Below are 122,152 nucleotides of genomic sequence, written 5' to 3' on the forward strand. Positions count from 1 at the left end.
CTTCCCAGCTGCTGCTTCTTCACATCCCCGCGTCTCCTCACAGGCATCACATATATATACAGTACAGCCCCTCCTCCTGATGTCCCGCCTTCCACTCCCCATAGGATGGAACTTTCCCTCCAAACCCATGACAGACAGGTAACATCAGTGCTGTATGTAACACCATCATGCATCATCATTTGCCAAACTGGGTGTGGATGGTGGGAGTTGTTGCTCCTGCCCAAAAATATTTATGGAAGGTCCTCAAATAACATTGAAGGTCTATTTTTTTTCTGCACGGCGTTGGGTAGAACATCCAGCCCTTCCAGATGTGGTCAGGTTCCAGGCTCCACCTTCCCCTCTAGCCAAGGTCCAGAATAGCAGGCTAGGACTCAGAAGACCTGGGTTTGAATCCCGCTCTTGGCTATGGAGAAACTCCAAGCGGAATTGGAAATGACTACACCACCACCTGGCAAAATCGATCACATGTTCTGTATGCCATATTAGGGTTGCCCTGAGTGGGAAGAGACTTGCCAGCCCATGACAATGGGCCAGAAGTGTGCAGAATGGCGGGTTTGGACTACAACTCCCAGGGTTCCCCAGGCAGCCGGTTGTGCTACTCAGGAGATTCTGGGACCTGTACTCGAAAAACACACCTCCACAGTTCAAAAGGGTTGGATGATATATGTGTGCGTGTGCGTGTGCGTGTGCGCGCGCGCATCTGTAGTCACTGAGCTACCTCGCCAGTTATGCTTTAAACATACTTGTGTGCATGGGTAACAACTCAAAAATTGGCAAATTCGCTAATTTTGATGACAGCTCCCAGAATTCCTCAGAAAGCATGGCCATGGGGGGGGGGATTTGGGGGACTGTCTTCCCAAAAGTAACGTTTCTACGTTCCCCACGAACTACTTCCATGCCCTCCACGGGGCTCGAAGAACCTCCAAGGGCGACTAGGCCCCAAGCCCCTTGTTGCCTACGCGTCGCCGTGGCAGCGCCTCCCCCTCCCGGCAGCCCCCCCCGACTTCTCTTTCCTGCACCGTCTCTTCCCCTCCGCTACGCCTCTCTAGCTCCTCCCTTCTCTATGGTACTCTTCCATCTCCCTCCCTCCCTCCTTTCGCAGTCTCTTCCGTCCAATCCTTAACGGGCGAGGAGGAGGAGATCGCTGAGCCAATCAGCGGGTGGGGTGAAGTTAGAGGGACGGAAAGCGGAGATAGCCCAAAATAACGAAGCGAGCGCGCGAGGAAGGGAAGATAGCGGTCGGGTGGATGGGCCAATGGCGTCTCTGGCACGCTCCTCTTCCTCCTCCCTCCTGCCGGCGAGTCGAGGGCGCATGCGCGGAATGCGCTGAGAGGGGAGGGGAGGACAGTGAGCCAGAGGAGGGGGAGGAAAACAAAATGGCGGCGGCGTGTTAGTGGCGGCGGCGGCGGCAGCAGGAGGAAGGCAAGGCGACTGAAGGTTGCGGGGGGGGGGAAGGGGAGCGGGGGGGAGCTGCTGCCGTCCGCCCCCCTCAGGTCTCGACGTCCCCCTCGGAGGTCCTGGCCGGAGAGCAGGTTTCCTTCGGGGGGGGGGGAAATCATAGACACCGACGCCCCCCCTCGGTTTCCCTCAGGGAAGGTGGGGGGAGGGAGATGTGCTTTTGGGGACTGAGAGGGGGCTTTCCTGCCCTTCTCTGCCCTTGGAGCGGGGGGGACACACCGGGAGGGGGCCCGCCTAGGGAGAGTGATTTCTCTCTCACACACCTATAGAGCCTAGATGGGGCCCTTGCATAGATATTTAGAGATGTGTGTCTGGGGGGGGGTCTATATAGGTCTATACGGGGGTGAGACCCTGATGTTGGGAAAATGTGAGGGCAAGAGGAGAAGGGGACGACAGAGGAGGAGATGGTTGGACATTCAAGCGACCAACATGAATTGGACCCAAATCCAGGAGGCGGTGGAAGACAGGAGGACCTGGCGTGCTCTGGTCCATGGGGTCACGAAGAGTCAGACCCAACTTAACGACTAAACAACAACAACGGGGTTGGGGGCTATACATCTATTAGGGGTATGAATGTACAGTCACAGACACATATAGGGGTACAGCCCTTCTCCCCCTCATGCACACACACCCCTTCCCTTTGGTTTACTTCTCAAGGGAAGGTGTGAGATGGGGAGGTTCCTGGAGAGCAGGAGGAAGAAAGGGGGTAAAGGGCTAGGTGTGTTTTCCAGAGGGGGGGGAGTTTCCATTAAAAGGGCGAGAAAAAAGAGAGTTTCTCTTTCTTTGACACATACCACAGAAGGGGTGTGAATCCTGAATTGTGCCCAAAAGTCACTTGTGTTTCAGTGGAGGGGGTGTGAGACACGTCCCCATATGTTAATTCACTCTTTTGTTACTTGAGAGGGGGTTTAGCTCTCTGTCCTGTTCATTGACTCCCTTTTATTTTGTCAAGCTGGTTAATTAGCCCCCTTGATTCAACCCTTTTAAAAAAATATTCGGTTGAGTGACTCTCCTCATTTTTAATGGGGCTCCTTTTCAAAACAATTTCAAAATTGTGTATGTGGAGAATTGTGGAAAGAGTCAATTAACCTCTGTTCTTTTAATCTTTTTTTTTCCAGGAGAAGTTACCAGTTAGTGACACTAATTGAACCAGGGAGATTTGGCTTGGCTCACTTTTAAAAGGTACATTGTATATTGTGGAACTTATGAAGTCCTTTCCTTAAAGTTTTCTTTTGTGGTTTGGGGTTGGTAAAACTACTGGTAATTTCCCTTCTGGGTGAAAAAACCTCTGCAAGTTTTGAAAGATGGACCTTGTTGTAAGCAGAAGAGATTCCCTTCCCTTCTCTGTCCCTGTTTCTAAAGGGGAAAAGATAACCTTTGTATTCGCGAAGTCTTTCACGACCGGGATCTAATGGTTGTTGTGGGTTTTTCGGGCTCTTTGGCCGTGTTCTGAAGGTTGTTCTTCCTAACCTTTCACCAGTCTCTGTGGCCGGCATCTTCAGAGTGCCCGAAAAACCCACAACCATAACAACCTTTCATTAGCAGGAAAAATTGCTCTGCTACCCCACCCACCCATTCAACTTTAATTGCCCCTCTTGTTGGTGTTGGAAGAAAAAGTGTGTATAGTATATTTGAGGCATGTGTATCTGTCACTTGATCTCCTTTGCTCTTTCATGAGCTAGAGAAGCTTCTGAGGAGGGGGGGAAGAAACCTTATTTCCTGTTCTTTTTTTTTAATCGTCACTTTTTGTTCCTTCCTATTAGTGTCAGAGTTTTCTTTTCCTTGGCTGTTGCACAGAATGGTCATTTTGGCATTTTGCTGCAGAGCCAGAGACTGGGAATTAAATTCTCCACTGAGTCTTCTTGACAAGGGCTGTACTTCATGGTCCTCAAGGGGAGTGGTCTTCAACCTTGGACCTCCAGATGTTCTTGGACTTCCAGAAATCCTGGCCAGCAGAGGTGGTGGTGAAGGCTTCTGGGAGTTGTAGTCCAAGAACATCTGGAGGCTCAAGGTTGGGGACCACTGCTTAAGGGGTTCCTTTGAGCTGTTTTATTCTGAATAAAATCTCTCCATCTCGTATTGCAAAAGAAGCCGTAGCTCTTTCACGGAACCATTTAGGCGGGGTCTCTGGCCAGACTGAGATGCATGTAGGAGCCTCGTGGTGCAGTGGTTAAACCGCTGTACTGCAGCTAAAACTGTGCTCACGACCTGGGGTTCAAATCCCAGGTAGCTGGCTGAAGGTTGACTCAGCCTTCTATCCTTCCGAGGTCGGTAAAATGAGTACCCAGCTCGCTGGGGGGGCAATGTGTAGCCTGCATAATTAAATTGTAAACCTCCCAGAGAGTGCTTGAAGTGCTATGGGGCAGTATATAAGCAGCACGCTTTGCTTTTGCTTTTTGCTTTTAAAAGTTAGCAAGGAGGCCAGGTCATCCCCCCACACACCCACACACACCTTGTGCTTGGTGTTAGAAAGCACAATTTAAGGCTCCCTGTATCTGTCTGGCTGGTGATCTTGTCAAAATCTGGGGAGTTCTGAGATTCAAGAAGAAAGAAAGAGAGATACAGTAAGTATGTTTAGGGGTTGGAAAGAGGCGAGGGGTGGTATTAAAAAGGGGCACCTACCCCGTCCATCTTTTCCCCACTGCTTCGATAGGTGCCTTCTTCACCAAATGTCAATGTGTTGGAATTTTTCCATTGCCAGTTTCCCTTTTCTCCTGCTCATGGTAAATATAAGTAACCCTTGAACCCCGTGGATTCCTGAATGTCATGTTTGTTTCCCCTGGCTGGGAAGGAAGAACAAACATAGGTACGTACATCTGTCCATGGGTATTAAAAACTTTCTATAGCGAGATAGATCAGGAGTTAATTGGTCGGTTTTGAGTGGTGCTTCTTAAAGTCTAGCTGTGCTGAACTCCTGTTTCAAAGAAGGTTTGGCCAAGATTAGGATCCCAAGTGCTCTTTCTCTTTCTTCCAGGGGAGTGGCTTAATCTGGAGGACTGTGCAAATCGCTTCACCTTGCTTTGCGAAAAAAGACCTCTCCTGCTGTTTGGGGGGCCAGCACAAGAGTCGGAGTCGACGTGGGTGGGGTTTGCGCTGCCTGCCTTGATCCCTGACGCAGTGGGGTGACACATCATGTGTCAGATAGACCCCAGGTGGTTGAAGGATGCCCCTGGAAGGATCTACTAGACACGGAAAGCCTCAAACTTTTGCCAAAGGTGAAAGAGAAGCCGTCGAGAACTGTGTTGACGATTCCTTTCAAGAGACTTGGTTCCAGTTGCCCAACGGCTGAGAAGACCCTCGGGAGAAGGCCCGTCTGGGCGGAGAGAGCAGCGAGAAGGCCGGGCCAGGGGCTCATTTCTGCACGGGGCCGTTTGGAAACGAGAGCCACTGTTTGTGGCCAGCAATGGAGCACCCTTACAGAGACTAGTTGGCTGTTTTTCATTTCTGACGGGGTCAGTCTTTTAAAGATGGCATAGATCTCGAGAAAACCGAAGAGGAGAACCGCCGGTGTTGACTCAGAAAGACTGGGAGCAACGGAGCAAGTTCAAAATGTGAAGGCTGTGAATTGTCAACGTAAGAAAAAAAAGGCTTTGTACGATCGCTTCCTCCCCCCCTTGTGCGCACACACTCTTTCAAAAGAGACACTATAGTATTGAAACAAGGTGCTGGATTTGCGTAGGACCTTCTTGGCTGAACAGAAAAGTTCTCATATGCTTTTTGGGTTGTTGTTGTTGGGTTTTTTTTTTAATTTTTAAATTAAACTGTTTGTACAATCTTCTGGAAAAACATATGAACTTACCTCCATTGAACTTTCTGTTCCTCCCCTCCAAAAAATAAAGCAAATCTAAATTTTAAAAAGTTGGGAGTAAAAGGGAGCCTCGGATACGTCAGGAACTAGATTAATAACTCTTCGGTGCACGCTTTGGCTTGGGAAGGTTTTTTTAAAATTCCAAAATGGATCTGGAACCCCAGCAACTGGGCATGTTTGTGGAAAGCGAGTTGATGTCAGTGGGCATGGACACCTTTATCCACCGCATCGACTCCACGGAAGTGATCTACCAGCCTCGGCGGAAAAGAGCCAAGCTCATTGGGAAGTACCTGATGGGGGATTTGCTCGGGGAAGGCTCTTACGGCAAAGTCAAGGAGATGCTGGACTCTGAAACCCTCTGCAGGAGAGCCGTCAAGATCCTGAAGAAGAAGAAGCTGCGGCGGATCCCCAATGGAGAAGCGAATGTCAAAAAGTGAGTTTTTCGGGGGGGGTCGCTGGAGCCCAGGCCATCCAGAAACGGGGCCACGGTTTCTCACCCACGCATGGCAGGGTGGGCTAGTGGACCTCGTTCTTCCTCATACTGGACGGTGCTGGGCTGCGGGAGGCCAGGGAACACTGCAAGAGGTTAAGTGCGGAGGTGAAATTGCCTGGGGCCCGTGGAGAAGAGTTTCTAGAGGTGGGGGTGGGGTGATGGACTATCAGGTCACCTTAGACCCCAGGAAGGCATGACCTCCGAAATGTCCTGGCTTCCCCAGCCCAGACTCAGGGCGGTGGCTTCCTTGAGGGAGTCCGTCCATCTTGCCGTGGGGGGGGGGGTCTTCCTCTTCTTCTTGCTGCGTCTCACTTTTCTAAAATGCACCCCTCCGAAAGCGAGCCCAAGCTGGTGGCACCTGCAGCAAGGACTGCTGGGAGGCTGTGTCCTTAGCCCCCTGTAGCCCGTGGTGAGGCATACTGGGGCTTGCTCTTCAGAGCCTGCTGGAGGGCTGCTCTTGGGGGGGGGCACCAAGTTTAGAGGTAATAATTGGGGCAAGAACTCTGTATAGGTCTCTCCAGGATTCAAGTCCTTCTTCAGGCACCAACAGGATGGTCTTTAGGCCTCAGTGCTTCTCTCTCTCTCGGCCTCTCTCGGCCTCTCTCGGCCTTCCTGCTCTGTAAAATGGATGGTGACCGCACGTTGGCTCACCAGACCACACTTTGCGTAACCAAAGGGTTACAGAAAGAGGCGGAAAACGGTTGGGCTTCCAGTTTCCTTGGAAACGCCAAAGGGGCCTGGTTGTTCACATGCCAAACACTTGCAAACACGAATACTCTTCTAGTGCGGTGCCTGGCTGGTGCCTTATAAAGCAAGCCCATAAATCAAGGGCAGGTTTCCCCCACGATGACCTTTTGGAGGGGGATGGGATCCTGTGATTGTGCCACAGACTGCGAGCCTCCCACCTCCTCACTGTGTTTACTTTCTGGTGCTTGTTCTGTTGGGAACAGAAGGGAGTAGAAAGGGTTTTAGGGAGAGCCACAGGGAAGAGCAGGGATGAGAGAGAGCTGAAGGCAGGGGCTTTATCGGCAGGACGAGTCAACCCGTTGCTGGTTTAGAGGAGGGGAAAAAAGCAGCAGCCCCAGTGGCTTTGAATGAGTGTCCTGGTGGCATGGCTAGGCCGGAGACGGTGAGGCATGCCTTGATGGTGTCCTGTCCCTTGGCGAGTGGTCAGTCCAGTAGGTCCTCTTGGACAGAGGTGGGAAAACCCTTGAAGCTTCCAGATGTTTTGTGTTGCCCCTTGTCTCTTACTCTCGGCCCTGTTGGGGGGGGGGACTCAAGAGGCCAAAACTTCTGGCGGCCCAGAGGCCTTCCTGTTTGAGATGCTTGTGGTAGCATTCTGCGCCTCAGAAAGCTGTCCCTGGGGTTTTTGAACGATGGGGCCCCAAATCTGTCTGTCCCAAGAGCCTCGCGTGTGATGAGGCCAGGAAGTGGGAAGCTTTGTCCCCGGTGGGTGAAGAGGCATATGGTGTAAACATAGGAAGTGTGACCGTTCGCCCTTGCCTGACCCACAGACCAAGACCTTCTGCTGTCTTGTTTCTCTCCTGCAAGGACCTGGTGCTAGTGATGGACCTCAAGATTTTTTTAAAAAAAAAACAGACCCGCTTCTCCAGGATTGGGCTCATGTGTGGCTACCTGGTGGCCCCAAGCGACGTCCCCGGAGGTCCTTCCCTGTTTGGAGGGGTGCAGCCAGGAGAAGGTCCTGCCCTGTCCTTGGCAGCCGGTAGAGGCAGAGAGGTGGTGGACGGATGTGAGGTGGCGGGGCTCTGCTTTGTGTTTGAGGCAAGGTGGAGGGCGGCAGAGGCGGAAGAGGCAGAGAAACAGGCAAGCGGGTGGTAAGAACGAAAGGCGGGGGGAGAGGTCTCTGAGCAGGTGATTTGTCCAGGAATGGTTGTGGACCCACTTTTTGCAAACCCCGGGTCCGACACCCTCCACAGTCTGCTTCAGGCTATCCAAGGGATCTGTCGGGAGTTTCGGATCTGCCTCCTACCCATCCCTACCACTTGGCCCCTGCTTGTATGAAGTTTTCCTGCGTCCAGGAGAAAGAAGGCCTGCGCCGCTTCCGGCTGTCCGACTTTCCTCCTCCGCCTTGAAAGATTGTGGGCCCCGTTGTCCTGGTGGTGAAATCAGGGCGAGGAGTCTTCTTGGGTTAACTTGCCTGGCATTCCTCACGAAGGGGTGATGGGAGTCGGATGTTCAGAGATTCCTGAAACCAAGACAGAAGCTCGGCTTCCAGGTTGGAGAAAGGAGTTGGCAGCAGCCCCGGGAGAAATGGGGGAGTGGCAGAGCAGGGGGGGAGGGAGGCTTTCTGGCTTAAGTGGGCGTGATTCTCTTTGGTGTCCTGCCCCCCCAGTTGCTGGGGGCTTTGAATTTCCTCAGGGCCCTTTCCCAGTGGAACTAAAACAGCACCCCCTTTCTTGAGGCAGGTGTTTGGTTCAGTTTCCCCCTCAAGTCAAGCAGCTTCCAGTCACTTTGGTGGCTCACGTCTGGTTTAGGAAAGCTGCCGGCCCTATTTGCAAGCCACCACTCCACATCTTACTTTTCAATATCTGAGCGAGGGGCTCTTTGCGCATGCGATACAAGTTACCCATTTTGCCTCTGCCAAATGAAGACAAGGGTGGCCAGTTTTCAATCCGTTAAAAGCAAAGTTGCTTGTGGACCAGCAGGCCTTTTCTTTGAGCAGGGCCTGGGAGGTTGGGGGTGAGACCCCAACCCCACCCCACTGGGGCAGTTGTTCTGCGGCAGGTCTGCGCTCTGCAGTGTGTGAAGTGTGTGGTGTTCAGCTGCCCATACAGGGCGGCGTGGCTGAACCCAGGCTCGGGCCGCGGTTCACGGCCTTGTGCTTTTCCCCAGCTTTTAAAGATGCCCAAGAGGAAAGTCAGGGGGTGGGCTGTGCTTTGCTGCTTCTTCATGTTGATGGCTGGCATAGGGAAGAAATTTGGGGTGTGGGTTTGGGGGGAGGAAACAGCTTCAGAACTCAACCTGTTCCAGCGTGTTGATCTCCCAGTGGCTCCCTGGCTGCCCCAGAGAAACCTACAAGGGGCATATGAGAATAGCTCAGGGGTTGAGGTCTCTCTGGCTGCAGAGCCAGGGGTTGGGAGTTTGAATCCCCCTCCAGGCCCTCCTTGACAGGGGTTGGACTGGATGATCTTTAGGGGTACCTTCGAGCTCTGCCATTCCACTATGACGCTGATGCTGTGACATGGAAACACACTGCCTGATATTGCCTTGACTAGTAGCCCCTGATAATTCTGTCTTCCATGGAACTACGGTTTAGTCTCAGTTTCTGATGCTGTTAAGTCGAGCCATTCTCCAAAAGAGGATCATAAACCACTTCTGAGTACCATCTAGGGTAGCCATGATGATGATGATTTCCTCAGCGCGGCAGCTGAACATGAACCTTGCTTGCGCAAATAGACCTCTGACAGTGTTCAGCCACTTAATCCCCACAGCCCCTATGCCGAAAGCCAGAGGGAGGGAGGGGGAGGGAGGGAGGGAGCAGGACTGGCCTGTGGTTGAGTCAGAGTTTGAACCCAGGTCTCCTGGATCTGACTGTAGCCACTCTACCATGCTCTTCTTTTTCTTCTTTTATCCTTCCCAAACCCTCCACTCTTGAGACGGTGTAGGTGACCTCGTGGGGTTCTTGATTTTGTTGTGAGAGAGGGAGGGAGGGAAACATCCCCTGACCCCCACTTCCCTCCCCACCAGTCCCTTCGCTTTGAAATTTAGTTTAAAAAACCAGACAAATTGGAAAAAGAACAGTCTTTATTTGTATGCCTCTTCCACCAGTTGGCGGTGAAAAAAATGATTTTTATTTATTTAAAATATTTTTGTCCCGCCTTAAGAATCACAAGGTGGCTTGCCTCATTAAAAGACAATGTTTAAAGCTAGAAGTAGCAAGTCTACAAATACTGAAAAGGACCAAATGAATACTGCACTAAAATAATAATAAGTAATAATAATATAAAAATAAACAATAGCAACACCAGAAACACATTCCAAGCAGCAAAGGCACAGCCACCCATTTAAGAATCCCACTTGGGCAGTCGATTATTAACTAAGAAGAGGATTTTTTTAAAAAAATTGCGTGTGGATTCAGTTCTGTTCCTGAAATGGCCCTCCTGCTCCTTTCTGACACCTCTCTCCAAGCGGTGGCTCTTGGGAAGTCCGTGTTAAAAAACAAATACCCCCCCCCCAAAAAAAAACCCCTCTTAAATCCTGCAAGTCTTCCATTATCTGAAGATGCCAGCCACAGAGACTGGCGGAACATTAGGAAGAACAACCTTCAGAACACGGCCAAAGAGCCCGAAAAACCCACAACAACCATTAGATCCCGGCTGTGAAAGTCTTCATGAATACTTCCATTATCTTTTTATTCTAGTTTTTAAAGAGGTTATTCTATTTTAAGAATTTCTCGAGCCGCTCAAAACAGCAGGTAAAGCGGGGAGGCAGAGACAGCCAAAAGCCTACAGAGGTGCGTAGCTCTGGAACCCTTCGGATGGCCCAGCTTCCCTGCCTCTCGGAATAAAATGGAAACCTCAAATCTGCCGGTGATTCTTCTTGAAGCGGAAGGAGAGGCAGTGGGATGACGTTGCATTTGGTGGATTTTGGCCGGCCGAAAAGTGGACAGCCAGGTGGCCTGTGTCCTTGGGCAGGAAACGTCCTGGGCCCAATGCTTCAGTCTCCCTGTAAATAAACGGAATATTGTAGAGAGAATTTAAATGGTTGTTGCAAAGGCATGGCTCGGATCAAGCGGTTGGGGTGGGCCCGGGACTCCACAGGTTCCAGGTGGCTGATCCGTGGTTTCCAGGCACCTTTCAAAGCGCCGCCCTGACCTATAAAGCCCTCAACGGCTTGGGTCCGAGCTCTCTCAAAGACGGGGCCGCCCTCTGCCTGCCTGCCTGGGCATGAAGATCATCACAGGAGGCTTTTGTCTTGGTCCCGCCACCTTCACAGGTCCCTTAGGTGGGCACCCGGGAGAGGAGGGCCACCTTCTTGTTGGCCACTCCTTTAGACTCTGGAACTCCCTGCTCCCGGAGGCCCGCCTGGCCCCATCTGGGCTCTCCTTCCACCAGCAGGCCAAAATGACCTTCCTATCCAGGGAGGCATTCCCTTTAATGACCACCTGCCCCAGAGGGTTTTTTTAATGGATGGTTGGGCTTTATGGCTTGGAATGTGTTTTTGGTATGGCTGGTGTTTACCGTTTCTTAGCGTGGTATGTTTGATTCTTCTTAGTATTTGTGTATGTACTGTTTTTAGCTTTAAACGTTGAAGCCACTTTGTGGTCCTGTTTAAGGAGAAAGGCGGAGTAAAAATATTTTGAAAGAAAAGGAAAGAAAGAAAGAAAAAGGAAGGAAGGAAAGCCAGTTGGCGAGGCCCTTCAGAAGCCCCCACCCACTTTGCAGGTGGAGGGCTTGCACGGTGGGGTTTTCCTCCATTCCCCCAGGAGAAGGAGAAATGCTTCTAACAGCTTTTGAAGCATTAGCCGGGCTTATGGTACCGCTCAGCTTTTTCCTCTTCCTTGCAAGGGAGGTGGGTTGGTTTCGCTGTTTCCCCCGCCACTTGCACCATCCCCTCTACCTAGTACCTAGCTATGGTGGTGGGTCCTAACTGTGGGTCCCCAGATGTTCTTGGACTACCGCTCCCAGAAATCCTGGGCCGGCAGGTGGCGGAGGCTTCCCTGAGTTTTAGCCCAGGAACATCTGGGGGACCCCTGGGCTCTAGGGGTGGGTTGCTGAGCGGGGTGGAAAGGCATCTTTAAAAAGATAAAAACAAAGTGGAGAAATTTGGAAATAATTCTGCCAAGGGGGCTTGCTGTTTCTGCCGGCGGCCACAGAGAGGACCGTACTGTTCAAGGCAAGAGACGGCGGCCAGGCTTTTCTGTGGCCTCTGAGGATAAGGAGAACAACCCTGAACCGCTCCTGTGAGGATTTGTTCGATATTTCTCTCTCTTTTGAATCATTTTCTAATAGAATTTATCTCTTGCCGATGGGGCTGAGAGTGGTTGAAAGCAGGGTGGGTTTCATTGAAATCAAATTAATCTAAATCCTGATTTAAGTCTTTTTAAAAAAATCAGATCGTTTTTGACAATTTGGATAAAAAAGTTATTTCTAAAAAAATTAAATGGTGATTTAAATCGTTCGATTATTTTTCTAGAGAGTCATTGAGTTTGATCTCCCACCATCATCCTCTCCTTCACTCCCTTTGTATTGTTCTGCTGGTCCATTATCTGACGCTTGGATGCAGGACTCCCAGATCAAGTGGGTCCAGAGCCTTGGCTGTTTGTTCCCTCCCTTCCTCACAAGAAGTGAATATTTTCTTTTCACACCATAAAACTCTCAAGCCGACATCCGAGGAGCTGAGTGGCTGCAACCCACCGGGGCTTTCCGGTCCCCTTGTTGCTTTCTTAACAGTAAGGCCCCCTTTCCACTGACCATCACTTGTCCTGTGGTTTTTATATTTGCAGTTCCTCCCAAGAATCGGATTCTGGGCAGCTTGCAAGGAACTGGACCAGACATCATTGAAACGTGAAAGCATTGTTTAAAATGTTAATAATAAAGGCAATTTCAAAATGCAGTGGTGCCTCGCACAGCGAGGTTAATCCGTCCCGGATTAACCCTCGCTGTGTGAAACATTGCTGAGCGGTAAGAAAAAACCCATTGGAATGCATTAAACATGGTTTAATGCGTTCCAATTGGGCCGAATACTCACCGTTCAGCAATGCTTCCCTATGGCCGGCAGCCATTTTTGTGCCCTCCCCTTGTTGAACGAGGGCACGAAAATGGCTGCGATCAGCTGTCCGGCGGGTCCAAAATGGCCGCCGGAACAGCCGAAATGACCGGCCGCAGCGTTTTCGCGCCCTTGGTAAGCGAGGGGAGGGTGTGAAAACTCTGCGCGCAGCCATTTCGGCTGTTCCGGCAGCGTTTTCGCGCCCTCCCCTTGCTTATCAAGAGCGCGAAAATGCTGCGCCCGGCCATTTCGGGTGTTCCAACAGCCATTTTGAAGCCGCGGAACAGCTGATCGGCGGGTCGCAAAGTGAAGGTCGGTAAGCGAACCGCTTACCGACCTTCGCTCTGCGGTTTTCGCCCATTGGGGGCATTGCTCTGCGATCGCATTAGCGATCGCAAAAGTGTCACCCTAGAGCGAATTCATCGCTCTACGGGGCGCTTGTTCTGCGAGGCATCACTGTAAAAGGCAGGCCCATCAAGGGAAGTGCAGTCCCCCATCTGCCTAAGTGCAGTGGTTCCCAACCTTGGACTCAAACTCTCAGGAGCCTTCACCAGGAGCTGTGCTGGCCCAGGATTTCTGGGAGTTGTAGTCCAAGAACCTCCGGGGATCCCAGTTTGGGAAGCCTAGGTTTAAGAATTTCCTTCTGCAGCAGGAGATGTTGGTTCTGACCAGAGCCGAAGGGATCCACCTGGCGTTCTGTGGGATCAGAAGAGGGAAGGAGCCTCCCCAGGGAATGACCTCCAGAGCCCCGCAGGGCAGCCTCCCAGGAAGACCTGTCTAGACATGCCTCCGGTGGCGAGAGGGCTTTCTCGGGGTCGGAGATCTCCATGTCTGTTCAGAAATGCATGTGGGCTTCAGGGAGCAGCAGATCTCCCTCTTGGGGGGGGAGGGGGGAGGGGGGAGGGGGGAGGCAGGAAAGCCAACACTTCCCCCCCCCCAGTGCTTTACTCACGGCCTTGAGATGGAACCGGGGTGCGGCGGACATCCCAAGAAAGCTTTCGCCGCAGGGGTTCCTGAACTGCCGACCCCCGGAGTTCCTCCCTGTTGGGTTGTGGATGATGGCAGCTGGAGTCCAACCATGTCCCAAAGCCCACCACGCTTGGCTCGCCGGTGCGTTAGCCGATAAGAGGTTGGTTTTCGTCTCCACCTTGAGCCACCCTCAGGAGTGCCAGGAGGCCAAAAAGGCGGAAGAGTTTGCTCCTCTAGCTTTGAAAAGATAAACCCAGAGCACAAAAGCCCAGGCGTTCTGTAAGGCATGAGAACGAGAGATAAGCGGAGATGCTGGCCTGGAGGTTTGGCGCGATGGATCAAAGCCCCCTCGAGAACTGATGGGAAGGGCGTGCACTTTAAGAGAGAGTAACCCCCCCCCCCGTGTGCGCTTCTGGAAGAAAGGATCCCCTTCCAAGGGCAGGCAGTTCATTTGGAGGGAAGGGCAGAAAAGTCATTTGGGGGGACTTGTAAGGCAGGCAGGCCCTTCCACTCTGAGAAGTCTCTGGTCAGCGATCAGGAAGGATGGGACTTGTGATCCACAAAGAAAGGATGGGACTTGTGATCCTGCCGCAGCAAAGGAAGTCTCGCCCCCCCCCCCCCGAGTGCTTTCAGCCTCTTTCTTATGAAAAGGGCCAGGAGCTGACAGCCCTTCGTTGGAACGGTGCTGGGCCTTTGTGCGCAGAAGCGTGGCCTTAACTTCTCCATGCTACAGAGAACATCCTGTTGGTCTCTGCCTCATGCGCTCTTAATCACAGAAAACTATTTAATAGGGTTTTAGTGGGTTAAATATTGCTTGCCCGTCTCTCGGCGCCTTGAGCTGTGCTTACCCGTGCTCTGAAACCTCGTCTTCCTGGCGTAAATAAGGATGGGTGTTTTTTTAATAGGGAAATTCCTGTGGCTTGTGGATGCCGGCGCTTTCCTTTCACGGCACATTTTGGAGAATTTTGGATGGGGACGGTTCTGTTCTTTGCTTTTTCGTGAAAGTTGTATGGGATGAGCAGCCGCGTTGGGGCTGTTTTTTTAAGTGCTGCAGAATATAGGTGAGTGTGGAAAGAGGTGGAAGGCAGTGTCATTTCGGCTGTGGTAATACTCTTCACCTTGGCAATTCTGTTGCAGAGTTTTGAATTTCTAGTTGAATTCCTCTAGCTGTGCAGCAGATGGGCAGGGATTCACTCTGTTCATTAACTCATTCTGAGACATTTGTAAGAAGAAAGGATTTAAAAAAAAATCTTTGCTTGAAGTTGGGCACAGACCAACACCAAACTGACAGACATGACCGGTTGCAGCAAAATACCTCGACTGACTCAAGAAGAGGGAAAGAGAAAACAGAGCAGAGATGAAAGGGCTGTCTTTGAGTTCAGAGGCAGGAGGGAGTGATTGGTTAGTGGCTGGAGAGATTGATAGGGAAGCAAGAAACAGCCTAGCAGACAAGATAAAATTTCCACTTTTCAGAAAATGCTGTTGGTTCCCCATCATTTGCTGATTTAATAGTGAGCCCCTAAAGGCCAGCTCAGGGCTTCTGTCCCATTTTCATATCAAATCCTTTATCAGGCCCCACCTGCCAAAACAACAACAACAACTAGGGGGGAAAATATTTTTCCCACCAAAACTTCACATCTCCCAAGTTGCACAAACTGTTGGCAGTTGATTCTGGAAAGTGTTTCCCCCTGACTTGCCCAAGCTATTTTAATACCATTAATTGCAATTAAGAAAGGTGGTCATGAAGAATAGAACAGGGGTTGTCCTTGGCTCCCCAGAGGTTCCTGGACTACAGTTCCCAGAAATCTTGGCCAGCACAGCTGGGAACCCCTGGCATCGGAGACGGAGCAGCATCCGAGAGTTGCCTGGACTTTTGTGCCTTCCTGACAGTTGCCACCCTGTAAGGTGGCATGGAGAAAGCCCACCGGATCCGCTGCTTCCGTTTCGTTTCGGGAGTGTGTCCTCTCCGTGTCGTGATGGAGACGTTCCATGGAAAACGTGCCTCAATTTTCTCTGCTCTCCCAGGCCTCCCGAGGCTGACGAGTTGAAACCTGGCCTCCTTGCTTAAGCCACCCTCGCAAATTATTCTTTTTTTTTTTTTTAACTTAAGGGATTTCTATCGTGCCCTCCTCCTCCTTCTCAGAACCGGAGCACGAGGAGGGATAGAGTATAATAAGGATCTTAAAGAGCAGATGGCGATACGAAACTGTCCCCCTTCGGCTAAAAGAGTCACACGGTAAGCCAAGCGCTTCCTTCAGCACACTGGAGTGCGGTTGGTGCGTGCAACCGACTTGAATATCGCCCTCATGCGAATCGGCCCTTCGGAAGTTTATGGCCAGAGTTCATGAACGTGGCTGTCCTTTTCTGTCCGTCACTGTTTTCTGTGACACCCCAGAACCAGAACCAGTGAGCATCACCGCCGGTGGCTGGAATCGTGTGCCTCTGAAGAAGTGGCCCACGTCTGTGAAAGGTCTGGCCAGATCAAACCTGGTAGTCTTCTAGGTACCACAGGACTCTTAATAGAAGAGAAAATACACAATACACATGAAAGCAGATGAACCTCGGGGTTTGGCCACCTAGGTAGACACCAGGAGTTCACGATTGGAAACACAGTGCGAGCTGGAGGCGCTGTAGCTCATGAGCGGGCCAGCCTTGTCTGCGGTTTGGGCAGGATCCTTCCCAGGCCCTTCTCCCAGCGTGCAGCCTCAGCACCCATCCTTCTGCAGGGGGAGAGGACCCGCTGGGCGATGCTCCCTCCCTTGGGAAGATCCAGGCGCCCTTCGCCTCCCTGCGGCTCTGAATCAGGAGGGCCGGTTCCAAGCGGAGCTGCCTTCTACCGGATCAAGTCTCTGGTCCGTTGGGTTCCATGTTGGGCCCACTAACTGGCAGCAGCAGGATTTTCAGAGAGGGCGTCTTTCTCGGCCCCTGTGAGGAGACAGCTGGGGTTGAACTTGAGGTTTTTTTGAGTGTCAGAAAGAGAAGAACCTGATCAGCTTTACTCTCTGGCCTGTCGTGGGTCTCCTATTTCCGGTCTCTCCTGTGCCTTTGGCTGTTGTTGCGAGTGCTCCCCCGCTCGCCCTTTTCCTGGACGTTCTTCGTGGATATTCGTGGTTTTTCTTTTCACCAAACGATGTTGTCTGTCTGAGAAGCGTTTCGCAATTGTGTTCTAACCGACACTCTAACCACTAACCATGCTGGCTTTTAGCAGTCTTACAAGTCTCCTGAGATTTGCAGAAGTATTAGAAAAGGGGGCAGAAACCCATGCTGTTGGGGTGCGTGCGGGGTGTTTGGGAAGAAGAGCCCCACCAGGACAGAAGGGTTGAGCATCGTGAAAAGGAGAAAGCTGAGCGGAGAGGGTGGAGGGCAGAAAAGTTGGTGTATTTTGGACCGCCTCTCCTGTACTTCTTGAGTTTATCTGGCGAGGGGCTGAGGAACTTGTAGTTCAAAGGATCTGTTTTCCAGGCTCTGGGAACGAGGGAACCAAAAGTCTTCTGACTGGAATCAGAAGACTTAGAACTGCTGTGGAGCCAGAGGTTGGGAGTTTGATTCCCTCCACCGTGCCTTCTTGTCAAGGGCTGGATTTGATCGATATGGCCCCTTCTAGTTCTTCCGTGCTATGATGATGGTGATGATGTTCTATCCATGATCCTAATAAGTTTAGGTCTCTGGCTGTGGAGCCAAAGGTTGGGAGTTCGATTCCCTCAACGGTGCCTCCGGGATAGGGGCTGGACTCGATGGTCCTTAGGGGTCCCCTTCCAGCTCTGCCGTTCTAAGATTCATACTAGAAGGCTGTGTGCACCAGCGCTTTTGCAGATTCCCCCGTATCTACAGTACTTAAATAATTGTGCAAATAGTACACTGCTCCTCCTGCAGTGTCTGTGTGAGCATTTCTTCCAAAATAATTTTGGAAAATATTTTATTGTATTATAATGAAAATATGTAATTGGTTAAAAATTTATTCTTTTTCATATAGTGAAAATAGTTCTTTTTAACATAAGTCGTCTGTAGGCACTGTACCGGAGAAAAGCTTTCTGCCCTGCCCAGGAGAGGAAGCTTTTCTTCTCCTATTGTTGTTGTTGTTTAGTCGTGTCCGACTCTTCGTGACCGCATGGAACAGAGCCCGCCAGGCCCTCCTGTCTTCCACTGCCTCCCGGAGTTGGGTCAAAGTCATGTTGGTCGCTTCTGGTGACACTGTTCAACCATCTCGTCCTCTGTCGCCCCCTTCTCCTCTTGCCTTCACACTTTCCCAACATCAGGGTCTTTTCCAGAGAGTCATCTCTTCTCATGAGATGACCAAAGTCTTGGAGCCTCAGCTTCAGGATCTGTCCTTCCAATGAGCCCTCAGGGTTGATTTCCTTCAGAACGGATAGGTTTGTTTTGTCTTCTATAGCTCATATTTATCCCAAGCCGAAAAGCAGCTTTTTCTAGGATTCTCTCCAGGTCCTGCTGCTGTCCAGATTGAATGGGTGTCTGGAAGGTTTTTGAAGGACAGTTTTAGTCACCAATGTAAAGTTAGGTCTTTTGCTACTCCCTTTTCCTTTGGGAATGATTAACTTTTCTTAAAATTAATTTTTCTTGTTTTTTTTAAAAAAGAAATCAATTTAAAAAGATGGCCTTTTTGTTGTTGTTTTTTACAATGTGCAGGTGCAGAAGTGGTTTCCATGGTTTGTTGGCAGTGCCCCATGCCCAGTTGCCCTTCCGCCATCCCAGTAAGATTCTGTCAATCTGTTAGGATAATCTTAGCGCTGGGAGGGTCTGCTAGGGATCCTTCTAGTCCAGCCCCTTTGAGGGAGGCGCAGTGGGGGGGGGAGGGATTCGAACCCCCAATCTCCCGCTTTGGAGCCAGAGACCTGAGCTCTCCAGCCGTCTCTTGTAGATGGGAATTGAGGCTGGGGAGGGCGGTAGGGGTTGGAGTGGACTGTGGACGCTGTCTCAGCCTGCCTTTTCTGCTGCTTTTAAGTTCCTTGGTGTAGGTGGTGGTGGAAGCAAGGGAGACCCCCCCCCCCCAAAATCCAAGCAGCCTCTCTGAGGGTGGGCGGCTGGGGTCAGCTCAGGCCTGCTACAAGCCTTCCAGCCGGTGAGCAGAAACATTTTCCTAGCATGAGGAGAAGGTTTGTTTTCCCTCTTGTGGCCCAGCCCGTCTTCTTTCTGGCGGATGCGGCCATCTGGCCGGGCCTGGCAAGGGTCCAGATCCCTGCGTCTTGCCCCGTCACGGTGACAGTAAACAGAAGGGGTGAGTCCTTGCCTGAACCGCTCTGTAATAACAGGCAGGGGTGAAGCGTGCCATCGCTCCTCCCCTTCCCGAGGCAAGGATATTGGCTAGGAAGCAGGCAACGAACCTTAGCTGGACGGCACGGGGAGGTCCTGCTTTTACGATACTTAGGAGGAAAGAATTTGGAGAGAGAGAGAGAAATACAAGAATTTATAGATAGATCTGTCTGTCTGTCTTTAAATTCTTATCACCTCTTCTTGCTACTGCTGGTTAAAAACTTCCTGTGATCCGGTAAAATGCATTCATTTATGTGACGGTTTTCTCTCTTTCACCAAGCCAGCGAGTTTTGTTTCTTTCAAGCACATTTTCCCACGGAGAATCAGGAACCTGTAGCTCTCCTTATCGGACGTCCAACTCCGATCAGCTCCTGTCCGCTTGACCACAGGACAGGCAGGGGTGATGAGTGGGATACTTGGGAGGTCTGGCTCCCCTTTGTTCCCCCAAACGCAGCCCTTCGCGACGTCCTGGCCCATTCGGAGAGGGCCACCAATCGGAAACAAGTTCTTCACACAACCACCTTAGAGGGTTTGTTAGTTAGGCAAGTGATACCATCCTGGTTCAGCCTCTATTTCATACTGTGTTTATGGTCATGGCCAAAAAAAGAGTTTAAAATGGCTGCTCTAGAGCCGTGGATCCCAGTCTTGAGTTCCCAGATGTTCTTGGTCTAAAACTCTCTATCCCAGGAATTCTGGGAGTTATAGTCCAAGAACATCTGGGGACCCGAGGTTGGGGACCAGTGGCCTAAGGGGTTGGAAGGTGGCCCACCTGATTCACTGTCCCTGCCCCGAACCCGGGAAAGAAGCGAGGTCTAGCAGGAGGGGACAAACCAAAGGTCACCCTGTGAGTTGCTTGGTTGAGGGAGAATCTGAACCTGAGTCTCTCTGGATAGCCTGATGCTTCATAGATATATACAGTATATATATCGAGAGAGGGTGTTCTTCGGAGGCCTTCCTCCAGTCCTTAAGGCGGTCGCTTTCAGACAGGCCACAGATGTGAAACGGACCACGATGGTTGAGCGAGAGTGGTGGAAATGGGGAGCTGAGGGGGGGAAGAGAATTGCTGTTTCCCCCTCCCTTGTAGAAAAGCCCAGCCTCTAGATCCCACCCCCCCGCTACCTCTTGCCTGGCGTCCTTCATATGCTTGGAGACCCCACCGTCCTTTGTCTCTCCCTTTTCCCACAAAGAAGGCGCTCAGAAAGAGTCACTGGCCAGAAGCATAGAAGGTGGCTGGATTCCACGTCTTCCAGGAAGAGATCTCGGGCACATGGCCCACCGTGCTGCCCTCTTGGGTGTGTGGGGGGGGGGGGACCCCATCCGCCGGCCCCAGTCCTTCCGAAGCCTCTTCGGCGGCAGGCCTTCCAAACTGGGGTAGATTGGTCCCTTTCCACTTCGGAAGCGGTGCAGCTGCACACGGGCGCGCTTGGGAAGGCCGGTTGGGGGAGCAGGGGGGGGGCAGAGAACAGAACGTGTTTTCACCTGGAGGGACCGGTCGTCCTCAAGCCTTCAAGGAGACCGGAGGCGGGCGAAAGAACTGGCTCCCGTCACAGCCTTGGCCCCAGCGGCTGGGCCCGACACAATAGCGGTTTCCTTCCGGGCAGAAACAGGACCTCTTTCAAATTCTTCACGAGGCCTGGGAAGCTATTAAGGAAAATAAGAGGCTCTTGGGATGATTTGGGATGCTGCCGGGACTGGCTTTCTCTGTGCAGCTGCGGATGCTTCCTGTGGCGCTTTGCCCGCTACTTTGGAGCAGCGCCCTTCCTTTCTTAAAGCATTTCCAGGCAACTTTGGCCGGTGTGTGTCTGTGTTGTGTTGCTTCAAGAAGGAAGCTGTCACCTGGCTTGCAGTTGCAGCAATCCCCAGGGAGATTTGGAAACTCTGGCGGGGGGGCGGGGGAGAGAAACCCTGTGTCTACTGCTTGCCATTCAGTTGGGTCTCCACCATGTCATGGGCCTGGTGCACGCAGGTTTATCGGCTCGCTCCTGCCACAGGGACGTTGCTTAAAGTCAACTGACAGCCAACCAGCGTAGCGGCGGCTTCTAACATGTGGTGTGGGACAGCACGAGGTGGCAGCCCTTTGGGGTGGGTGGGGGAGGACTTGAAAACTGGACGGCCTCCGTCCGATTTGGAGGAGAGCATGCCCGAGTGTTGGCTTGCACGTTTTCAGGGTGATGTAGCCAGTGGAGGGTCTGGCCTTGACCCTTCTGCCGGGGCGGAGAGCTTAAACGGTGAGCAAAAATGTGCACCACCCTGCCCGGTCACCTGCTGAAAAGCCCTGGAGACTTTTTGCCATGTGCTCCGATTTGCTTGCCTTTTATGGCCACAGGTCTGACCCGTTCCGCTTCAGCACCGCATCCGGCTGCGTGCCGGGGCGAGGCCTGAGCTGGGTTCTCTAAGAGTAGCTTTCCTCTCTCTCCTTTGTGCCCTGATTTTTATTATTATTATTATTATTATTTAAGGCAGAATGCCCAGGTGAGGGGAATCCTTTCTGCATCTCCTCATGAGCTTTTCCGGGAGCGGAAGCCCCTCGCCCTCATGGTGAATGTGAAATATTCTCTACAGGCTGCAGCGCCCACACACGCACACCTCTCTCTCTTTTTAAACCCTCTGTGCCTTTTCCTTTTGAGCGTCCGCCTTCCTCAAGGGAGGCACCGGCGCTGCCTGAGCACTTTCGGATCAAAAGCGATGCCCGCGCTTTAACCAAAAAATATATAATCTGTCACCTTTTTAAAGGGAGGGGGAGTACAGTCAGGACCTGTGTCTTGTTCCAAATGAGGAGCTGGCTCTGCAAAAGTCAGAGCTTTTTCTCACTTTGTTTGTTTTGGGAAGGGGGGGTGCCCAAAGTTTTACCACCAGATAGCTCAAGGGATGTTGGGTCTCCGGCTGCGGAGCTTGAGGTTGGCAGTTTGATTCCTCCCACGGAGCCTCCTAGACAAGGGGCTGGACTGGAGGACCTTTAGGGGTCCCTTCCGGCACGGCCGTTCTGCTCTCCTCCTCCTTCTCTCCCATTGCCGACCGAGCCCTGACGGTCTGCCTGAGCATTCGCTGGAGGAGGCCTCCGAGTCCGCTTCCTGCCTCCATGCCTGCAGCGTGGAAAAACACCGGGGGGGGGGGGGGTTGGCGGGGGGGGGGGAGACATATCTGAAAGACAGCCAGGCCCACCAAAGGAATGGCCGGTGTGTCCCCATCGGGCAGTGTGGATCTCCTTGGGTTCTGGCTGCTGAAGCTGCCTCCCAGCTGCCTCGCTGGTGCCGGCCTGATACAGTGCAGTATATTATTTTTTAAAATAGCTTGCAGAACAGTATAAGGAGGGGAGAAATCTCTCTCTCTCTTTGTGTGTCTGTGAGAGAGAGGGAGGGAAAGGTGCTCCATTTAAGGAGGGGGGCTGCTCTAGAAATCAAAGCACCCCCTTCCTCAGGATAAAAGGAATTCCGTCTGGACGGATCCCAGCACCCTTGAGAAAGAGCAGTGGAGAGTAGTGGTCACCATTGCTCCTTTTTGTATCAAGTGGCCCTGAGCGGCTTGGCCGAGGTCAGAGGTGGGATTTTTAACCCGGGACCTTCTGTGTCAGTAGGGTGACTCTTCCTGTCCAGGGAAGAGAGAGGATTTGTTATAGCTGTGCCCTCTGTGTGTGAGTGTGTGTGTGTATGTGTGTGTGTCCCGCTATGAGCCAGCTCAGGTGCTAAGATCATCACGGGAAGTCTTTCTCTCGGTCCTGCCACCTTTACGGTCCCGCATTGGATGGGGACCTGGGAGAGGAGGGCTACCTTATTGATGGCTGCTCCTTGAGACTCTGGAACTCCCTGCCACTGGAGGCCCACCTGGCCCTGTCTTCACTCTCCTTCTGCCAGCAGGCCAAGTAGACCTTCCTATCCAGGCAGGCTTTCCCTTCAATGACCGCCTGCCCCAAAGGGTTTTTTCTTTTTTAATGGATGGTGGTGCCTTACGGCTTGAAATGTGTTTTCGGTGTCACTGTGGTTTCCCATCTTTTTGTGTTGTCCTTTTTTTGGTCCTTTTTAGCATTTGTAGATTTACTGTTGCTATTTACTTTAAATATTGTCATTGGTCAATGCAAGCCGCCTTGAGTCCTTTTGAAAGGGAAAGGTGGGGTCAAAATATTTTAAAGACGTACCATCGTGCGGAGAGGGAGAGAAACAGGGAAAGGTGGCTCGAGAGCCACCCAGGGTGCTGCAGGGGTCAGTGGAAACGTGAACCCTGGCTAGTTTTTGTTTTTCAAAATCTTTGGACAGAATTTGAACTCCCAGGTAGGTGTGTGTGTCGGATTTTTGCCGCCGACAGGCCCCATCTGCTCCGTCCTCTCTTGTGCATTCATTTTCTCCAGCAAACATAAAATAAGTTTCAAGAAGCAACAGTTCACCTTCAGATGAGATATGGAGTGGGTGGGAGGCGGCCATGTTGACCTTTTTAAAAATGGAGTTTTTAATGAAACTTTCAAAGGAGCGGCCACTTCTGGTTCTGCTCCCTCACGTTTCTGGGGGTCCGGGAGGAACCCAGGTGCCTAAAAGCTGGCCTCCAGAGCTGCCCGCCGGGCTCCCCCCATCAGGGCATTTGAGTTTCAGAGATGGAGAGGAATAGCAGTGTAGAAATGTTTCTCATACAGGAGTCAAAGGTGCCTTATATGTACCCTAAATAAAGGCTGGAAATAAGAATTTTCCATAAATAATGGTTTGTTGGTTGGTTATGTTCATGTATCCCGCCAACTCCAGGCGGGGGGGCACACGGCTTACAATCCTCCCCATATTATATATACAGTAGGACCCCATCTGTGGGATCTGTATCCACAGATTCACATGTCTGCTGCCTGGAAATATTAAATAACCCACCCACCCCGAAATATGTATTTGTATGTATTTCCACGGAGTCGGTACCAGAAGCTGCCACTGGAGAGGGATAGAGAGCGTGCTATACATAGGTTTTGCTATTTCCGTTGTTTTCTGCATTTGCAGGAGAGAGGGGAGGAAAAATTGAACAGGGTTTTTAAACCTTCCTCCTGTGGAACTATCATTCCAGACTGATTGTTTGGGGCTGTCTGTGGCGATCATGGGGGGAGGTCTTTCTGGGCATGGGGAGAAGCATCTCCTACTCCTGCCTTTGCTAGTAGAGCTGGGAGGGGGGAGTCTGCATCTATATTGAGGCATTCTTGAAGTACATCTGTGGACAGATGTACAGAGGAGGGGGGGAAAATCTGTTCTCCATCAATCACCCCAGCGGTCAGAACACTCCAGGAAGCCAGATTTAGCTGAATCTCAAAACTTCTGAACTGTACAACAATGGAAAAGAAAACCTGAGGGGAGGGGAACAGGAGAGGAGTGCCCTTCACAGACTTGGAAGAGGCTGTCCTGCAGAGGAGGGGCAGGATCTGTCCTCGATCCTCCCAGAGTGCAGGACATGTCAGAACGAGCTCAAGCGACAGGAAGCCAGATTTAGGCTGAATCTCAGGGAAAACATCCTGTTGGAGCAGTATGAGAACAGGAACCAGAACCTCAAGGAGAGACGGTGAGCCCTCCAGCACTGGAGGAACAGGGGACCACCCTCTCTGTTCTGATCTCTGTTGACTTGGATTCCTGCGCTGAGCAGGCAGGTTTTGGGACTCGTTGGCCTCTGAGGTTCCCTTCCTACTCCGTGATGCTAGGATTCTATGATGCTAAAAAAAGAGCCACCCACGCAATTAACGCTAACCCTATTCGTCCCGTTCCCTGGGAATGTCAACCCTGTTGGAAGGTGAGTTTTGCATGTGGGTTTATTTTGTGTGGGGTGTAGATAAAGTTTGGGATAGAAACGGAGCAAGTCACCATACCTTTGGAGGGGGGTCCAAACCGTGTTGGAACGGGACAAGGGCCCTGTGATGATTCCAGCAGTAAAACAGCTGTTCAAGGAAGGAAGGTAGAATCCAGGTAGGCTCTCTGAAACATTTCCGTGTTTCATTTTCCACAAAAGGGGACCTGTCTCCCAGCCCAGGGACCCCAACGCAGGGCAAGAACAACTACAGATGGAATTTAATTCCATTAAATTGCTTTCACGAGGGCCGCTTTCACTGCTCATGGAATGGAAAGTTGGCTCCATACAGGTCTCTCTGTTTGTACATATTTATTTATTTACTTTCTTACCTCTCTTTTTTTCTCTCTCTCTCTCTCATTGTTTCCAGGGAAATACAACTTCTACGGCGGCTGCGACACAAAAATGTCATACAGCTGGTCGATGTACTGTACAATGAGGAGAAACAGAAGATATATCCTTTTTCAGAGTTTATGGTTGTTAACATTATTGTTACTGTGACCGTAGGTCAGCCCCGTCAGGCGTACAGAACTAAAATTCCATAATGGATCGTGTCGTATTTATTTACAGGTGGTTCAGAGCAGACTAAAATTCAAACGGCAATGAGGTGGAAGTTTCTAATTGCTTTCTTATCATACCAGGCGCTGCACAGATTTTTGCAAAAATAGCTGTAATGTTCAGTTGAAGAAGCGGAGAGGAGAGAGACGTGAAATGTCTCGAGTCTCCCTGGATAGTGTTTCAAAATTGCAGAACTCTTGAGAAACCGTGCAGGACATATTCCAGTTTCCATCATCCCTGACTGGCCAGGGCAAAGGTGTTGATCATAAGGGAAATGTGAGTGTCTTCCCTCTAGAACTGCTGGATAGTTCGGGGGATTCGGTGTCTGGCTGCGTAGCCGGGTTGGGAGTTCGAATCCCCCACTGGGACTTCCAGACAGGGGCTGGACTGGATGACCCCAGGGGTCCCTTCCAGCTCTGCCATTCCAAGATGATTATTATGATTGTTATTATTTTAGAAGTTCCTATTTCCGCCAGGCAGGGTCTGCGGGAGACGGCTTTTCTGTCCCCTGAGCCCTGCTGTGGGGAAGCCACGCAGACTCCCAGAAATGGCAAGAAGGCAGAAGTTAGGCAGAAGTGCATTTCCAGTTTTGCAAAACATCGGTGTTTGGGGTTGTTCATCATTGCAGGGAAGGCCCCCGGGAGCCATTTAAAAGGTGAACTGGAAGAGTCTCAAGGAAGAGAAGAAAAAGGACTGTTGAGTTTTGCGTTGTGGTACTTTGTTGTGCTGGTCAGCGGAGCGTCTGGTAAGGGGAGGGGAGTGTCTGCCTTCAGCTTTCAACATTTCTTAATGAGGCACACCCCTCTCACTGGGGTCCCTTTTAAGGAGAAAGACTGGCTAAAATATTTCAAAGAAGTATAGCCAGGAACTGAAAGCAGCCCCGGAGGATCACACGCAGCCCCAGACTTGCCCTTCCTTCACCCTCTTTGGGGCAGTGTGCTGGTTTGTAGGAGTGCCCGCATTCTGCCTACAGAAGGAAGGTCTCCAGGTTCGTTCCCGGCACCAGCCACCCCTGGTCAAAACGGGACAGGACAGGCTGGCCTTGGCAGGGTCCCCGGAGGAGAAGCGGCTGCTGATCAGGGCCCCCGGCTGAGAAATGTCACCCCAGGCGCTTCCTTGACTCTGCCTCGCACGTATATGGTGATGGAGTACTGCGTTTGTGGGATGCAGGAGATGTTAGACAGCGTCCCAGAGAAAAAGTTTCCCGTTTTTCAAGCACATGAGTAAGTAAGGCAGGGTTTTGACCGGCAAAACCGGCTTGTCTGTCATCATCTCTCTTTCCCGCCAGGTTTGGCCGCCCAGGGATTGCCCGGTGAAATTCAATGACACTTGTTAAAGTCTTTCTTAATATTGTCGTAAGAGGTGGTTCTTAGCCTTTAGTACTGTGTTGCTGTTTTTAACACAATTAAAAGCTGCCTTGGGTCCTTTTGAGGAGGAAGGTGGGGTATAAATTTGTAAACAAAGAATTGGCCCTTGCTTTTCCAAAGGTTTGGCCTGTAATGCAGTCTGGAGCGTGGCTTTTAAGGGGCCTCTTTGCCCCCAATATTGAGGATGGTGGAAGTTCTTTTTAAAAAAAATAAAACCCTAGGGTTTCTTTACGCTTTTCTCCAGCCGTGTGCAAAGTTGGGAACTTTAGCTGATGCTTTTTTAAAAAAACACACACAAAAACACGAGCCTCTTAGGAATTCCTGCTTTTTTCACTTAGAGTTATTTTTAGGATCCTTTTCTCCTCTAGAACCCTTTTGTGAAAATCCATATGTGGCTTTAAAAAAATTAAAGAAAGAAAATCCTTTCGTCAGGGTAGACTATTTTCCATTTATAGAACACAGCAGCCCTGTGAGGTGTGGATGAGTGTGTGTGAGAGAGAGAGGACTAAAGTTATAAGAAATCCAGGGGCTAGGGCTAAGAAAACTCCATCTGAAGGCTGGCTTTCCCGAAAGTTCCTGAACTGGCCGGGGATGGAGGCTCAGGGAGAGACGTTGAATAATATTACATATTTTGGAAGAGGGCTAGCCTCTTGAGCGGAGGTGCTTCCCGCTGCAGCTCTCCGTTGCAGTCCACCATTTATAATAGCAGTGATGCTTGGCTGACCCTTCGAGCTGCCCAAAGCGCTCGGCCTGTTCTTTCTTACGCTTCCGCCTTACGCCAGCCTTTTAAGGCAGGCATGCTGTTCTGTCCTCCTAATGCAGAGGGAGGGGTTTGGTGAACTGCCCGAGGCCCCTTCGGGTGGTACGGTTTTCCACCTTGGTGCCCAGCTGGTCCTCCGTCAGCATTTGGTCGGGTCTGTGCTGTTTCCCAAGCGGTCTCCCCTTCTGGTGCCAGCTGGGTCTCCTGTCCCTCTGGATCGTGTCCCGGAGGTTTGCAGCAGGAAGTGTTACTTCAGTCTGCCGGAGGGGGGGACACCTCCTGATTTACAGCTCCCCCTTTTTGCCAGCGATGAATTGCAGCAACGCTCCAGCATTCCAAATCTGGACACGTTTGTTTGTTTGTCTCTTAACGTTTCATCCCTTTTTATTTCCCCCTTGTACCCGGACCCAACCCTTGCGCTGCGATACAGGTATTTTTGCCAGCTGATGGACGGCTTGGAGTACCTCCACAGCCAAGGCATCGTCCACAAGGACATCAAGCCAGGAAACCTGCTGCTAACCACCAACGGGACGCTGAAAATATCGGACCTGGGCGTGGCGGAGGTACGTGGGAAGCCACGGAGGCGCCCTGGCCGCAGGCCCGTAACTGTAAAGGCAATGGCTTTGGACGCCTTTGGAAGAGCCCGCCACCACCACCCCCCCGGGGAGGGTCGTGTGCGCTCTGTGGCCATTAGTCAAGGCAGCCGCATGTTATCTTCAGTGTCAGGAGCAGTCTACCTCTGAATTTGTAATGGCTTGCCACTGTGGTTCTATCAGGCCTTCCAGCGGCATCTGATTGTCCGGGGTGGACACTGAATGGATGGCAGGGTTTGGTGCCATCCCAGCCCGCAGGGGAGGTTCAGCCAGCGGCTGGCTCTGCTTCTTTGAAGGCGGCTTTCACTTGGTGGGAGAACCTCCGTCAGCTTTTCCTGGCGCCAGACCCTCTTGACCTGCAGGACCCCAAGCCCTGTCCCCCGCATGCCAAGCCTGTTGGGCGTCAGGCCAGTCGTAGCCTTCATTGGTCCGGGCTTCTGGGGCCGGAAGTCTCCATGGACACCCGAGTTCTCTGGTGGCTCTTGCGCCAACTCACGGAGCTGTCTCCCCGCTTTCATTTCTTGTTTCCTGGGTTTGCCTAAGAGGGAGAGACGGAGAGAGAAAGAATGCAGTTCCCTTTCACCCCATGGAGGGCCAAAGCTGGCCGTTCGTTTGTGGCATTCTTCCTCTGTAAAACAAACCCCAGGAAGTTGGCCCTGTTCCCCTGGTGAGACAGCCACAGCTCTCCGACGGGCTTCCTTCCAGGAACGGAACCTGAGAGGTTTGACCCTGAAGGGCCTGACTGTTCTTGGCGCCCAGGTGGCCTCTGGCTTTTAATGGCAACCCAGTGAGTGTGTGTGTGAGTGAGGAAGTGGCCTGCCAAAGATTTCTGCACCTTCACAGCCCGGGCTGTCCGCTCTTGTAGACTCGAACCTGTGGCTTCCATTAGGGAGTTGATCCGTTTCCTCCTTGGTCGTCCTCTTTCGCTGCAGCCTTCCACCTTTCCTGACATGATTGTCTTGTCCAGAGAAGCCTGCCTTCTCCGTGATGCACTCGAAGGAGGATTCCGATTCCTTCGCAGCTGGTGGATGGAGGGGTGGCCAAGAGCACTGGCTCTCTCAATCCACCGCCCTTCCTTTCGAAGGCTGAGCCCCCCCTTTTTTTCTCATCTTCCTCCCTCAGGCGTTGCACCCGTTCGCGGAGGACGACATGTGCCGGACAAGCCAGGGGTCCCCTGCTTTCCAACCGCCGGAAATTGCGAACGGCCTGGACACCTTTTCTGGCTTCAAAGTGGATATTTGGTCTGCGGGCGTCACCCTGTATGTACCTGGGGGTGCAAAATGGAAATTCAAACCCTTGATTTTCTGGACAGGGGGGGCAGGATGGTGACTTCAGAGGAGAGACAGGCTGGGCGCCCGTCGGGTGCCTCTTTGCGTAACTTCTGGCAACCCCTGGCTGCCCAGGGAGTGGGGTGGGCTCTTTTCTGGCGCTTCTGCTGTTCACCACCGGGAGGGAGCCTGGACAAAATCAAATCATTTCTAGGAGATTTTGCAGGGCAAATGGATTCTGTTGTTTTCGTGAGTCTGTCGTTTTCCCAATTAGCTGCTTTTAGTGGGTTCCAGCAAGAACATTCACAGGAGTGAAACAAGCAGACAAAAAGCACTCTTTAAGTGCTTGCGGTATAAATGGACTCTGGAGAAAAGGACTACAGTCTGCAAAAGTTCACCCTGGAATAAACGTGTTAGTCTTAAAGGTGCCACAGTATGTATGTCTGGGAAAGCCCGGAGAGATCTAAAATATAATGACAAAAATGTTGTGGCACATTAAGGACACAGTGCTGTATTTTAATGAGAACTTTTGTGGACAAGCTTACTTCTCCTGGCCCTTCTTTGATACGGCGTCTCTTCCCTTCCTGTTCTGAGTTCAGATTGTTTCCTCCCTCCTTCCCTCCCCCTCCCTCCTTTCTCTCTTTTCCTTCCTTCTTTTCTTTTTCTCTCTCCCTCTCCCACCCACCCCGGCTTCCTCCTGAGTAGACATGCATCAAATGGAACTAGCTTTGCGGGAGAACATCCAAGGTGGTCCACGCCTCTAACTACTCCCCCTCCCGGTACCACACAGAAATGCTTTACTTCCCCTGTGCCATCTGCACACCCACCCACACCCCAGGAAGACCCTAACCCTAAATCAGGACTTGGCTTCTGGGTTAAAAAAGAGGCTGTGCCCTCTCCCACTGTGGCAAGAAGAGAGAGGACAGGAAGCAGGAAGAGTCAGCCAAGATCCTGTGTGAAGGAGGCTGTTGTTTGGGGCAGGAGGGAGGCAGAAGGTCCCGCCTGCCAGCCTTGGAAAGCCGCCGCCCCCCCCAGCCATCGGGGACTTCTCTGTCGTAGTGGCTTGGAACCTTTTGGCATCAGGACGGGGAGGTAGGGCAGGAAAAAAAGGAAAGGGTGTGCATTACAACGTGAAGATCCCTCTGTAAATCCTCAAGACACGGTGTGTGTGTGTGTGTGAGGAAAGGAAAGCCCCACGTCTGCCTCTGCCCAAGTCCCTTCTCAGTGCAGTGACCTTTTTTACTCTCCCCCCCCACCCCCAGGTACAACATTACGACTGGTCTGTATCCCTTTGAGGGCGACAATATTTATAAGTTATTTGAGAACATCGGGAAGGGGGACTACACGATTCCCGAAGACTGTGGGCCTCCACTTTCGGATCTGCTAAGAGGTGGGTGAGCGTCCATCGTGTCGGGGCGAGGGTCTGGGGGGGAGAGGGGTGGGCAGCCAGCCGGCCGGCAGCTCTCCCAAAGATCCTCCTCGGCCCAGGAGTCTCCGCATCCCCCATGGTGGGACGGGGCCAGACAAGCCTGGCAACGGGCCAAGGGATAATAGGGTTTGTAGTCCAGCAGGGTCTGAAGGGCAGCAGAGTGGGGAGGCCAGGTGTCTGTACTTCCTCAGCCTCCGAGCGGCTCTCCGTCAAGAAAGCAAGAAAGCAAGCCTGCAATTAAAGTCAGAGAGAGAGTGTGTGTGTGTGTCTGTGTGTGTGTTCTGTCCCCTCAGAGGGCCCTCCCACACTTTGCAACCCTTGGAATCCAAGCGCAAAGAAAGCAAACCCGGACAAGGCCAGCCTGGGCCCCTCCAGGCCTCTTGTCTGCTGTCCTCACTGTGTCGGTGGCTCTGTTTTTTTCCGGGGTGTTGGGGGCACTGTGCGCAGCCACCGTTGTGGGACTGAAAAAGCCCGCAGATCAAGGCCAGAAGAGTTCCAGCTTTCCTGGGTGGGGGCAAAAGCCACGCCGTTGGTCGGTTGCTTCTCTCTCTCTCTCTCTCTCTCTCTCTCTCTCTCTCTCTCTCTGAGGTAGGCTCCCTTCCTCCCTCCCTCTTACAAGAGATCAGAGGGGTCCTTCCTCCCATTGGCGCGTCAGGGCCGGGATTTCTTTACTCTGAAGGTGTACACCTTGCGTGTCAAAGTGACATACCGAGAAGCCGACCACCCACTCCAGGAAGGCAGGACTTCTATAGTCCGGCAGCCTTTCTTCCAGGTTTAGGGAGGGTGCCGTTTTCCCAATCCTCTGAATGGACAGTCTTACCCCTGAGAAGCCTCCAGGGGATGTTTTAGAATCACAGAGTTGGAATCGAGTCCAACCTTCGGCTCGAGGCAGGAATCTTAAGTCATCCTGGTGGTGGAGCTCAGCAGCCGGATCCCAGCCGCTCTCCTGCTTCTCCCAGGCTTTTCCCGGGAGTGTGCTCTCCCGGCACCCCTCAGGGCCTGGGCTGCTTTCTCTTGCCACTCCGAAGGAATCGGCAAGTCACAAGTAGGCACCTGCTGGAGGAGGAGCTTCGTCTTGGTGAAGCTAGCAGCTCCCGGGAATAGCTCCCCGGGGGAAGCTAGAACCACTTCGGTCTGGGACCCTTCCAGAAATGGGGGGGGGGCAAGGAAGAGTCAGGAGAGACCCTTCTGCAGCAGCTTGTGAGCCACAGAAGTTAGAAGATTGGGCAGCAACCCGATTCGTCTTTCTTCTGGAAATTCACATCAGCACAGACGAAGATGGGCGCCATTTTTGGCAACTAGCCAAAGACAGCTCCGTTCGCCGAGAATAAGAAAACAGAAGCACGGCGAAAGTATACATCAAAGTAAGTGGAAGCCCTTGTTCTATGAAAAACCTCATTAAATGAAGAACAAGTGATTGTGTGCAAATTTATGACCAAATGAGATAAGGAGCGGCATTCTTAGCATTCCAGCTTTATCCAAGCTGAGGTCGGGTCATTTCGAAAGGAACAGCCAGGCAGAAATAGCTCGTGTCTCCATTAAAGGAGGAAAAATAACTCTTGAAGAATCAACTGACGGGCCTTGAAAAAATAATTTCTGCTGCAAACTGTTCACTCTGGATTCCTTTGCCTCTGTGGTTATATATTTTTGGACTGTGTGGGACTCTGCTTTCCGTGAACAATATACTGCCGGGACTCTGCTGGATCTCCCTGTTCGGGGGAGGAGAAGCAAGCCGTTGGAAGTAAAAGGAAGAGCTGTGAACTGGGGGCTATGTGGTTTGAACTGAACTGAGATCTTGACAAATGACATTCTAATAATAGAGTCTTGCCGGGTGAAGGTTAAAACAAACTTGGAGAAGAGAAAAGAAGGGGGAAAAAAAAAAAAAAAGAAGCAACCGGTCTGAAGATATTAGTGACTACAAAGACACTTGAGAGATCTATGTTTTAGATTCCATCTCCTACTTGAATGTACCTGCTATCTTATTGCTAATATGGTATAGTGGTAAGGTGAAATATTAGAAATATTGGATGTGTACTGGGATAAAGGGGTGAGGGAATATTAAGTGAAAATAGTGGAAAATGGAACCTCCCCCTGAGAAAAATACTGATCGGTGGCTAGACTGGAAAACTTCTTTTCAGATGTCATTGTTGCAAAAATTCATGCAGGTAAATTATTATATTGACCAGATGGAAGACGTGATTGGAGGCTCTAGGGGAGGGAAGGTAGCAGAGGTTAAATTACACCAAAAAGAGATTTCAGAACCGGCTGTATTGATGAAGATATCAGATAATATACAAGGGATGGAGGACCACCCAGTAAGAGATGTAGCGATTGAGGCTGAAAAGCAAACTTTGAATGATATTGTTTCCCCTTTTAAAATATGGAAGGAAAAAGAGTCGCAGAAACAAAACAAGTACAGGGAGGAAAGGGGAGGAGAGAGCAGGATTTATATTATTTTGGGTCTGCTGAGTGCATTCTCAAGAAAAAAGGAGGGTGAAAGAGGGGATATATTTCACAAATGGCCCTGGTGTTCTGATGCCGTGGGAATAACATAGATTTAAGCTGTATTACATGTATAAGCCGAAAGCTAAAGAGGTTAATATATAGACAAAATAGTCAAAAGAAGAAGAAGAAGAAGGAAAAGAAGAAGAAAGATGAATCTTTATTGGAACATGAATAGATTAGATGTGTATATACTTGATATGTAAGATTGAATGATTATGCATTTGATATCTTCTTATTCTCAAAACCCTTGTTCCATCCCCCCCCCACTGCCCTTTGCCTTTTGTATTCCTTCCCCATCACCCAATAGTTTTAAAAATAAAATTTAAAAAAAAAAAAACAAGTAGGCACCTGCTCTGTCTGGGAAGAGGGCGGCCAGCTTCCCACAGCCGACGGCAGCACTGCTTTCTGAGCTGACCGGTTGGAGAAGTGGAGGGATCAGGTCCCGGGGGGGGGAACCCGGGGTCCCCAGCCACAGGTAGGAGCCGGAGCCATGCTTCCCTTCTGCTCCAGAGAGTCAAGGAAGCCGGGAGAGTTTTGGACTTCCCCGAAGAGCCCGGGGGCCGTCCGGGTGCCCTTGACCTGTCGTTTTTCTATCATCTTTTCATCATTTTTCATCCCTTGCTGGTGAAAACGATGAAAAGACCATAGAAAAATGACAGGCCAAGGGACACCCGGATTGGGTTGCTCTCTAACAATATCTGGACAGGTCCAGTGGCACATTCTTCGTTTAGGATGGGGTGGCCTGAGCAGCCGGGTTCCTTCTGACAAAATCTGGAGGTTTGTCCTTAAGAAGTAAAGGGTGTTGTTTTTGTTTTTAATTAAAGAAAATTATAACATAATTGTAAAAAAAAAAAACTTTAAAAAGAAAGATTGCGTAAGAATGCAATATGAACGAAACACAGGAAAGGTTAATCGCTTAAAAGGCTTCCAGCCGTAATTGTGAGGGCTGCTTTCTTGTTTCGGATTTGCCTTTAAACACACAAAAGAGTTTTGATGCCCGTGGAGCTTCAAAGTATAAGAGAAGGACGCAAGCCAAAATCAACAGGCCTCTGAGGATTTGGCTCTCTTCTTGCTCTTTCTAACTAGTCCTTGCTGTGTGTTGTGATCTCGCCTCTGGAACAACTTACCTCCTGAGATTCACGCAGCTCCCTCGCTGGGTATTTTTAAGAAACAACTGAATACATGGATGTTTAGGCAGGCCTTCCCCCTTTCCAGCTAATTCCTAATTAACCATTTTTCCTTTTCTGTTACAATATACCCTGTTTCTCGCCATCTTTGGGAAAAAAATTATTATTTTTTTTATTTATGCGAATTATGTGATATGTTATATGTTCAATTGTTTTATAGTGTGTGTTGTAAGCCGCCTGGAGTGGTCACAATTGACTAGATAGGCGGGGTATAAATGAAATAAATAAATACTCTCATCGCACAAGCTGGGCTGATCATCATCATCTGTGCCACCAGTCAATTCTGACTTACAGTGACCCTTTTCACAGTTTTCTCCGTAGAGGACACTCCAAGAGTGGTTTCCCTGTTCCTTTCTTCTAGGGTCGCCCTGGGATTGTGCAGCTGGCCCAAGGCTACACAGGAACTTCTACACAGGAACTTAGATGTAACTGCCTTACATGTCACATACTTGCTTGTAACTAGTTACCTCTAGTAACGGGTAGTTACAGAGTTGCTGTCAGTGCAGCCTGGCAAAGTTACAGATATCTTTTTTAGATGTGATCAGTAATGGATCCCCCCCCCCCTTTTTGTTCTTTTTTTAAATAAAAATTTTGTCGTATTTTTCTACTTTTCTATCCGTTGCCACCAGAGTGATTTATTACAATATGTTCCCTTCATTTCATCTTGTTTATACTCTCCAACATAATATTAATCTAATCTCTTCTACCTAAATTGGTGTAAATTTCATCCAGGTATAAAGAGGTTCCCATTTATTATTATCCAATCTTTCATGATGTGGGTGGCGCTGCGGGCTAAAACGCAGAAGCCTCTGGGCTGCAAGGTCGAAGACCAGCCATCATAAGGTCGAATCCATGCGATGGAGTCAGCTCGTGTTGCTTGTCCCAGCTCCTGCCAACCTAGCCATTCGAAAGCATGTAAATGTGAGTCGATAAATAGGTACCACCATAGTGGGACTCCTTCATGGATTGCTGCCTTGTCGTGGCGAAGGGGCTTGAGTAACTCAGAGAAGCTATGGGCTATGCCGTGCAGGGACACCCAAGACGGACAGGACATAGTGGAGAGTTCCGACTAAATGCAATCCACCTGGAGTAGGAAATGGCAAGCCACTCCAGTATCTTTGCCAAGAACGCCCCATGATCAGAAACAAAAGGCTAAAAGATATGACGCTGGAAGATGGGCCCCTCAGGTCGGAAGGCGTCCAACATGCTACTGAGGAAGAGTGGAGGACAAGTACAAGTAGCTCCAGAGCTAATGAAGTGGATGGGCCAAAGCCGAAAGGACGCTCAGCTGTGGACGTGCCTGGAAGTGAAAGGAAAATCCAATGCTGCAAAGAAGAATACTGCATAGGAACCTGGAATGTAAGATCTATGAACGTTGGGAAGCTGGAGGTGGTCAAACAGGAGATGGCAAGAATAAACATTGACATCCTGGGCATCAGTGAACTAAAATGGACAGGAATGGGCGAATTCAGCTCAGATGATTATCATATCTACTATTGTGGGCAAGAATCCCGTAGAAGGAATGGAGTAGCCCTCATAGTCAACAAAAGAGTGGGAAAAGCTGTAATGGGATACAATCTCAAAAATGATAGAATGATGTCAATACGAATCCAAGGCAGACCATTCAACATCACAATAATCCAAGTTTATGCACCAACCAGCATTGCTGAGGAGACTGAAATTGAACAATTCTATGAAGATTTACAACACCTTCTAGAACTGACACCAAAGAAAGATGTTCTTCTCATTCTAGGGGACTGGAATGCTAAAGTAGGGAGCCAAGAGATAAAAGGAACAACAGGGAAGTTTGGCCTTGGAGTTCAGAACGAAGCAGGACAAAGGCTAATACAGTTTTGTCAAGAGAATAAGCTGGTCATCACAAACACTCTTTTCCAACAACACAAGAGGCGACTCTATACATGGAAATCACCAGATGGGCAATATCGAAATCAGATTGATTATATTCTCTGCAGCCAAAGATGGAGAAGCTCTATACAGTCAGCAAAAACAAGACCTGGAGCTGACTGCGGTTCTGATCATCAGCTTCTCATAGCAAAATTCAAGCTTAGACTGAAGAGATTAGGAAAAACCACTGGGCCACTCAGGTATAATCTAAACCAAATCCCTTATGAATACACAGTGGAAGTAAAGAACAGATTTAAGGAACTAGATTTGGTGGACAGAGTGCCTGAAGAACTTTGGATAGAGGCTCGTAACATTGTCCAGGAGGCAGCAACGAAAACCATTCCAAAGAAAAGGAAATGCAAGAAAGCAAAGTGGCTGTCCAACGAGGCCTTAGAAATAGCAGAGAGGAGAAGGGAAGCAAAATGCAAGGGAGATAGGGAAAGTTACAGAAACTTGAATGCAGACTTCCAAAGAATAGCAAGGAGAGACAAGAGGGCCTTCTTAAATGAACAATGCAAAGAAATAGAGGAAGATAACAGAAAAGGAAAGACCAGAGATCTGTTCAGGAAAATTGGACATATTAGAGGAACATTTTGCGCAAAGATGAACATGATAAAAGACAAAAATGGGAAGGACCTAACAGAAGCAGAAGACGTCAAGACGAGGTGGCAAGAATACACAGAGGAATTATATCAGAAAGATTTGGATATCCCGGACAACCCAGACAATGTAGTTGCTGACCTTGAGCCAGACATCCTGGAGAGCGAAGTCAAGTGGGCCTTAGAAAGCCTGGCTAACAACAAGGCCAGTGGAGGTGATGGCATTCCAGTTGAACTATTTAAAATCTTGAAAGATGATGCTGTTAAGGTGCTACATTCAATATGCCAGCAAGTTTGGAAAACTCAACAGTGGCCAGAGGATTGGAAAAGATCAGTCTACATCCCAATCCCAAAGAAAGGCAGTGCCAAAGAATGCTCCAACTACCGTACAATTGCACTCATTTCGCACGCTAGCAAGGTTATGCTCAAAATCCTACAAGGTAGGCTTCAGCAGTATGTGGACCGAGAACTCCCAGAAGTACAAGCTGGATTCCGAAGAGGCAGAGGAACTCGAGACCAAATTGCTAACTTGCGCTGTATCATGGAGAAAGCCAGAGAGTTCCAGAAAAATATCTACTTCTGCTTCATTGACTATGCGAAAGCCTTTGACTGTGTGGACCACAGCAAACTATGGCAAGTTCTTAAAGAAATGGGAGTGCCTGACCACTTTATCTGTCTCCTGAGAAACCTATATGTGGGACAGGAAGCAACAGTTAGAACTGGTCATGGAACAACTGAGTGGGTCAAAATTGGGAAAGGAGTACGGCAAGGCTGTATATTGTCCCCCAGTTTATTTAACTTATATGCAGAATACATCATGCGGAAGGCTGGACTGGAAGAAACCCAAGCCGGAATTAAGATTGCCGGAAGAAATATCAACAACCTCCGATATGCAGATGATACCACTCTGATGGCAGAAAGTGAGGAGGAATTAAAGAACCTTGTAATGAGAGTGAAAGAGGAGAGTGCAAAAAACGGTCTGAAACTCAACATCAAAAAAACTAAGATCATGGCCACTGGTCCCATCACCTCCTGGGAAATAGAAGGGGAAGATATGGAGGCAGTGTCAAATTTTATCTTCCTGGGCTCCATGATCACTGCAGATGGAGACAGCAGCCCTGAAATTAAAAGGCGCCTTCTTCTTGGGAGGAAAGCGATGACAAATCTGGACAGCATCTTGAAAAGCAGAGACATCACCTTGCCAACAAAAGTCCGAATAGTCAAAGCTATGGTTTTTCCTGTCGTGATGTATGGAAGTGAGAGCTGGACCATAAAGAAAGCAGACCGCCGAAGAATTGATGCCTTTGAATTGTGGTGCTGGAGGAGGCTCTTGAGAATCCCCTGGACTACAAGGAGAACAAACCTATCAGTTCTAAAGGAAATCAACCCTGAATGCTCACTTGAAGGACAGATCCTGAAGCTGAGGCTCCAGTACTTTGGCCATCTCATGAGAAGAAAAGAGTCCTTGGAAAAAACCTTGATGTTAGGAAGGTGTGATGGCAAGAGGAGAAGGGGACGACCGAGGATGAGATGGCTGGACAGTGTCTGCGAAGCAACCAACATGAACCTGACACAACTCCGGGAGGCAGTAGAAGACAGGAGGGCCTGGCGTGCTCTGGTCCATGGGGTCACGAAGAGTCGGACACGACTAAACGACTAAACACACACATAGTGGGAAGGTAATGGTGTTCCATGTCTAGTCGCGCTGGCCACGTGACCGCGGAAGATTGTCTATGGACAAATGCTGGCTCTATGGCTTGGAAACAGGGATGAGCACCGCGCCCTAGAGTTGGACATGACTGGACTCAATGTCAAGGGGAACCTTTTCCTTTTACCTATCATTTAGAGTATCTGTCGAAATATCAATTTCTGGTAGTTCCAAAATCTTCTCAACAAATTCCTTTGTCGGCACCTTTGCAGTCTTCCACTTACTGGCAATTTTAACCCCTAAAATGTTCTCCATCATTTCATGAATCATTTTCCAAAGGTCCTTGGCCCTACGGCACATCCACCACCTAAAATAGAAGCTCCTTACTTTACTTTTCACATTTCCAACACTTCTTAGAAACATTTTTATACATTTTTGTTCATTTCTCTGGTGTTATGTACCATCGGTAAAACATTTTGTATATATTTTCTTTTAGATTTATAGATTTAGTCGTTTTAATATTTCATTCCCAAATTTGTGACCAGGCACTTCATTCTATATTATGACCTATATTTTGAGCCCATTTTACCTTGCAGTCATTCACAATTTCATCTTCCCTTTTTTGCTTCGGAGCAAACCTTTAATCAATTTTTCCTCTAATGTTTTTAGTGGCTTCCTAAAGTTACTTTTAAAGAGAGTTCTGTAGAATTTAGAGGTGTTCTGACAGAGTTTTTTCTTTTCTTTATTTCTGATTTTAAGACCTTATTTCGGACAGAAAGAACAAGGTTCTTAGGTTTTTGTCTTTTCAAGTCATTCTGAGGTGCAATATCAGGGGCGGCAACTAGGTGGCACCAGAGGGCGTTGCATTGCAATGAATAGCTGGCCTTACTTGGAGAAGTGCTTGATTAGAGAGGAGGAGAAAGTATATATCTTCAAATATCTATATTTCCAGACTCCAGCAATGGGAGGAAAAAGTGAAAGGCAGGTGGGAGTAGTAGGAAGAGCCCCAATCCTGTCTGCTTGGCAAGAAACAAGGAATAGATGTATACATTGATGCCTCGCATAGCGACGATAATCGGTGCAGCAAAAATCGCTGCAAAGCGATTTTGTCGCTATGTGATATTAAAAAGCCCATAGGAATGCATTGAAACCCCTTCAATGCATTCCTATGGACTTCACACTCATCTTTAGACGAAAATCCTCCATACGGCGGTCATTTTCGCTGCCCAGTAAGCGAGGAATCCGTCCCAGAAAACAGCGGGCGGCCATTTTTTTTAACCCGGCGGCCATTTTGGAACCACCGATCAGCTGTTAAAAAATCATCGTTTTGCGATGATTGGTAAGCAAAACAGGGTACCGATCATTGCAAAGCGATTTTTCCCTATTTAAAACATTGCAATGCAATCGCAAAAGCGATCGCAAAATCTTCGTCGCTATGCGATTTCATCGTTAAACGGGGCGCCCGTTAAGCGAGGCACCACTATATTTGGAAAACAGCAATCCGCTCCTCACTCCAACTCCGAACGCCAGTGGCCACCTGAAACCTGGGCTGCCCTCCAGTGGAGTCCAGTTCTGACACGCCATTGCTCTCCCCTGAGCCATATAGGGAGGAGAGTGGTGTTGTGCAAGGGTCCTGGCCGTCGATGCCCTCTCCAGCCGCCTTTTCACCCCATGGCTGGCTGGCTGGCTTGGAGGAGGGGAAGCGCTGCAGCCTCCCAGCGGCTAGTGCCGGGTCCGGGGTCCTGAGCATTGCCTCCCCGACGAGGCAAGCCATTCTGCTGGTGCTCCTCCTCCACTCTCTCTCTCTCTCTTTTTCATATCTGTGCTTAACATCCTCCCGCCACCGACACACACCAAAGCCATCTGGATCGCTCTTTTGATTTCCTATGGGCTGCGTTTCCTGTAGCCTTGTTTGCTGTTCGAGAAGGGCCTCTGTCCTTGGCTGAGCGAGGCTGCACTCCGAACGGTTCTCCTGCCGGCTGGTTTCAGCTCCCTCTTGATGGACGGGATTTTCTTTTTTTTTCCTTGCCTGACGAGCTCAGGGCGGGCCAGGATCCAGGTTGGCTTCGGAGGGAAGAGCGTCGCCTTTGGCCTTCGGGCCAGGCCTGTCTGTTGGTCCCCCCAGCCTAGCCTTGGTGGAAAGTGAGTGTGGGGGCCTTCTCTGTGGCCTGTGGAACTCCCTGCCACAGGAGGCCAGGCAAGGCTAGGCCAGCCCCTTCCCTTCTTCCACCGGCTTGCAAAGGCTTCTTGATTCAAGCATGCTTTTCCACAGCTGAGGAGTCTGAAAGAAGAGGCTGTGCCCCTCCTCACACAATAGAGTTATGTTCTAATATAATAATAGTTTTTTCAGTTGTGTTGAATTGTGATGTTACAGTCGGGCATCCCTAACTGCAGGATTAGTATCCGTGGATTTACTGATCTGTTGTCTGAAAATATTCAATAAAAAACCCACAAATGCCTACAGTGGATCCTCTACTTACGGAATTAATCCGTATTGGAACGGTGGCTGCAGGTCGAAAAGTCTGTAACCGGCCGTTTTTGTTCCATTTTGGTTTTTTTCTGGTCTGTAGGTTGATTCTCCGGCTGCACGTCAAACCTAAATTTTGTAGCCAGAGAAGTCTGTAATTCGAAAAGTCTGTAAGTCGAGGGTCCACTGTATTTCCACGGTGTATTTACCAGCTCTGGCCACTCAAGGGAGCCAGAGACCATGTTGTGTCTAGGGTTTGCTCTATCTGCGGTTTTCAGCATCCGCGGGGGGGGGGCACAGAACCCATCTCCCACGGCTACTGCCATCCTGTTGTAGAACATCTTAGCTTTTTAATCTGTACCTCTGAAGCTCGGAGCTACTTTTGAGTCCCAGGTCAGGGAGCAACTCCATGAAAAAACACACACACATGTCAAAATATATGGTGGTCCTGCAGCCAGCTGTGCTGCTTCCCTCCTCCTTCCATGAAAAAGCCCAGCCTGGATGGAAAGGTTTTAATGCACTGCCAGATGGCAAACGGGTTGAGGGCCGTAACTGGAACCCGCCTGTCTCCCGCCCTGCCCCACCCCGTTTGCCACCACTGTTTCATTGCAGGGTGTCCCTGTCCCAGAAAGCCAAATTCAAAAGTTTCTCGGCAGTGGCCTGTGCTTCCATGAATCACTGATTTCCCCTAAATACGGCTGCCACGGGGCAGCTTTAACCGTCGTTTCTAAGCTCAAGTGCTCTGCATGTGTGTGTGTGAGAGAGTGTTAAATTTTATTTGCTCCTTGCTTTTTCTTCCGAGGAGTTCCTGCCGAGTTCTCCTCCCACCCAGGTTTCCTTAGTCTTGGTGGCAACACTCTCTCCAGCTCACATTGGCCTCCTGCAGAGATCTGGCACTACGAATCCCATCAGCCCCCTGCCAGCCGAGACCCACAAGCCGGGACACTGGCAGTGAAGGGATTCAGAACACCCTGGGGTCCGCGCTGGTGCAGAGTGTGGGGCTGGCCCTGCACAGTGTGATGGAGGAGGCCAGCTGGCCTTCCTCCTCTTCCAGCCGGCTGTCGCCCTGAGATCCCTCGGTCCCCTCGCAGAGATCCCGCTGACTCGCTCGTGGGGTGCCTCAGAGTCGCCATCCGGAGCGGCACAGGAACCGCTCATGCGGTTGAGCAGCCGGTGGATCGTTCTCTCCTCACTCTCACGCTCTCTTCTCCTCCTCCCAGATGCACACAAGCTCACCGTTTCAGACACAAGAAGAAATGGGGGGGGGGCTTCAGTTTTTCTCCACAGAGGGTGGGCAGAGCTGGACAACGGTAGGGTGGCCCTTCTCGGCCTGTCACAACTCACGCCTTCCCTCAGGTTGCACACTGGGATCACCCGCTCTGTGGGGGCCCCTTCCAATGTGGCAGCCCCCAGGGCTCCCGGGCCAAAAGGAGAGGTTGGTTGGGACTGGCGCATCCAGCCCGGGCGGGGGGGGGGCGCCTGCGCAGAGTCGGGAGGGCAGCCCTCTGCCTGGTGCGCACCCGTTTCCGTCCAAGATCCTCCTTTGGGAGTCTGTGTGGCGGGCAGGGTGGCCTGACGGAAGGAGCCCCCCTCCCCCGGCGAACCTGGACTCCCCTGAGGTCCTTAGACTATGACTCCCACAAACCCCGGACAGCCTAGCAGGCAGCCAAGACTTCTGGGAGCTGGAGTGCCAAGAATGCCTGGGGCCCAAGGGTGGGGATTCCTGCTCCTCTCCCACCCACAGGGCAAAGTGAGAGAGGACCACAAGTGGGTCTCCGTGGGTCTCTCTCTCTCCTCCTGCCTTTGTGCATGTGTTCGACCTCTCAGGGTTGCCTCGTGGGGTGGGGTGGGGTTGTGAAGCTTTCTGACCACAGGGGCTGTCAAGACCCCAGAAATCTGGGCTCTTCCTGTGCATCTTGTCTCCTCAGCCTGGGAGCCTGGAGGGTTTTTTTTTAAAACCCAGAGCAAAGGATCTTTCTTTCTCTTTTTCTCTCTTTTTTTCTCTCTCTTTCACACACCCTCCCAACCCCTCCGGCCGCGCAAATTGCAGGAACAAAAGGTGTGTCTGGTGGAAGCTGAAGCCATCAGAGCCACTTCCCTGCCCAGTTTGGGAAACGGCAGATGCCACCGGGAAGCTTTGGCAGGGGCCCAGTCCAGTTTTTATGCCCTCTACTTAAAAAACCAGCCGGTCCTGATCATGCTTGGACAGAGTCCTTTCGAACCGGTTGCTGCTCTTGCTTCCTCTTGCCTTATGAAAACCCCCACGAACAAGCCACCTCTAAGACACCGTGTCCTCAACGGGCAGCTTGTGGTTTCCTGGAGGGAGCCAGTCCCTCTCATGGGGGGGAGGGGTCTTCCTCTTTTCCTGCTGCCTTCCATCTTTCCCAGCATGACGGTCTTTCCCAGGGAATCCTGCCTTCTCAGGAGGGGCCCAAAAAGAGGATGGCCCCAGTTTCAACCTTTTTTCTCTCCAGAGAGAGAGTTCAGGCTTGATTTGATCTCAGAACCTCTGGTTTGTCTTATCCATTAAGCTATCCTCCTCCACCACCACCACTACCACCTTTAGAACAAGTCCGTTTTCTCCCCTCTGCTTCCTTTGCTGTTCAGCTTTCAACCCCATCCAAGGCAAGGCGATTGGAAACCCAAGATGGCAGCTGATCCTGGTCTCGGGCTCCAGGGAGAGACATCCTTACAAGTTGAGGATCTTTTCCAGTCCGAGTCTCTGCCTCCTTCTGATTTCTCGCCTGCAGGGCCTCCCTTTTGATTTTTATAACTAAACCAAGGGGCACAAAATCTCCCACCAGCTTCCATTTCTCCACGGTCAATGTTAAAGCAGTGCATTTCTTCTGTGGCCATGGTTTTAGTCTCCGAAATTACGGCTGCACCTTTTGGCTGCGTTTCCCCAGAAGAGCCCAGGCGAGAGCAAAGAGCCAAGTCTTTTCCGTCTCTTGGAACCGTCCTGCCCGCCCACATCTTTTCCCAGAATCTTCCTGGGATCCAGTTCTGGGTCTCACTCCGAGGGCTTGCCGTTGTTCCAGTGAAGGTTTCCGAAGCGCACTTTCCCAACCGCTGTGTGTGTGGCAGCCTCTTTCTCTCTTCCAAGTTTCGAGAATCACTTTCTCCCTCGGCTGCTTTTTCACCACAGTGGAAGGGAACATGAGCTTTCCTTCCCTTGCTCCTCGCCCTTCCGCACCCTGCGGCAAAATCGCCAAGGGTCCAGCTCTGTCACCTGGAAGCTAAGGGGAAGCTGGTGGCGCCCCGGTTGCTTTCTCAGGGTGCAGCTCCATTGCACCATCCCGTGTGCAGCCTTTCCGAAATATACCAATGCTGCCGAGCGGACCTGGTTTGCAGCGTTTCCCGGGCCAGGTGGGAGCTCTCCAGCTTCAGGGGGTTGGCCTGGGAGTTTTGTGTGGATCCAAAGAGAGGGGGGGTTACGAGTGAAAAGAAGGTGCCATTGGTGGGAAAATGGGGACGCCTGGCTTGGATACCTGGCTTTCCAGGGAGGTGCGGTCGGGGCAGGGGGCCTGTCCTGTTCTTAGGCGAAATGAGGCAAGTTTCTTCATGAGGGGGAGGAGGGAGAAGCATCCATGCCAGCGGAGACCTGCTCCTTGGCAGCTTTGGGAAAACGTTCCTTGGCCTGTTCCCTCTGCGCATGGAATGGAAGCAGGGCCTGAGGGTAGGAGGTTACCTCCAGTCGTGGCTGACCACCCTGCTCCCACGGAACGGGGACCTTCCTTGGGCCAAAATCAAGCCATTCGCAAGCTTTCATGGACAAAAATTCCCCTTCCTGGGACCCCCTCTGGCTTTTCCCTCCCTCCTTCCCTCCCCTTTATGATTCTTCCTCAACCCCTCTTTTATTTTTTTTTGGGGGGGGGTGTTTCAAATATAAATGCCCCCCTCCCCTGAGTTGGGGATTGTTTCCTCTTGGACTCCATGGAGCCTCAACGCCATGAACCTCCTGGTCGATCGCTGGCTCTAAAGAAAATTAAAATAGCCCAGAGATAAGAACCAGAAGCAGAAACATTGCAAAATGAGCGCAACACAGTGATGTCATTCAGCATTTTAAAATGTTGGGTGACAAGCTATAGTGAATTTTTAAGTTATATATTTAATGATAGCAGTAAAAGGTAGACAAAAGTGGCTCTTTGTGTGTGTATGTGTGTGTGTGTATGTGTGTGTGTGTGTGTGTTGAGAGAGAGAGAGAGAGAGAGAGAGAGAGAGAGAGAGAGAGAGAGAGAAGGCAGGCAAGGAGCTGAGAAGTATTTGGAGCGGGGGGGGGGGGGTTGAAGCCCGGGAAGGTTTTGATCTGGAAACAGCTTGTGTTTCAGAGGGGATAAAAAATGGGGGGGGGGGGGAGGATGCAGAGGAACAGGAAGAGGGAAGACTGGGGAATTCCTATCTCCTCTACTCCCACCCAGGCAAATTTCCAGATGTTCCCAGACTTACCGGCCCTTGAATCCTCAGTCATAGAATGCTAGAATCATAGAGTTGCAAAGGGGAATCTCTTATCCAACCCCCTGCTCAAGTCAGGAATCCAACTCAAAGCAGATCCGACAGAAGAAGAAAAAAAGTCAAATCCTGAACCCATCCCTTTCTGCTTGTTTCTCCATGGCACCCCAAGTACAGAGATTTTCAGTCTTGGAAGCAGATTTTTTCCCCTCTCTAGCTTGCCATGGATTATGTTTTTAAATTCTACTATGTAGACCACCACTAAAGACTGCCTGAACCCTGTATTTTATAAGGTGGTTGCTTTCCTGTTTTGCTGAAACCTCGTGATCTGCCCAGCAGGGCTGGGTGCAATAAATATAGAGACTAGAGAGTAAAGAAAAGGGGGTCCCCTGAGCATGCACGGAGTGCTGGGGTTGGGCTTCCCATCGTCCCTGGGTGCGCCTGTCCCTTTGCCAGGGTCCCTCTGCCATTTTCTCCTGTGTGCTCCCCACGCGCCAGGATCCTTTGGCCTGTTGGGTGCCGAAGGTGGAGAAAGCGAAATTACGAGCAAAGTCTCATAGTAGAACAGCCCAGCCAAGGGGGGGCTGGCTGGCTGGCTTTCCTCATCTGGGCGCCCTCTCTCTGGGCCCTGCCGTTCCATCCTGGTTGGCGGATGCCCACGCCTGCCGTCCTGCCCCACTTGTGAACCCTCCAGATCTGCAAGGGGGCACCGTCGACAGCGCCCCTTTCCCCACCAGCTCCCTGTGACTCAGTTCCCTGGCTCACCTCCCCCTCCTTTTTCTTTCTTTCTTTCTGCCTTTCCAGGAATGCTTGAATATGACCCCGCCAAGAGGTTTTCAATACAACAGATAAGGCACCACAAGTGAGTGTATGCTTTTATTTTCCTTTTTTTCTTTTCCTTCTGTTAATGACTAAGCTGTGCACCGGTTCTTTGCTCCTGTGTTAATCACCTCTTAAGTACTTTTTCGGGAGGAGGAGGAGGAAAAAATTACAAAGAAAAAAAAAGGGAAAACCAAAGAGAGAGGCCTGGTAAATTCGAGCTGTGTTTCTTTATCATGTTGTTTCCCCGGGACATAATTGCGTTGTTTAAATCCCTTTGGGTACAGTTTTAAGAGTTCACACACGATCAGGAGCTGGGTCAATCACCATCCTAGGTTTCAGAACAGAAGGAAAAGTTGCGCAGGTATAAGAATAACACACACATACATCCCAAAAAAAGTGTTCTCGGACAAAATAAGTGCCACATACACTCTAAACGTCTTTGACTACAACATATATCATCCCCAGGCAGAATGGGCCTCTTTGGAGACCCAGGGGTGTTGCAGAACCGGTACATCCAGAGGGTGCCCTATCGGGGGATGATCCTGCACACCAGGGGTTCCCAACCTTGGGGGGGACACCGGCGTTCTTGGACTACAGTTCCCAGAAATCCTGGCCAAGCACGGCAGGCAGTGAAGAAGGCTTCTGGGAGTTGGAGTCCAAGACTTACTCAAGGTTGGGTGCCACTGCCGTAAGCCAAGGACCCCAAGTGTTTTGGGTATCTTTGAAAATTCAAAATCTGCAGGTCTTCAGCGGGCAAGACAGTCACACTGGGGGTGGCGGTGAACCAGGAGAAGGAAGAGAAAGGAGGAAAGGCGGTGAGGTCCTGACACAGAACGCCGAAAAGCAAGGGTGAGGATCTATATTTAGCCTGAACTCACTCTCTCTGGAGGCCAAAACGCTGGGGCTTGAGGTGGTCCCGCTTTGGATACCTCACGAGAAGGCTGGATTCTCTGGAAAAGACCCTCCGTTGTGCCAAGGAAAGGGGGAGGGCAGCAGGAAAAGAGGGAAGTGCTGGCGTGAGACGGACCGACTCCCTCAAGGAAGCCACGGGCTGCTTCAGGCTAGAAGACCCAGTCAGTTTCTCTCATCTCTACGGGAACCTTTCCCGCTATGAGCAAACTCATAGTGCTGGAAGAAGGAATGCAAGGAAACAAATGCAGAAATGGTCCCCCCCCCCAAGTTCTCTGGTGAGGAAGGGGTTTTGCCACCTCTTTGTTTCTCCACTCCCCCGCCGAAAAAGGAAGGGTGTGTTTCCAGGGCCAATGGAGGAGGTCTTGGAGTTGGGGGGGGGGAGAGAGAGCCGGTTGCCTTGATCATCATCTTCATCATCTTCTGCATCACAGACCAGTTAAGGCCTCCTCTCCCGCCCTGTGTCCAGTTCTGGAAACGGCCCTTGAAGAAGGACCTTGACCCCTGGGAGCAGGTTTCCGAGGAAGGCAAGGAGGAGGATCAGGGGGCTGGAAACCCAAGCCCTATAGAAGGAGGAGAGGCGGAAAGAACTGGGCACCTTGAGCCGGGAAGAAAGAAGGTGGGGGGGGGAGGCAGGAAGAGCCCTTCAGCGCGGGGGGGGGGAGAGACTCAGTGGCTTTTGAGAAGACCCCCTTCTGACTCCCTGCTTCTGGGAGGAGACGGGCAGCCCTCTAGCCCGCAGAGGGCTCCCCGTTCTCTTTGTGCGGGGCCCTTCTGGGCTCCTTGGGGCAAGGGATCCCCTGGGTGGTGGCCTTGGGATTTGGGACCAAGCGCTTCCCTCCAGCCAAGGGGTGTGTGTGTGTGCGGATCCTCCAGACTACTCTCCCAGCCACTGGGAAAGGTCTGTCTCTCGCCCTGTTGGCAGCAAAGATGTGCCTGAAGAACATGCGCATCGGTCTATGTTGTAAGCGAAAAGTCCACCGGATCTGCACCGAAGCTCCATTTCGGTTCTCTTTCCGCCCACCAAAGGGGAGTTTGGCTAGAAAGAGGCTTAGCTTAGCCGGCCAGCGGCGGGGCGGGCATAAGAAGGACCGTCCTGCAGAGCAGTTCTTCACCCCTCTAGCCGGGTCTCGGGCAGATAACTTCCATCACCGAAAACCTCTTTTAAAAAAAAGGAAATCTGGAGACGCTTGTTCTTATACCTGCTCGGCCCTCTTGGGAGGAGAGAAGAGGCACTTGCTCTCCCCTGCAGCTCTAAATTTTTTTAAAAGGGTTGACTGCTTCTCCCCAGGGAGGTTCTCTCTGCAGTGTGTGTGTGTGTGTGGGGGGTCAGTTTGCCTCTGCTTCTGCCGCCACTGCCTTGGGCTGCTTCCCCTCCTCTACCCAGGCAGAGATGGGTGGATTTCAGCCCATCATCATTATCAGGTGGTGATGATGATGAGCTGAAAGCAGAGCCTGGCCTCTGGGGACAAAATGTCACTCCTTTTCACACACCCCTCGAACCCCCAGGGCTCTTGCCACGTCCATCCTCGAACTCAGAGCTGGGAGAGAGTCCGTCTTCCACATGTGGCTGAAGATGACAGGCTTTCCCCCCGCTCTGCTCAATGGAATGCAAAGCCCCCTGGTTTGGGTGCTTCGGCGGGTGGGGCAGACCTCATTGCCCTCTCCAAGCAGCCCTACAAGAGAGCAGACCCTCGCTCCCTCCAAAGCCCCCCCCAGAGGTGATTCCGGGGAGCCACCTTGGGGCCAGGAAGAGGGAGGGCCACACACGCAACAGTCCCCCCCCCGGCTCCCGGAGGCGAGCGTATGGGTCGGGGGTTTTGCATTCAGGGACTCCGCTGCGCGCCGGGAGGTGGGAGGAGAGGAGAGCTTGCCAGCTGTGGAAGGGCCCTCAGTTTTTAGCCCACATCGTTCAGCGCACCGAACACCCTATGGCTCCCCCGAGCAGAGGGTTGGGATGGGAGGGCTGTTCGGGGCCAGAACCCCTTAAACCCAGACATCTGGGCCAGGCAGCGAGGGTAGTGGTGAGGAGGAGGAGGAGGAGGATGAGCTGCGAACCAAGAAGCCTGGGGTGTCATCGTGCGAGGCACTCCTCATGCTTAGGTGGCAGCCCCACCGGGCTCTTTCAGCCTCTTGGGGAAGAGGAAAACGCCATGACGTTCTGAGTGTTTTTCATGCCATCTCTCTTGCTGTGCCTCCTGTCAAGCAACGAAAGGATGATGTCAGCCCAGCCTTACAAGGTTTGGTGGGAGTCTTCTTCCCCCCCTCCCCGGTCCATAAGACCGCTCGGAAAGGTGCAAGGCAAAGGCGGTGGCTTAGATTAAGAATCCCACCCTTGTCCACCGATTATTATTTCTAGGCCAGCCACGGTGATGATGGCACGCCTTTGGGTCCCGACTCCCTGGCGGGTGGCCCTCATCTTTCGTTTCTCTCGACTCATACACAGACCCGAGTTGGAGAGAAAAGCGAGAGAGCGCGAGCCTGGGGTTTGAGCGGATGTGGAGCCCCCTGGGAGAATCTCAGGGGACCTGGGGCCGTGGGCGAGCTTCCCTGCCGGGAGGTGGGGGGACGAGAAGGGCGCCTTTTGTTCCACGTCTCTTCTGCCGCCTCTTGCTGAGGCATAAGCAAATATTTGAATATAATCTCCCGGAGGGATAGAATCAATACGCTTCCGTTGTTATCCAAACCTATTTTTACTCCTGCGATAAGTAGGGCGAGGAGAGGAGAGGAGAGGAAGGCCAGGTTTAAAATAGGAGTAAAGATGAGTCCCTGTAATGGTTTATATATGTGCATAAGCACATAATATGTATGTATGCATGTATATGTGTGTGTGTGTGTACATACACATACACACACACACACACACACACACACACACACATATATATATATATATATATATATACACATACACACACACACATAGTGGTGCCTTGCTTGGCGATCGCTCCGTTGAGCGATGAAATCGCTTAGCAATGGGGTTTTGGCCATCGCCAGAGCAATCACTTAGCGATGGCCCCTATGGGGAAAAATCGCTTTGCGATGATTGCGAGGAAGCACAGCTTTTTGCACAGCTGATCAGCGGTTCCAAAATGGCCACCTGCTGTTTTGCCTCGCTTTAGAGGCACCGAAAATGGCCGCCCCTATGGAGGATCTTTGCATAAGGTCAGTTTTTAAGCCCATAGGAACGCATTAAACGCGTTTTAATGCATTTCTATGGGCTTTTTAAAATCGCTTAGCGATTAAATCACTTAGCAACATTTTTCCTGGAACGGATAAATGTCGCTAAGCGAGGCACCAGTGTGTGTGTGTGTATTTGTTTATTCGATTTATATCCCGCCCATCTGGTGTATTCTACCACTCTGGGCAGCTTACAACAGACACACACACACACACACACAGAGGTTCTAACCTTTCCTAGAATTTGCAGTGCGGAAAAAGCACAAATTAAATTATATATGCATTTATATGTGTGTACAGTGGTACCTCGCTTAGCGATGTTAATCGGTGCAGGAAAAATCACCGCTAACTGAAAACATCGCTAAGCGATTTTTAAAAGCCCATAGGAATGCATTGAAACCCCTTCAATGCGTTCCTATGGGCAAAAAACTTACCTTTAAGCGAAAATCCTCCATACGGCGGCCATTTTCGCTGCCCAGTATGGGAGGAATCCATCCCAAAACACAGCGGGCGGCCATATTTTTTACCCGGCGGCCATTTTGGAACCGCCGATCAGCTGTTGGGAAAAGATTGCTATGCGAAAATCGGTAAGCGAAACAGCTTACCGATCATTGCAAAGCGATATTTTCCCATCTAAATCATCGCAATGCGATTGCTTTTGCGATTGCAAAAACCAAATCGCTATGCGATTTCGTCGTTAACCAGGGCGCTCATTAAGCGAGGCACCACTGTATATGCATTTAAGCACACTCACATACTTGCATAGTTGAATTCTTGGGAAAGTTGTCCTTGAAGGCTGTAAACTTCCTCACCACCCATTTCTTTTTAATAGCTCTGTTTAGGAACAACCCTAAGCAGCCACCGAAGAGATGCATTTCAAGGAAAAACCTGAAACCTCTGCTCTTGCATTTGGAGTAGTCAAACCTTGGCCTTCCTCGGTACCAAAGAGTCAGGTCGGAGATGATGGGATGAAGGGGGCCCCCCCCCTTCTCTTATTTATTTGATGCTTTTTTATTCCACCATTCTCCATCAAAAGATGGGAGGCGGCTTATATTGTGAAGAAAGATAGCTGAAAACAATGCATTATTCACACATTGAAACAGAATTAAATCAACATTGTGTTAAAAAGGTTAAATAAAAGTATTGTTAATTAAAAGCAACAAAATGCTAACCGATCCTGAATTTAAATCCCCCCCTCAATCAGCCAGCCTGTCATTCGGGGAAATCTTGGCCTGCCGGCGGAAGGAGCACCAAGAAGGGGCCACGCTGGCCCCTCCAGTGGCAGGAAGTTCCAGAGTCTAATGGAGCCTCCACAGAGAAGCCAGTCCTCCCTGGACCCTCTTCACACCGGTGTGGGCTCTTGCCAGAGACCTCCCCAAAGAGGGTCCCAGTTTGAGGGCTCAGATCCCAGCTGGACCGGTTTGAAAAGGCTCACGTTGTGGGGTAGCCGTTTGCTTGGCCCCTCTGAGCGAACCGCGCCGGGCCCGCCTGGGTGAACGCAGGCCAACGAATGCCGCTTCCTCGCGTGGAGAGGAAGCCGGAGAGGGCCTATTAATAATCATTAATAATAATCCTTGACGGTGTGCCCTCCAGTCAGTTCTTATGGATAGCGACCCTTTTCAGGGTCTTCCCGGGAGAGAGTCCTCCGAAGTGGTTTCCCTTCTTCTGGGATGGGCAGCTTTTACCCAAGGCCAACCAGGCTGGCTCTCCCCCCCCCCCCCCGAGAGAGCGCGCAGTGGGAAAGGCCAGGGGCATGTTGAGCAGGCAAAGGCCTCGATAAAGGGGGGGGACTCCTTCTGGCCCCGCCGGCTTGTCTCTGACGGCTCACCCCAAAGGGAACTCCTCCATCTCTCAGGCTGCAAGTCCGTCTGTTGTGGACGATGGGCTATCCAGTCGCCCACGACCCCCCCCCAAGGAGCTGTCTCCGAAAGGTCCCGTCCTCCGCAGCCCTGCTCAGCTCTTGCAAACTCGAAAGTCGTGGCTTCCTTTAGGTATTCGGTTCATCTCGTGTTGGGTCTTCCTCTTTCCTGTGGCCTTCATTTTTTCCCGACATGATGGTCTTTCCCAGGGAATCCTGCCTTCTCATGAGGTGACCAAAGGAGGACAGCCTCCGGTTTCAACCTTCTTTATCTCCAGAGAGAGTTCAGGCTTACTTGGACCTAGGACCTTTAATCTGTATTTATTTCTTACATTTTTAACTTTGCCTTTCCCCCCGGTCATTTTGAGGAGTTGTCCCCTCTAAAAGAGGGGAGAGACCAACCCCCGTGGGATGGATCAAGCTGAGAGGGGCTTACGAAGGGAGGGCCGGGACCAACCGGGGCCTCCTCTAAGTCGTAGCCTGGATCTCTCACCACTGTACCACGCTGCCTCTACCCAAGTCTTCGTGCTTGTGGGGCAGCCACGGCTTGACCCACTAGGAGGGCGAAAGGGTGGAGGGCAGCTTTTTCTTCCCTTTTGGGCCCACGCCGGGGCTGTCGAGGGATTCAGGATCGACCCAAGCCTCACCACCCTCTCGGCACCCTTTCGCCGCACCCCTCTGGGCACAACCTTTGCCCTGAGCTTGGGTCAAATCTGGCAAAGTCTGACATTGCAGGGAGCAAAACGGGAGGAGTCTTCCTCTGTGGCCAGTCTCGGGGAGCACCCAGGAGCCCTCTTTCAGATGGCTCTTGACTCGTAATGCTTCGTTTCTTATCCTCCATGCCAGCGAGCCATCTGCGTCGTATTAATGACCGTGAGCCACAAGGGATGTTGGGGGGGGGGCTGTATCGCTTGGTTCCTCTCGAGGAGTCCGCAGGGCCACGGCCTGATCCCAGCTTTTGCTGTTCTTGGGAATCCATCAGTTCTCGTTGTTAGTTAGGAACATGGAACCTTCATGTCCAGGGACAGTCTACCCCCAAAGTCCCCTTGCGAGGAGCAGGGGTGAAGGGAGACGTCTGTCAGGTGGACATTCTGCCTGCGGGCATCCCGTTTGGGGTGAGATCTGGAGCCGTTGGTTCCCAAGTTCCTCTGGCTGCTTCCTCCGCCACGCCATCCCACCCCACCCCGTTGAGTTTACCCGTCTCACTTTTCCTCTTGTTTTGGCTCCAGCTGGTTTCGGAAGAAACACGCCCAAACCGATCCCCCGGTCCCGATCCCGCCGAGCCCAGAGACGAAGGACAGGTGGAGGAGCATGACAGTGGTGCCTTACCTCGAGGACCTGCACGGCTACAGCGAGGAAGAGGATGAGGACTTGAAGGATGATTACCTGGAGGACGAGGTCATATATACTCAGGACTTCACAGTGCCAGGTACGGGGCGGGGGTGGGTGGGCAAGAGGGTGTCCCGAGAGGAGCAGGCAGGGCCACGGGGCGCGCAAGGCTGAACGGTCAGCGGGTTGGCCCTCTGGCTTCTGCCCATCCGGAGGCAGACAGCCGTATGCCCATCATCCCCAGCCGGCTGGGGATGGTGGGAGATGGTCACATCCATAAGCACAATAAACCCCTGGTGGAACCTATTATGGGTTGAATCAGGGCCCTCTTTTTTTCCTCTCCCCTCCCTCAAAACTGGGTCTCTTAAGGGGTCCCACGAAAAGATTAAAATCAGGGCAGGAAAAATACTGAAGAAAATTAAAATGTTAGAACACGGTCAAATGAAGAATAAAGCGGAAACATTCTTAGCCTGTTTGTAGTTTCCAGAGTTTTTTTGAGTGGGTCGGTTTCTTCCCTGCCCACAAATGTGGTCCGTGTGGAAATTTTAAAGTAGGGGACCCATCGTTTGCAGAAAGCAAAATGACTGTCTGTCGTTCAGTCTTTCTTTTCTTTATTCGTATCATAGCATTGCATAAAGGGTGAATTAAAAGCAAATTAAGATGTCACAATAATTAGACTTTTTGACCAGATGTGGGCTGCTTCCATGATGCTCTCTCAGCCGTTTGCTTGATCTTCCGCTCTACCCCGTGGCCTGAACTGCCAAAGCTGCTTTTGGGGGGTGAGAGGGAGTCAGCCGTGCAGAGCGTGCTTGCACAGATCCGTGACAACTGCTTGCCACGTCTTTCAGGGATCTACTCACAGGGTGGTTTGGGTTGAAGCAGATGTGTTGGGAGCCCAGTGGGATCGGCCTGTCATCTGGGTTAGCCACATGGAGAAGTTCCCTTTTTTCGGCCTGAGTGAATTGTTACGCTGAGTCAGAAGCCAAGAACCTCCATTTTGGACTTGACTGCCCATCAGTCCAATTCACCGAGACCAGTACATATTAAAAGCTTGTGCCAGTTATCACCCCAAAATGTCTGGAAAGTTGAAAATTCCTGGTCCTGTTCTAGGCTTTCTGCAGGATAATAAGCTACCTTTTGGACCCCTAGCACAGTGTCGTGGATGGTGCAATGGACTCAAGACTCAAAGAGACCAGGGTTCGAATCCCCACTCAGCTAGCCCTGGCAAATCTTGCAAAGGTGGAACTGGCAAAACCATTCTTCAAGCATCTCCCCTTGAAAACCATATTAGGGTCTCTATAAATCCATTCTGACCCAAAAGCCTGTAACACATATTAATTGGCTGATTACCTCTCTCACTGGCTGTGGGGCACGGGGGGGGGGGCTCACAGAACAAGAAATCCTAGTTCTAAGCTTTCAAGTCAGAGAACAAACAGCTCAGAAAGAGATCTGTTTACAGTGTGTTACCAGAGTCATTAAAATTTTCCTAACTACGTATTTAGAACTCATGATCTAGTAATTGTTGAACAACCAAACGGTCAGTTTTATAGTTTCTCATTGCATTGAGTACATTAATTCATTACCCTCGTTTCCAGCCATTCTAAGCCATGCATTAAAGCTTGCCCGCTTAATCAGCCGAGGAGTTAACAATTTCGAGAACACACTTAACAGTTTCTTCATGTACAAGAATTCCACAATGAATTCCAAACCCTTGACATGCAGATTTCCCTGGTGGCGTCCCGTGAATGTCTTGGCATTCACACTCTCAAGCTGTGTGTGCCCTTGGGGGGGGCCCTCTTGTGCCTGGGTGGACCTGATCCGCCTGTACTTTCTCCCCTGGGAGGTAAGGAGGGACCTCTTAGCAGGAGTTTCTGACCTAAATCAACATAATTGGGTGCCGTCAAATCAATTCATGGGGTTCTCTGGTAGAGGGGATGCTCAGACATGGTTTCCCCTTCCTTTCTACTGGGGACTCCCCATGAAAACCCAAGGCTACCCAGGCTTGCTGTTCTCCCGGGAGGCCCAGTGGGGGATTAGAACTCACAACCTCCGGCTCTGTTGCCAGGAACCTGAATCGCTGAGCTATTCAGCCTTCTGACCCCGGGGGCCTTCCTTTTAAAAAAGGCAGGTTTGGGGTGGACCATTAGTAGAGATGTCGTGATGGCTCTCAAGCGGCCGCGGCCCCTGGAAAAGGCATCTTTTGGGGAAGGCAGAAGCAGAAAGGGCTCCAGCTCTGGATTTTGTGGCCTCTGCCTGCTCTCCTTTCTGCTCTCCTTCCCAAGGCTATTTTGAAGGCCAGCTTTTCCAAAGCCGTTCATGAAGGACTGAGCCTGTTGACTCACGCTTCTCCCCTGAAGGTTATTTTATTTTTTCCATCTCGCTCCGTCCCCCCTTTGCTATCTGACAGCAGCCTGAGTGTCTTTTACGTTGCAGGCGGTAGGCGGGTAGGTTTGGGGGGGGGAGCGTGCCTGCGCACCCAGGGATCTGGCGCGGGAGGAGAGAGGGGAAGGGTTCTGGCTGAACACCAAAAGAGCAGATGGCTGGAGGGTTTTCAGTGTCACTTCAATGTGCACTGGGGGGGGGGGGGGGAGAGAGCAAGAGACCAAGCGTGTGGAAAGGATGGGAAGAGAGAAGCTATGCCGGACTTTCCCTCTAGCCCTGCTTCTCTCTCTCTCTCTCTCTCTCTCTCTCTCTGAGCCTTTTCTTTGGGTCCTCTTGAATCCTTGACGTTTTTAAAATGTTGCCCATTTCTAAGGCTGTCGCGGCCTCTCCTGGCCGTGCTTCAAAAACAGAGCCCCAGTCTCTCCCCTGGAAGTTCCAAATCCGTGGCAGTTAAAACTAAACCCGGTGGATCTCTGTGTCGTCATCGCTCTCCCTCCTCCTGTTCGCAGTTCTTTTCCCCGGCACATCCTGTACCCAGGTCGGTGATGAGAAGTCGCTGGTTTTGCTGCCTGGCGTGACACCAGTGTCTGCTCATGGCAGGGGAGGTGAAGGGAGCGCTACCCGAGGCAAGACGCCCGCCCACCCTCCGTCACTCAGAAATCTTTTTTGGGCGCCCCTTTCGGTGGCTGGGATTTCACTCGATCCCCCGCGGCCTCTCAGTGGAAACGAGAAACAGGAGTGCCGAATCCTACGGCGTGGGGGAGAGCTGGGTGTTTGCCCCACGGCGCTCCCTTCCTGGGACCCCCAAAGGTCTCCCGTAGGTTCCCTCCCGCCTGTGGCTTCTCTGCCATCTGACAGGAACCAGGAAGGTTTAAAGGGACGGATGTCCTCCCAACCATCCCGTGTTTGGACGGGACGGCCCTTGGGGATCCCTTCCGCGTTAGCCGTTCTAGGATGATCTGTACTCTCCCTGGACGGTGACATCTTGTTTGATATTTTATCAAGTCCACCTTCTGGCTGTCCTCCCCTCGTTTCTGTAGCTGTAAAGCAGCCCTTCTCAATGGGGGCCATACGTCCCCCTTGGGCGGCAGCCAGGGATATATAAAGGGCGGGGGGGCGCAGACAGGAACCAGTTCTCCCCACACCGGCTTGTAAGGTTCATTATGTGGCTCCTACAATCCTGACTCTCCCCCCCCCCCCCCAGTTTCTTTCCTGTTGTGTTCATGGCCAAAATAAGGTTGAGAAGGGCTATGGAAAACACCCAGAAGGCTCGGGGATCCCTGCTTCGTTTGCCCAAGGCCACCAGAAGGAACCAGGCGCGTGGCCCCACCAGCCCCTCCCTCCCTCCCCCCCCCACAGGGTCTCCCTGGGTGATCTTGCCTGGCCTCTTCTCCTGGGGGGGGGTGGGGAGGCTCCACAAGCACCTTGCTCCAAAAAAAGAGAGCTTTTTTGAGCTTTTTTTAACGGGGGGGGGAATAACCCTATAAAGGTGAAAAAAGGACCAAAAGGACTGCTCTGCCAGCATCCTTTGAGGGCTTGTTGAGATGATGTGTCTCTTGAGACAGAGAAATGACGAAAAAGAGGGAAGGAGAGACACACCTCGATGGGCTTTATTAGGGTCAGACCACGGTGGTTTGTTTTGTCAGTGTTTAATTGTGTTTGGTTTTTTAAGCTTTGCTGAGTCTCATGGTGGTTTAGGTCTGGTCATGGAGCCCAAGGTTGGGGGTTCGAATCCCCCACGGTGTGCCTCCCGGGGGGGGGGAGAAGAGCCAGCCTGGGGTGGCCTTGAGCCAAAGCAGCAACCGTCCCAGAAGAAGGGAAAGGGGGAACCCCGTCGGAGGACTCGCTCTGCCTAGAAAACCCCAAAAAGGGTCGCCATCCGTCAGAAGTGGTGTCCTGCAATGTCTCCGTTTCGTGTTCTGTTTTTCAGTTTCCACTTTTGTAGGGGGGCCTCTTTGCGAAGCTTCAGGGACACACACACACACACACACACGCTCTGTTTGGGTCCAACCCCGTCCTCTTCCCTTGGAGGCGAAAGAGGCCTCGGGCAGCCTGGCCCTGGAGGGGGGTGGCCCCCCCCAGCCGCCTCCTGCGTCTTTTGGGTCCGGGCCCCTTCCCGAGCCCCCCGCCCCCTGTGGGACTTAATGGCCAGCCTGCTGCATCTCGCCCCCCCCTTTTTTCCTTTCGCTTCCCCGCTAACGGCTCCCCCGTTGCCTTTTCCCAGGCGAAGGCCAGGCAGGGCTTAGCGAGGCGGAGAGCGCAGTGGACGACGGCGTGCTTGCGTTCCTGTTCGGCGAGGAAGGAAGGAGGAGCGTGGAGCTTAGCTTAGATGGAGGAGGACAGAGAGACCAGGAAGACGAAGAGGAAGAGTGCGAGCTCGTGGCTCTTTCTGCGTCGAGCTGCTGCTGAATGCTGCACAGGGGCCCCCATGGCCCCGCAAGGGGAGGGAGACAAAGGTCTAATGGGGGTCATCCCTCCCCAGCTGCTTTGTTTTCTCACTGTTAAAATAGGTCCCCCCACGGAGCATCTGCTCGGTGTGGTAAGGTGGCGAAGTTAGGCTAGGAAACTGGGGGCCCTCTGGGGGCCCGTCCTCCCCTCTGACCATTGGCCAGGCGGGCGAGGGGACCGGAGCTGATGGGGAGCATAGGCCAAGGGCCGCCCTCCAGGGGTCACCCACCCCAAGGCCCCGTCCAGCTTGGGTGGCTTCCTTCACAAAGGGCGAACCAGGCGCCTGGCTCTGGCGCTCTCCGCAGGGCTTGACTCTCTTCTGCAGATCCTCTCCCGATTACGGGAAGCTTTCTTCTCCTCCCGGCCATGTTGTGCAGAGAGAGAGAGAGAGAGAGATCAGGAAGGAGGCCCCCACCTGCCAGGGGTGTGTGTGTGCATTATTTCCTCCCAGTTTCATGGCTGCCTGTTCCGAAATGAGCTCACACACCCATCAGAATACCCCACGGCTGCCAGAAGGCGGGACAGGCGAGCGGGCACTGGCCGGGTCCTTGATGGGAGCCTGTGGGCTTGGCGCCTGCCCCTCTTCTGCTCCGGGCTTCTCCAGGATTCAGAGGTTGCCCTGCCTCGTGGTGTGGCACCAGGCTGTTTCAGTGGTGCTTTCGAAAACGTGCCACAGCCTTGTGTGTGTGTAGGGGGTGGGATTCGTCTCTGTGTGTGTGTTTCTGTGTTTAGGCAGAAGAACATCATCTCCTCTGTGGGCTCCCGACAGATTATCGCCACCGCTGTGCTTAATCGTTGCTATTAGCCCCGGCTGATGCAAGCAGCCGCCCATTGGGCCCCGTCAAGAGCTGTCAGTGTGGGCTTGAGAAGCAATTACAGGAAGGGCCACTCTCCGCGTGCCTGCTCCGCCATCTCTCCTGGGCCCTGCGAGTGCTCCTAGTGCCGCCGCCCACACCCCACCGTGCACATCCCCAGGCGGTGCCCCCTGTTCTCCTCCCATTCACCGTTGGAGAGGAACCGTTTGAGTGTTAGGTTTGAGTTGAAGAGCAAAATAAAATCTTTTTTCCCCTTCTCTTTTGGCAATCAACCCGCCTTTTTATTTTAGAGGCATCGCTGTTGAGCTGATGACTTGAGCCGGTCCTCTCCTGAGCGAGCCCAGAAAGAGCCGCCCGCCCGCAGAGTTTTGCATTAAGCAACGGTGGCGTCTCCGCTCCCCTCCTGCCCAAAGGCTCGGCTGAGAGGGGCTCTGGGTCAGCCCTCCCGGCCTGAAAAGTTTTGCTCTGCAGTCAGAAGACAGCTTTGCAAATTCGGGCCACCCTGGCATTCCCAGGAGGCTGGCTTGGGGTCCCTTCAGGAATGGGGGTGTGTGTGTCTCCCCTGATCTAACACAACAGGCAACTCCGGCAGCTGCAGCTCCTTGCAGGTCAAAGGAGGGAGGGGGTGCAGGGGATGCCCCCGTCCTTACAGCCAGAAGAGGTTCCGGGCCCCAGGCACCTCCAGGGGACTCGGCCGGTTCTTTGAAGGCAAGCCATGCCCGGCTGCCCCAAGCCCGTTCTGGGCCCCGAAGTGGTCTTTCCTCCAAGCCAGCAGTGGCCTTCCAGTTTTTAAGCCAGGGGCAGCTTGTAAACCTGCCCAAATGGGAAGGACCGACCACGGGCTCTCAGGGGGCTGCCGGCGCTCAGCACGGATGGATGGACGGGGCAAGGTTTGGAAGAGATTGATGAAAACACTTAGGTGGAAGCAAGGAAGCCCCCGGGAAAAGCTGATTCAGGCTTGGGGGGGCTCATCAACCCTTTGTAGGGGCTGCCCCCCATGTGCTCCAGAACTGTGGCCACTATTGTGGCCTGGGAAGCTGCCGGAGGGTTCCCAGGGACCAGCCGGACGAGGAAGGAGGTCGGCAGAAGCCAGGAAGCGGGCTTTAAGGCAAATGGCCTCACCGGAAGAGCGGCCGCTGAGCGTGGGGCCCCGAGCCAGGCTGCAAGCGAGCCGTTCCTTCCTCAGTTTCACCAAGGGGCCTGCAGTCAGTCGACGCTTCGGTTGTCCCCATCGGTACGTCTAATGAGAGCTGTCGGGACTCACCTACGGAGAGGAAGGGAAATTGAATTCAGAGCAGAGCATCCGGCTGGCCTGTTGCTTCAATGGGGCTCCCGTTTCTGCAGCCGGTGCAAAATTTTACTCCGCAGGTTGCTGATGCTCCTGGCGACCTTGCTTTTTGCCTTCCCGACTTTTCCTGTGGCTTCTCCTGTCTCTTTTTAACCCTCCCTTACATCACAAAATCTGTTGAAGAGGGGAGAGCCTTTGGGTCAGGATGGATTTGTTTGAAATCCCGATTTGAATTATAAAAATTCGGAACTTGACCATTGAGATCTGTGAAAACATCTTTTTTTTTTTAATCATGATATAAGTCAATTTGATTGTTATCAAATTGTGGGTTTTTGTTTCCCCCACCCCTTTGGTTGATAGAATTTGGCCCGCTTTGCGTGTGCCACCGAGGCCACAAGCCAGCCCCAGCAAGAGAGTCCAGCCGCCATTTCGCCTTGTAAATGGGTTCGGTGAAAAGCCGAGCGGGTTTTCTCGCTCGTTCTGTGCTCCCTCTTCTGTTTTCCGAAGGAGCCTGTGTACCAGGCGGGAATCCCCAAAGGGCGCCGGATTGCCCAGCCGGCCGGGAAATCAGGTAGCTGGGCTGGCAATGGCGATGGCCTTTGCCCACAGGAGAGTGGTCGTCGGCCATGTTTGCCAAGATGTTTTTTTCCTCCCATGTGTGGGTTTTGGGGTTGTGTGTCGTGCCCATTGTGTTAGGGGTTAATCCAGCGTGCCGTGGCTGAACCACTCGTTAACCAAACTAGAGTATAGCTTGGAACTGGTGGGCAACTCGGTTTGCGTCTCTGCTTGCAGGGCCCAGAGGTTGGGAGTTCAATTCCTGCATGGGGCCTCCTTGACAGGCTGGACTAGATAGTCCTTAGGGGTCCCTTCCAGGTCTGCCTTTCCAAGAAGACTCTTATTACTTATTAATGGGATGATTGATCATTCATCTCTGTCTCTCTCTCTGCCACCAGAAGGACTGTCAGATCGAAGCAGCAAGAAGCAGGCAACGCCTGGCCTTGCTGGCCTTGCGCTCTTTTAAAGTCTAAAGGAGAGGAGGGAAAGCACTAAAAGAAAAAAAGAAGCAGGGAGGGAAGAGGAAGAACACAGGGAACACCAGACGCGGGTTCTGGGTGCTCCAAGGCTCCTCCTCCACCAGGCGGCCGGCCGGCTTTTCAAGAGCGGGGTGCCCGCGGCCCTGGTTCCCTCTTCTGCCAAGTCATTTGCATAAATTTTGGGGACTGGGGGCAGGGAATCCCAGCTGGGTGTGGCCCCTTTGCTCCTGGCAGGGTGGGAGGGTTTTTTTCCTGTCTTGCCTTAAAGTACATTTGTGTTCCTTTAAGGGATTTTGAGGGGGGAGGCGGTGCACCCTAAGTTGCACCCCGGTCTGCCAGCCGGGCCTCCCCTGCTCAGATCTGGGGACTGTGACCGGGTGTCCAGTGGCATGGTGGTGGTGGGGTGTTTCTCGTGGGCGGCAGGCACGCGGACCCCTGTTTTGAACCCAGCTCAGCACGGAACATTCTGGAAAGGGTTCGAGAACGCCCGGCTCCAGAGCCTTCGGTGACCCATCCGCTCTGCCGCGTGTGTGTGCGTGCCTGCAGAGGAGGAGAGGAGATGCATCCGCAGGGGAAGGGGGAGAACCCGCCAGCAAGAGCGCTGAATCACTCGGCATGGGGGCGAGCACCAGTGTTAACCGGGGGGGGGGGAGAGAGAGAGAGATGGAGAGAGAGAGGAGTCATGAAGCCTCCTCCCATGGATCAGAGGGAGTCAGAACTCGGAGGAGAAAGGGGCCTTCTATCCTCCACAAAACAGTTACATAAACATTGATGTCGCTTGGCCGAATCGGAGAGAAAGCCTGGCTTTTTATTCTCCTTCCTCGGGCATTAAAAGCTTTGCCAGAAGCAGAGGCTGGAAGGGGGGAAAGTGACTGAAGATGATGCTCGGGGTGTGTGTGTGTTTCTTTCCCCTTGCAGGTGAAGAGAAACCTGTGGCCTTGAGCACATCCATTATCCTTCCCCTCTCTTCAGCCTCCCCTTTTAAAAAAAGGTGCTCAGTCAGCAGCCAGGGCTTTAACCCTCTCCAAAATCATAATGCAATGTGGTTTTGATTGGGGGGGGGTGGATTTCAGATGTCACAGGAGGGTGCCGTTTCTTTAAGAGAGGTTCCTCATCGTTGTCTTAGAGATGCTTTGCTGGAAGGGACACCCAAAGATCATCCAGCCCAGCCCCTCTCAAGGAGGCTCCGTGGAGGGATTCAAACTCCCAACCTCTGGCTCCGCCGCCAAAGAGACCTCCACCCCCCCACCCATCAAGCAATCCAGCGTGTTCATAAGATAAGAGCAAGGTCTAAATGGAGTTAAACCCTATCTCTTTTCTTGATTGTTCCAGTTTAAATGGTCTTGGAGGAAGCAGAAGCCTTTGGGTTTTCTGGGTGGGTTGTTTTTTTCCTGCATGATGTCCCATTTTTATTTTATGCATGTGATGCCTCCCTGTCTCACGCCTATTAGAGAGGTTGGGCGCGCGGTGATTTATGCGGGTCTTCTCCCTCTTGGTTTGATTTTCACAACACACACACACACCATGGAAAAGGAAAGATTTGAGTTACCCAATAAGCTTTTCTCCGGTTGTTGGGGGGCATCGGGGGGGGCCCTGCCCCTAGGCCCGTCTGCAATTTATGCCCATCAATGGAGGTGGGAGACCTTCCTCGTTTCCTCCTCTCCGTTCCAGGATGGAGGTGGGGGGTTGGAGGAAAGTGCCCGGCTCCTTCTGGACTCGGTGACCGGAGGGGGGGGGCGCCATTGTACTGATCTGCCTCTCGTCGTGCCTGTTTGCACGGCCCGCTCCCGACACGCTTGCTTTTTGCCCTCCCCGTGGGCCAAGAATGTGGTCCGTATGTGGTCCGGAAAGGGCAAGTGGCTTGCAGTGCAAGGATTAGGAGGGAAGCTGGCTGAAAACCTTCAGAATCTGTCACAACACCAGCCACCCTCTTGCTCTCGCTGAAAATATTCTGTATGTGGTGGTGGTGGTGGTTTGTTGTTGTTGTTGTTGTTTTGTTGTTGTTTGGCTCAGAAGCCTCCAGAGAAATTCTGGGGTTTTTCTTCGCTAAAGAAGCGCAGGTCCTGAGCGATGGCCGGGGCTCGGCCCGGAGGCCTCCCTCCTTGCCCAGGCCTTTCTCGGCACGTGGACAGAGGCTCTGCTTGCTCTCGATGTCAGAGCTTTCTCTTCTTGGAGCAGAGAAATGGGTCGTGGTGCAACCTTGCTGTGTCACGTTGGGTTGATTTTTCCAAAATAATCACGCACGATAGCCCCTTGAGTGGTGGTGATTTTGGACACCTTGATTTTTTTGGGGGGGGGAGTTTTCCTGGCACAGCCAGCCCACGCTCCCCCCTTCCCCGGGGAGGGCGGCCGATGACGCCAGGCCGCAAGCTGGGGGATTGGCGTGACGTTCGGCTCCCGAGCAGGTGAGCCGTGGCACCCGTCCTCCGGCAGCCAGAGATGAGGCATCCTTGCGCGCTCGCGCGTCCGTCCTTCCCTCGCTCTGCCGTTGGGCCGCTGAGTCATCCGGGCTTGAAAAGCCCCGACATGTCGTGTTCTCTGTGTGCAAAAATTACCTGGGCAGGATCCAGTGGGAGGGAGGGCGTTCGGGAAGGGCACCATCCGCTAAGCATGCCTTTTGCCAAATGCTCCAAGGTGTGTGTATGTGTTTTTTTCTCTGTGTGTGTGTGTGTTTCCTCTCCCCCCCCTTTTTTTTTTTGCTCTGCTGAGCTGAGCAGCTGCTGTTCAAGCCTTTTCAGAGAAAAGCTTGCTTTTGCAAATCGTCAAATCCTCCCGCGTCTCGCCAGAGGCAAACCTCTCTGGAAATCAAGAAAGAAAAGCACTTCAGTTTTTATTTTTCATGGTTCCTTTTTCGGGGTGGGGGTGGTGGAGAGCTTAGGGTTGGATCCTCTCCCAGAAAAATCAGGGTCCTCACTCAAGAGAGGTGGGGGTGGGGGAGAGGACAAAGGAAAAGGGACGGCCGTCCAGAATGGCATGTTTTGCATCAGAGCTCCTGAGTCGATGGAGGGGGGGGGGTCCCTCCTCTGTGTCCAAGGGTTTCCTCGTGGCATGGTTTTCTCGGCTCCCGGTTGCCCCCGGGGGGGGGTAAGCTGGAAGCCTCCCGAAGGCCCGACCCAGGGAATGACGTGGTCTGGCTGGTCCTTGCCCCCCCCCCCGCTCCTGGCCTGCCCTACCTGGCAGGGCCATTGTGATGGGGATAAGGTTGGAAGGACAGCCGTGCACCCTGCTTTGAGCCATCAGGGTTAAAAGGGAAGGGGGTTTCCTATCTCACAGACGGATCGATAAAAAGGGCTGGGGTTTGTTTTTTTAAACACCCAATGGATTTCTATCCTGATTTTTAAACGTTAAAACAGCCATGTTTAAAATTTGGAATCATCAAAAGAAAATAGGTAGCTGGCTTTTCGGCCGTTGGATTTAAGTTGGGGCCACCTGGCTTTGATCCCTGGGCCTTCTGCACATGCTTGGGGGCACTGTTGTTGTTGCTGTTGTTGTTACGTCTTCTGTTCCCCGTTCCCCCCTCTCTGCCCCTTTTTTTTTCCTTTGGCTCTCCAGGGCAGGTGCCGGATGACGAGGCCCGGCAGAACGGGCAGAGCCACGGCCGAGGGCTGCCCAAGCCGGTCTGCATGAACGGGACGGAGCTGGGGCAGCTGAGCGGCAAGACGAGAGTCGAGCGGCGGGCCAGCGCCTCATCCAACCCCTCCCGCAAGGCCTCCTCCGCCGGCAGCAAGATCCGGAAGCTCTCCACCTGCAAACAGCAGTGAGACGTGAGTCTCGGCCTGTCGGGGTTCAGATTTGGGGGGCGCCTGGAGGAAAAAGTAGGGAACACCCCCCCAACCCCCGTGAGTACAGGAGGGAACTGGGCACGGAGGGGGGAAAGAGCAGCCCTCCCAGCGTTCCTTTGGGTGCCTTTTAACTAATCTGAGATAGACTGCTCCTGGTCTTGGAAGCTCAGTCTCCCCCCCATCACCATGGACCACCCAAGGGACGACCTTCTTGGCTCAGATTGGAGCCCAGTAACCCTTTCCTGACCACAGTCAGTTCCCCAAACCCCTGAAAAGGCCCAGAGGGGCCAAGACATCTCTTCCCCCCCCCCAATCGCCCTTGAGGAAGCAGCTCCTATTAGGGAGCGTTTCCATGGCCTCACCGTAGCTCAGCCGACAGCCAGACCATCTCACAAAACCAATTAAAGAGAGTCTTCACTCCAGCTCTTGTTTCTTCTTCAGTTCCTTCTATTCGGGGGCGGGGGGGGGGGGGGGAGACTAAAATATTTTGCAATTTTTTGCATTTTTTTAAAATGGGGGCCTCTGGACAGTCAGGAGGGCACTACAGCAGTGCATTTGGGCAGGTGGGGGGCTAATCAAGGAATCATACAGCCCTTGGTGGGCATTTCTCCTCTTGAGGCCAAAGAGGAAAAGTCCCCCCCTTTTTTTTAAGTAGGGAACGTGTCCCAGCCAGGACCTTCCTGCCCACCCTGATCCTCGGGGCCCCCAGTCCTCTTTTTTTCAAGAAATCCTGAACGAAGTGTCCGATGTTTGCCGAGTTTAGCCACGGCGAGCATTTGGCCCAGCACAGATGGCTCTTGGGGTGGGCAACCTGGCCCCTGACCCTGGCTGATTTTCCAGGTGGGGCGGGTCCTTTCGGCCAAGAGGGGCCAGGCAGTGGAAACCCAGCGTCCTTTGGGCAACTGGCCATTGGCACTTTCGCTGGCTGGCGACTGCGTCTTGCTTTCCCGCTGCCCCACTCTGCCCTTTTCTCTGCCGGTGGCTTTTGCCGATCCCCCTTTCTCTTGGTTCCCTCTACCCACCCTCCTTCTCTCTCTCTCTCTCTCTCTCTCTCTCTCTCTCTCACACACACACACACACACACACACACACACACACACACACACACACACACACACACACACACACACACACAGAGAGAGAGAGAGAGAGAGAGAGAGAGAGAGAGAGAGAGAGAGAGAGAGAGAGAGAGAGAGAGAGCCTTCCTCTCTCTTGAACCCTTCCATCCACACCGCTCGGGGCGCCAGTTCCAGGCCTGCCTTCTCTCATGGGCTTTGCAAGAGATTTGGCCTGATAGGGAGGACAGAGAGGCCATCTAGTCTGACCCACCCTCTGGCACAAGGCCAGAAATCCTACGTTCGAGCTGGGGAGAAGCTTTTCTGCGTTGCTTCAGAGGTCACTTTAAGGAACTCTCCTGGTTCCTTTTTAGAAATGGAGGAAAAGAAATTTTACTTTTTTGAGTAACTTTGCAAATGGTGTCATGCCAGTTAAGGATGGCATGTGGCCTCCCCTCCCCCTTGCCTCTGCATTCAGAATAAATCTATGGCCGAGTGAAAAGTTGGAGAAAGAGGAGTTGGGTGGAGGAATAATAACTGCAAACCTTGTTTTAATTTGAGATCTGTTGGCTTAAATTAGCGCAAACTTTTTGTAGGGAAAATCACCCTAGCAGATTTAATTGTTTAACAGGGATGTGTTTGCCATCTTGTAGTTGAAGAAGAAGGTGGGATTTCTCTCCCCCCATTTTTTCTTCAATTAACATTAATTGGGGTTTTTCTCCGTCTTCTTGTCGTTCACAGCTGAAGCCCCGAATCGCCTGCAGTCCTGGGTGGGCCAAGCGGGTTCCTTGTCCTGTGTCTGTCTCTCCTCTTCCCACTCTGCCACCACCATCCTCATCCTCACACTTCCGTCAGGTAGCAAAGGACCCATAGAACAAGCTTGCAGTCCAAGGAGACAAGGAGGAAAACGAAACTTTTTGGAAAAGAGACCTACCCAAAGAGCGGGAGAGAGAATTAAAAAAAAAACAACCACCAAACACCCTCGATGCTGGCCAGCCCATATGCTCCTTCCACAGCCTTGAGCGGGTTCTTTTTTCCCAATGGGTGTCTTTTCCGGAACGGATCCCGGGTGCCTTTTCTCCACCAGGGATGCCAGGACTTTATGGGGTGGTGGAGGAAAGGGTCCGTTCCTGGGAGTTGGGGTGGGTGAGGTTTAAGGGGGTGCCCTCTCACCCTCCCGGGGGGGGGTGTCTTGGGATTTTTTGCAAGCCATTGAAACGCACTTTATGTAGTAGACTACTGTTATATAATATATATAAATATATTTTTCCTTTTTTTGGCCTCCCCTCCTTCCTCCCCCTTCCCCCCCCCCCCACTTTTGTTTTGTTATGGTTTTGGTTTTATATTCGCAGTATCTCCAGGAGCTCCTTTTACACATCATGATGTATTTGAAAATAAAAGACAAGAAAATGAGGGGGGGAGGAATGGCGAAAGAGGGGTTCAAGGAAAATTAAAAAGAGAAAAAACCACCAACCAGAAGAACCCCACACAAGTCAACGCGGTATTAAACCAACCGTTGCCAGTCTATAAAACAAAACAAAAAATGAAAGAAACAAACAATCTGCATGCTGTTGATAAGGGCTGGAGTAAAGGGAAACGAGTGCTTTTCTTTCCTTTCCTTTTTTTAAAAGAAAATAAAGTGAAAATGGAAAGATGGGGTTTCCAGCCTGTTTGTGGGAGTGAAACAAAGCAGGGGGTTCAGGATGGGAGGGGGGGGGTCCTTGGTCTCCCAGGCGGTTCTCGTTGCGGTGCCGGGTTTCGTTTTCCTGGGGTCGGCATCGATCGTTGCCCGGAAGCAACGCTCAAGGCCCATGAGGAGATTTTAAAAGGCCGAGAGATGATTATGATTTCTTTTTGCCTCAGGTGGCAGAGACTTGAAGGCGTTGCCAAGGTGTGGGGGGACGGGATTCGGGGGGGCCCAAAGCTCTGCTCGGTGGGAGGCGCTCTCCCGTCCCTTGTGCCGAAGGAAGAGTCAACAGCCGGTCCCCGTGGCTTTTTGGCCACCCACGGGAGGGAGCGCCATGTTCTTCCGTTCCTCAGGCAGTGCAGTGTCTTGAGCCGCCCTGATCCCACGGGAGTCCCAGTAGAGCTCATGTTCGGGGTTATTTTTCCGGCAGCTGCCCACCGATCTCGTCGTCGACTGTGTGGCGTGGGAAGGGGCCTCAGAGGACCCTTGCCCCTCTCCTGGCAAGACTGGGGATGATGGGTGCTGTCATCCTAAATGTCTGGTGGGAAAAGTTGGAGCATGGCAGGACCCTCTTAAGCACAGATTATGCTTGTTTTTACCCGAGTCATGACTGCTATACATTTCAGCCATCTTCCCAAGTCCGGAAAATTTCTGTGGGGGAAGAAAACGTCACCGTTTTCTATGTCCCATCTCCCTCCCCCCTGCAAACCTGGCCCTCTTCAGATGTGTTGGGACTACACCTCCCATGAGGCTTAGCCAGCAAGCTGGGGAGGATGGGAGTTGTGTTCCCCACCACCTGCAAGGGTCGCCCAGTCAGAGTGGGATGCTGATGTAGAGATTCCAGATATTTTATGAGCAGGGGAACGAGAAATGTCGGAGAGCCTGTGGCGCTCTTTTCCCAGTGGCAGGAGGAGCATGTTCTTGGGGTCATCGCTGTCCGGATGGCGCCAGGCCGTGACCCCTGCCCAGTCCACCTTGACCCTGGTCGTATGTGCTACGCCCTTGTGGGGTGTGCAAAGCTTGCCTTGGGTGGGGGTCTCCTTCCTCATGCCTGTTGCCGGTGGTAAGCAGTTAGTCTACGGGTAGACTGCTGCTGGACAGGGAGGACTGACTCAGCTGTTCCTGCTAGTACACACACACACCGGTAAGAGACCTGGCTGCTGCCATGGCCCTTCACATCCGAGACGCTTGGGGGCTGAGCCAGACGAGCCGCACACCTTGTTTCTTCTGCTCGGCTGTCCCGCCCAAGACCCTTCAGAGCGAAGCCACGAAGTTTGCCCTCGCTCTGCGCTGACTTGATCTGCCCAGCCAGCGAGCCTTGCCCATGTTGAGCCTTGCCGTACCCAGAGAGCAACGCCTCCCTCCCTCCTTTGGCTTTTTTGAGCTGGGAAAACTTACTTGCTTTGTAACAGGGTGCCGCAGCTGATTTTTTTTTCTCAACCTGAGTCTCTTGAACACCGACCATCATTCTGCAGCTGAAGAGAGCATCCAAGGAGGCCCAGCTGGAGTGCCCTTGCTCCTGAGCAAGTGCGCTGCCTCCCCCCCAGGCCCTGACACTAGCTGCTGCCCTCTGTCCATGCTCAGAGGGTAAGCTGAAGTCTCGGAAGCAGCTGAGGCTGATGCTCAGGGCAGGCCACGGGCGACTCTCCTCCTCAGTTTGGCTTTGGCATGGGGTTTGGCCCACCCTTTGGTTTCCCTCCCCTGCTGGGCTGACTTGGGCTACCACGGCTGCCATGTGGGTGCGTGCTTCCGTCCACTGAGCTGGGCTGGTCCACGGAGCGTCCACCGTGTCCCCTTCATTCAGTGGCAGCGGAAGCTGAAAAACCCACTTCTAACTTGGACCAGGGGCCACGGTGGCCTGTCCGCTCTGCCACTTAATGGCGGCCACTTTGTCCGCCCCAAACCAGAAGTGGACTTGATGGACACGGCTGGTGTCCTGTTTTGGACCCTGGATCCACTCCATGGGGCTTGGGGCACCCCAGGCCGCGCGCAGACTTTGGCCGGACCCTGTCCCGGCGCCAGGTTTGCCCCGTTTCCCCAGACGCACGACTGAAACAGCAGCAGCAGCACAACCGCAGTTGGCACATCGTTTATTTTAATAAAGTCTGTTTCCAAAAGGAAGTTGATGGGTTTGGTTGTGTTGCTGGACACAGCACGGAAAAATGGGCCGCCTCCTGCCTGCCTCTTCCCCCCCCCCGATCCCCCAAGGACAGTCAGACGTCATCTGAATAGTATTTGAAAAAGGATCTGATGGATCATTTGTAGCCGTCTGTTACTGCGTGGTTTCGGTTTTTAAGAAGTTCTTTTCTTGTCCTTTCTCATACCCCACATTTCTGCCCTGTGAGGCACAAAGGGGAGCTTGGGCCACAAAAAATGCCCCCAAGGCGGGAGGGGAGAGAGATCTTAGCCCCCTACCCTCAGCGAACACCCCCGTCCCCTTCAAACAATAATCCAACCAAGCAGATGCCAGGTTGGCATGCAAATACTTCAAGCATAAAACAAAAGGATTTGAAGCAACAACCCCCCAAAAAAGTTTGCAGGATTTAACAGTCCTGCCCTTTCATGCTCAGAATTATGAGTTTCAACTCATTCCACCCCAAACCCCACCTCGATATTTCTTTTGTTGCCTTCTCTTGCTCCCATGCTGGCACAATTCAGTTAAATTAAAATAAATTTTAAATAATAATAATAATAATAATAAAATCTGCTTTAAAGGTGCAACAAAATAAATCTGCATTCTTCTTCCAAAACAAAACCACCATGTCCACGAATAAATAATTGTTTAGAAAAAACACACACATACAAGTTAACACACCCGCTTTGCCCATATTTGGAAAGATTGGATGCCTTTGTGCACAGACCGACGAGACGGCCCCGTTCTTTTTACAAGCCGGACCTTGTGAGGACTAGAAACCTGAGCTGTTTGAGCTAGACGCCATTTCCCTCTGGATCACTCACTACCAGATCCATGGCCAATAAATGTCCGTAGGATCTCGGCCATGTCCTTGGAAAGGGTCAACTCTGATCCGAGTGGGAGAGGAGAGCGTAGGAACCCATCTGGGGGAAATGGAGACTCGGATCGAAGAGCGAGGACCGGAAGAGAAAAGGTGGTTTTCGTGGCCGGCTGCCCAGAAACCCCGGCTGGGAAGAGGCTGGCTCATTTTCGTCCTGTTTTGCACCACCCGAAAGAGCTCTTGAGAAGAACGACGACAGAAGGGTTGGAAAGGTCCCGCTCCAGCCAGGAGCAGGAAGTTGTCCCATCTGGAAGGCAGGGTTTCTCGGGGACCTCCCGCCACGAGGACACTTGAGCGAGTGAGCGAGCCAGGAGGGTGGAAGGCATGGAGAGGCCGTGGTTATTGCTCGTGAAAAACAAGAGAGAGCGAGCACAGGAGGGGGGGGGGGAAAGAGCCGTCATATTTGCTACAAGGAGCTCTGAGCCAGTGTGAGGTAAACGCTGGGCCTTCGCTAGGTTTGGGGCACCTTCCTGTCTCAGCCGGAAGGGAAAAGAGACCCTTAAAACGGCATTTCCTGGCGGCGCCGGAGAGGCCCCTGCTTTGGCAAATCGGTGGGCCTGCAGGTGAGGAGGGGAAGACCTGGTCTGGAGGATCCACCCCCCTCCCTACACAAACACAGACACACACCCTCCGGGGAGGGATCAGAGGTGCCCGCCAACGGTGGCCAGGGTGCCGTCTCCCTCCTTGGTGCTCACGGCCAGAAGGCAGGCCTGGGGCAGCCTGGAGGCTGCAGGAGGGGTGCTCCCCATGTCTGGCGGACTCGGCTCTCCGGCTAGGAGAAGGCGCTGTCTACAGGCCCTCTGCTCACGGAGCTTCAGCAGTGGCCGGTGCCTCCTGCTAGCCCTCCATGTGCAACCCAGCAGGGCGGGAACGTCAGAGAGAGGACGCCCCTGTGCTCCTCCAAGATGGCGCCTCGCCCCGGTCCTTGCCGGAGCGCCATACATCCCCCGGCTGGCTGGCAAGGTCCACAGCAGCCCTGCCCAGTCCAGGAGGCACGAGAGAGAGCTGGAGAGAGGGGAAACAAGGAAGGTTGGCCACCTCCTCGTGGGCTTGGCCACCTCTTCCTCCTCCCTCTACTCTGGACTCTGGTCAGGGGAAGCCTCCGCCACGGCCACCACGTGCTCGGGGCTCTCTCGGGGTTTCCTCAAGTGCATGTAGAACCTGTCCCCCAGGCCCCCCGAGATCTTGTCCATCAGGTCGGTGCCGAGGGGGCTCAAGGCCGGGCACTGCCCACCCTCAAGGCAGTCGTCGCCGTACGGGTCGGCCACTAGCTTGGCCTCCTCGGGCGGCTCCTCCTCAATGACCTGGATCGTGTCCCCAGCCTCCGAAGCCGGCGAGCCCACCTCCTCGTCTCCGGAGCTGACGATGCGGGGCAGGGTGCCTTGGTAGCGCCCCTCCAGAGGGTAGTTGACGCTGTCGCCGCGCCGCAAGGGGGTCCGGTGACGCTCGAGGGCCGAGGGGTAGCGGACGCCGGGGTCGCTGTACTGCTTGGCCCGCTGCCACTGCTTCCGGAGGTGGGTCCGGGAGCGGTGCTTGGCCCGCAGGGGCGACTCGTCGAACTGGGGGTCGTGGCGGACAAAGGCGTGGAAGAGGGCGTCTGTCTTCTCGTCGATGCTGTAGTCCCGGCGCGGCCAGGCCTCCCGGGCAGGGAAGGTCTGCCCGTAGGGGGCCCAGACCAGCGGGCTGTGGGGGGGTGGGCCCCCCACAGCCCCGGCCACATCCTCCGGCTCTTCCTCCTCCAGCCATTCTTGGTCCTCTAAGCTCTCGAAAAGGGTGGCTTTCCGGCCAGCGCTGGTGAAACAGTGCCGCTTCTCTGAGGCGGTCTGGTCCTCCCCGCCTCGGGCCTCGATGGAGGCGTACCCGCTGTCCATCTGCAGCAACTTGCGGGTCCCGGCCTCCGACTCCAGGCTCTCCTGCTTGGGCTTCCCCCATGGCCGGTCGTCGCCCCCTCCCTTGGCTTCGTCGGCCAACGAGGACGGGAAGCTGGGCAAGCCTCCCCCGGAGGAGAGGCTGCTGTCGCCCCCATCGCTGCGCACCGAGTCCCGGTCGTTGCCCGGCTCCGACGAGGCGTACAGCTCCAGCGAGGCCCGCAGGCTCCAGATGTCGTGGTAGAGCGGGGTGGGCAGCTGTTCCAAAGCGGGGGGCTCGGCAGGGGCAGCGGGCGGGGCGGGAGGCTCGGTGGCGTCTAGCCTGCAGAAGGCAATGCAGAAACCCTGGTCAGCCTTAGGAGACCGCGCCAGGTTGAAATGTTTTTCTTCCGCCAGCACACCGCCGGGTCATCAGAGCTCCCATGACAGGGAGCAAACCTTTTCAGCCCATTCGACCACACCGCCCAGAATCACTGGCTGGGCAAAAAAAAGCCCAGAGGTGGCAGGGTGGGCATCTCCGGGGCTTTATATGACTTTATTTCACCCTTCGTAAAAGGCAGGAAAACGGGATTCCCATTGACAGACGTGCTATTATCAAAGACACGCTTTCATATTCAGGTATTATTCATAAAGGCAAGGAAGAAGTCACTCCAAATGAGTGAAGCCCTCCTTACGTAGAGGAAGTTATGGATTCAAATCATGACATTGCCCTTAAAAAGGATCTGCTCTTGTTCATTTCAACGACTCTACCTACCATTCTGGGCTCCGTACAAATAACCGTTGCAAAATTGGGGTTGCCATTTTTTTCCACCAAAAGGGGGTTTCATTTTTTTCATTTATAAAAAAAGAAATAGTTACTTTTAATGGGTCTTTAATCACCAGCTCATGGTAGAAAGAACCCAGACCAGTTCGGACCTTGTAACTTGAAAAGTAACTAAACTTCGGTCCCTTGCCACAGTAAGAAAACTTAAGTTACCCCTTCGTGGTTGCAAAAAAAAAGAGAGAGGAAAGAATCAACTGCAAGTCATTTGTGTCTCATAAGCCGTTCCTTTTCTCCTTTTAATAAAGAAAACCATCAGGGCAGGCAGGGTGCTGGCCTGCTTCCTCCTTGGCTGCTGGAGGATGATGCCCCCCATGAGCCACGGCCTCCCCCCTCGGAAATCCAGCCCGGCTTGTTCGTCGTAAGCCATCAGGCCTTTCAGATGACAACTCCCATCCCTCCTGGCTGATGGCCATTTTTTCTCTTTACAGCTTGTCAGGATCTGGATACTGGGGGGGGGGGGGGCACCCGGGTACAAAAAAAAAGAAAAAAAAAGAGGCAACCGCGTGGGACCCAAGCGGCTCCAGAAGCAGGGGGCGGCCCTAGAGCAGAGAAGAAGAGTCTGCTCCGGGGCTGACAACCCCCCCAGCCTTCCCTCCCTCCCGTCCCACTTATCTACAGAAAAATACCTGCCGAGAGATAAAGGCGGGCTGGCCGGAGCCGGCAGGAAAGGCCCACCGGCCACCGGGCGGAACACAACGTCGTCCGTCCGGGCGATGTACTGGATGATGTCAGTCTGGTGCGCGTCCCGGTCCTCTTGGTCCAGGCTCTCGCTCGCGGCTCGTTGGCGCTGGAACTGATGGCGCTTCGGGGACCCTGGGGTTGCGAGTTGGAAAGCCACGTTGAGGAGGAGAGCGGAGGCAGTGGTTGGGTACGTTCATTTACGGATATTTGTGAACATCCATCTGTTCCATCCCATTTATTAATTCATCCATCCATCCATTCGTTTATTCATTCATTCTATCCATCCATCCATTCATTCTATCCATCCATTCCATTCCTTCCTTCCATTCATTCATTCCCTCCATCCATCCATCCATCCATCCATCCATTTATTCATTCATTCATTCATTCTGTTCATCCATTCATTTTTAGCTACTTTTATATCCCACTCTTCCCTCACTGGGGCCAAGGTGGTATAGCCACTTTTCTCTTCTCCCCACTTTGATCAGCACAACACCCACCCTGTGAAGTAAGCTAGGCTAAGAAATTGAAGGGGCTGGCCTCCAAATACCACCGTTAATTCAACAGCTCGCTAAGAATCTGAGAACTACAGAGTAAGGGACAAGGGTCATCTAGTCCAGCCCCTTTTGAAGCTGGTTCTCCAAAGTTCAGTTCACTGCTCTAACCATCTCACACACTGTTTTAGGTATAGAAAAACACAGTATTTTCTGGTTATGTGTCACCATCTTAACACAAGGAAAAAATAAGCAAATATTTATTTATTTATTTATTTAATTAATTTATATCCCGCCTATCTAGTCGTGGTGGACTACTCTAGGCGGCAAAATTAACACAAGGAAAAAATAAGCAAAATATAAGCATTCAAATAAGATCTCTCTCTGGTTTTCTCAATATACAGTTGCTTTCCATTTAAAATAATACTTGATTAAAACCCATGAAGATTAGTATCTTTATATTCAAGAAAAGATCGGTTGTTCAGCAGATGAGCACACACCCTTCACATAACAGATTCAATCCCACACTTTGTCCATTAAAAACAGACCTGAAAACAGGTGATGGGAGCATCTCTTCAATACTGGGGTTAAAGACAAGAATGAAGCATTTGGCTTGTGGATTTGACACCCACCTCGTGTATCCAGACTGGAAGCACGTTGACTGGTCTCCAGTTTCCATTTCTTGATCTTGAAGTAGGGACTTGCTCCTTCCAGGCTGGCATGACGGCGCAAGCGGGTGAAAAAGTGGAGGACGGTGCCCTGAGCAGGTGGCGGGGTAGTTTCAGCGGCACTGGCACTTCCGGGTCTGGCACCTTTTGGACTCCTGACTGTGCCATCCGACTAAGGAAGAAAGATACAGAGAGAGAGAATTTAGTCATGCATGGCATAGTGTCGGAGGCTGTGACTCCTGAGGCAGCTAAGTGTAAAGAGCCTCATGGCACAGTGGTTAAAACGCTGTACTGCAGCTAAAACTGTGCTCACGACCTGGGGTTCAAATCCCAGGTAGCCGGCTCAAGGTTGACTCAGCCTTCTATCCTTCCGAGGCTGGTAAAATGAGTACCCAGCTTGCTGGGGGGGGAATGTGTAGCCTGTATAATTAAATTGTAAACCGCCCGGAGAGTGCTTGTAGCGCCATGGGGCGGTATATAAGTCAAATAAATAAATAAATAAATAAATAAATAAATAAATAAATAAATAAATAAATAAATAAATAAATAAACTGGCTGCAAAGATGGGTCTTAGTGGCTCCTTCCTCTGCACCACCCCCAGGATATTAAAATGTGTCTTTTGCGAAGCGGTCAGAAGCAGAACTGGCACACCTTCGCAAGACCAAAACCTGCCACAAAAGGGGACCCTAAGACTTCTGAGAAAGCGGGGGGGGGGGACTTGATACGGGGGGGGGGAAGGACATGAGAAAACCATAGAACAGCCATTTTGAAAATATCCGAATGGCTTCATGTGGGAAAATGGAGCAGAGCTGATTTTCTGTCGCTTGAGAAGTCGGGGCTCAAACCCAGAGGGGTTCCAGTTGTAAGGAAAGAGATTAAATGACCTTTGGGTGTCCCCACCCCTGCCATTTGGTCATTGTGCCATGCAGTGCCATGCAGGCACCCTCCCAACCACCACCAGCTCAAAACATTAAAATATGCCTTGTCTCACTTTGCACGGCCCTGATCCCCACGCTGGGTTGACCTACCGAGGCCCCTTCGCCTGAGTCGGAGGAGAGGGAGGGACTGGCCTCCACGGTGGAGTTGAAGGTGTCCCCCGGCAGGGCCGAGCCGTGCCCGGTGAGCGCCGTCTGAGGCAAGGCAGTCCCCGTCGGCTGGAGAGAAGGAGAGAGACAGAACATGAAAAGGAGGAAGGGTCTCCTGGGGGGAGGGAGGGGGGAGGACTGCCATGGAGGGAAAAGGCACCCTCTTATTCTAGCCACATCTCCCCTAATACGTGGCCCGCAGGCCTGGGAGTGGCAACCCAAATCCCACCCCAGAAAGGAACTCCTCCAACCCGCTGGGATGGCCGTCACGCAAAATGCCGGCCCCAGCCCCCGCTTGGCATCCTAACTTTGTGAGACTAGCAAGAGGACCAGGAGGGCAGCTGTGATGAAGCATTCTGTGGAATGCAAAAAGCCAACACGTGCCGGCATCCCGTGGCACCAGACCGTGATTGATTGATTGACTGATTGATTGGAAGGAAGGACAGACAGACAAATACACCAAGAATAAAGACAGAAAGCTCTTCACAGAACTATTCCAAAAAGTGACAAGAGAGTTCTGTTTCACTCAAAAACTAGTAGTTCCCTCCCTCTTCCCGTCCTAAGCCCTCCAGCAAAATCAGCGTTATTTCAAAGATATGAATTTTATTCATCCATACAGAAGGATATAAGGTGCTTTTTTAAAAGCTCCCAATAAGGCAGCTTTCGCCCAGCACAAATTCAAAACAAAAGTACTTCAGAGTTGTGTTTTTCTCAATGACAGTTCTTTCCCCAAAATGAAAGGTCTTAGTCCATTTTCCGAACGACAACACCTTAAATGTCCAGCAGGGAAACCTTACTTCTTTTTTAATTATTATTTTATTTTGATTTATTTTATTTTTTGCAGTTCCCAGAATTGACTGTGGATGCTGGATATTATAGTCCAAACTAGTCAGGTTTCTAAGCTCTGCAGTGACGCCTTTGCAGATCACATCAAATGCTGGTTCAAGCCCTGAAGGTTTCCATTTTAGAAAACTGCATAGGGGATCAATTAGAATCACTGAGGACTAGACTCTTAACAGAGAGCTAAGACCCAGAGTTTGGTGGGAGGGCCCAGATTGATGGGGGGAAGACTCACCTGGAATATGGCAAGGCTCGGCTTGGTGGGCGGGTGGCGGGGCGTCATAGCAATGCTATTCTCATTGGATTCACACTCGTGAATGGTGACGATCTTGAGGGCGGCCGAGGGCGGCAAAGGCAGGTGGCTCAGGCGGGCGTTTTTGAGGTGGTGGAAATCTCCTTCGGTCAGAGTGTACCTGAGCCACAGTGAGTGCGAAATGTCAGAGGATCAGAATAAAACCAGCCGGGAGGCCGAATGGAACGATCCAGATGGCGCGTCGGACTACGAACCTCATGGTCCCCTTGGCTTTCCACCACTTCCGCATTTCATGGGGGAGCCTCGATGGCAGCCCACGGGGTCAACCCCTCCCCGCGCTGCCCCGGCACCTACCTTCTCCCCTTCTCCTGGGTCTTCTTACTCTGCTCAAAGAGGGCAGCTTCGTTGAAGGAGACCCGTCGGCCCGTGGCGCTGCCCGAGGACAGGAACCTCTCACTCTCCGCATCCCGGTAGCTGGAGCTGGACGTGCACTCTGGATCATCCACCTTGATGGTGATGTCTGGCGGGGAGGGGGAGGGATGGAGCCAAAGAAAGGGAGAGGGAAAAAGGGAGGAAAGGAAAAAGATGGGTGAGTGACAATCCTCTGTCTAGGTTGAGTCCCAAAGGAATGGATTCAAACTTTTACACAGGGGTGGAAGGGGGAGGGCCCTACTTGCTTGGAGTCTCAGTAGAATCCCCAGCATTTGAAGGGCCAGAGAGAGCAGAGCGAGCAGAAGGATCTTTTATCCGAATATAAATATGTGTTTGGAGACTCCCCGGCCTGGTGCAACCCAGTTCGAAGGGCCAAAATGACCAAGATCGGAGGCAACAAACCAGACACAGATTTGCAAGCTGGCAACAAAACAAAGAAATATCAACAACCTCCGATATGCAGATGATACCACTCTGATAGCAGCAAGTGAGGAGGAACTAAAGAACCTTGTAATGAGGGTGAAAGAGGAGAGTGCAAAAAACGGTCTGAAGCTCAACATAAAAAAAAAACTAAGATCATGGCCACTGGTCCCATCACCTCCTGGGAAATAGAAGGGGAAGATATGGAGGCAGTGACAGATTTTACTTTCTTGGGCTCCATAATCACTGCAGATGGAGACAGCAGCCACGAAATTAAAAGACACCTGCTTCTTGGGAGGAAAGCGATGACAAACCTAGACAGCATCTTAAAAAGCAGAGATATCACCTTGCCAACAAAAGTCTGAATAGTCAAAGCCAGTGGTTCTTAACCTTTTTGAAAGAAACGCCCCCTTGAGCCATTGAGGAAGTTATCATTGCCCCCCTCCCCATGGCAATATCTTATTTATTTATTTATTTATTTATTTATTTATTTATTTATTTATTTATTCAAGACACTTAAATCCAATGACCCCTGAAAATAAAATTCAATTGCAAGAAAATGAAATGCCCGAAAAAACAGTAACATTTAATGATTTAGTTACAAGTGAATTTTAAGATGCAAAAAGAAATATTAAAAGGGCTTAAAAACAAACCACAATGCAGGTTTGGCTTGCTCCAGCACCCCCCCTACCGCCCCCCTTCTGTTCCACCACCCCCACACCGCCCCTTTTCGTTCCCCTGAAAAATGAAATCACCCCCTGAGGGGCATTATTGCCCACGTTAAGAACCACTGGTCAAAGCTATGGTTTTTCCTGTAGTGATGTATGGAAGTGAGAAAGCTGACCGCCGAAGAATTGAGGCCTTTGAATTGTGGTGCTGGAGGAGGCTCTTGAGAGTTCCCTGGACTGCAAGGAGAACAAACCTATCAATTCTAAAGGAAATCAACCCTGAGTGCTCACTGGAAGGACAGATCCTGAAGCTGAGGCTCCAGTACTTTGGCCATCTCCTTGGAAAAGACCCTGATGTTGGGAAAGTGTGAAGGTAAGAGGAGAAGGGGCGACAGAGGATGAGATGGCTGGACAGTGTCTGCGAAGCAACCAACATGAATCTGACCCAACTCCGGGAGGCAGTAGAAGACAGGAGGGCCTGGCGTGCTCTGGTCCAGGGGGTCACGAAGAGTCGGACACGACTAAACGAACGAATGAACAAAACAAAAACAAAACCTAGCCCAGCTTCCCAGGGGCTCTCCGCTGTGCTGAACTTCTCCCCACAAAAGATGGTTCATGGAGGACAATCCGGAGCGGATTCACTGCCGGCAAACATGCACACATGCACACACTACCATGAACCTAAAGTCTCCCGTCTGATTGCCTCAGCCACGAAAGGTTGACCCCCTCAGGTGAATCGGAGAGGAAGTCGGAGCAGACAGGCTCAAGATGGGCCAGGCACGATGCAGCAGAAAGCAGGGGGAGAAAGGCCGCCCCTGGCCCCAAACCCCTGCTCGGGGTCTCTCTTTTCCCTGAGGGAGGGGCTGAGGCTCCTGGGAGGGGGAAGAGGCAGCAGATCCCAAAGTCACGGCGCTTGGCCAACCCTCAGTTCTTTTCTCCCGAAGCCCCGAGGAGCAGATCCCAATCCAGCTGCCATCCCAGCTGGGAAGCCACTGCAGGGGAGGCTGCCATGGGGGGAGTGGGTGAGGGTTGTGGGGGGTCGTGGGGGTCGAGGTCCTCACCTTGAGCTGGTTGGGTGTCCTCTAAGTATGTGGTGTTTGTCTTCTCCGGGTCATCGCTGGCTCTGAAAAGTAGAGGAGGACTGGCCATCACCACAACAGCGGGCAAATGCCAACTTCCAGGGAACCAGCCCACTTCTCCAAGCCCTGCTAGCGTTTGGGGCCACCCAGGGAGCTTCCCCTCGACAAAAGATCATCAGCTTTGCAACGGCCCTGCAAGGCAGGCCAGGCCGGGCTGAGGCCTTGGCATGGCGTCACGGCCACCCGCACATTCATGGCCCTTCCTTTCATGGGTCCATGCCCGCCGTGGAGGTATAGCTAGGTTTGGAGCTGAACGATGGGGAACCTCTCCCCCCCCCTCAGTTTCACAGGGAAATATTACTTTTCAGCTCTTTTTCTAGCTCCAGAAGGCATGGCTCCACTAAAGGATGGAGGAGGAGGAACCGGGCATAGATTTTGGGTGTTGGACTACAACTCCCATCAGCATGCCACCACCCTGGGCTAAGCCCAGTGGGAGGTGTAGTCCAACACAATCTGGAGAGCCAGGCCCTCTCGTTTTCCTGGCCGGGGAGAAGCGGCCTCAGACCATGTGTGGCTCTTCCTGCTCATGAGGTCCCCGACTCTGCCGCTCCCTCCTGCCCGTACCGGGAGTGCCGGCGGTCCGTCTCGCAGCAGCGCCGGCAAACAATCAGGACACCGAAGATGAGAACCAGGGTGCCCCCGATGAAGATGGAGAGAAGGACCAAGAGGAGGACGTAGCCATCCTGGGCGCTCACTTCAGTCGGCACTGTCTGTAGGATGGGGTTGGGGAGGAAGGAAGGAAGGAAGGAAGGAAGGAAGGAAGGAAGGAAGGAAGGAAGGAAGGAAGGAAGGAAACCACCCATTTTTAATTCCTTTTCCTAGAGACCAAACTGTTTGCCCCACACAATGGCTGAATCCCATAGAAGTCTGAATGTCTTCAAATACAGTATTCCGTGGCTTCCGCTCCCACTGCACTGGAAAGTGGATCTCCCAATACAGTGGTTCCCAACCTTGGGCCTCCAGATATTTTTGGACTTCAACTCCCAGAAATCCTGGCCAGCAGAGGTGGTGGTGAAGGCTTCTGGGAGTGGTTGTCCAAGAACACCTGGAGGCCCAAGGTTGGGAACCACTGTGCCTGCGGTACAGTTACTGTATATTCAACCTACCAGGTTCAGAGTCCATATACGTGCTGGAAATAAGAACGGGCTGCTGACAGCCTCTGGTTTATTTGTGGATTTCTTTTGTATACATAAGCACATCCAGATCGATAGGCCAAGGGGGGAATCATATAATTCAGAACAGCCTTGTGAGCTAGGCCAGGTTTTTCAGAAAAGCAGAGATAGAGAGAATAAAATTTGTCCCAAGGTCAACCAGCTACGTCCCTGGTCCAGTGAAGGACCTGAACCCAGATCTCTTATTCCAGAATGCTAACTGCTACACCCGCCTGCCAGATGCTCCCAGGGACAGGGATGAAGCCCAAAAGGTTTTTGGTCTGATCTAGTTTGGCAGACTTTCCTTCCGGAGGTCCGTTTCAACAGAGCAGAACCTCCTTCCACAGAAGTCTATCTGGGCCTACTAAATGCCAGGGACAAGGCACATGAGGAGAGTGGGCGGGGGGCCCTCCTGCCAAGGCCCTCCCATCATGGGGGAAAGGACCCAGGAATTCCCCACCAGGGATGAATTCCCGCACCGTCTGTCTGTGTGTCTCGAAAATCTCCTCGGTTTGGCAAGGAACGCGGCTTCTTTGGGAGAATAAGCTGCTCGCTCTTCTGGCAGTTAAGGGCAAAAGAGGGCATCCCTGGGGAGCCCCTCTGTGGACTCACAAGGTTCCCCCACTCCCAATACATTATCAATTTCTCCAGACAAAAAGTCCCTCCCCACCCTCAAAATGGATCAATTAAAAATAAAATTTTTACTTTTTATTTCATTTAATTATCATATTTTCCATGTATAAGACACCCCCATGTATAAGACATCCCCCACTTTTCTAATCCAAAATTAAGAAATCTAAGTGGGGATTAGCAAGTGTAAAGGGAAAGGGATCAACGCGCTGCAGGATCACTTTGACCCCTGCTTTCCCCTCCACTTGTTTTTGTTCTCTTCTCATCTTACTTCCGTGTATAAGATGACCTTCAATTTTTAGTCTAAAGATTTTAGACAAAAGTATAGTTGTATACATGGAAAAATACGGTAATACAGATAACACCTGTTTAGAATCTATTTATTTTCAATTTTCACATGCACACAACCAACTATTTTTTGGAGGGGTAGGGGCTTTTCCACATCTCTGCATCAATGAATGGGAGATCAGAGAACTGAATCAGAAGGCAGTGCACTATAATGGCTAGAGGATTTCGAAAATCTGGGTCCTGGTTGTCCAGAAATAGGAAAAGTCATGGGGAGACCCCAGCCTCCCGTTTCTCTCTGTCTCAGTCCCTGTCTGGTCAACCTTGCAAGGAATGTTGTGAGGAAAGGCAAAGCACCAGGTGCGAATCCAACTGTTCTCCATTTAAGGGTGTAGATTTGTGGTTTTGGACTACAACTTCCAGCATGCCCTCAAGAAACTTTGCACACACTCCATTTCCCTAACCTTGCCCCTCCTGGGGGCTCTTCAACTACAAATCCCAGAAGCCCCAACAGCTCAGTTTTTGGGAGTATGAGGAGAGCCGGATTGCCAGGTCTGGGAACTCCTACCATTAGAGGAAAGGCAGAAGAGGAAGGCAATGAACAAATAGCGAACGGAAATGGTTGTTGTGGGTTTTTCGGGCTCTTTGGCCGTGTTCCGAAGGTTGTTCTTCCTAACGTTTCGCCAGTCTCTGTGGCCAGCATCTTCAGAGGACAGCTGTCAGAGGGGCCCATGTGAAATTTCACTACCTCTCCTAGCACTGTCCTGTTGCTGCCCACGAGTTGAGTTTCCCTAACCTGTTTTGACTACAACACCCAGAATCCCCAGCCAGCCAGCCATGACAAACACGAAGGATTCCCCCAAACATTGTTCCCGGGCTGGGGGTGGGGGCAGAGGGTTGAACTTCTGGAATGTGAAAAGCAAGCTCGGCAACACTGTCTCTTCCCCATTTTCGGAGTCACGTAACCATTGGCAGTTTGGGGCTACAAATCCCATCATCCTTTACTATGGGCTGTAGTGTATGGGGTGGGTGAACCACCAAAGACATCCCGCCTACACACATCGACAGAGCGGTCAGTGTGTCCAAGCAGGGAAGAAAGGAGGAACACCAACCCCCCTCGCTGCCCTGCCTGGCGTGACCAGGTAAAGCCTTATGGGAACTGTAGTCCACAGCATGAAAAGTAAGGTGAGTGTTCTGGTATGCACACAGGAGGGCCACCCCAGGGGTGTTATTTCAGCCCCATAAGGCTGCCCCACTCCCTTTCCCCACAACAACAACAACAACAAAGGGGGGAGGGAAGTGGGTATTAAATTTTAAAGCCTTTTAAAATACATTGCAGCTCCCTCCACCGGCTTTTGTAGTGTTCAAAACAAAGACATTTTTAAAATATGAATTTTTCAAAAACTTTCCTGACCCATCCAAGTTCTGTTTTGTATGTGTGTGTGTGTGTGTGTGTGTGTGTGTTTTTGTTAACTGTGCTTTTTTTTGGGGGGGGGGACCTTTATAGCCGAGCCCCAGGAGGGAAAGCAGGACAAGGCAAAGTGAAACCGACAAAGCACTCTGCACATAGTCAGAGGCCCCTGTGCCCACACACTGAGAAAAATATTTCCCAGCATTCCACAGTGGGAGGGCCCATTTCAGACATGTAGGGTGCCCCACACATACCCATAGGAATAGAGCAGGGGGCGAGATTTGCCTCTAGGGCCGAGCCCTGAGAGCTGGGCCCCGAATCACACCCACACCCACACACACCCCGAAGGTGGCGTGGGAGGTGACAGGATGAAAAGCAGGGGGCAGGAAGGACCAGACCAGCATTTTCCCCCACCCCCACCCTCTGAGCCAGGGGGTCACCCCACACCACCCTACTCACCGTCACCCCACTGGCCGTGGCGTTCTCCCAGGCGCTGGACGCATCCTGGCTCATGGTCCACCGTGGAAGGGAAGGAGGGTCTGCCTAAGCAAGAAAGCCAGCCATAAAAAAGAAACCACGAAGCCTCCAGAAAACCAGGGGGTCCACTTAGAGGGGATTTGGAAAAGGGGGGGTTCAGGAAGACCTACATAGAGGGAAAAGAGCAGGCAGCCCAGGCGATGGCCTTCTTCTTCTTCTTCTTCTTTGCTCCTCTCTTTTACTCGTCCTCCGATTCTCTATCGCCTGCTCTCCAGGCCGCCTTGGCTCCCCCCCCCAGAGCTCACATGGCCCCCCAAAATCCCAATGGTGGGGGTGGGTAGCGGCTTCTGCCCCTCATTGCATTCTGGGCTCCAGCCTCTGGGGACCTCTGGAGAGGAGGAGGAGGAGGAGGAAGATGAAAAGACGGTGGCGGTGGGTACTCTCTTCTCTTCCCTGGATGGGGGGATTTCCTCCTTCGCCGCCCAGCTGTGAAGGTCCGACTAGAGAGGGAGGAAGAAGACAGGCCAGTTGGTGGGGAGGGCACTGGGGGGGGAACACGCTCATCGGGGATGCTGCGGCTCCCTAGGAAAGGATGGAGACAGGGAAGGAAAAAGCCGAGGTTTCGAGGTGGGGGGGGACTGCAGGAAGTGGCATGGGGGAGAGCTACCTACCTTCCTTCCCTTCTCGGTGACACCCCCCCCCCTTTCTGTCAGATGCTTTGAGGGGGCTTCCCTCGCAGTGGGGGGGGGAGATGCAAGGAAGAGAGGATCCCCCCCAGCAGCTTTCCTTCTTCCCCCCCCCCCCCCCGCTGCGTGTTCTGCCTGAGGAGGGCTTCTTTTTGGAAACCTGTGCCCCCCCCATGGCCTGTGCCTCCAGCAGAGGCCCCCACTCGGCCCTCCCCCTCCCAAGGCTGCCCCCCCCCACCTGTCCAGCATCCACGCCCGATGCCCAAAGAGGAGCCTTTCTGGGCCCAGATCTTCCTCCTCCTCCCAGCCAGCCTGGAAGCCGGGCAGGCAGGCAGGCAGGCAGGCGGAGGGAGAGCAGCGGCATGCGGGGGTGACTCACCACCGCTTCTCCCCACCAGGAAAAAAAACGGGCTGGGGGGCTGGGGGGGAGAGAGAGGGAGAGGAGGGTGGCGCCCGGCTGGGAAAGGGGGCCAGGGGGAGGGTGCCGGCCTGGGGCGCTGGAGGTCCAGCCAGGGTCCGGGGGGGGGGGAGAAGGAGGCCGAAGGAGGCAGCCGGGCCCTTGCCTGCCAGCAGGAGGGCGGCTGAGCCCTGGGAAGGGGGGCGCCCCTCTGCATCTCTGTAACGGGGTGGGGGGGAGGGTGCCCTGGGGAGGAGGACGAGGGGCAAGCCGGGGCGCCCAGAGAACTCAACCCCCATCACTCGCCCATCAGGCCACCCTGCAGGGACACACACACACACAAACGCTCCCACCCACCCCCCAAAAAGGACACGTACAAAAGGATGAAGCAGCTGATGATAAATATGTGGAAGGAAGGAAGGAAGGAAGGAAAAAGGGATAGAAGGACCGAAGGAGCAAATCGATGGCAGGATGGAAGGAAGGGGGGAGGGAAGGAGGGAGCAAGAAAGAAAGATCTATGGAAGGAAGGAGTTGATAATGAATAAATCAAAAGAATAAGGAAGGAAGGAGCAAGAAAAAGCGCTTATGAATAGAAGGAAGGTGGGAAATAATGAAATGAAGAAACGATGGAACGAAGAAATGAAAGAATTAAGGAAGTAGCTAATCTTGAATATAATGAACAAATGAATGTAGAAACAGAAATGGAAGAGCTGATGCTGAATCAATGGAAGGAAGGAAGGAAGGAAGGAAGGAAGGAAGGAAGGAAGGAAGGAAGGAAGGAAGGAAAGGAAAGGAAAGGAAAGGAGAGGGATAGAATCAGGGAATATAGAAAGAAAGATGGAAATAAGGTTAAACAGGAAGGTAGGTTTTATGATTGTGAGAAAAAAGGAAGGAAGGAAATAAAGAGGAACCCAAGAAGACCGAAAGGGACGGTGAAGGAATGGAGAGAGAGGGACAGGGGCAATCGGAGAGTGGTGTGGAAAAAATAAGGAGTTTTAAGAAGGGAAGGTGAATCCAAGAGACCAGGAGGGGGGACAGAGGAAGGAAGGAAGGCCAAGGGATGACTGGGGGAAGGAAGGCTGGGCCCTCCGACTTGCTCCAGACGGGGCTGGCCAGCCCCCTATCCACCACATGTGGGGGGGGGAGGTGTTTTTTCCTCAATTAGTGTGCCAGCATGATATGAGGGGTGTTTGTGTGTGTGTCTTTGTGTACCTCCCTACATTTCTTTTTACCTTCTTTTCTTCGCCCTCCCTCCTCACCCATGTTTTTTGTTAAGAGGATCCTGCCCTGTTTGACGCACCACGATGATTGACTGGGTGACTTTCCCCCACCAAACAAAACCAACCAACCTTGAGAATTCCCTGCACCTAGAATGCTAGCCCTGCAGGGAGGGAGGGAGAGACTGAGAGAGAGAGATCACCCTGGCTGCTATTCTGCTTCAGGTGTTGAATCTGCGTTTCTCAAGAGAGTGAGGGAAACTGAAGAGGAAGGATTACTGTGAGAGACTGTGGTGGGGTGGAGGTCTCTCTGGCTGTGTAGCCAGAGGTTGGGAGTTCAAATCTCCCTGGTCCCTCCTTGAAAGGGGCTGGACCGGATGATCCTGAGGAGTCCCTTTCCAGCTCTGCAGGTCTAGGCACTGCACTTACCGCACCGTTTTGCACCGATGCGCCTCCGGCCAGGCTTTTTACCCTCTGAGCAGAATGGGTGAAGGATTCTACCAGGCCGGACTGCCGGGAGTGAAAAATCCTGAGCTGCAGTTCAAAACTGACAGGGTGTGGGCCGGGGGGGGGGGCAGCACTCTGCGTATGCCCCGGAGCATCATCTTGGAGCGAGCTCTTGGTTGGGAAGGCAGAGCGCTTCGAAAGCCAGGAGAAGGACTGAATGGGGAGGAGAGAGACAAGAGGGGCTGCCTGTCAGGGTCGGTGTTCTGAGAATAAAAAATAGGAAAAAAATGCATCCCCGAAGGCGAAGCGCTTGGAGGAGAGGAAGCGAGAATCTCATGGCTCTCCATCACGCTGTGATGCAAGCGTTTCATCTCCATGGTGACACGGGAGGAAGAACCGAGACATTGCGTTTCCCTTCTCTTTACTTTTTCTCGCTCTTTTCTCTTTTTTTTCTTTTGCACACAATGCAGCCAAGCAATCTTTTGCATCCCACCCACCCCCAGGGTTCAAGAAAATCCCCACGTTTGGTTTGCATCAGACAGAGAAAAGGGCGTGTATAATCAGAGATCTTAGTCCTGTTTAGGAAGCTGACAAAAGCCGTTTTTTTTCCCCAGACGGCTCGTGGCCAGGAGCTTCAATGAGGGTAGACTGCTCCTGGGCAAGGAGGTTCTATTCGGCCCTCACGCCTCTCTCACTGCTCCTCTACCAGCACCATCCAAAAACAACTGCAGATTAAACAGGATTCAATGTTTCCTGTTTGGTTTCCTGAACCCCAACCCCACCCACCCCTTCCCAAATTGAACAACTACAACTCAAAAAACAGATTCTGCAGAGACCAGAAAACGCACACCAAAGTAAAAATAAATTGGAAAATGAAGAGTCGGGGGTTGTGGTGTCCAACCTTGGGCCTCCAGATGTTTTTGGACTTCAACTCCCAGAAATCCTGGCCAGCAGAGGTGGTGGTGAAGGCTTCTGGGAGCTGTAGTCTAAGAACATCTGGAGGGCCAAGGTTGGACACCACTGGATCGGGGCTGGCACTTTGGAAATCAGGGTTCTAGTCCCTAAGGAAAGACGAAACCCACTGGGAGTCTTTAGATTGCTCTTTCTTGTTTTAGCCTACCTGGCAAGGCTGCTGTGCAGATAAAATAGGAGAGAAAAGAAGCAAGCAAGTGGGAGGGGGGAGCTCTTGGTGGCTTGGAGAGATCAGAAGACACTTCTTAAATGGCCTGGAAAACCCTCTTCTATACAGCATGGATAAAAACTGTATTCATGATTTATTGATTTAAAAATATGATTATCCCGCCTTTTTTCCCTCATAAAAGGACCCAAGGCGAATTGCATCAATAAAACCTAAGAAAAGGGTGTCTGGTTTTCAGGTTAGGGAGCCCAGAACAGCTGTAGCTTCTTAGCATTTATTATTATTATTATTATTATTATTATTATTATCATTCAAAAACACCAGGTTCAGTTCATCAAAATGACAAAAACATGGACTGGGTATTCTATAAAAGATGCAAGTTTAAACTAAAAACATCATCATCATCATTACTGGGAGTTTGATTCCGCCCTCAGGGCCTCCTTGACCGGACTGGGGGTGGGGGGTGGACTCCGTGATCCATAAGGCTCTGCCATTCTGAGATGATGATGATGATGATGATGAGTCTCTGCCATCATAAAGAAGCAGTCACGAGGCTTCCTCCCTCTTTCAAGAAGGGCTATTTTGGATTCAGCAGCTGCGAGATGTCAGGCGAGGATTTCTAGAAGAGAGTCAAAGCCAGGGAAAGGGGGGGGGAGGCGATTCAAAGGCAGGATCCGGCCCAGAAGGAAGAGGCCATGCCTGGCCAGGAAGATTTCCCCACTGGATTTCCCTGCCAACCTGGATCTGACCCGCCGCCAGGTTTTGTCGGCCGCCTCCTTAAGCCCCATCTACTCTGGAGTCAATCCAGTTCAAATCCCATGGGGCTGACTCCCAGGTAAGTATAAATGGAGGGGAAAGGTGGGGGGGAGGAGAGGAAGAATTTCACAGCTGGTTTTGCACCATCATTTCAGGAGGATGGAGAAGACCACATCTGGAGGGCGAGCCAGGGTATTTCCAGATTAAACACACCAATTTTTAAAGAGAGAGAGAGCATATAAAACCCAGCAATGCTACCATCAAATCCAGTTCTCTGCACTGGGACATATTATCTTTCCTTCTTTAAGCATGGTGAATTAAATCTATTTAATAGAGGGAATGGGGAAATAGAATTTTTTAAAAAACTGTGTCACTGTCCTTATAACAGGATAAACTAGGCAGACATTGCATGGGCTGAAATGTGATGTGATGTGTGTGTGTGCGTGTGTGTGTATTTTTGGGTGGTGGTGTTTTTATTTTTTAAAGGAAAATAATATCAGTTTGATAAAGGTTCAGTTCTCTTCTCACCCTTTCCTTGGGGAAATCAAGTCAAGTGGGTCAGGAAAGGTTTTATATTTTGCACACACACCCCAAAAAAAGAAAACCGTGTAAATAGACACACACAAGGATATATATATATATATATATTTGCAGGGGGAGACAGACATACATATACATATATATATTCCCCCCCCCCTGCAAGCTCTGGCCACTCAACACCACTATCCCTCCCAGTTCATCTTCCTTCTCTATTTATGCTCAAGATACAGAAAAGGGTCTCACCTATTCCTTTTCAAGAAAATAAAAAGGGAGAAAAATATCATGGCAGAATACAGTACATGTTTAAAATGTCAAATGAGCAGTCGTTTTTTTCTTCAAAACATCCGATCAATAGGGGAGGGAGAGGATTAATGAGGCGGGGAAGGGCTATTCCTAATTTTCAGTGTGGGGTCCCCCCCATACGTTTATGGAAGTAAAAAAATAAAAAAGGGGGGGGAGGGGAAGAAAAAAAATAAAGTGGTTATTCTGACCACTATACTTATTTTCTCCAGTATAAAGAAAAAGTGGAAAATGGCAATTATTTTTTAAGAAATCAAAATAAAGGGACTGACTCATGTTTTTTTTTTAAAGGAAGGAAAAATAAGAGCCCAGCCTTCAGAGAAAAGGGATGTGTTCCGATCTGCTCTGTGATGGACGAAGACCGGTTTAATATCTTCAAAATTGGAGAGAGAGTTGATTCTCTTGCTCTCTGATTATTTTTAAATCTGATTTAAGTCTTTTAAAAAAAGAGAGAGATGAAACGTTCAATGGGTCTCCTGCCCAAGCGGGGGTGGTGGGGAGGAGGCGATGCTCGAAAAGACCCTGGTAGGGAAAAACGAGCCGGAAAAGGAGGAGGGGAGGGAGGATCGTAGGTCTTCAAGACAAAAAAAATGATGGTTACAACTAGGAGCATAAAATGGGAAGAAGGAAAAAAAAGGGGGGGACTTACCTAGTCAGTGATCATCTTCCTCCCTGGTGCAAAAATAAAGCAAGCGAAGAAAACCTCCAAGAGACGGCTAAATCATCATCATCATTTGGAAGGGAGTCCCCGCACCCGTCCCTCTGAACCAATTTAATTGTGATTTAAAAGGGGGGCAAAACCAGGATTTATGAATGAAAAGGGTCCCACCCACTTCGGAACGCGGAGGCACCACGTGACCTCCACACACCCCGAGCGGAGGGGAGGGCGTGGGCGTGTGTCATTCAAGGGCCGGCGGTGGCTTCCGATTGGACCAGGCCTGGCGCTTATTTGAATAAAAGGAGGGCGGGGCGACAGAGGAGGAGGCGGGGAAAAGGTTACATAAAATGAAAGGCAGGCAAAGCCGCCCAGGGGGAGCGAGAAACGTTCCTTTTTTCAGCCGGCGGATGTGGGAAAGTAACTTTTCCGGACCACAGCGGCCAGCATCCCGGCAGGGAGGGTTGTGAATACACGCGGATTTCTCTCTAACTGGGGACCCCTTGAATCCATGGGGTTTACATAATTACCCACTGCCTTGAGTTGCAAAGGCATGGAGATCCGCCGATAAATCGGGAAACGTTGCTTTTCAGAAGGGAAAGGGTCGTCCAAAAAGTCCATCAAGGTTTTTGAGAAATCTACCTGGACACCCACAGAATATGGGCAGAGGCTTGCAGGAGGAGAAGAGGAGCTGATGTGAGACCGACTGACTCAATAAAGGAAGCCGCGGCGCCCGGAGTTTCCAAAACCTGGGAGTCCGGAGGGCTCTAGGGTCGCCCTAAATTGTAAGTAAGGCGATGGTGCACAGCATAGGCAGAGAAAGTTAGAGGGAGAGAGAGAGAGAGAGAGGGAGAGAGAATGTATACATGTGAACAAGAGCTAGGAAGTAACACAGTTACAAGTAACTAGTTTGGGGATCAGGCCTGATGAAACTAGTAGTTGCAGCCACTTTTAGGTGTGAGAAGGAATGGCTTCCAAATACTGTAGGTTCCAAGACTCTCCATCGCTTTTGCAGATGCTGAAAAATGCAGAAATATTAGAACGCTGTATCTTGTGTGGCCTTTTGTTCTGGTAAATGCACCCTGGAGAGAACATATTTCTGATTTTTTAAATCTTTTTAATTTAGTGTTTTCAGCCAGTGGGGTTAAGTGAATCTGCAGATAAGTGAATCAGCGGATACTAAAAGAGGTGTCTCCTTCTGGGTGTCGCTCCTCGAAGGAAGAACCTCAAAAGCACGGGGAAGGGGTAAGAGACAAACCCTCCAGGCCACTTTTGTGGTGTCAGGACTCAGCTCCCACCAGCACTCGGCACACACTCAGAGGAACCCCTTTCCTGCATTTGGACCCATCTCCCGAACGATGCCGGCTTGACTTGCTTTAAAGGAAACATTTTCTATTAGGACGGAAAAACTGCCGACAGAGGCATTCAAAGAAGAGGTTACCTCCGCTGTTTGAAAGAGCTCAGGTGGATGGCTCCGTTCCTGGGCTGACCCAGTGAAGAACGTCATTGGAAGCTCCTTTGTTTTGTTTTGTTGTTGTTTTTTCCTCTCAGGCCTGAGGACAACACCCAAAGCCGGGCAGCAGCCTTGACGTCAAAGCAGAGGGACTGGCCTCTGGTCTTGGGAAGCAGTGCCCCCCTGAAAGGAACGAAGCTCCATCTGAGGTCCCCCTCGGGTTCGCTGGAAGCAATCACCGGTGAAGCGCTTGCCTTTGGAAGCTTAAGGCCAGGTCCTCTCTTGTGCCCGATCCGGGCTGCACTGCAGAAGTACAGAGACTCACAGAGGAGACTAGCGATAAGTTCCCCAGATTGTCCACCCCTTTCTCATTAACTTCAGGCCTCACAAGGAAATGGGAGGCTGTCGTAATTTGGGTCGATCATGAGGAGACCAAACCTGCCATAATGCTTAGAAGGCAGTAGGAAAAGACGAAGGCCACCCGTGAGATGGATTCGCTCAATAAAGGAAGCCACAGGTCTTGAGTTTGGAGGCCACTGGACTTTTTTGTGAGGCCCTTCATTCGTAAGGGCAACGTAAGCTGGAAGCCGACGTGATGGCGTAATACGTACAGGGGAAATATGCCAAAGGAAATGGCCGCCAGGGTTTTAATCTTGCATCGGAACGAGATCCACCTCAAGCCACCATTTTGGGATAAAAGCAGGGTGTGCAGCAGGCCCCTAAAATGAATAATAAAAAAGAAAGGTTACTTACCTGTAACTCTGGTTCTTCAAGTGGTCCTCTGTGAATGCACACTAATGGGTTAAGCCTGTGTGTGCGCAGAGGCCTCGGAATATTCTAGAGCTTAAAGTAACACTTTTTGGCTCCTCCCCCCAGAACCTCATGGTCCGCCTGCCCTAACAGTTACCTCAGTTCCCCAAATTCCGCTGCTGCTCTGAAGGCGAGACAGCCGTGACAGAAAGTGGGGAGGACGGGCGGGACGTGTGAATTCACAGAGGACCACTCGAAGAACCAGAGTTACAGGTAAGTAACCTTTCTTTCTTCGTGGCCTCTGTGAATGTAGACTAATGGGTGATTAGCAAGCTACCTCAAAAAAGGAGGAGGGACGTCACGGCAAAACAGCAGACAGGACCACGTGTCCAAAAATGACATCCTCCTTGGCCCGCAGATTCAGGCAATAGTGAAAGATGAAGGCTGACGGAGCGGGCCAAATGGCAGCTGTGCAGGTGTCTAGCAGCGGGACACCCGTGAGGAAAAGCTGTAGAAGTAACCAAAGTTCCGGTAGAGTGAGCGTTCACCAGGCGTGGTAGTGGATTTTTTTTTCCAGTTCACACGCTACAGGTGATTAGACTTGAGAAAAAAGCAGTCCTGTAAACATAGAACAATAATGCTCTGCAAACATCTAGCAGGTGAAGTGATCTCTCTACATCTGTAGGCAGTTAGGAAAGAAAGTGGGCAGACCGATAGGCGGCCGAACATGAAACTCAGTAGAAACTTTGGGTATGAAGGAGACATCTGGGTGCAGTATAACTTTGTCCAGGTAAAAAAAAGTAGGAAGGGAGGAGCCACCTGAAGTGCTACTGGAAGTAACTGCAACTAAGAAATAACCTTGAAAGTCAACAAATGTTCAGCAGTTGTGGTCAGTGGCTCAAACGGTGAACGTGAAAGGCACTTAGGACAGTGTGAAGAGTCCACTGTGGTATAGACTGGCCCCTTGGAGGGAAAACCTCTTCATTTAGGGTAGCGAAAACAAGGCAGAGAGGCAGGGAGATTATGAGTAGTAGTAATTTTGGTAAATGCCAGCCAATTGCAGAAATAGAGTTGATTGGTAGAGGGCTTCCTGGAGTGTGATAATGTGGAGTTTATTGAGGAGGAATTCTCCACCCCGTGAGGTGAAGAGCTTGTAGGTCTGGACAGTACGTTTTCCCTTGATTCTGGGTCAGAAGATGAGGAATAGACATGGAGCCTGATGACACTGTCAGCAGCGTTGTGAACCACAGACGTCTGGGTCAGTATGGGGCTATGAGGATCAAGGTGGCATTATCATGTCATGTCTTCACTATTATGCGCAGTAGGAGAGGTATTGGAGGGAACATGTAGATGAAGCACCATGAGGGCGTCTTCTAGAGAGTTTACCCCTAGTCCAGGCCATGAAAGATAGATGGCACACTAGCTGTTCACCTCAGTTACAAGGGCATCTATGGCAGGAAAAAAAACATCTCTTGCAGATTCTGATGAATGTGCAATGGTCCAGAGACCACTCGTGTATTTGGTATGTTCGCCTGCTCAGATGGTCCGTCCATGTGTAGTCCTGGGCAGAGATGTGCACAGCAGATGGAAAGATGTGGAATTCTAGACACCACTCCCAAAATTGAACAGTCAGGTACAGTAGAGGAAGAGAATGCATGCCTCCCTGTTTGCTGACGTAGTACATTGCTGTCGCATTATCCGTAGTAACATGGACAGCCATGCCTAGCATGAGAGGGAGGAGCACCCGAAATGCTTTGAAGATGGCCAGCAATTCCAGATTGTTAAAAAGAAGAAAGCTTTACTTCACTGACCAGGTGTCGTAGATATGAAGACTGGTACAGTGGGCTCCCCATCCGACCAGACTGGAGTCTGTCGTGATTCTCGAGGTAGGTAGGAGCGGAGCAAACAGTCGTCCCAGGGACAAGTCTTCTGGGTTGATTACCAGCGGGGTTGGTGCGCAAGCTCACGAGTAATCTGGAGGCGTATGTAGGGCGTATCTGTCATGGGGTTAAAGTTGGGTTACTTACCTGTAACTTTGGTTCTTCTAGTGGTACTCTGTGAATTCACACAATTGGGTTAATCCTGTGCCTGTGCAGGACGTCCGGAAGATTCTAGAGCTTTAGAAAAAGAGTCAATTAGCTCCCCCCCGCGGGTATATAGGCCCCGCCTCCTCCATCTTCCTTTCAGTTCCCCAAGTCCGCCATTACCGTATAAAATTAGATAAGCATGGTATCATAGAATGGTACTGTGACAGAGGGGGAGGATGGGAGGGATGTGTGAATTCAAAGAGTACCACTAGAAGAACCAAAGTTACAGGTAAGTAACCTAACTTTCTTAGTAGTGGTCTCTGTGAATGCACACAATTGGGTGAATAGCAAGCTGTACTCACCGGAAAGAGGGCCGTCACGGTATCAAGGATGACAGTATTGCCCGTCCAAACGCCGCATCATTTTTGGCTCTGACATCCAGGCGGTAGTGTCTGGCAAACGTCAGGTGGCCCAGGTAGCTGCCTTGCATATATTTTGCAGTTGGACACCTTTGAATAGGGCTGTCAAGGTGGAATGGGCCTTCAGTCCATCCGGAACAGGCTTATGAGCCAGCTGGTAAGCCAGCTGTATGAGTTGAACAATCCATCTAGATAGTGATTGAGAGGAAGCAGGAGCACCTTTACGTGATCCGTGGTAACACAGGAGAAGACGCAGAGAGCGTCTAATGTGCTTGGTACGATGCAGGTAAAAGGCAAGGGTCCTTCTGACATAGATAGAGTGGAGTTTACCCTCTAACAGCGTAGTCGGAGAAGGGAATAATGTTGGAAGCACAATGGACTGATTAATGTGAAAGTCCGATACCACCTTTGATAGGAAGGAGATGTCCATGTACAAGGTGACCTTATCGGGAGGCATCTGGAGATAAGGAGGGTCTGACCGTAAAGCGGCGAGTTCACTCGCTCTTCTGGCCGAAGTGATAACCACCAGGAATGTGGTTTTTAGAGAGAGCAACTTCTCTGAGCAGGTAGCCATCGGCTCAAATGATGGCTTGGTGAGGGCTTCCAGTACCAGTGGAAGGGACCATTGTGGTACGATGTTTTGAGAAGGAGGTCGTATGTTTTGGAGGCCTTTTAAAAATCTTTTAAGTGTAGGGTCGGAAAAGAGTCTGGCAGAAACGGATGGAGGAGGTTGGTGAGCGACGACTGTCGAAATGTAGACTTTGAGAGTGGAGTGAGCAAGTCCCATATTGAAGAGATGCAGCAGGAAGGTAAGTACTGTGGGTAGGGATACTGGTACTGTGGTCATGCCTTTGGTTTGGGCAAACTTGGTATAGGCTTTCCATTTACCCTTGTGTAGATGAGAGGTGGATGGCTTTCGCGCTTGATCTAGTACCTCACGGAATTGGGGGTTATCCTCCATGCCGTCAGGTGAAGGGACCGGACATCGGGATGGAGAAGGGCCCCGTTGTTCTGCGAGAGGAGGGACGGTATCTGAGGTAGGTGGTATACTTCCTCCGTTATTTCTGATAGGTGAGCAAACCAGGGCTGCCTCAGCCACCATGGGGCAATGAGGATTGCATTTCTTCGGTACTGGATAATCCTGGTTACTGTCCTGAAAAGCAGTGGTATTGGGGGAAACAGGTAAGTTAGTTCTCGCGACCACGGTATGAGGAAAGCATCTCCGAGGGAGGAAGCGTCCATGCCCGCCCTGGAGCAGTACCAGTCGCACTTGCCATTGAGATGGGATGCGAAGAGGTCTAGTGTGGGCTGCCCCCAATGGTGGCAAAGTTCGAGAAAAATCCGCCTGGTCTAGAGCCCATTCGTGCATTCTGGTGAGCAGCCTGCTCAAATGGTCCGCCAGGGAGCTGTCCCTGGAAGCAATATGGATCGCTTGTGGGAAAATGTCGTGTGAACGGCACCATTTCCAAAATCGAATGGTCAATCGAAGGAGAGGTTTGGATCGGGTTCCACCTTGTCTGTGGTATTGTCTGTTACCAATTGCACTGCACACCCTTGTATGCGCAGCAGGAAGGATTGGAAGGCCTTCATGACAGTTAACAGCTCTAACTGATTTATGTGCATGAACCTTTGGGTTGAAGTCCAGAGGCCGTGAACTCGTAGGTCTTGGCAATGTGCACCCCATCCTCAGGGGCTGGCGTCCATGACAACTTGTATGGACAGGTATGGAGGGTGGAATGGCCTTCCCAGTGACAAGTTGCTGGGTCTTGTCCACCAAACGAGATGTCAAGCTAAGTGAGGAGGGATTTTTAGCTTTTTTGAGGATGTGTCAGTCACGGGATCGAACTGAATGAGGAACCAAGATTGCAGGGGTCTGAGTTCCAATCTTGCATATGGTACCACTGAGGTGGTGGATGCCATCAGGCCTAGGATGTGCTGTATTTCATGCGCTGTAACTGTTGTGAGCGGTGTGGGTTTGCAGACTGCCACCTGGATCTTGCGAATACGCTGTAGTGGCAGAAAGGCCTTTGTGTGAACAGAGTCCAGAGTTGCTCCTATGTAGGAGACTACCTGGGAGGTTATCAGGTTCGACTTTTTTGCGTTGATTTTCAACCCTAGTTTCTCCAGGGTGGAGAGGGTGAAGTCCGTGGCAGAAAGGGCTTTGTGGTAAGATTGTGCCACCAGAAGCCAATCGTCGATGTAAGGGAAAATTTTTATCCCCTTGGTTCGGAGGTATGCTATGACTGGTGCCATGCATTTCGTGAATGTCCTGGGGGCCGTGGAGAGCCCGAACGGTAGGCCATGAATTGGAAGGTGTCATGGTGGAACCGGAATCGGAAAAATTTTTGATGAGATGGGTGGATGGAAATATGGAAATAAGTGTCTTGTAAGTGGATGGTGATGAACCAGTTCACCTGAGACAAAAGAGGGAGAATGGAATCAAGAATAAGCATACAAAACTTCTTGTAAAATATGTACCAGTTAAGGCCTCTGAGATCCATGATGGGTCTTATACCCCCATCCTTCTTTGGGACTGTGAAGTAGCAAGAGAAAAACCCATCGCTGATGTCATATGGTGGGATCCTAATTATGGCCCCTTTGGATAGCAAGGATGAAATTTCCAAATGCAGTGGCATGGAAAATGGGGGAGACTTGACTGTTTGGTAAGGGGGTTCATGAGAATTCAATTCTGTGGCCTTTCTGAATGATACTGAGAACCCATTTGTCAGTAGTGATGTTACGCCATTCATGCAGGAATGGGGACAATCTTGTGGAAAATGGAGAGTTATGAGAACTGCTCACCCCTGTGCTGAGTCTCACGAAAGGACTGCTTGGGGCTGCGGAAACGTTGCTGCTTGAACAGCGGAGCGGTGGACTGCTGGGTTTGTTAAGTCCGGTCGTGTTGTTGCTTATTGTACCGAGAGGGTTGGCACTGGGCGGAAGATTGGCTTTCTGTAGGCCTGTTTCTGGTACCAATACGGCTGGTATGGTACGTAGGATTTCGCTCTCTTTCTCATTTTATGAATGTTTTCCATGATTTCATCACTTTTGGAATTACTGTAAATAGTCCAACAGCATCGAAGGGAAGATCTTTGATTTTCATCTTTGTGTTGTCAAGGATACTGGCTGTTGTAAGCCAGGCGTGGCATCTAACAGCGATAGCAGTCAACATAGACTTGGAGGCAATGTCTGCCGTGTGCTTTGCGGCGAATCGCAGTTGTCTGGTGAGGGTATTAGCCTCTTCGTAGACGTTGAGGGCCTCGGTTTTTGAAGGATCAGGCAAGGACTGTAACACTGGGATTATCTTGTTCCACAAGTGCTTCTGATATGGCCGCTTGGTAGTTATTTTAATTAGTAGGGCAGCAAAGGTATAGAGCTTTTTGCCAAAAGTGTCCGATTTCTTTCCTTCTTTGTCAATAGGCGTAACCGATGATCAGGTATGGGATTTGTATTGAGTAGCTTCAACCACAATGGAGTTGGGCGAAGGGTGCTTGGTAAGGAAATCAGAGTCCGAACCATGCGTCTTGTAATGGTGTTTGATTTTGCGAGGCACTTGAGCCATTGCAGGAGATTTGTCCCATGAAGTTTTTACCAGTTCAAAGAGAGCTGGAATAAGGCTTAGGCTAGGAGGGGAGGCTTTGTCCTGCTCCATGTCGTGAAAAACTAGGTCCTGTTCTTGTTGAGGGATCTGTGCATCTAGTTGGAATGTTTTTCCCATGCGCATGATAAGTTGCGCGTATGATGAAAAATCCTCTAATGAGGGTTGGGATGACGAACCCTAGCCACCTGCGTCAGGAGCGTCTGAATCACTGGATGCTGTAGAGTGGTTATCATGGGACGATTGCGAGGTGAGAGAGGGAGAGCACTTTGGCACTGTATCTTCTGGTACCATATCCACATCCAATTGGGTGGATGGAAAGAAGGGGTCGGTATCGTGGACACCAGGACCGGAGTAGAGCGTCATAGCCTGGACCAAGGAGTGCCAGCTGCTGCACTTAGCACGCTTAGAAAGTGCTGCACATACCATAGGGAATCACCTTTTACGGGATGGTGCCTGCGGAGTAAAAAGATTCACTTGTGGCTGGTGTAGAATAGGAGGAGCCACAGTATGGTGCCAGGATGGCTGAGGGACGGTGGTGCCTGGAAACTCTGGTGGGTAGGCATAGCCTTGGTATGGGTACGGCCGGAATGGAGTGTAGTAAGGGTGGCCAAATTGTGGCGGGCCCTGTGGACGGTACCCATCGCCTTCATCCCGAGGCTGGTACGGAGTAGTATGACTACACTTTCCAGTATGCTTCCTAAGAGTGTTGTGAGCAGACTCCTGTTTGGACGGAGACTTGGTATCAGCCTGCCCTGAGTATCGAGGGCTTGAATGGGCAACGGCCTGGCTGATGTCTGGCACAGTCTCAAATTGGCCAGAGTTAGGTGACATGTACATGGTATTCTGAGCCGTCTAGGCTAATGTGCTCCTCTGTATCAGAAAGTCCAATTGCTTCCCTCGAAGACTCCTCGAGCAATATCGAGGGAGCAGGAGGAGGCACAACAGGCAGTTTAGATGGTTTCTTCACTTTGGTTTATCAGTGGTCTTCTTTTTTGTAGGCATAGTAGGACGAGAAAGCGCTTTGGCTTTAGGCAGTTTAGAGCGGCAAAGAAATGGTAAGCGCCGCCTGGTCTGCTTAGACGCCTCAGCACGCGGGGGAGATAGTGCTGGAAGAGAGGCACTCTCCATGGCGGGAAAAAGAGTCTTTTCGTAGAGGAAAGACCTAAGTCTTTGCCGCCTTCGCTTGATAACTTGCTTAGAAAAAACTTTGCAGGCAATGCAAGACTGATCAAGATGCGATTCTCCCAAACAAAACAAGCATTTATTATGCCCGTCTGATAAGGGGATTTTGCGGGAGCAGATGGCACACTGCTTGAAGCCCCGAGGGGCCATAAACAAAAGAAGGGAGATCTGTTGATGGGGGGGGGAAACGCAACAGAACAGCAGGTAAAACAACAAAAATAGTAGTTTCTGTCGAACAACCATAAAGTAAAATAAAAAAGGGATTAGAAAAAAACTAGCTAAGCTAGAGTACTTAACGGTTGATTGCTCTGCTCTTCCTGCGTCCTACAGGAACGGCAGAAAAAGAGGAACTGAAAGGAAGACGGAGGAGGCAGGGCCTATATACCCTCTGGGGGGAGCTAATTGACTCTTTTTCTAAAGCTCTAGAATCTTCCGGACGTCCTGTGCAGGCATTCACAGAGACCACAAAGAAAGGGTAGATGCCAGGCCTGAAGGGACCGTATCTTGAGCCTCGCGTGCTTTATGACAGACGTGGTGGAAATCATGAGCCCCCGAATATTTTTGGCCTGATGTGCTGTGATCCAAGACAACGGAGGGGAGTGACTTATCGGGGAACAAATTCTGTGAAAGGAAAAGCTCTTGCCGGTCAAGAGTCCAATACGGCCCCTATGTAAGCTACTGTGTGAGAGGGAAGAACCGATTTCTTTTTGTTGACCTTGAGACCAGATCTGCCAAGAGAGAACGGATGATGTTGGTGTGTTTTATCGCTTGATCTTTTGAGTGAGCAACGAGAAGCCAACTGTCTATGTATAGATAGATGGCTATGCCCAATCGATGGAGGAAGGCTGGCACCGGAGCCATACATTTTGTGAACACTCAAGGTGCCATCGAGAGCTGAATGGCAAGGCGCTGAACTCTGAAATGGACCTTCCTAGAGAGAAGTGGAGGTATTCGCGATGATCGCTTCTGATGTAGATGTGGAAGCAGGCGTCACTCAAGTCTATCAAAGTAAACCACTCTCCTTGTCAAATTAGTGGAAGGATATGTTTCAAGGTCACCATGCGAAAACGGCACTGGTTGATGAAGAAAAATCAGGACCCTTAGGTCTAAAATGGGGCGTAGTAATCTGCTCCCCCTTTTTTTGGAGGGCGGAACCAGAAGTATCCTGAGAAAACCTGGATCAGAGGGACCTGGAGTGGCAGGACATGTCTGATTTTCCAAAAAGGATCTTTACCTCATCTCATATGGTGGTAGAAGAGTGAGTGTAAATCACCCGCTGGGGCGGTGTATCCCAAAACTCTATGGTGCACCCATAGGTGACGATGGAAAGAGCCCAGGCATCCGAGGTGATGTGGGTCCCTGCAGAAAGAAGGGAGTAAGGCATACTGAACGAGTGACACAGAATCAAGGGATGGTAAGCGGAAGGAAGTCACAGACTGTTGGGTTTTTTGTCAGACTTCCTATAGGAATGGCGGGGACAGCAACATTGATTGGATTGCCTGGGTTGGTATTGAGCCAACTGTTGAGGGAGGTATCTTTGTTGAGAAGTATAAGGTCTGTATACACTATAAGAGTACTGATGCATCAATGGGAATTTTTGGGATCTATAATAAGGCTGAACGTTGTACAACCATGCTGTTTTCCTCATTCTTTGAAGGCTGTCCAGGATGTTGTCAATCTAGGGATCAAATACAGTGGGGTCTTGACTTAAGAACGGCTCGAGTTAAGAACATTTTGACTTAAGAACCACTCTCACAGGAAAATATTGACTTGACTTACATACTTAGATTTGAGTTAAGAACTGGAAAAAAAAAACCACGTGGGAGGCAGGGAAAGTGCAAAATTTGAACTTTCAGTTAACTGTTGGCCAGTGAAAAGGGTGCCTGTCTGCTTTCTCACTCCTCCCAGCGTTTAGAGAGTGGATTGGGAGACAGTCTTCAGACTGCCTGGTACTGTACTGCCTGGACTGTATTTTCCCTGCCTTCCCTGAACCTTTCTTGACCTAAGAAAAAAAAGAAACAAAATATCCCCCTCTAGTAGTCAAAGGCAGAATAGCAGCTTCCCATTAGTTTCTATGGACGGAAAAGAGCAGATACGGATCAAATGGTTTTCAATGCATTCCTATGGGAAATGCAGATTTGACTTGAGAACTTTTTGACTTGAGAACCGCCTTCCAATACGGATTAAGTTCTCAAGACCCCATTGTAACCTGGAGCCATTAAAAAGCAAGCCCCCTATTCCGAATCGGACATCATCAGAAATGATGACTGACCTAAGCCAATCGTGTCGTCTCAAGGATACTCCAGTCATGAGTTGTTTGGAGGTGGCCTTGATAATGTGACCTGTTGTCACACTATCTTGCCGAGAGAGGGACATGGTGTCTTAATGGAGAGCAAGCCCTTTCAGTTTAGGTTCTGCTGGGGCTGCCTGAAGAGAGGGTAGTGCACGGTTAGAGAGGCTGATATGCACCTCATTTGGAGAAACATGGCTTGCTGTTTGTTTTGCTTCTCCCAGCCAAAAGCCATAAAGTACTTAAGTTGTAAACGTCAGTTCCTCAACAGAGCTGGAGTCCCAGACTCCAGCTTTCTCCAGCTTCGGTTATAAATTAAGAATCAGTCCCAGTAAGTTAAAGTCCACCTCTTACAGAATCTCCTTGGACCTTCTTTTCTTCCCTTTTTTTATTATTATAAAAGTTCATAAAAGTTACTATGTGTTCCCATCGAGGACAGGAGGTAGATAACAAAAGTCTCTGTCCTTGTCCGCCCCAGCTCCTCTTTTCAGGCGTGACGCAGTAATAAAATACTGATCTGTTTGGGTTTAAAGCTTACTTGCCGCTTCAAGATTACACTATCTTCTCAAAATCAGTCGCTTAAGTTTATTTTGTACTTACGAGCGTTGAAACTAATTGGCTCTGTTGATGCAGTCCTTCATGAATCTTCGTGCTTCTCCCTCCTGCCACGGAGCTTTTACAGCTAGGACAACCATAAAAAAATGGCGTCAACGGAATCCTTTTGTCTAGACGAGTGATCTGAGGGGGTGGTTGCTTTCCACCCCCCAGAAGTCCTCCGCTGTCTTATGACCCAAGGGAGGGCTTCTCCTCGCCCCCCTGCCCCCAATTTCTCGGGGGGGATTCTGAATTCTCGGCATGCAGCAGAAATCTGGAGAGTCCCAGATTTCTTGCTGCCTCGCTGTTTGTAGCTCCCCGCTGTTTATAGCTCCATATTTTGAAATCAGGGATTAGAAAGCATCTTTGTTTATCTACCTTCCAATAAGGATGGATACAACCTGAGAGATTATAAAGGCCTTTCAGAATATGAAAGTCAACATTATGAACTGTCTTCAAGAGCAGTTTTCGGAACTCCAGACTGTACTTTCGGAGCTGAAGAAAAAAACAGAATTGGGAATCTCCACAAGAACAGCGTACTGAAACAGAAGCCGGAGAGCAACTCATTTCAGTAGCACAAGAAAGGACTGCAAAATCCTTAAAAAGCAGGTTAGGAAAACAGGGGTATTGTGAGAAAGAGAACCAGAGGGGTGGAAATGAGATGTGTCCTAATTTGATGGGTGAATATGGAAATCAGAAAAGTGAAAAAAGGCGTAAAGGGAGATGGAATGATTACAAACCAGGCATTGCTTGTTTTCAATGGCAAATTATGATGATTGGGAAAAATCCAAATCAGAGACAAAATAGTTTAACTGGGTTCCATAGATGGTATTATAACATTAGGAAAAAGGAATAATTGATGATTATAATAGTAAAACGATTCTGATTATATTTGGAGAAAAATGACGATTAAGAATTATTAATTGTGTAATCTGGAATATGTATGATGAACATAATATTAGAAATTGAGGACTTTTAAGGTATACTTTAAGATGTAAATCAACTGTAGGTTAATAATGTTATGAGAGATCTGGATAATTTTTGAATTATTGGTGAAAGGTAAAATCTGGATATGAAATACATGTATATGTCGATGGAAAATAGACTCTTAATAGAGCATGGGAGATTATTAAGCTAGATAAATATACCTTGTGACTCTGTTTATGATGAATATAACATTAGAAATTGATGATTTTAAGGCATATATATAAAGAAATGCATTGCAACATGCTTAAATTTAGAAGGCAAGATACTTGAATATACTTATTCTCTGAAATATTGATACTATATGAAATTTTGATATGGAATATATATTTATATAGATTCTAAACTTTTTTATGGTGTTAGTGGCTGAAATGCGTTTTTTCTTTTCTTTTCTTTTTTCTTTTCATAATGGTAGCACGGATATTCTGAGGAATAATTGGAAGCCAAGGATGTGAGAGAAATAATTATTAGAATTTAGTACAATTTTAGGATGGATCACACTTGGAATTTTCATAGAGTAATAAGGTTGATGCAGTCAGACTTTTAAGAATGGAAATTTTGTATGGAATGCCTCCCCCCGGCCTATACATGTGGGGTTTTGTTTTGTTTTTGATTTTACTAGTATTGTTTTGACTTGTTTTTTTTTCATGAGTGTGTGTTTTTGTATGTAGAAAAAAATAATAAAATTTATTTTTTAAAAAAAGAGAGAGAGGTTGATATGGTAGGCACCCATAGCTGCCATGTAGTTTGCAGCCCTGATGGGCAAAGATGAGCTTTCTAACCTCCTTGTTACTTGGTGTGATAGTAGATCTTGAACGTGATCTGGCTTGTGTGGCGTCCACAGCCACAGAATAAGGAGGAGGATGCCTAGTCAAAAACTGTATTAGTACCATAGGTCTTGTACAGATTTTCTACACGCCTGGACATTTGAGGCACAGAGAAGGACTTTTCCCAGGTCTATTGAAGTAAGTGGAATAAAGATGGGAAAGGACAAGCGCAGGGAAGGTGCTGATTCCTCATCAATATCTGCACAAACCTTATCAGACTGTCTGAAGTTGATGAACTGTTAAATCAAGAGCCTTATCAATCCTCTGTATCATGTTAGAACATGAATGAAATTCGGAAGTGAGGGATAAAGGAAAGCCATCATAAATATCAGAGTCTGGCGTGTTCAGGTTAGGAGTGAGTGGTCTGGTACCACGGAGTCGGAAGACTCAGAGTCAGTAGAAGAAAGTGGAGCATCAGAAGTGAAAAGGGACTTTTGGCTTCTTTTTCAGTATCCTTCCTCAGTATCATCAGTATTCAGTATCTTTCTTCAGAATACTTCAGTACAATGCATTTCTTATGCGCATATATTGTTTTAGCCTTCCGCTTGGTACCATGCACGGTACCAGCATGTTTTAGCCTTCTGCTTGGTACCGGGACACAGTACCAGCATCCTATGTACCGAGTGGCTCAGGTACCTTCGGGATGGTATGAGCAGAGGGGCCAGAATGCCTCTTGTTAGTCCCTATCGGTACCAAAGGGACCTCCGTCCTGGTCTTGGTCGGTACTGGAGGTGCCCGAGTCTTATGAGATGGCAGTACCAGGGAGGCTTCATGGTACCATCTCTTCTTGTGTCTTTTGGTATCAGGAGATGGAGAGTAGTCGGATTCAGAGGCACCATGGTATCATCGTTTCCTGTATTTCCTGGTATCAGGAGAGTGGTGGAGTCTGTGGTACTGAGATTTTTCTCTGTAGTTCTTAGACGTATGCTTGCAAATCTTAGGTCTTTCAAAGCCTTTGAGCCCCGAATGCCTCGGAGACTTGCCCTGCTCAGTATCAGGCAGGTTGATAGTGCCCTTAAGCCTTCTTTCTCATGATGGTGCTGACGTCCGGGGAGCCTTGAGGCTCAGAGCCCAGCAGCGATCGCGTGTCTGGAGGCGAGCTGGGGCTAGAAGGCACTGAGGAGGGGTGGCTTAAATATCTACTGAAATATCAGCTGTAGCAGTTGGTCCCGCAAACAGCAGGGATGGGGTTTCCAATGCCCATGAGGTGATCCAATGCTGTTGTGAGGAAGCCGATTTCGTCTTTCTGAATCTTAGCAGTCTGATGCTTCTTTCTGTTAACAGTTTGAAGAGAGGGATTAGCTTAGGCTGTGGAGAGGAAGACGAAGTACAGTGGTGCCTCGCTTAACGATTGCCTCGTTTAGTGATGAATTCGCATAACGATGTGTTTTTTTAGAAAATAATATGCATCGCATAACGATGTTTCCTATGGGCGATTTTCGCTTAGCGAAGTTTGGGACCATGCTTCGCATAACGAATGCGATTTTAGGTCCCCTGCTTCACTTAACGATGTTTTTTTTCCAATTAAAAAAGTGTCTTAGAAGGGTCAAAAACGGTTCTAAATGCTTGGATTCGTTAGAGGACCCCTTAAGTCATGTGCAAACCTGATTTGGCTTTGATCTGACTTTTCGTTAATTTTTTGTGAATTTTTTTTTGGCCCATAGGAACCAATGGACCTGTCAAAATCTCACAGCTCCATGCTTTCCTATGGGGGAGAAAACAATTTACAAAAAATTAACGAAAGTTCAGATCAAAGCCAAATCAGGTTTGCACACAACTTAGGGGGTCCTCTAACGAACCCAAGAATTTAGAACAGTTGCTGAGTCTTCATTAATTTTTTGTGAATTTTTTCTTCCCCCATAGGAAATAATGGAGCTGTCAGATTTTGACAGCTGTCAAAAGTTGGGGGGAAAAAATTCACCATAAATTAATGAAAAGTCAGATAAAAGCCAAATTAACTTTTGCATCCGTTTTAGAGGGTGCAGAAGCTAATTCAAGCATTTAAAACCATTTTTGACCCTTGTATGACACATTTAAAATTGCAAAAATTGACTTCGCAAAGCCATTAAAATGTATTGAGTCAGCTTCAATACATTCCAATGGAGGATACATTGTTTCGCTTAGCGATGTTTCCTATGGGTTTTTTCGCTTAACGACAGCAATCCGTTCCAATTGGAACGGATTAACCGGTTTCCAATGCATTCCTATGGGAAATGGTGTTTCGCATAGCGATGTTTTTTTTGGAACCAATTAACATCGCTATGTGAGGCACCACTGTAGTAGCAGGGGAAATGGCAGTGTCAGGGAGGGAGTGTCCATGATTGGGGGTTGTAATGACTTCTCCCACAAAGAGACGCCAAAGCGCTGTCTCAATTTCAAAGCCTGCTTCGTAAAACTTAAAAAGAATGCAGGGTGTACACTGATGGGCTTCGCCCAAGCAACAAAGGCACAAATTGTGTCCCTCAGAGGTAGGAATCTTCTTAAACAAAAGGGACATGTTTGAAAGAAAGTAGGTGCCATAAAAGGTGAGAAAGGGAGGGGGGAACAAACGAAAGTCCTTCTTTCTCTTTTTTTTCTTTAAAACAAAAGGAAAAACGATAACTCTTATAAAAGGTGCTAAAAGAGAAAGAAAACGAACAATTGTTCCACTTGCGTTTACAGAATGTGAAGGAGCTCTAAGGAAAGACACCTCTTTCAGCAGCAGAAAAATAAGAACTGTTAGGGCAGGTGGACCATGAGGCCTTGAGGGGAGGGGCTAAAATGGTTACTTTAAGCTCTAGAATGTTTGGAGGCCTCCACGCATGCACAGGCTTAACCCATTAGTGTGCATTCACAGAAGCCACAAAGAACCAGAAGCAGACCAACAGCAGCTCCCAGGATCCACAGAGTCTTTGCAGGTACTTGATGGCGAAAGACAAAAAACAGAGACTTGGGCTGATAAAATTGGTATTTACTTTCCAGGGACTTGAGATACACCCACAGGTGCAGAACATGCATGGACCTGGAACTGAGGAAGACGATTCCTCTGAGGAGGTGCAGAGTGCAAGCTTTGATTTTTCACAGCCAGACCCTGTTGCAAAATCAGCAAGGGAGCAGAGGTGGAAAATATATATGTATATAATATATATATAAAATTTACAGTTGCTGCAGAGAAAGCCCGAGAGTGACAACAAGCGATGCCATGTGCTTTTCCGAGGCAGCCTGTTCCATAAACGTGCCCTCAGGGCTTCTGCGTCTCAATTTTCCGTTCAAAACACAGGCGGCATCTTTCCATCCTCAATTCCCTCCCTAGAAGTCCACCCCCCCCCGATATGAAGAGAGAGGTGGATAAAAAGGAAGGCGGCTGCTTCTGTGTTCCCTTCTCTTGTCCGCCTGACTGAGCGCCAGGAGCGTTTCTAGGGTCTTCCGACAGGTGACCCCTCTTCAATCCGGCCTTTTAAAAAGGCCCACATTTCAATCACTACAGGCGGTTGCCATTTCTCCCCCCCACCTCTGCTGCTGGGTTTTGGAAAGTCACCCCCCCCAAAAAAAAACCCTCAATATTTTGGATTTGAACCATTAAACTGGACACAAACGGGGGGGGGGTTGACCCTGTGAAGAGGCAACCTCCACAAAGCCCCGTCCACCTCCCAGCTGGGCCCTTCCAGATTTAAGTCCGTGGATTCCTCAAGGGAATCGGTCTGTCTCACATGGGGCACTTCCTCTTTCCCTGCTGCCTTCCCCCCTTTTCCCAGCAAGAGGGAGTTTCTCTCCCAGGGACCCCCCCTGCCTTTGGAGACGCTCAGAGGTTTACGGTCTGAGCTTCCTTCGAGGGAATTTGGGCTTCACCTGAACCCGGGACCCCTTATCTTTCCACAAGCTGTGGCGTCCCATCAAGAGTTCAGCATCATGCTGCAAAGGAGCCAGACTTCCACCCACCCACCCTCCATAATTTACTTTCTCCATCCTTGTCCAAGTGCTCGGATCTGTCATCGTAAATTGGAAATACCACCTGGACAATCTTGGGCCTTCAGTGATGTTTCCCTCGCCAGCCTAGCTGAGCTTCCATGGGCAGAGGGTTCCAGTCTTGAGGAAAAACCTGTCCCTGAGGATTCCCCACCACCACCAACGCCCACGGCGAGATCCTTTATCCCAGAGGTCCCAAAGGCTGGAAGGGTTTGGCCCAGCTCCCCCCCCCCCCATTTTTCCTAGCAAGGAGACCGGCCATTTAGGAGTAGGGTTAATAAAGCTTATTATCCAACCTCTTGGCCTAAAGCACCCTCTTGTGGGAAAGACCCATCACCATGGATGACATGATGGTGGCGGCATCCTCTTTTTCTGCTGTCAGGAGAGAGGGAGGTTCAGGACTTCCTCCACCGCCTGCCACGTGACAATTTGGCCCCCCCCAAAAAGAGCCAGAGGGAGCAGCCGTGCCTCTTGCCGCCTCCTGTCCCCCCCCATATTATCCTTTTCCAGATTTGTGGGAGCCCTTGTCCCAATGGACTGGGAAGGGTTCCAGATCAAACCCTGGCGGGCAGAGGCACTTCTTTATGGGCCAGGCAGCCCCACCGGGCAAGAGCCAGCTGGAAAAAGGCTAGCTCAGGTCGAAAGCGATCTGGAGGGGAACAGATTAAGGCCACTCCATCTATAGTGTGGAGGCAGAACACGCCTTCAATGAACACGGGGGGGGGGGGGGGGGGAGATGGTTTAAATGCATTTTTCCCCAAAAAATATCCACACTTGGGCTTTTTTTTTTTCAGGTGTATCTTGCTAGATTAGGGAGAAGAAAAAGATTCGTATTTTTGGTATTGCTGGTTGCTCACCTCCTGGGGAGGGATTGAGCCCAACAGCTTATCAACTAACCTTTGTAAACAGAGAGTTGTGGAGACCTCAAATTTCTAAACCCCTAGAAACCTTTCTTTCCTGTTAGTGCTCAGTTTCCAGTCCCGATCCTGCTTGTTGCCCTCCTTTTTCTTCTTCTTTCCCCCCCTAGAAACCCAACATCTAATTGAAGTCCTTAAAAAGCTAGAAAGCTTCCACCGACAGCAAGCAGGCGGCAACAGCTTCCCTGCAAAAGCTAAAACTCCCTATTTTTCTATCAAGAGGCGTGGAATGACTCTGCCTAGTCCTGGCTCCTTATTGCACGTCGATCTTGAGACAGTCATTATCCAAGGTGTGCAACGGTCTACACTTACCATGAACCTTTTACGTCAGCTGAAACATGAGGCAATGTTCTACTCAAGTCTCCCACCGCAAAGCCTGGCTATAGACTGGGGAGGGGGTGCTAAGCAAGGAGCAAGGCCTCCAGGTTGCTTTTCTTGCCTTTCTCCTTTGGGCAGAACTGAAGGCTGCGATGCCCCCATCAGTCATGTGGGAAAGCCTGGATGGGGCTCAGCCCCTCCCTTCCCTGCCTGCCCCTCAAAGTCTCAGTGTGTAGCCCAGCTCAACCACCATCCCCCAAATGATCATGCTCTTAAAACTGACTTTCTTCACTCCAGGTAATCCCTTTGCTACCACCTCATCAAGAAGTATCTTTCTCCACCTCATTTGGCTCACCATTCACGGGCAGCTTGTCACTCCCCCCCCCCCTTTTACATTCCCCTGCTGAGGCTGTCACCCAAGTGCAGGCTGGGGGCCCTGAAAAAGCCCGTGCCGGTCCGAGACCCAACAGGCAAACGCCTAGGCGGCCCAGCGGCTCCCGTGACAGGAGGGGGGAAACCATAGGCCTTCAAGGGCTGCACCAGCAGCGCTCATGTTTAGGGTTGGCCATGCCTTGGGAGCCGAGCCAAGGAGGCCCCGACCATCTAGTCGCTTTCCTATTTCCACAGCGAATCCCATACTTGTGATAAAAACAGGGCGCCGCAGGGCCTCCCAAACTAAACCACTGCAATTCCCTTTGCTGCTGGAGAGCAAGGGGGGGGGAATGAGCACCCAGCTGTTTCTGCTCTGCAACACTTGTGCTTCCAGCCCTAAAAAAGAAAGCCTGCCGTGTTCCGAGCGAGCCCTCTGCTCACCCGTCGCCTTGCTGCTGCTGCTAGCTGGCTGCCCTTGGAAAGCTGCCACCGCCTAAGCATTAATGTCTGAGGCGACGCTCCCAGGCCAATGGCCTGCCCTCCTTTCGGAGTGGCTTTCCTAAAGAACTGCGGGAAGGGGGCCAGAGGTCTCCCCCCCTTAACCTTTTGCTCCGTGACTTCTTACAAAACATGTGAAGGAACAACTCAACGGTGTTTTCATCCCATATTTATTTATTTTTGTACATGCCATTCATGGTAAAATCAGCCATCAAAAACGCACACATCATCATCCTCGTGAACCTGTCCCTGCACTGCCTGCAGGCACCAGAATCCATACCGCTCCTCTTCTAAGCAGCATCCAGCTGAAATAAGATTTAAAAGTTACAACTGAGATGTAACAGAAGATGTGAGACGCAGGAACTCCACATTCAAATTCAAAGCAAAAATTCAACGTTTTTGGAATAAATTAATTTTCAAGTTTTTTTTTAAATGCTGGGAAAAAAAACACCCCTAAGCCCGTACCTGCTCACAACACTGATTGGAGATTCAGGTCTGTTTTTCCCTTCAGCCTCACAAAGCCAGATTTTGTCCTCTAGTGGTCCTTTTCCGTTTCAACCTGTCAAGACAAACACGCGTTACCAAAAGATGCTCTTGCATGGCTGGATGCACTACCCTTTATCCCTTTTGCTACCCTGCCCACCCCCCTACTATAAAAAGCACAAGCATTGTTTTCTACAAAAGGGCTTGCTTTTCACGAAACCGTCTGTGGGAACCCGGAATGAATCTCAAGAGCCCAGTATGGGCCAAAAGTCCTCCGAGATTAACTGCGCCTCCCTCGGAACGCAATTCCATAAAAAGCAGTTAGTCACTCTGTTGGCAAAGGTTGCTTGGGAACAGTGTGGGCTATGGGGGAAAAGTTAAAACACAAACAAAATGGCAAAGAACGTTAAGTGACTTAAAATCTTAAGGAAGAATCTCCAGAGAACGTATAACCACTTGGGGGGGAACCCATTCCCCTTAAATCTTTGACAAGGACAATGGATGTGCCCACGCACCCCTTTTTTATGCCACAAAAGCCAGACTCAATAGAGGACTTTGTAAAAACAAGTTATGCTGACCAAAACAGGCCATAAAATTTTGCGTGGGTGAAGGCAGACTTTTGTAAAAAAAAATTATATATACATATATATAATATGAGCTCTCGACAGGAGGAAGGATGCGGACATGAGGAAAAGAGTTACCTCTTATTACAGGACTATCCCCACATATGAACTAGGCAAGAGAGCAGCTTTCGTCTCAGAGGTTCTTTGTGTTGAAGGCACAAACACTTCTTTCTCGGCCAAGGAACTGCTGTTTTCCATACGCTAGCAGAGAATACTTAGAAGGCAACGACAAAGCTAACTAAATTAGGTCAGTTTTCCGCCTTGGAACCCTGTCAAAGATGACCAGATGCTGACCCCCAGTTAACAGCAAGAGATTTTGTGGGGAGACTAAAATGTTGAGACTGGCTTCCAAGCTAGCAAAGGTGTCAGCTACTACTTCTCTGTCCCCTGGGTATGATCCTGCCGTGATCGTCAGCCAGCCAAGGAACTCGCTTTCTAAGCACACTACCAGCAAATGCGTGGAAGTCAAGGGCAAGTTGCAAAGGTTGGATCAAGTCCAGCCAAACTTCAGCCAGTCCCCATTTAAGGACAAAGTCCCTATGCTGAGACTACATCTAGCATCACCCTCAAGCTTGTAAAATATTGTCATTAAATTACAGCAGGATGGACCTCACACTTTTTTCTTCCAACCACCACCCTGGGCCTCACAAGCTCTTCTTCAATCCAGCTTTCTGCTCTCTTGGCCTCTCCTAACCCAGCTATGCTTCTTTTTTTCCACCATCATCCACAAATGTGTGTGGTGCAGCAAGAGAGGTACGATTTCCAGAGCAAAGCGATTGGTTTTCAGATGGACCTTTAATAGGCTTCGTGAAGCCAAAGAAAAACTGTACAAGAAATCCTTTTCACCACTTCAAAATTACAACATCAATTGAATTAGGCATTACTTTTCTTTCAGTAAAAAAAGGACAATAAAAACAAACATTTTTTCCATGAACCTCTTGCATGGTTAAGATTAGCAGAGTCTCTCTGAGTTACGTTTTATGGCATACAAGTTAAAGTCTCTTAATTGCAGGATGAACATACAAGCAAGAAATCCCTTTAGATATATCAAGGTGGGTGGGTGGCCTTTTAAAATTCGTGCCCAGGCTACAGTATGCCTACCTTGCTACACCTAAAGTTCATGTTACAGAGCGATGCACTAACAGAAAACTGAGTTCACAGCTTGGTCAGCTTCTACAGAACAGTTAAAGTCCTTTCTTGTCCAGAACAAAAAATAGGGCCCCCAAACCTTCAATTTTTTTCTTTAAAAAAAATTAAGACACGCGCACATATGCTGCTCACAAGTGAACTAAAATTCTTAGGGCTTTTTAAAAAAAAAACTTTAAAACACTTGAGAGAGGGGAAAAACCCAGAGCTTTCTTTGGGTCTGAACAGACCGTTACATATTAGAAGCTGTCAGGCTGTGGGTTTGTTTTGCTTTTGTTTGACAAGGTCAGAACTGCAAGTTTACTACAAAAGTGAGAATACAAAGGAGATGACTACACAAGAACGGTTTCAGCGAAGCTCCAAAAATCTTTATAAATACAGCCATTGGAAGGACGATCTTGAGCCAGGTAGGTTTTTTACTCGTTGTGTGTAGCTGAGGACAAGAAGCAGGCAGAGTTGTAAAGGCACTGAAGCACAGAAAAGTTCCAGCATTTTTTCCTCCCCTACTTGTTTGCCAAGACCTAAAAAGGCTACCTCCTCCTCCTATCCTCCTCTCTTTCCCACCCCTTGTATTCTCTATTTGCTTCTGAGGGAATCTCTGGCGTTATTAGTTTCAGGAAATGCTTTCTAAGTAGGTATACGTTGCTCTGACCAGAGCAACACATGCATTACCAGGAAGAGGGGGGTAGGAAAGGGTCTTTTTTCCCTTCTGCCTTCCACGGCACAAATGCTATAAAGATGTGCCATCAAAAGAGCGATACTTCTCATGGACAAGGCCAGGCTGCCAAGCAAGAGGCTCCACGCAAGCCTTACAGGACTTTCCAAGGTCATCACTGCAAGATCAAAAACGGCTCCACGCAGTCCCATCTCACTGTATCCACCTCTCCCTCATGAGCAAAGACTTACCGTAACTGTCATAACTGTCTCTGTAGGAACCGCCTGAAGGTCTGTCACTGTAACTGCCTTGACTTCTGCTAGGACAAGAATTAAAGGAGAAAAAACAAAACAACACTGCTTAAAAGGCATGTCCACGACCACACATTGCCTAGCTTGGCACCTTCTTCTCAAGCTACATGACATACTTCATTCCCCTGGCATGTACCTGCTGCCATAGTAGTCTCTGGATCCACTGTATCCCCCACTCCGGGATTCAAACCTACTGCCACCACCATAGCCTCGGTCTCCACCAGCTCCTGGAAGAAAGCGCACAGAAGGTGAGAGGCATGCAAGAAGCCACAATCAAATAAACACACATGCAAAACCCCAAGCTTACCTCTCGAGAAGCCCCGACCCCGCCCTCGGCCCCCACGGAAAAAGCCTCTGCCTCCAGCCGAGCCTCCTCTGTAACCACGGGATCTGTTCTCAGACGATTTGCCTGCTTGGTCCACTCTGATCTGGCGGCCATCAACAGACTGGAAATAAAGTGCCTCAGAATTAAATCTTTGGTGTATAAATTGCTTAACCATCCACCTCTATCAAAATTACACTTTTCATAAAACATTTTTTAAAATGCATGAAGCTAAAGGCTTCTTCACTTGCAACCATCACAAAAATGCAATTATGCCAGTTTTCTTATCATCAAAAGACTGTCCTGCCAAAGCCTTGACCTGTTATATTTATAGCTGTCCCTGCATAAAGGAGATCCTCACCTTTCCATTCATGGCCATCATTGCATCCTTTGCATCATCAATGTTCTCAAAAGTAACAAAGCCAAACCCTCTGGATCTCTGGGTTTCTCTGTCTTTTACAACAACAACTAGAAGGAAGAAAATAAAATATTTAAGCCATCGAGAGTTAAATTCCAGATGAACACAGACATTAAGAAAGCTGCTTTCTTCTTAACCAAGATAAATTAAACTACTTTTCTGTCTGCCTGTGGCTACACAATAAAGAAAACCAAACTACAGTCATCTGCAACTTTATTTTACCTTCAGATATCTGTCCATATTTGGAGAAAACCTGCTCCAGAGACTGCTCGTTAGTGTCGAAGCTCAGCCCACCAACAAAGAGTTTGCCTTCATCTGATGCCATTTTTCCTGCAAGCAAAAACAAACTCAGTTTAGTCAGAACACTGAATAAACTATATTTCTCTCCAACTTGTTGGTGGGTGGAAATCTAGGCAGGCCAATTGGCACACTCATCAAAGCTTGAGCTGCTGTATTTTCTGCATTTTACTACTCTGCTCCTGTTTTCCTCATTGCATTATATATGTAAATATATATAATTAATCGTAAGTATGTTTTCTACTTATTCTGCTTTATACACAATGCAAAGTACTGCCATATGCAGCGTGGGGAGATAAGGCTGTCACTTAAGTTCCTCCAGGAAACCATTTTCCTTTGGGGGGAAACCTCCGCTTGTTTAAAGCAACAGAGGGAAGCTTCTGGAAACAAAAGCAAGCAAAACCAAGAAATAAAAACAATTAACTGTGGCCCCAAAGGAAGCATTCTGTCCAGGCTATAGCCCTAGATCACAAAACTGCATGCTAAAGCATCATAATTTATTTAAAACCATTTTTTCCAGCAAAAATATTTGCAGGCCACGGAAAAGCCTAAAAACTAGAAACCCACATTTTCAGTTGAAAATGATTAATTTATGGTATGGCAAAGAAGCAAAAAAAAAAAAAAGATATCTGGCCACGATCGAAGGCCAGGCACGAATCCATTTAAGCGGCTTCTCCCTTTACTGTATAACTGACCTACTTTCCCAAGGGGGAAGTGGCGGGAAAGGATCGATATTGTGCGCATGCGCGACACGCGCCGCCTAGTGGGAGACAGAGACAAGACCGCTCCGGCCCGCACATGCGCAGACGCCGCCAAGCTGCGCTACCTCCCTTCCCCCGCCCGCTCTTCTCTGCCCCTCCACCCTTCCCCGCGCATGCGCACAGCCGCCCTCCAAGCCTCCCTTTTTCTTATCCTCTCCCCAGCGCCATTTTGAAGCTTCCTTCCATTAAAAATGAAAAAAAAAAGCCGGCCGGGAAGCCATTTTGTGGCCCCTTTCATTTTCTCGCCGCCATGAACGCTTCAAAGCCCCCCGCCACAAAATGATGCACAGTAAAAGCCCCACCGTTCGTCCCTCATTTAATTTAATATGCCTTTTAAAAGCCACTATTTCTCTTCAGTTTGTTTTTCCTCCGCCCGCTCCGCCGCGCCCCCTGCCCGCCCTCCGCTGTCCCTTACCTATTTAAATTCGTAGCTAATACAGACAACACGCACTATAAGAGTCCCAACGCGAACTACGCAGGCACCCGCCTGCACCTTAGCTTATATATGGCCTCCCTGGCCACGCCTACGTATGAATATGCAAACGAGCTTCCGTTTGGCAGAACCGGGTTCGGGTTCCATTCCCTCCCCTCCCCTCCCCTCAGGCATGAGGTAATACACGATGGCGGCTTTTCATTGGTCGGGCCTTAATTAATATTCATACAAAGGGGGCGGAGTGAGAGCTTTGCTAGCGCGAAGAGAAACACCCCGCTCCCCCTCCACTTTTTCTTTTTGATCACATGGCATAAAAGAAAAAAGATGATTGGGGGAGAGCGAAAGAGGGTACAGTTGGCAAGGGCAACACGCTCCGCCTCTGCCTCTCTCGCGAGGGGATTGGCCGATTGATCCACTGCAGTCTTGGCTCGGCGCCACCGCCCCAATGACTGCGCGGGAGGGGGGAGGAAGTGGGCGTGGCCACGCTGACCTACTTTCGCGCCCTTGACGGCAATGCGGCTTCGGTTTGCCGCAGTGAACAAAGGCGGCGAGGGGGGAGGGGCGGGCGCCTCGGCGCCATCTTGGAAAGGGCCCTGGCAACACCCACAGTGGAGTGCGCGGAAAGGGGGGGAAATACACGCTCCCTTTCAAAAACACACACACAAAAAGAAACACTTCACAAATGTAGTTTAAAAACACAATTGCAAGCCCTGGTCTCTATTATTAACTCTCAATTTTTATATACAGTATGTATATATCCACATACATACCTTTTTTTCAATAAACCTTTTCTGCCCTACATATTTTGGTGCATTCTGTTCTATTTTAATGCTACAGTATATGATTTTGCAATAAAGTTGTCCTGATATCACTTGCCCCCCCCAAAATCACTTGTTTGGATCACAATGCCCCAAATACTGGGCCCTGCTCTGCCCAGGGATCATGGGAACTCTAGTCATTAACCTGTCAGGCAGCCTCAATACCAGGTAGCCCGAGACAGATCTTTTCATTGCGTATCCCAACCATTGAAAAAAAGTTGAATTTTCATTTTAAAAAAATTAAACACAAGCCCAAGCATGATGTTCCTCACAATCCTGATATGCCTCCCCACAAGATGGGTATCCCTGCCATCTGGCTGGAAAGGGAAAGGGCCGGGGGGGGGGTTCGCATTTCCTCCTCCCTCCTCCTCCTTTCTTCCTTGCGTGTCGTGTCTAGTCTCTGAGGTTCGTTTTGCGGGCAGCCTCTCCTCGGGGAGAGCCTTTAGGGCTACAGGGCAGGGCATCCATGCGTATGGGGATAATCCACATAGAAATAAAAATTACAGCAACAGGACTCTCCCTGTTGCAATTTTTACATTTGGCCGCAAACAGGGACTGGCAAATTCGCTCAAAGGAGAAATAAGGAACATTTTTTATTTTATTTTATTTTGCTTTGCTTTTGTTTCGTGTTTCTCGTCAATACGGGCTGGACTCCCGTGCCCAAAATCCCCAGCCAGCAATGGGCATGGAAAGAATCGTTCATTCTGTGCAGGTGGATGAATTTGGTCCATCCATTCTGCCATTTATCTGTGCAACACAAAAGTTACCACCAAATATTATGTGCTGGGCTTTTAACCAAAATTAGCCTTTACATTTAAATGTCCCATCTCATGTGGCCTTCGGACTTCTTAAGGCTTGACACATTGTGCTTTATGTGATTCAATTTTTAAAATTTATTTTTAAATCCACATCTTTCATCTGAATCCTTGGATAATAGAGACTGGCGGCCTTCTTTCAACATTGTTTTTTCCTGAACGCTACTGACTAAAGCATTTTTTCCCAAAAGGCATATTTTCGTTACAAAAGGCACTGGCCATTATCTCCGCTTTGGGAACCTGGAGGGAACCGCGGGCTATGCATGAATTAATGGCACTGGCATAATTAGCCTTGTGGAGGGGGGGGAACATGACACCGTGAGGGTCAACATTTAGTTTCAAAAAGACACTCTTGGTTTTTTTCCTCGTTATGTCTAAGAAACAGAAGAAAAAGACAATAATCTTGGTCTCTTCTATCCATTTCTTGATTTCATTTTTGTGCGTTAGTTTTCTGTCGTATATTTATTTGCGTGAGAAGGAGAGAAGGAAAGGAAAAAAGGATGGACTGAGAGAAACAAGAAGAAAATCCAAGTGTTCATAATAAAATACTCTTTTTTCCCCTGACCCAACCGGAAGATTGAATTGCAGTCCCTTTACTGATTTGGAATGTATTGCTCAACCTGACGTTTTAAGTCTCTCTCTCTCTCTCTCTCTCTCTCTCTCTCTCTCTCTCTCTGTGTGTGTGTGTGTGTGTGTGTGTGTGTTTGTTTGTTTGTTTGTTTGTTTTTCTTTGTTTTTTGCAAACGTCCTTGGGGATTACGCCATCGGATCAGGGTTATCAAAGCTTCGCTCTGGCCCCATGGCAACCGGTGAGCAAAGCCTTCCTTGCTAATGACAACCAGGCCGATTTTCAAATCCAGATGGCAGGGATGGGATGTTTTTTCAACAGTGCAAAAATGATTTGACATACATTTAGCCCATCAGAAAACAAGTATTTTTTTACTGTGTTTTATCAGACAAAAAATACATTTTTGACAGGAGGGCTGCCAGAAAGAGGATGCTGTTATATGACTTCCTAGTTAGCTGTACTGTAGTTTATACAAAATACAATACTGTATGAATTTATGCCCATCTGTTCAATCTATGAAGGCTGTTGATTCAAGACCACAGCTACAACTCTATATACATTTACAGTACTTGGGAGTAAGCTCCATTGAACACTGTAGGATTTACAACTAGGTATGTCTAAGATTTTAGAGTAGTTTTGAAATAATTGTTAATAGTAAAGAATGTAGATGATTTCCTACAACAGGGAAGCATTCTGGCGGGTGAAATAATTAGCTGGACAGATTTAAGCGAATGAACCAAGACAAAAGGAAGTGAATCGCTAACCAAAGAGAAGCAATTTGTTCATTCTTGCAAATTTCAGAGTTGGTGATCTGAAAGTGATGGAGGTTTACTTAATAAGCTGTGTGATCTTTCACTGGTCACGTCCACGGTGATCCAGAGCGCAACGGGTGAGGACACTCAACCGTGTACAAGAAAAATGCTTAGATCCACTGGATTTGTGCTTCTAGAAGCAGAACAACGGGGAAAGAAGAGTAATGTTTGCAAGAAGAGCTCCCCAAAGACCATTTCCTTGGAGAGTTGCTTGCCCAGGGGCCCAGAAATCCTGACAAGGAGGCAACCATTTACGCACGGAGAAAAAAAAAACACTCATTAATTCATGCTCCTTCTCACGGGGAGGGAGAAAGACACGGGAAGGCAGATCTGCAGATTTGCTTTTCCAATACACATCTGCTTTTTCCCCTGATGTCGTGAAAAAAATCTATTTTTACTTTGTGCGCCGGGGCACACGCTGGCGGGTCTGGATTTAAAACAACATCAGCCTCACAAATTAATTGACCAAATCTGGGGCAAGCAACATGACGGCGGATCCTGTGTTGCAGAAAAGTCCTCTGATTTGGAGGGTTTTTCTCTTCACAGATAGTCCAGCCGAAGTCAGGATAGAAGAGATTAAGGCTCCGTCATATGTAATTCTTGTGTACTTCGGGGTAATGCTCTGAATCCTCTTTGTGGGGAAGCCAGAGCCTTTCTGGTGTGTAAATACACACCCTTAGACAACCCACCCCCAGGATAAAATTGCTGACATATATACCAGTTTCTTGACTCTGAACTTTTTCAGTTCTGAGTTGAACACAGGAGAGTCATCTTTCCTACATCTGTGGTTTCCTTCTGACCCGGTTTCTATCTGCTACCCCCCCCCCTCTTTTCAGGGGCCCTACATGCAGGGATCCCGTTTAAGATGAGTGGTTTTCCTGAAGGAACCCAACTTTCACCCCACGAAACCCACACTGCAAGGATGCAATGGGTGTTCCTGGTCTGAGCAGAGGAGGGTGGTATCGATCACCCGCTGCGAGGGTGTTCCCACGAGATAATTTAGCCGAGAACTTCCCTGGGATGTTGCAGTTCAATTCATCTGTTCCATTCACTGGGAAGTCTGCCTTCGTCAGGATAGGATCCAGAAACAGGGCCACATGATAAAAAAAGAAACAAACCCACAAACATATTTTTAGAGTAAGTTTGTTGGGTGTAAAGCCGCTTTTTCAGCAGGAGAGTAATTTCCCATGCACTCTGCCATTAGAGCTGATGCCTCTTCTCTTTGGGAGAAGACTCTTGAGAGTCCTCTGGACTGCAAGGAGAACAAGCCTATCCGTTATGAAGGAAATCAACCCTGAGTGCTCACTGGAAGACAGACCCTGAAGCTGAGGCTCCAATACTTTGGCCATCTCATGAGAAGAGAAGACTCCCTGGAAAAGACCCTGATGTTGGGAAAGTGTGAGGACAAGAGGAGAAGGGGGCGACAGAGGACGAGATGGTTGAACAGTGTCACCAGAAGCGACCAACATGAATTTGACCCAACTCTGGGAGGCAGTGGAAGACAGGAGGGCCTGGCATGCTCTGGTCCATGAGGTCACGACGAGTCGGACACAACTTAATGACTAAACAACAACAACATGGCTAAACGATCCAGAATTGGGACATTTTTACATTCTCCCAACATTTAGAAACACTGAGTTCTTTCCATCTCGTATATAAAAAATATGTGATTTGTGCTTAGTAAAAGCAAGAGCAGAAGCCACACCATGCTTCCAGACGCCTACCACCATCAACAGGGGCTATAAATACTTGTGCTTTAAAGTCTGTGTTTCTCCGACAGTTCCTTCCATACATGCTCCCCTGCCTCAACAGCCTGCCTTTGAAACAAGGGAAGAGCACTCCACGGTTTAAGGGGCAGCACCCCGGCAGCGAGAGACCCTAAGAGAAAAGACCCACAAAATTAGGAAAAAGTTGCATCGTCTAGAGACAGCAGGAACGGTTTCCGTGACCTAGTTGTTCCCTAGCCAAGACAGTGTCTGCTGGAGAAAATCACGTGGACAGAATTAAACCTCTATTCAGCAAACAAGCCTTTTGGAGAAAAGCCATTATGAGAACAGGAGAAAGAAGAAAGTGGTGGACTGAAAGCTGGGGAAAGGTTTTATTCATTATTATTTTATTCTAAATATTCTGACCCCGCTCTTCTCCTGAAAAAAAGAATCTAAGGAGGCTTACATTACAGAGAAACTCTTTGGCAACGGTGCTTTTCATCTTAGCAAGCACAAATTAAACAGGCCAGACTCTTTTCCCTCTAGAGCTTTGAAAGTTACTTTAAAAAAGAAATTAGTTAAAGTTACTGCCTCAGGACCCCCTTCAAAGTCATGGATTCTGATTGCCAACTTCCTGCGTAAAAGAAAATAATTCATTCACTAGCCTCTTACACATGAGATGCAATTGTTTCAGGGTAGCATGGGATTTCCTGAATGCAGGCAAAAATCAGGAGTAAACATGACCTAGATATAATCACTGAAAACACAAAACAAATCCCAAACAGAGATTTCTCCCATTCCTGAAAATGAAGGGTACAAAAAAGACATATAGGGGGAGTAGCCAACTCTCAGTCGTTTTCTGCTGTTGAAGGCTTTCAAAATAGGTCAAGACAAACTTAGCTTGGTATGGGTCCTGCCGCTGGGTTTGTTTCACGGTAATTCTCCTGGATGCTGTTCAAAGTGAAGCCACCGAGGGAGGCAGGGTAAGATCCAGGAAGGGAAGGTCAGAAATGTGGTTTCTCTAAACTAGCTGTCTTTTTACTAAGGACGGGAAAGCATGTTACAGCTGTTGCAAAGTTTTGAATTTTTGCTTACATTAATCTATCTGCATAGCAGAAGGGCTAGCAGAAGGCCAGAGATTTTCAAAACAGAATAAAGTTCCCAATAAACTGTAATACTCTAACCCCTTTATCTCCTCCACTGGCACTTATGGTCTCAATAACACACTCTCAGCCATTAGCAGTAAAAAGGATAACAACATTAATTTTACAGTTGAACAGATCAAAAAGCAGATAGACCAACATGACTGCCTGCGGCCACAGATTTCAACAGACTCTGGGGAGGAAAAGAGCACTGAGCAGAGAGGCGGGGGCTGTCTTTCAATTCAGAGGAGTGAAGGAATGATTGGCTACTATGGGATAAATTGACAGTCCCTCCCAGCCACACCTTCTCCAGGCAGCAAGTGAGCAGGGACTGGGCAGGGCAGG

At 50.4% G+C, this 122,152-nt stretch overlaps 3 protein-coding genes and 2 long non-coding RNA genes across 12 annotated transcripts; 2 read left to right on the forward strand and 3 right to left on the reverse strand.

Annotated features, from left to right (window-relative positions):
- The first annotated feature begins 1,162 nt into the window (after positions 1-1,162).
- On the forward strand, positions 1,163-67,810 carry STK11 (serine/threonine kinase 11). 4 transcript variants are annotated; one of them, XM_020794241.3, is made up of 12 exons: positions 1,175-1,437; positions 2,577-2,640; positions 4,433-5,699; positions 24,892-24,975; positions 26,213-26,302; positions 27,637-27,769; positions 28,922-29,058; positions 30,330-30,457; positions 46,061-46,118; positions 53,255-53,454; positions 64,874-65,085; positions 66,900-67,810. In XM_020794241.3, exons 3-11 carry the CDS (start codon positions 5,413-5,415, stop codon positions 65,080-65,082), a joined length of 1,326 nt encoding a protein of 441 aa, XP_020649900.3. In that variant the 5' UTR covers positions 1,175-1,437; positions 2,577-2,640; positions 4,433-5,412; the 3' UTR covers positions 65,083-65,085; positions 66,900-67,810. The 4 variants fall into 4 exon arrangements, with proteins under 4 accessions (XP_072834310.2, XP_020649900.3, XP_072834309.2 ...); XM_072978208.2 differs by having other exon boundaries at positions 1,175-1,422; XM_072978209.2 differs by lacking the exons at positions 64,874-65,085; positions 66,900-67,810 and adding an exon at positions 57,961-60,571 and having other exon boundaries at positions 1,163-1,422.
- Positions 9,508-16,308, reverse strand: LOC144583989 (uncharacterized). The gene is made up of 2 exons (XR_013537962.1): positions 13,441-16,308; positions 9,508-10,445 (listed from the first exon to the last, which is right to left on the reverse strand). It is a non-coding gene; the product is annotated as an uncharacterized LOC144583989 (long non-coding RNA).
- Positions 67,811-69,918: 2,108 nt separating the features above from the next.
- CBARP (CACN subunit beta associated regulatory protein) lies at positions 69,919-90,454 on the reverse strand. 4 transcript variants are annotated; one of them, XM_072978205.2, is made up of 11 exons: positions 90,315-90,454; positions 84,355-84,684; positions 84,167-84,246; positions 80,795-80,940; positions 80,153-80,214; positions 77,926-78,091; positions 77,554-77,731; positions 76,422-76,547; positions 75,358-75,565; positions 74,177-74,363; positions 69,919-73,049 (listed from the first exon to the last, which is right to left on the reverse strand). In XM_072978205.2, the coding sequence occupies exons 3-11, from the start codon at positions 84,218-84,220 to the stop codon at positions 71,933-71,935; spliced, it is 2,244 nt and encodes a 747-aa protein (XP_072834306.2). In that variant the 5' UTR covers positions 84,221-84,246; positions 84,355-84,684; positions 90,315-90,454; the 3' UTR covers positions 69,919-71,932. The 4 variants fall into 4 exon arrangements, with proteins under 4 accessions (XP_072834306.2, XP_072834302.2, XP_072834305.2 ...); XM_072978201.2 differs by having other exon boundaries at positions 84,167-84,250; XM_072978204.2 differs by lacking the exon at positions 90,315-90,454 and adding an exon at positions 85,109-85,391 and having other exon boundaries at positions 84,167-84,250.
- On the forward strand, positions 87,965-104,325 carry LOC110079303 (uncharacterized). Its single transcript, XR_012080627.2, has 4 exons — positions 87,965-88,904; positions 89,957-91,105; positions 91,872-96,006; positions 100,083-104,325. It is a non-coding gene; the product is annotated as an uncharacterized LOC110079303 (long non-coding RNA).
- A 6,324-nt stretch (positions 104,326-110,649) lies between these two features.
- Positions 110,650-116,083, reverse strand: CIRBP (cold inducible RNA binding protein). 2 transcript variants are annotated; one of them, XR_002300585.3, is made up of 8 exons: positions 115,929-116,083; positions 114,678-114,785; positions 114,399-114,505; positions 114,023-114,161; positions 113,852-113,942; positions 113,656-113,720; positions 110,963-111,056; positions 110,650-110,802 (listed from the first exon to the last, which is right to left on the reverse strand). XR_002300585.3 is itself a non-coding variant. In XM_020794187.3 (7 exons), the coding sequence occupies exons 2-7, from the start codon at positions 114,778-114,780 to the stop codon at positions 113,166-113,168; spliced, it is 522 nt and encodes a 173-aa protein (XP_020649846.1). In that variant the 5' UTR covers positions 114,781-114,785; positions 115,929-116,083; the 3' UTR covers positions 112,380-113,165. The 2 variants fall into 2 exon arrangements, 1 of the variants encoding a protein (XP_020649846.1); XM_020794187.3 differs by lacking the exons at positions 110,650-110,802; positions 110,963-111,056 and adding an exon at positions 112,380-113,182.
- Between the last annotated feature and the right edge of the window lie 6,069 nt (positions 116,084-122,152).

The sequence above is a fragment of the Pogona vitticeps genome, chromosome 7 (genome assembly GCF_051106095.1).
Source record: "Pogona vitticeps strain Pit_001003342236 chromosome 7, PviZW2.1, whole genome shotgun sequence".
NCBI lineage: Eukaryota > Metazoa > Chordata > Lepidosauria > Squamata > Agamidae > Pogona > Pogona vitticeps.

Excerpts from the sequence above, each read along its gene's own strand:
- CIRBP (XM_020794187.3), bottom strand. The coding sequence starts at position 114,780 with ATGGCATCAGATGAAGGCAAACTCTTTGTTGGTGGGCTGAGCTTCGAC. Across the intron at positions 114,506-114,677 it reads ATATGGACAGATATCTGAAG|TTGTTGTTGTAAAAGACAGA; the intron begins GTAAAATAAAGT and ends TCTTCCTTCTAG. Across the intron at positions 113,721-113,851 it reads AGAGACTACTATGGCAGCAG|AAGTCAAGGCAGTTACAGTG; the intron begins GTACATGCCAGG and ends TTGTCCTAGCAG.
- CBARP (XM_072978205.2), bottom strand. The coding sequence starts at position 84,220 with ATGAGCCAGGATGCGTCCAGCGCCTGGGAGAACGCCACGGCCAGTGGG. Across the intron at positions 77,732-77,925 it reads ACCCAGGAGAAGGGGAGAAG|GTACACTCTGACCGAAGGAG; the intron begins GTAGGTGCCGGG and ends ACTGTGGCTCAG. Across the intron at positions 76,548-77,553 it reads CGAGCCTTGCCATATTCCAG|CCGACGGGGACTGCCTTGCC; the intron begins GTGAGTCTTCCC and ends CCTTCTCTCCAG.
- STK11 (XM_020794241.3), top strand. The coding sequence starts at position 5,413 with ATGGATCTGGAACCCCAGCAACTGGGCATGTTTGTGGAAAGCGAGTTG. Across the intron at positions 24,976-26,212 it reads AATGAGGAGAAACAGAAGAT|GTATATGGTGATGGAGTACT; the intron begins ATATCCTTTTTC and ends TCTGCCTCGCAC. Across the intron at positions 29,059-30,329 it reads TGGTCTGCGGGCGTCACCCT|GTACAACATTACGACTGGTC; the intron begins GTATGTACCTGG and ends CCCCACCCCCAG.